At 42.5% G+C, this 127,500-nt stretch overlaps 3 protein-coding genes across 4 annotated transcripts; 2 read left to right on the top strand and 1 right to left on the bottom strand.

Annotated features, from left to right (window-relative positions):
- Window positions 1-44,972: 44,972 nt before the first annotated feature.
- On the top strand, window positions 44,973-52,502 carry fam83fb (family with sequence similarity 83 member Fb). The gene is made up of 5 exons (XM_015968691.3): window positions 44,973-45,556; window positions 47,093-47,260; window positions 49,741-49,862; window positions 51,037-51,758; window positions 51,851-52,502. Exons 1-5 carry the CDS (start codon window positions 45,062-45,064, stop codon window positions 51,895-51,897), a joined length of 1,554 nt encoding a protein of 517 aa, XP_015824177.1. The 5' UTR covers window positions 44,973-45,061; the 3' UTR covers window positions 51,898-52,502.
- Window positions 52,503-55,887: 3,385 nt separating this feature from the next.
- Window positions 55,888-83,904, bottom strand: cyth4b (cytohesin 4b). 2 transcript variants are annotated; one of them, XM_015968709.3, is made up of 13 exons: window positions 83,766-83,904; window positions 73,999-74,081; window positions 73,802-73,866; window positions 72,897-72,963; window positions 70,622-70,740; window positions 70,188-70,268; window positions 62,601-62,713; window positions 62,326-62,474; window positions 61,877-61,988; window positions 61,502-61,578; window positions 61,289-61,360; window positions 61,048-61,202; window positions 55,888-57,546 (listed from the first exon to the last, which is right to left on the bottom strand). In XM_015968709.3, the coding sequence occupies exons 1-13, from the start codon at window positions 83,782-83,784 to the stop codon at window positions 57,465-57,467; spliced, it is 1,194 nt and encodes a 397-aa protein (XP_015824195.1). In that variant the 5' UTR covers window positions 83,785-83,904; the 3' UTR covers window positions 55,888-57,464. The 2 variants fall into 2 exon arrangements, with proteins under 2 accessions (XP_015824195.1, XP_015824188.1); XM_015968702.3 differs by lacking the exon at window positions 83,766-83,904 and having other exon boundaries at window positions 73,999-78,817.
- Window positions 83,905-84,813: 909 nt separating this feature from the next.
- On the top strand, window positions 84,814-101,406 carry rac2 (Rac family small GTPase 2). The gene is made up of 7 exons (XM_015968719.3): window positions 84,814-84,956; window positions 95,420-95,491; window positions 97,891-98,008; window positions 98,338-98,400; window positions 99,832-99,991; window positions 100,227-100,359; window positions 100,941-101,406. Exons 1-6 carry the CDS (start codon window positions 84,922-84,924, stop codon window positions 100,355-100,357), a joined length of 579 nt encoding a protein of 192 aa, XP_015824205.1. The 5' UTR covers window positions 84,814-84,921; the 3' UTR covers window positions 100,358-100,359; window positions 100,941-101,406.
- The last annotated feature ends 26,094 nt before the right edge of the window (window positions 101,407-127,500 follow it).

Here is a 127,500-nt window from a genome sequence, read left to right as displayed (position 1 = left end):
GACAGCATGAAGAAATGCAATAAAACATGTATGACTATCCAAAGTCAATATGCACTTTTAGCTAATGCTATGGTGAAATTTTCATGTGTAGTTTATTTTAACTCCAGGCTAAACTTTCATTGCGTTGCAGCCAGTGCAATCCCAATAAATTCTCATTTTGGATCTTTAGTTTTCATTTGATGGTGTAAAATAATTAGTAATTAAACATTTATGACGACTTACTGATGTTAAAACAGCATGTTTGGTGAAAAATCAATGTAATGTCTTGGTCATTTTACTTCTTACATTAGATACTTCTAAGCAAAGAAGGTAACATAAAAAGGTATTTTTGAAAAAACAAAACCTATTGATTTTAAAATGTCCCTGTTTACGACTTCATCATTGAGGATCGTGAAACTTACTGGTCTACAACCTCCACCGTCCCACAGACGGAGGCCATCTTTACCAGTGATGTATTGAATTATGTGTCTGTGTGAAGAAGTGTTTATTTTCTTCTCCATTGCTCTCTCAAATGTCCATTCTGCTTCAGGAAAGCAATATTAAACCTGCCTCTCCTCTGGGTTTTGCACCACATGGGTTTTACTCTTTTACCAGCAGAATGTAGAAAGTCTAGCTGTTCCTGCAGGCCATTGAAAACATCAAAATGAAACGTGCTTTCTGCTCTCCACAGAAATAATCCCAACTGGTTTTATTACACTTTGTTCTACCCCTCTGAAATGAGTGCTATTATGATCAAATATAGGTTGTTTAACACACTACAGCTAAACGCAAGTGAGCGCTGAAGCCACACCGTTGCTGCTGTTGCTAGGTAAAAGCACAACACTTAAAAAAAATCTTTTAAAAAATGGAGGATAATAAAATCCAGTCAAAAAACTCTTAGCAAATGTCTCCTTGCAACAAATTGTTTATGATAACCTATAAATACATTCAAGAATGTTGTTGGAAGTATTAATCATTAGTAAAGTTTTCTGTTTTACAACAATATGAAATTCACATTCTCATTTCAGCCAACGTATAGAAAATAAAAAATCACCACAAGGAACCTAATTTGCATGTTGAGTTAAGATGACGACAATATTTCAAATACAAAATGATATGATGACATAATTTCATCGTTCTTCTCAGTTAACCATCCAGTCGTCATTACTTTTCACTAAAATAGCTTCATTTGTGAGAAAACTGTGATTAATTAGACAGCTTTTATTTGATCAATTGCATGAATTATAACTGTCCAGGTGATGTGAAGGCTTTGCTCCAGAAATTCCAGAAAACATCAAGATAATTTCCTAAAGTTGACGTAGCTTCAGGATCATGGCGTCACCAGATCAGAACTTGTTCAGGAGTAGCAGCAGGTAAATGTGTGTGCATCTGTGTGCACGGAGAGAAAAAGCCTTTTAGAGGGTGTCCCGGTTTCAAGAACGACAGCAACAAAACCACCGCTGTCCAAGAAAAGCCTCAGGAAAAGCCTGATGTTCTATTTGATTGCTGAGAACAAGACTAAAGTTGGTTTCTTTGATAAATAACTCACTGGTATGTTTGAAGGATATAAAAAAAATGACCAAGCAACCAAGCTAAAGGATATATTCACAGTTCAGCCTAAGAATGCAACCATAAAGAAAAAAAAGGCACAGAAGCATCCTCCAAGAGGAACTCCTCTCAACATTAGTGATGTGCATTGTGTTTTTCTGCAAGGTGGAGCACCGTGGAACAGGCTGAAAAGAACTTTGTGCATTTTTTTACATGTTCAGTAAAAGTCCTAGACCTTAAGCTCATTTATACCTTGTCATTACACAAATACCCACGGATTCTAAAACGACCCTAGCGTGGATTATTTAGAATGGGCTGCCATCAGTGATGATTTGACCCAGAAGTTTATTGACAGTGTGCAAGGATACATTGTAAAGGTTATGAACAAGAAAGGCCAGCACAAATGCTGAGTCTTAGCTTGAAACTAATGTTTAAGATGTATGTAAATATTCTGAAGTTAACCATAATAACTTCTAGCAAAAAGATTCGGAAACACTACACGAGCAACCATATTTACATTCGGATTGAAGTTTATTTTTTTTCCTTTTTCTTTACGCAAAATATACCTTTTCTTCCCAATCATTGTCTTTTGTGTCTAGTATTTGTCTTTGGGGTAATCAGCCTTTTAGGATTTCACCAATTTTCATTAAAAAAATCAACGGCTTTATTTTCCACAAAACACCTCTATCACTGACATTTTCACCTTGAGCTGAATGGTAGGGTGCTTATTTGCTGTAAATGAGGGCATAGTTCAACAGCTGTGAATCACACACTGCTTTATCGTATTAATTATAATTCATTCTGCAGTCATCACAGCACTTTTATCATGAAAAAAGTTACTAAAATACAAAATAAATGACTAATAAACACTCTAAATGTGCATAAACCTCTGTTATTGATATATAAACGTTCATTTTAGCGTTATGAAGATGCTAAGCTTATTTGTTTGCTCCCAAAGAGCTAATTGGCACAACAAAGCAAACACAAATGGGAACTTGAAGAAAAAACAATCAACTTGGGGAAAAAGCCTATCTCCTAATGAATGATCAGCGTCTGAATGTGTATAAGTCCAAACGAGAAAGTGGATAGTAATTAAATATATCAAGCATTTCTAAATTATGTTGTTTTCTTTAAGAAAATTGAAAAAAGAAGTACTTGACAGAAAGTTTAATCAATGCCACTGGATTCAATTACTGCATCAAACAGTAGATTTGATACAAAAGGCTCTGCTGACCAGCTGAGTGTCATTTAATGATATGACTGATTTATTGATTGATTCTTCTGAGTCTTTCAATTCTTAATGCAAAAAGCCCATACAATGAGAAACTAATAAAACAAAATCACACATTTTTATGTTTTTAATGAATAATTTTGGTTATTGCAATAATTATAATTGCGAACGTCTTTTCCTAACCAAACTTACTGGTTCCATTTTAAATGTGGAGTCGTTTACGAAATCCCATGCAAACTCTGCAATAAAACATACATGGGAGAAACCGGACGCCAACTCAACACACGGACAATAGAACATAGAAAGGAGTGTGAGAGAGAAACAAGTCGGAGACACACCAGAGCAGTAAAACAAGAAGCAGAAAGCACAATAAAGTAGTCAGCCGTAACAGATCACTGCACAAGAGAAAACCATGTAATGGACTGGGACAACACACGGATCATAAACACCGAACAACAGAAATACAAAAGATGGATAACAGAAGCTATAGAGATAAGGAGACGTGGATGTGGGACCATGAAGAGAAACGATGGAGTTTACTCATTGGACCGCGCATGGGACTGCATCATCGGAGAGTAGTGATGCGCGGATTGACTTCTAACCCGTGGTACCCGTGGGTTACTTGTGGGTTGGGTTGGGTCGGGTCAATAAATTTTTTCTTCAGTGCAGTGCGGTTTGGGGTGGGTTCATGAAATATATATATATATATATATATATATATATATATATATATATATATATATATATGCACACTGAGGATAAAGACATTAATCAATGCTTATTTTTTAAAACACAATATTTAAAACAGTTCTTTAAACACGGTCACATTTTAAAACATAACTCCGCGCAGATAACCTTCGACCCCATGACGTAGGCACATGCAGATAGCGCCAGTGAAGTGTGCCTAAGCTCAGAGCGGGTGGCAGGCAGCCACGTCAACAAAACGATGGAGGACAACATTTTGGATTACATTCGGGAGTTTACATTCTTAAAAGAAAGGAGGGACAAACTGCTAAATCGCGTGTTTGGGAAAGATTCAGCGAGGTAATCAGCGCAGACAACAACAGCAGCATTTGCTGGTCAAAAACAAGGACATAACAGGTAATGTGTTTGTTGCCTTTCAAAATGTTTGATAAAAGTTGTAAAATATTTTACTATTTTGTTTGCCCAAGCAGGGACTCTAGGTACTGTTTCTGTATTGATTTATTGCACTATTAGTAAGGTAACAAACAAAAGTAACCCTTATTTAATAAAATTTAAAACTTTTTTTATTTGCCTATTTTATTAATTTATTTTTTTATTGTTTTAGCCTTTAAAATGTAAGTGTTACTACCATTTTCCAGTGCCAATTTGGGGGACTGTTTAACACACCTTGGTCTGAATAAAAGCGCATTCAATCAATAACGTGTTTTTAATGAGGCGGGTCAGGGCGGCGTGGGTTGTAAAAATAGACCTAGTGATGCGGGGCGGTCAGACGTACCCGCGGATAGAAAAAAAACCAACCCGCGCATCATTATCGGAGAGGGGCGAGCGGGCAGCAGAGGGCGACAACGTCCTCTGCTGCCCGCTGGATAAACGGAGTAGGAAGTAACGGCACCATCAGCGTCAGCTCTGAGGATGTTTGCAGACGCAAAGGAAACTGTCAGCAAGGTCAAGAGAAACCTTTCCTGTGTTTTAAAAAAGAACCAAAAATGGAAAACAATGGTGTTTGCAGAATTTGCAGTTGTGTTTGCACAAAACCATGTCCCATTAGTATTTATTTCTCATTTCATTATGTTAATGTCAAACCTGAAGAATTCTACGTAAAAGTTGAAACTAATATGAGACAGACTCATGACATTCAAAGCCAGATATTTCATCAAGCCTTTATTAGTTATAATTGTGATGATTATATCTTACAATATATGAAAACCCCAAATTCAACATCCCAGACAGATAGAATATTGTGAGAAGGTTGGATGTAGATTCAAAGTGTCAGACTCTGATCAGCTCATTCATCCGAAACACTTGCAAAGCCTTTAGATGGTCTCTCAGTCTATGTTAGAAATCCTGAAATAAATGAACTTTTGAAAGATATTCAGATTTGTCATGTATGAGTTTTTGTTGATCTTTCATTTATTATTTTGGTATTCTAGACTGAAATATGTTTTAGAATGACTAGAGAGATATTGTTCGCTTGATCTTTTTTTATATACTTTACAAAAATAATACCTGTAGGGTAATGTCTGGGGAAATATTTCTTTCTTACTTTTGGTCTAAATCTCCAGAGTAACACAGTCACCAAACCCAATGTAATTAGAGCCAGATATAGAAAGCGATCCAACCTTCAAAAGCCTAGACCTGATTTTAAATGGCAGCATTCCTGATATCAACCGAAACAGCGCCACCTATTGTCTGCGTCTTAATTATTTTTTCTCATAAGTTCACTCAGATGCAGGTGCAGATGTATTGCTCCTAAAGTCTAACTATCTAGTGCATCCATCCATATTCATATTTTGTTTGTCAGCACGTATTTGCCACACATTTTTCAGATGGCAAAGATGTCAGACAGACGTGTCCTCGAACCTGTTGACCCAAAGCCATGTGCAGTAAATAGAAATCCGCTCCCGCGCGTCTGCCCCGAGCTTCCTGTGTAATTATAACCATCTTTGACTCAGGGAGAGCAGTTTCCTGTATGTTTATTTGGCTATCCAGCATTAACGGATCTCCGTCTCCATGGAATAAACAATTTAATGAATTCTTATAATGACTAGGCTACTTTATAGCATAAAAAACTGCTTGTTTTTATTTTTGGGTTTTTACGCACAATACGTTGTAAATAACTTTGTTTCGTTTTATCGTTTTTGCTCATTTAAAACTAAACCTGTAAAGCTGAGGCGAAAACGGATAATTTGCATGCATATTTTTCTTTACAAAGCATTTTTCATGCATCTAAAAGATGCGTGCATACACATTCTGGTTTTATTCGTATCGGCAACGCAGCTGATGAAATCTCACCAATGATTTTTCTTTTCCCCACATCATCGCCCAACTCCTGCTCTGAGACGCACGTACAGCAACAGGAATGGGCTGCTGCGCTCTCTTACCTTTTCAGACATCAAAGAACGAACACGTCCACTCTTGTTTGGGGAGAATTGTTTTTCTTTCTTTCAGAAAAAGCCAAGTATTCCTTAAAACATGAGCTCCACTTTTTCAAAAATAAAAAAAATCGTCTCCCCTTGTTTCTCCAGAGCCAGTGTTGCGTCTCCGCTGGATAGGGTTGATTTCCCTCAACTACGTCCTCTCAAATCCAGAGCAAATATTTGAGGAACATCCCAACGCTCACAGGAATTCCATTTATCCTCTTCTCCATCATTTTACCCGATTCTGGATTATGGAGAGATGGAGTCTTTGGCTGTTTAGGAGCAGGAAAAATTAAACAGGACGCACATCTGAATCTGTAAAACTGTCCGCCACGTGCCTCCTCTGATTTCTGTCCTCCTCCTCCTATCCAGTCTTGTCCAAAAACTTAAGAATTACAAACCCAGAAAGTGAATCCAAGTTAAACTGAGGGAGTGATGTTTCCGTCAGCGCAAAGCTGACGCGCTGCGGCCGATGAATGGACGGGTTCTCCTCAACATCGGCGTCCTTGCACCCCAAAAATGTCAATGTTCAGTTAAAGGAAAGAAAATGATTCATGATCGCATGAAGAGCGCCTCTTGTGTTTTGCTCCTGGGCGATGTCCTTGCTCCCAGTGCGCGATCCAACTCGCTCCCCATGTCCTCTGATTCTGATGCTGCGTGCTACCTGCCGAGTTGATCTAAAGCTTCCTCTAAAGTCGGGGAATTCCTCAGTGGAGACGCGGATATTAAAAGCTATCGAAAACTGGTTGCTTATGTCCGTTTGCTGCAGGCACCGAAGACCTCACCTGCCTGTTGCGGTTATTTTGAGGAATCCCGGTGCCCATTTCAAAGCGGAGGACTTTATCAGCAATCGTTACAGCGCACAGAGGCAAAGACGGGCACCGTGGGGGATTTCATCTCCGCCAACAGCGCCTGATTCTCTGTAAGCCCCCTTCACACGAACAAAACTCCAGTGGAACCGTTTAATTATAGATAATTAGATTAATCATGTATCAACACCTGCATTTTACCACCAGTTCTGTTTTCTGTCTGTCTCTCTGGTGGTGGAGACAGGTGAAGTGGGAGGGGGAAAGGGCCTTTGAGGTGCTGCAAATGAATATTTTAACGGCAGGCATGCGCGCAGTGGAAGAGAGTCGCGGGAATCCCGCTCTTGTGTGTGTGTGCCCGGCCTGTGAGACTACCAACGCGCACGAGTGCACAAGAAAAGAAAACAGAAGCAAAGTGATTCCCATATCAGCACCAAGGACAGTGACCTTTCAGAGCGGCTGTGCTTTTCATAAGCTATTTTTGTGTTTCCAGTCTCCTGTGAAGTGTTTTGAAGTAGGAGAAGGCGGCAAACTGGGCTTTCACAATAGTGATTTGTTAAAAAAGGCACTACTGTCTCTCTTTTTTGCATTTCACGTTGAGGGGGAACAGACGCCATAAAGTGTATTAAAGTTGCAAGGAACCGTTGCGCAGGGCTGCACAGTAGTTAGAGCTGTTGCCTTGCAGCGACATGGTCCTGGGTTCGCTTCCCAGCCTGGGATCTTTCTGCATGGAGTTAGCATGTTCTCCCTGTGCATGCGTGGGTTCTCTCCGGGTTCTCCGGCTTCCTCCCACAGTCCAAAACAGTATTGTCTAAATTGTCCTTAGGTGTGTGTGTGTGTGTGTGTGTGTGTGTGTGTGTGTGTGTGTGTGTGTGTGTGTGTGTGTCTCTGCGTTGCCCTGCGATGGACTGGCTCTCTGTCCAGGGTGTACCCCGCCTGATTGCCCATTGACCGATGGAAATAGGCACCAGCCAACACTCCCCACCCACCCTCCGAGACCTTACGTGGACAAAGCGGGTTCATCCAATAGATGGATGGATGGATGGAACAGCTGCAATGTGCCTTGGTATTTATTACACGTGTCTTTGGAACGCCGCTGAACTAATGGACCATCATTCATCCAGATATTCCCTCGTTTGGAAGTGTGATGGGGTGGTGAGTGCCGTTAAACCCATTGACGTGAGTCAGTAGAGATGCTGAAGGTCATGAGTCACATGGTTTTTCAAACCCAAGATAACGTCCATTGAAATAGAGATGAAAATGTTGAAATGCTAAAGAGAGCCAGTCACATGTAGAAATGTCACCACTGACAATACGAGATCCCTAAAAAAGCAGCTTTCAGTTATGTGGTCAACTTTCATTTAAATATGCCAATCCTTAGCTCTTCATTATGGAACCCACCAATGAGTTGAAGGGTCAAATGTTCATACTTGTAATCACCCCCTATACATGACAAGAAAGAGTGCTGCAATCAATGGATCTTCTATAATGTGAGTCACAGCAGACCAGTGATATCTATTCGTTTTCTTTTTTATACTAATCAGCCACATCATTGGATAAATCCATTCAAAGTTTAGCACAAATGGTTAAGTGTCCAAGCACATGGCAGCCAATCAACACTGCTAGTCATCTACGTGTGGTGAAGAAGATTTTATGACGTAAAAACTGAGCATCAGAATGAGAAAGGAGGGGGGTTAAAAGGGGTACAACACTGTTTCTCACAGATGGAGATTGTTCTTTAAGCCTCTAGCATCTGAAACTTTGATGGGGCTCACAATGAACCAGGAGCCCGGCCCAGCCTACACACATGGGTGAGCCCCATATGGAATATACAGTGCTCAGCATAAGTAAGAACACCCCACTATATTTGTCAGAAAACCTTTAGTTTCCTTTCAGAATCAACATTCTATGAGATACCATACTACAAAATAATCGCACAAATGTGGGCCATTGATTGCAAACAAGATTTGTTCATTTTCACACACACAAAAAAGTTATTTTCCCTACAAAATTCGAATTAGGAGGCATTCAACCACAGGTGACTAAGTTACAATAAAAGGACATTACTTAACAAAGAAAAGCCCTTCCCATTTTATGCTGTCAGCAATGGCTCCACATGGAAGAGAAATGTCACTAAATCTGAGAAAATAAATATTTCTTTACACAAAAAAGGTGAGAGTTACAAGAAGATCAGCAAAGTTTTACATATCAGTCAAAATACTGTAGCAAAAGTGATCCAACTGTTTAAGAAAGATGTCTATGCCGTCCATGGAAGTTAACATCTCGCCAGGAGAATCTTCTGATGAGAAGGGTTGAAGAAAATTGCCATGAAAGTTCACTGCAGTTAGTTAAATCAGTAGAAAGTCTAACTGGAGTGATCGTTTCTCGTGACACCATACAGCACACACTGCAGAGGAATGGCATGCAAGGGTATCATCCACGAAGGAAGCCTCTCCTAAAGCCCATGCACAAAAAAAGCACGCCTGGGATTTGCTAGGGCTCATCCTGAAAGAGATGAAGACTATTGGGACTCTATACTCTGGAGAGATGAGACAAAGATCATAATGGTTTCAAAATGGTATGACTTCATAAAGTTGAGGATTTCAATGAGAAATGCATGGTGCCTACAGTGAAACATGGTGGTGGCAGTGTCCTTATGTGGGGCTGCATAAGTGCTGCTTGTGTTGGGGAGCTGCATTTCATTGATGGTATCATGAACTCAGCAATATACTGTTCTATACTGAAGGAGAAGATTCTGCCATCACTCCGTACACTTCGTCTCTATGCAATTGTCCAACACAACAATGGTCAAGTGCAAAACACATTTAAAGCTACTGTTGCATTTCTGAAGAAGAACAGGGTGAAAGTAATTGAAAGGACAAGTATGTCCCCTGATCTGAACCCAATCGAACACCCAGGGTGTCTCCCAGAGAACTTGATAAGCCTTATGAACCGGACCATGAGAGCGGATGAGGGGGATTATTCCGCTGCCGTTTCTCGTCTGTGACAGCATTGGAGGGGCACTGAAGCAGCAAGTTGAGCATCACTCTCCATCCAGCTTCCAGGCTCTAAAAGAGGTTATTCTCGAATAATTGAAAAAGATAGAAGCTGCAACACATCGCCAACATTCCTTGGTGCTGTCCTTGAAAATCACGACGGTCATGCAAAGTACTAGATGTAGTAGTTTTTGTTGAGGGGTGAATTCTTTTTTACTTCAACCAATTTTAGTAAAACTGAAGATTTTGTGATCTTGGTTATGTTATTAACCGTAATTTCATGTTATAGAGTTAAACAAGTGTTCAATAAAACCCTACCTTGTGAAAATTCTGGAAAGTTTTCTTTTGTTCAGTGAGCTGCTGTTTAAATTCCTACTTTTAAAAGAGGGTGTATTAATTTATGCTGAGCACTGCATACGAGCAAGCAGTAAGGGGTCCCGCCAGGATTTCGCAGTTTCGCAGTTTCCTGGTGGCCCCACATGGGTTTGCCCAAAAAGATTTGTTCCCGCATATATCTTAACATGTCCTTTAGGTTTTCATAGAGTTTGACTCAAACACCGGCCCATTAAAATCTTTGTGGGCAAACCCCTGTGGGGCCACTATGGAGACCGTGGACAAACCCAGGTGGGACCCATATAGTGTGCCTACATATATTCCATTTGGGGTCCACCTATGTCTGCCGGCTGAGTGGTAAGCAGTAAAACACAACCCCATAAAGAAGGCCGGCCAGGACATGAATATTAAATGAGCTGCATGATAATTGGTTTCAGTGCAGAGTGGGGGTTGGGATTTGAGCTCACAAGGCTGGGGTGGTGGGGTGTCATGGTCACAGTGCTGTGTTTGGTCTACTCAATTGAACCCGTATGTGTGTGGCACAGACAAGGAACTGTGCAGCCGTACTTTTTTGGACTAGACCACAACCTGTCAGTTTATCTGGCATTCAACAAGGCTGTTAGAATTAGCTCGAACTACTGTTAGCAATAGCTACATGTGGTGTTAGCGGTAGCTCAGGGGCTAGCACTGTTCTGCAGTTAGCATTACTGCAACCAACGTTCATACAGTGCTGACACTGAAGTTGGTTTGGACAAGCAAATGTAAGGAGATGTGTCTAAACTTAAGTTGAACCAGTTTTTCTCAAAACAAACAGTTTTTCCATCACCTTCACAATATAATTAATTCACTTAGGAAAGCAGGTGAGAGGCGGCACATGACTTTTTGATATGCTACATTAGACACCCCAAGCTAAAACAAAGTAACTAAGGTTTTACATTTGTCTGCCCCTGTAAGTGACTTTGAAAATGGCATGGTAGTTGGTGCCAGACTGATTGGTCCAAGTATTTCAGAAACTGATGATTTGCTAGGATTTTCACACACGATCATAGATATTAAAGAAAGTGGTTCAAAAATGGAATAAAAGGCAGTGAGCCTTGTGAATGAAAATACTTTGTTGATGTCATGGGTCAGAAGAAAATTGTAAGACTGGATCAAGATGATAGAAAGGCAACAGAACTCAAATAAGTGCTCATTCTGACAAAAGTCTGAAGAGTATCATCTCTGAACAAACACAACGTTGAACCCTGAATCAGTTGGACTACAGCAACAGAAAACTACACTGGATCGTCCACTTGTCAGGTAAAAACAGGAAACTGAGGCTACAAGTTAGACAGGCTCACCAAGACTGGATTATAGGAGAATGGACAAATGTGGCCTGGTCTGCTGTGGTGGAAAAGATTATTCACATCTTCATGTTCAGCCAATAAATCTGCAGCAACTGTAAAGCTGTCATGTCAATACGGACCAAAATCTCTGAGAAATGTTTCCAACATCTTGCCAAAGCAATTAAATAAAGAATTAAGTCAGATCTGAAGGTAAATGGGGTCCAGTGGGGTACCACAAATGTGTATCTGTAGATAAGGGCATTTGCTCTTTTACTGACTGTTGAATTTAGATTATAACGTGTTTCTTTACTTCTAGTTGTGCTCCTACAGTTATCCCTTTTACATTTGTGTTTGTTCAAGTGTGTGTTGGATTGTCTTGCCCATTTCTCTGTGTCTGCTGGATTGACATTCAGGTGGGAAACAGCTGGGCTGTTGTGCAGTCGAGGTGGCTCATGGTGAATGTGTGAATATTATGGTGTAGCTATAAATCTGCTGACGTACCATGGGGGAGGGCAATCCTCAAATACAATAGTATATAAAATTTAGTTTTGATGAGATGATGATTTCAATAATGACAGTTAAAGAATAAAAAAAAATTCAAACCAACCTGGACCTGTTTGATAGGTAATTTACTCAAAAGGCATCCAGGTCCTGAAGCAGCCAAGCATCCCCAGGCCATCACACTGCCACCACCACGTTTGGCCATTGGTGTGATTATCTTTTTCTGAAAAGCAATAGCCATTGTCAATGGTGCCTGCAGAAATTTTTTATGGGGCAGATGGCACCAGAGAAAATGTTGGACGGCACACCAAGTCAGTCTTTGTGGTAACTCTGGGAGAGTTTAGCCTGTTGCTGTGCAAAGCATTGCTCCTTCGTTCATTTTCAGTTTTATTTTTAAAAATAATATGCATTCAAAAATGTTACCTAAAATTTGATAGAAAAAACAGTTTTTGATATGTTTTTTAAACTGTTATTTTGTTTCAACATTGTTTTCAGAGTTTTAGGAGAGTTTAGTGCATGTTGCTGTCTTCACAAGACCATCTATGGAAATGTATGCGTTTGTTTAGCAAAATGTGAGCAGCAGATATACGCATTTTTTTGTACTCATTATTTATATCATTTTAATTTTTATTTTATTTTTCAATTTTGGTTTGATTCAGAGGATGAATTAATGGTTTGTGTGAACATGAAAACAATTAATTCATTAGAGAGGGTCATACCTGGGAAGCCAGTGGGGTGGCTGGAAAATTCCAAGGGGTTTGCCATGGCTCCCACTGCCCATCCCTTGGGGCGCCACTGTTTATCTTACTCCAGATGTATCAAGAAGCACACCTTCTAGAAATGTCCACTTTTGTCTCATTAACACCAGAACTTCTGGAATTCTAACTTCACTAGAATCCCCAGTATAGCACTATAGCAATGGTGACTGTGTTCGTCATCCACACAAAAACTACCACGTAAACAGTAGAGCCGTCAGACTCACAGCTTGTGGGAGACAAAGACAAAATACAATTATATTTATTTTTTGATATATTATTTTATGGAAATTATGTGAACGTGAGCTCCATCTAACTAAAGTTATTACAAGTCAAAATATGAAAAAAGTCTAAATGGCTGTCTTGGGAGTTCTAGTGTTAATCCATTGAATGTATTTTCAATAGTCTAGTGCCTCATGTAACAGGGTAGCATAGATGAACACCTCAAGACTTTGAGCACAAAAACAAACGCAAGACAACAAAATCACCAAACTTTATTTTCCCTGAGAGCACCTGAAGTGAACTCTTTCCCATGTGACAACGCTTCAGACCTCTCTTAAGGTGACAGTATGGTTCATCAGAATCATATTGGATTTCACCACGTCCTCCCCTGCCACAGCAAGCAGAGCAAGGATGGTCGAGTGGCCTCTAAGACACAGTGGAACAATCTCACACATCAGGTAAAAGCCAAGTTGTGTACCTTGGTCACGTTCCTGCTGTCTGCTGTTTGTCTCTTTTCACATCAGGACCTCATACTGGTGCTGGACCGCATGGATTAGAACTTGGTGGGTCAGTGATATATGAGCAGCAGCATGAAACAAACACCATGATTGATTTACATTCAAAGCATCCTGTGCAGATACTTGTTTAGGCCAAACGTGCAAGGAGAGCAGGAGCAGAAAAGGTTAAAAGCAGCCTGGAATAATGATAGATAAATTCAATATCTATTAAAAAGAAAAGCTTGTTTTTATTTATAAAAATGCTGGTGTGACCAAAGCCATAAGAAATGTTGGTTTGTTGATTTACCAAATAAGAGCCAAACAATAATTCTGGATTACAAGCTTTGAATAATTTGCCTTAAAGAAATGTTATGAGATATAGGGAGCCTAAGTCCCGCCCATTTACTTCCGGACCATGGGTCCCCAGAAGAATGTAAAAATGAATGCAAGTCAATGGGGCTAAAAACGTTATTTTCTAATCCCGTTTGTTACATGCCAGGGATTTCACGTATGATGTCTGTGAATTTTAAAGACACATTTTCAGAACAAGAAGGCATTTATTTTTGAATGGGGTCAAAAGTTATATTAGGTTCTATGTGAAAATACGTCCGGGGCTACAAATGCGCATCACCAAATTGATGTCATTGAACCAGACATGGAGAAAAGCAGAGGGAAAATGGTTGTAAGTAGGAAAGAACCACCATAAATCTTTCCATCTGGCAAGTAGCAGCTACGCTAGGGCAGAGGAGATTAGACATCATACATGTGACGTGCCGACGTCTGATTTGCCATCCATCCATTTTTTTTCTGCCTATCTGGAGTCAGGTTGCGGGGCAGTAGCCTAAGAGGCCCAGACTTCCCTCTCCCCAGCTGCTTGGGCCAGCTCCTGCGTGGGAGCATGATTTGGAATCGTAGGACGTCCAAGGAAGACCCCCGCATTTCTCGCCTCTGATTGGCTTCTCTAACGATTAGCCATTTCATGTAACCGGCCCGGAGGGTTACCGGGGTCCCACCCTGGAGCCAGGCCTGGGGTTGGGGCCCGTGAGCGAGCGCCTGGTGGCCGGGCTTTCGCCCATGGGGCCCGGCCAGGCCCAGCCCGAACCGGATACATGGGCTCGTCCAACTGTGGACCCACCACCCGCAGGAGGAACATGAAGGGTCCGGTGCAATGCGAATCGGGTGGCAGACCAAGGCGGGAGCCTTGGCGGTCCGATCCCCGGACAAGGAAACTGGTTTTTGGGACATGGAACGTCCCCTCGCTGGCAGGGAAGGAGCAGGAGCTTATGGCAGAGGTTGAGCGGTACCGGCTAGATATAGTCGGACTCACCTCGACACATAGCATTGGCTCTGGAACCCGAGACCTGGAGAGGGGTTGGACACTCTACTTTGCTGGAGTTGCTCCGGGTGAGAGGCGGAGGGCTGGGGTTGGCTTTTTGTTAGCCCCGAGACTCTCTGCCTGTGTGTTGGGGTTTACCCCGGGGGACAAGAGGGTAGCTTCCTTGCGCCTTCGGGTCGGGGAACGGGTCCTGACTGTTGTTTGTGCTTATGGGCCAAATATCAGTTCAGAGTACCCACCCTTTTTGGAGTCCCTGGGACGAGTGCTAGATAGTGCTCCATCAGGGGACTCCATTGTCCTGCTGGGGGACTTCAATGCTCACGTGGGCAATGACAGCTTGACCTGGAGGGGTGTGATTGGGAGGAACGGCCCACCTAATCTGAACTCGAGCGGTGTTTTGTTATTGGACTTCTGTGCAAGCCGCAGTTTGGCCATAACGAACACCATGTTCGAACATAAGGATGCCCACCGGTACACTTGGTACCAGGGCAGCCTAGGTCACAGGTCGATGATAGATTTTGTAGTCGTATCATCTGACCTGCGGCCGTATGTTTTGGACACCCGAGTGAAGAGAGGGGCAGAGCTGTCAACTGATCACCACCTGGTGGTGAGTTGGATCAGATGGCAAGGGAACATGCCGCGTAGACCTGGCAGACCCAAACGCATAGTGAGGGTCTGCTGGGAACGCCTGGCAGAAGAACCTGTCAAGACGGTCTTCAACTCCCACCTCCGGCAGAGCTTTGACCACGTCCCGAGAGCAGTGGGGGACATTGAGTCCGAGTGGGCCTTGTTCCACTCTGCGATTGTCGAGGCGGCTGTTGCTAGCTGTGGTCGTAAGGTGGCCGGTGCCAGTCGTGGTGGCAACCCCCGTACCCGCTGGTGGACACCAGAGGTTCGGGGAGCCGTCAGGCTGAAGAAGGAGGCCTACAGGGCGTGGCTGGTCTGTGGGTCTCCGGAGGCAGCAGACAGGTACCGGATAGCCAAGCGGGGTGCAGCAGTGGGAGTTGCCGAGGCAAAATCTCGGGCGTGGGAGGAGTTTGGTGAGGCCATGGAGAAAGACTATCGATCGGCTCCAAAGAGGTTCTGGCAAACTGTCCGGCGCCTCAGGAGAGGAAGGCAGCAACTCGCTCACACGGTTTACAGTGGGGATGGGGAGCTGCTGACGTCAACTGAGGCTATAGTCGGACGGTGGAAGGAATACTTTGAGGAGCTCCTCAATCCCACCAATGCGCATTCCGAGGAGGAACCAGAGCTGGGAGGCCTGGGGATGGACTGTCCGATCTCGGGGGCAGAAGTTGCTGAGGTAGTCAAACAACTACACAGCGGCGGAGCCCCGGGGGCGGATGAGGTTCGTCCTGGGTATCTCAAGGCTATGGATGTTGTAGGGCTGTCATGGTTGACACGTCTTTACAATATTGCGTGGTCATCGGGGGCAGTTCCTAGGGAGTGGCAGACCGGGGTGGTGGTCCCCATCTTTAAGAAGGGTGACCTGAGGGTGTGTTCCAACTATAGGGGGATCACACTCCTCAGCCTCCCTGGAAAGGTCTACGCCAAGGTACTGGAGAGGAGGGTCCGATCGATAGTTGAATCTCAGATAGAGGAGGAGCAAGGTGGTTTTCGTCCTGGCCGTGGAACTGTGGACCAGCTCTATACCCTTGCAAGGGTGATGGAGGGGGCATGGGAGTTTGCCCAACCAATCCACATGTGCTTTGTGGATTTGGAGAAGGCTTATGACCGTGTCCCCAGGGGCACCCTGTGGGGGACGCTCCAGGAGTATGGGGTGGGTGGCTTTCTGTTAAGGGCCATTCAGTCCCTTTACCAGAGGAGCGTGAGTTTGGTCCGCATAGCCGGTAGTAAGTCGGACCTGTTCCCAGTGAGGGTTGGACTCCGCCAGGGCTGCCCTTTGTCACCGGTTCTGTTCATCACTTTTATGGACAGAATTTCTAGACGCAGCCGTGGTGTGGAGTGTGTCGAGTTTGGTGGCAGGAGAATCTCGTCTCTGCTTTTTGCGGATGATGTGGTCCTCCTAGCTTCATCCAGCTCTGACCTTCAGCTCTTGCTGGGTAGGTTCGCGGCCGAATGTGAAGCGGCTGGGATGAGGATCAGCACCTCCAAATCTGAGACCATGGTTCTCGACCGGAAAAGGGTGGCTTGCCACCTCCGGGTCGGGGGAGAGGTCCTACCTCAAGTGGAGGAGTTTAAGTATCTCGGGGTCTTGTTCACGAGTGAGGGTAGGAGGGATCGGGAGATCGACAGGCGGATTGGTTCGGCGTCTGCAGTGATGCGGACGCTGAGCCGATCTGTCATGGGGAAGAGGGAGCTGAGCCAGAAAGCCAGGCTCTCAATTTACCGGTCGATCTACGTCCCAATCCTCACCTATGGTCGTGAGCTTTGGGTAATGACCGAAAGAACGAGATCGCGGATACAAGCGGCCGAAATGAGTTTCCTCCGTAGGGTGGCCGGGCTCAGCCTTAGAGATAGGGTGAGGAGCTCGGACATTCGGGAGGGACTCGGAGTAGAACCGCTGCTCCTCCGGATCGAAAGGAGCCAGTTGAGGTGGTTTGGGCATCTGGTCAGGATGCCTCCTGGACGCCTCCCCGGGGAGGTGTTTCGGGCATGTCCTGCCGGCAGAAGGCCCCCGGGTCGACCCAGGACACGTTGGAGAGGTTACATCTCCAATCTGGTCCGGGAACGCCTTGGGGTCCTGCCGGAGGAGCTGGTGGACAAGGCCGGGGAGAGGACGGCCTGGAGCTCCCTAATTGGGATGCTGCCCCCGCGACCCGGACCCGGATAAGCGGAGGAAGACGAAGACGAAGACGAAGACGGCTTCCCTTGCTGCTGTTTTTTTTATGTCTGCAGCCAGATCTTGATAGCCTGGCCTGCCAGATTCATCCTCTGTTTCATTCTACACAGAGAATGAATGCTTCCAATAAGGAAGCATATGGGGCCGGCTGGCCAGGCTGGGGCAGAATAGGGCAGTTGTAATATATTGCATACCCAGGAAAGGCACACATATGTTTATCCTATGTACTCTGCTTTAGTAAGATGACCTCAATACTTGACAGCCAACAGATATAAAGTAAGTCCAACAGTGTGAAATGTGCATATGGTTGAAAGCCGGTGCTTTTTTTTTAAATAAAAGAAACAAATAAATAAATAAAAAACAACTATTTAGCTAAAAATTTAACATGATGGTTATTTTCTTAACAGAACTTTAAGCTCCACAAAACAGCAGTTCTGTTGGTGACAGGACAGACTTCACTTAAGGATAGAGGACAGGTTGTTGCTAGATTAATCAGCCAATCGTTAGTGAGCACTGCTAACCAATCACAGGCGAGAAAGGCGGGATTTTCCTTGGACATCATACGATTCCAAATCACACGCGAGGGGATCCCAAGGCGTTCCCTGGCCAGCCTAGAGACATAGTCCCTCCATCGTCTGATATGTGGTCATGTTAATTACAAATATTTACAAGCTGATAATGTAACAGGCATGGTCAAAACACACATCATTACTTTTCATTTCAATTGAAATACAACATGTGTGTGATTCAGGGCATAGGACAAAGCAGATTAGAAAATTACTCTTTTAGCCCTGTTGACTTGCATTCTTTTTTTATTTAATCATTTATTTTTTGTTGTTCTTTCGGGGTCTCATGAGCCGACCTGAAAGGAAGGAAACTTAGGCTCCCTATAATTAATTTCAAAAAAGTAATTTTTTTTCATTTAAATACTCAAGTAAAATGCATGGTTCCTTTATGTATCTCTTTTGTATGCTAGCAAAATAAACATATCATTTGGATTGTTATGAAATGTTTGATTAAAGTAACCTTAGCCCTCCTCTCTCAGATAGTATTCCAGTCAGGAGCTGTGATGGTCACACATGAAGAAAAGGTCTCTGGAGTAGTGATGTGACGTTCACGAACGAATCAAATTTTTTGAATGGGTTTTCAAAGTGAACGATGAGAGCCGAGTCCCTGTAGAGAGCCGTTCATCGTAACAAACCTCCCCGGAAGTCAGTCAAACGCACCCGCTCAAACGCCACCCTCTGCTGTGACGGACGTAGGAGGAACCATAGATATGTATGTAAACACGTGTTTACATACATATCTTAATACACCCCCCACCCCCACCCCCCACCTTGTTTGAAGTCTTTTGAATGGCTCTTCGAGGTAAATGACCGACTAATGAATGGCTCCCATGAAAGAGCCATAAATCCCATCACGACTCTGGAGGACAGGTTCTCATGAAAAAAAAAGACTAGCTTCTGTTTGTGCTCCACTCAGTAACCTTCTCACCCTCTCGCTATGTGATTGCTACACTCTTGTCTGTCTGAGATGTCAACTTGACAAGATTTCCTTCCCTGAGGAATCTTCAAAATCATGAATATCAGATATATTTTTCTCACACTTCAAATATTGAAGATTTGCTTTTCTCATTCGTTTATATTCTATTTCCATTTAAAAGGATGGTGAAGGTCACTAAATAACCTCAATACTATCAGCTAAACTGACCATTAGAAAGCCTTAGAGTGGTGGTTTTTGCTGATGAGATTAATTTTGTTCAGTTTCAACTCATTTGAGGTTCTGGTCCATTTCATTCACATTGAAGGTTGAGCACTTCTGTATAAAATGTGTTTCTTAATGTCATGTCAGTTTTAAATGAAAAGGCTTCACTGCAAAAATAAATAAATAAACAATTTATAAGAAACGTTAAAAAAGCCTACTTTGTAGAAGTTTTATTTTATTTTCATCTAAAAAAATAATGAATAATTCTTCAAAAAAGAAAGAAATTCTAAAATATGATCAGCATTTTCTTATTTGGAGTAAAAAAATCTGCCAATAGGGTAAAAAAAATGTATGTGGCTAGAATTCTTGAAACTAGCAAATAAATCAAAATTAAGATTTTTTTGCTAGTTTTAGAAAATCTAGCCAAGAACCTTTTGCTTTGGCTCTGCAGGCCAGTTTATCTATACTCCATTGTAGCTGCAGGTCTACCATTGACTCAACTAAGTAGAGGACTTGCTAATCACAGTGCTCCATAAGCATTTATATATTTTATGATGACGGTGCATGGAGCTACAACAGAGCAAAACAATGATGACTCAGGGTGGGCCAGGAAGGGCTCGTTTGAAACAGTGTTGGAATCAACTTAGGAAAATGTAGACTTGGGCTTTTATTGAATGATCATGTAGAAGTACACTATGTCTTCTTCTTCTATGTCACAATCTTCTTCATTGTCTTCGTCTTCGTCATCTTCTTTATCGTCTTCTTTTTCGTCTTCTTTTTCTTCGTCGTTGTCTTCGTCTTCTTTGTCATCTTCTTTGTTTGTCGGCTCCTGCCTCTCCTACAGCCTCCATCCACTCTGTTGCAGACTGTGAGAACTTTCTGTCTTTCTTTGTGGACAAAGTCAATAAGGTTAGATCTAGCATCTCTCCTTCAGCCTTATCGCCGCCTCTCCCGACTCCAACCAGGCCCATCATCCTAGATAGCTTTGCTCCTGTTTCTTTGCCTGAGTTAACCAAACTAGTTAACTCTATGAAGACCTCTGCATGCCCCCTCCACATCTTACCCTCATCTTTGTTTAAAAGTGCTTTTCAGTCCATCGGTCCCAGCGTGCTCTCTATAATTAATGCTTCTCTGGTCTCTGGTCAGGTCCCTGCTTACTTTAAGAACGCTGTAATCCACCTGCTTCTTAAAAAACCGAGTCTCGACCCCTCTCTCCATAGCAGCTTCAGACCCATCTCTAAACTTCCGTTCATCTCCAAGATCTTGGAAAAGGTTGTGGCTAAACAACTCACAGCTGCTCTTGATGAACATAACATCTATGATAGCTTCCAGTCAGGTTTTCGTAGAGCTCATTCTACTGAAACAGCTCTTCTTAGGGTCTCTAATGACCTTCTGACTCACAGTGATGCAGGGGACTGTTCTGTTCTGGTCCTGCTGGACCTGACTGCAGCCTTTGACACTGTTGACCATCACCTGCTACTGGAGAGGCTGAGAGACTGGGTAGGCCTATCAGGATCTGCTCTGGAGTGGTTCTCCTCTTATCTCTCTGAGCGCTCCTTTTCTGTGGCCGTCTCCAAGTTTAGGTCCTCCACCACCTCTCTTACCCATGGTGTCCCACAAGGTTCTGTGCTGGGGCCTCTGCTCTTCCTCCTCTATCTGCTTCCTCTCCAGCACATCCTGAGCTCCTTCAAAGGAATCTCCTACCATCTTTATGCAGATGACATCCAGCTGTACATCTCCTTTAAGCCCCATGAGATGTCTAAGCTGCAGCTGTTACACACCTGCTTAGACTCTATCAAAACCTGGATGGTGGGAGCTTTCTTCAGCTGAATGAAGGTAAGACTGAGGTCCTCATCTGTGCCCCAGACAAGCTGGTTCCCAAAGTCAGAGACTCTCTTGGTCAGCTTGCTTCCCACACCAAACCTTCTGTCAGGAATCTTGGTGTGACCTTTGACCCAGCTCTCACCCTGGATTCTCATGTCAGTTCTCTTGTTTGCTCTTCCTTCTTCCATCTCAGGAACGTTGCTAAGCTGAGTCCCATTCTGTCCCGCTCTGAACTTGAGACGGTTCTCCACACCTTCATCTCCTCACGCTTAGACTACTGTAACTCTCTTTTCACGTGTCTGAGCAGAACCTCCCTGAACCGTCTACAGGTGGTTCAGAACGCCTGTGCTCAGCTTCTGACCAAGTCCTCCAAACACACCCACATCACCCCACTTCTCCTCCAGCTTCATTGGCTGCCAGTCAACTTCAGGGTTCATTTCAAGATCCTGGTTCTGGTCTATAGGGCCTTAAGCTTGGTTTATGCTTGACGCGTCCGCGAGGTCCGCATGGCTCCGCGCGGAAAAGTTGCGTCATTTTGCGTCATTTTGCGTCATTTTAACAACCACGCCCCTCCACCGCGTCTCCGCACGGCCCAAAATTTTCGCAAAGCGCACCTAGGAAATTTTCTAACCACGTGGACGGTCGGACCCGGAAAAACATGGCGGACCGGCAAGAACTAGTGTGGCAGAGATTCGTAAATACAGACATTTGTATGATTCAGCTCTCAAAGATCACCGTGATCAACATGTTAATAATTCTTGGAGAGAAATAGCTCGCACTGTCGGAAAAGATGAGGACACTGTTAAAAATGCTGGAATGCCATGTTGTAAACAGTAATTTCTACTTCTACTATGGTGTAGTGTTGGATGCTTGCTGTAGAGCTCCATGCTGCCCCATTCAATTTGGGAGAACATTGGCTCACCGCAGAGACAAGCCGCATGAACCATAAACGCTGCAAGTTTTGAAGCACGTTCCATCCGCGAGCCGCATCACCAAGCGGAAAGTGAATGCGTCAAGCATAAACCAAGCTTAACATGGACAAGCACCATCTTACATTGGGGATCATCTCTGTCCCTACACCCCCAGCAGGTCCCTGAGGTCCAGTGATCAAAGCCTACTGGTTGTGCAGCACCAGGCTAAAGGTCAAAGGTGACAGATCATCTGCTGCTGTGGCCCCCAGACTCTGGACCTCTCTCCCCCTGAGCCTAAGATCAGTGGACTCAGTGGTCTCCTTTAAAAAGCAGCTGAAGACTCACTTGTTCAAGCTGGCTTTTGTATGACCTTCTTCACCTCTCTCTCTTTATTCTGCTCTCCCCACCTATTCCACCTTCCTCAGGATCCACTGGTTTCCCTCTTTCCTGTTCACTCTCTCTCTTTCTTAACATTGTTTTAATCCCAATTGTGCATTTTGCTCATTTTGAATATATTTTTAACCATTTTCTAAATTATTTTTTATATTTTTACATTATTTGTTTTTGTGAAGTGCCTCGTGATTTTTATCTTGAGAAAGGATATTTTCTTCTTCTTCTTCTTCTTCTTCTTCTTCTTCTTCTTCTTCTTCTTCTTCTTCTTCTTCTTCTTCTTCTTCGCTGTCTTATTTTTGTTCTTTGTCATCTTCTTTGTGGTCTACTTCTTCATCTTCCTTTTGTTTGCTGTTATTTTTGTTTTTGCCATCTTCTTCTTCGTTGTCTTCTTTGTCATCTTCATTTTCTTCATCTTGTCCTTTGTTGTCTTATTTTTCTTTTGTCATCTTCATCTTTGTTTTCTTTGTTTTCTTCATCATTGTCTTCTTCTTTGTCCTCTTCCCTTTCTTCTCAGTCAGCTTCTTCTTCTTTGTCATCTTCTTTGTCGTTGATTCTTCTTTGTCTTCTTCCTTTCTTTATCTTCTTTCTTGTCTTCTTCTCTTCATCGTCTTCTTTTTCTTTGTCTTCTTTGTTTTGTTTTTCTTTTTTGTTGTCTACTTATTTGTCTTCTTTTTCTTTCGTCGTCTTCTTCTCTTTATCTTCTTTGTTGTTGTCTTCTTCATCATCATCTTCTTTGTCGTTATCATCTTCTTCTTCTTCCATAGCGATTACATCACGTTGTCCATTGTTCTGATTTTTCCTAGCGCTGTCCACTTTCATGCAGAGACAGTTTGAAAGACAACCATAGTTTCCACCCCTAGGAATGAGCGCTATCTATAGCTGGTGGCCAGACTAAAAGTATTTGCATGTAGGGTATGTCTTACAAGGCTGGAAAACAGTATTTAGACTTGATTGACACAAACTCTGTGATAAAACTTCAAGGGGGGGGAAAGCAACTATTGCACACAATGCAATTAAAATAAAGGTGTTCACATTATTCATCCATATTTTTTGTGAAGGGTGATCAACTTATTGTTTGTCTTAAATCAACATTAACAGAGCCTAATTTTTAATCTGGAATGAACACTAGTTGTTTTTTTCATCCCACATGTTTTAAACAATTGTTTAGCAGCATTTAAAAGTCCAACCATCCACAAACTCATCAACATCTGCCTGTAATCCTTCACACTCAGTGTGCATCGGCAGGCACACGATCAGACTCATTCCTTACCCTGTGGTTAAACGGTGCTTTGCAGGAAGGGTGGCAGGCCAAGTGGCGAGGTCGTTCTTCGCTCATTTTTCAACTGCTGCCAGCTAGAAGCTCAACACTTCTGTCCTTGCATGTAAGCCTATGTGGGTGCTCGCGTTTGTTATGCAACATCTGTCAGCGTACACATTATACAGGTGCTGGCCAGTAAATTAGAATATCATCAAAAGGTTGAAAATATTTCAGTAATTCCATTCAAAACGTGAAACTTGTACATTATATTCATGCAATGCACACAGACCAATGTATTTCCAATGTTCATTACATTTAAATTTGATATTCATAAGTGACAACTAATGAAAACTCCAAATTTGGTATCTCAAAAAATTAGAATATTCTGAAAAGGCTGAATATAGAAGACACCTGCTGCCACTCTAATCAGCTGATTTACTCAAAACACCTGCAAAGGCCTTTAAAAGGTCCCTCAGTCTTGTTTTGAAGGCACCACAATCATGGGGAAGACTTCTGACTTAACAGCTGTCCAAAAGACAATCATTGACACCTTGCACAAGGAGGGCAAGACACAAAAGGTGATTGCTAAAGAAGCTGGCTGTTCGCAGAGCTCTGTGTCCAAGCACATTAACAGACAGGCGAAGGGACGGAAAAAATGTGGTAGAAAAAAGTGTACAAGCTCTAGGGATAACCGCACCCTGCAGAGAATTGTGACGACAAACCCATTCAAAAATGTGGGGGAGATCCACAAAGAGTGGACTGCAGCTGGAGTCAGCGCTTCAAGAACCACCACGAGGAGACTCATGAAAGACATGGGATTCAGGTGTCGCATTCCGTGTGTCAAGCCACTCTTGAACAAGAAACAGCGCAAGAAGCGTCTCGCCTGGGCCAAGGACAAAAAGGACTGGACTGATGCTGAGTGGTCCAAAGTTATGTTTTCTGATGAAAGCAAGTTCTGCATTTCCTTTGGAAATCAAGGACCCAGAGTCTGGAGGAAGAGCGGAGAAGCACAGAATCCACGTTGCATGAGGTCCAGTGTAAAGTTTCCACCGTCAGTGATGGTGTGGGGTGCCATGTCATCTGCCGGTGTTGGCCCACTCTGTTTCCTGAGGTCCAGGGTCAATGCAGCCGTCTACCAGGAAGTTTTAGAGCACTTCATGCTTCCTGCTGCTGACCAACTTTATGGGAATGCAGACTTCACCTTTCAACAGGACTTGGCACCTGCACACAGTGCCAAAACCACCAGCACCTGGTTCAAGGACCATGGTATCCCTGTCCTTGATTGGCCAGCAAACTCGCCTGACCTTAACCCCATAGAAAATCTATGGGGTATTGTGAAGCGGAGGATGCAATACGCTAGACCCAACAATGCAGAGGAGCTGAAGACGACTATCAGAGCAACCTGGGCTCTCATAACACCTGAGCAGTGCCACAGACTGATCGAGTCCATGCCACGCCGCATTACTGCAGTTATTGAGGCAAAAGGAGCCCCGACTAAGTATTGAGTGCTATACATGCACATTCTTTTCATGTTCATTCTTTTCAGTTGGCCAACATTAGAGAAACAAACATTTTTTCATTGGCCTTTAGAATATTCTAATTTTCTGAGATACCAGATTTGATGTTTTCATTGGTTGTCACCTATAAATATCAAAATTAAACGTAATAAACATCGGAAATACATTGGTCTGTGTGCATTGCATGAATATAATGTACAAGTTTCACGTTTTGAATGGAATTACTGAAATATTTTCAACCTTTTGATGATATTCTAATTTACTGGCCAGCACCTGTACACATGACAGCCTAACACCTGTTTGTTGACATATGTATTATTTATCCAACCAGTATATTATGAAAAAGATTTAATAAGCAAGGTTTTCGAATGCAAGCAGCTGCATTATTATGCACACAACATGCTTCTCTTTGTCTTTTTTGAGAAGCTGGATCTAATCCAGTGGCTGCTTCTTGCTGGCTGTATAGCTCAGATTAGTAGCCTCAGACTAGGCTGCAGAGGCAGCAAGAGCTGCCTCATCATCTGGCAGCTCCAGGGCAGCTGCAGGCCTCAAAGCTCTCCTGGAAAATGCACATTGTGTGGCAAAATGTCTATCTCTCAATCCAGCAAGCACTTTTGCTCTTTTGGTGCATGTGATGATACTTTAATGTCCAGTTATAATGAGTGCACAGGGCTTTGGCCTGATACACTGAGACATTTTGACAGCTGTAGTACGCATAAAGTGAGATTTTAGTCCATTGTAAATCATGGTGGTCTATTTAGGCAATTACTTTCACTTCACTTCTTGTTATGTAAGGGCATGAAACGTCTCGTTGTTGCACAAAATTCTTCTCACGTAAAGCGATATAAGCGGTTTCATTCATGATATATTTAGTACTGTCCAGAATAACTTGCTTCATTTTAGGAAAACAAGCTGGATCTGGCCACGCCCACCCCTCCCCTGATCAGCTGCTATAGGGAGCCTAAGCCACGCCCATCTACTTCCAGACCACGGGTCCTTGGAAGAATGAAAAAATTAATGCAATTCAATGGGGCTAAAAATGCTATTTTCTAATTCCGCTTGTTATGTGGCATGATTTCAGAGAGGGTGCTCGCTGCAGAACCACAAAGGCGGAGCTGCACCATAAGGTGGAGCTGCACCAGAGTCAGCCCCGCCCATTCACGCAAACTCAGCCTAGCCCACTGACTTCCGTTTTTGTTTTCAACTTTATCGCAAACTGACCTGACCCACATGAATTACGGCTGTTACTAGTTTACAGTCGTTAATGCTATGTTCTATGCTCCAATTAAACAAGATAAATATAACTTGCTACATGACAAAGTCTGAATATATCCCGAAATAAAAAGGTTTCTCTTAACGAATATCTGCCCACAGCCGCTCTAACAAAACTCCTGTACAACAGTATGTACAATTACCATGTGGCTTCGTAGTCCAGTGGTAAGATCGTCTGACTTAAGTTTTGCTTTCCCCTCAGCTGATGCTGGTTCGATTCTCGGTGGGGTTGGCAACAATCTATTTAGCCAGCTGAAACATTTAATTTGTTCATATTTTAGTTGTAATGTTCATTTTCAGCAAAATATTTATGTCTCTACAAGTTCTTTGAATTTGGTCGATCCTAAACAGAATTTTAGTTGAAACTCTGCTCACAGATGGACTCACACTGGCTAAATAAACGAATGAATAAATAAAAAAACACATTAGTCATTATATGTTAAACGGCATACCAATAAATTGTTGTAAACATAGTACTGGCAAGTGCAGCTAGAAATGAGGAAAAGAGATTATAGAATATTTCCACTGCTGGGAGGCGAACCTGCGCAAAACTGCATGTCAGCCTGACACCATCACCACTACACCACCACATCCAATTAAATTTAGTTGGTGTTACATTTCCTTATGCTATTCAGTGTGTCTTTGTAGATGAGATGTATGATTTTTCTGGCGTTGTCTCAGTAGAAGTCATTTCAGAAATAATTTGTCAGAAAATTCACAGAATATCCAGATTTGAGAACCAAGACCAGACCCGCTTCGGGGGAGGAGACCAAATTGAAGCTGAGATGGGAAGAAAATGCATGAATGAGGCCAAAAATGGCTTTGGCGTGTTTCTTATGAGGAAATGACAATATAACATGATTAAAAGTTCCAAAAGTTAGATTTTTAATTATATGGAACCTTTACAAAAACTGTTCAATTCGCTTCTCAACTCCGTCCTCAATCTTGCATTTTTTAGCTATAACACCCTCTTTGGTTCCAGAATGCTATAAAGTCTGACAACTGGAAGGAATTGGACTGACTCTGATAGAATGGGCGGGGCTGATTCTGGAATGGGCGGGGCTGACTCTGGTGCAGCTCCACCTTCTGGTGCAGCTCCGCCTTTGTGGTTCTGCAGCGAGCACCACTTGTGATTTCACATACTCTGTCCATAAATTTTAAAGACACCTTTTGCTAGAAAGACAGTGCTTATTTTTGAATGGGGGGAAATGCTGTTTTAGGTTTTGTGTGAAAATATGTCTAGGACTACAAATGCGCATCACCAGACACAGAGAAAAACTGAAGGCTATTCTGTGGTGACGTCATATAAGCTATGTCCCGTGGTCCGATTTGTAATGATGCTAAATACGAACCTTTACAAGCTGATCAAGCTCAAAGTACAAAACGCAGCATTACTTTTCCTTTAAATAGAAGTATAACAGCAATCCAGGGTGTAAGGCAAAGTGAATTAGAAAATAGCTCTTTTAGCCTCGCTGACTTGCATTCATTTTTTCTTTCTTCCATGGACCCATGAGCTGACCGGAAAGGAAGGAGACTTGGGCTTCCTATAATCTGAAAAGCCCAGATATCTGGGAGGGGCTCTAAGCGGAGCCACTGTAGACTGGAAAGATGAGGGGTGGTTCTATGCTAATTTCCCTGACACAAAATAGGACTTTTTGATGTTGACTTGTTTTAGTAAGTACATTTTATTTATACAGCACTTATCACAGAAAGAGAACTACAAAGTGCTTCACATAGATCTTAAACAAAACAAATCGGAAAGTCATAAAATCATAATCTTCCTTTAAAACAGAAACAAATTTAAATCAGGAAACAAAGTTATGAAATATTTAAATGATCATAAATATTTAAAACAAATTCAAGATGATTATGAATGGGAGTTACAAAATAAGAAAACAAAAGATTTAGGTAAAAGCACCTTTGAATAAAAGTGTCATCAGCTGTTTTACGGTGTCCAGACTGTCAATACAACATAAGGATAAAGAAAGAACTTTTCCAAAGTCGTCCTGGAAGGAGAGATCACCTCAACTTTTATGTCTGGTCTTCGGAATTTCTAGAAGGTTCTGGTTTGTGGACCTGATGGCTCGGGCTGAAGCATACGGCCATATAGGGAGGAGTTTGACCATGTAGAGCATTGAAGGTTATAGACAGGATTCTAAAATGATTTCTAAAGTTAACGGGTAACCAGTGCAGAGACATTAGAATAGGAGTGATGTGAGCTACTCTTCTGTTTGCTGCAGTATGGAGCCTCACTGCAGAGTTCTGGACCACCTGAATGAAAGGTGGTTAAGGGCTTTTTTGTTAAAACATGTGAAAAGTGTGTTACAGTAATCTAAACAGATATGGATAACCATTTTCAGGCACATACTGTAATTTCGAAAACCAAGCAATGTCTGGAAATGGATGGATTTCCTTTTCACATTTGGAGTGTTTATAGAGGCAGTTGAGACAAACATGGCAGCACAAAATTATGGAAAAGCTGAGTTTTGCATAATATGTTCCCTTTATAAAGCAGGAGGTCCTGCTGTTGTGTCCTTGGGCAGGACACTTAACCCCCCCCCCCCCCCCCCCCCCCAATACTTGGTATATATGTTGTGTGTGTGGATGTGTGTTTGTGTGTGGGTGGGCTGGTGTTGGTGTATGCTTGTGTGTGTGTGTTCTGCCTTCTCCATCCCCAGTGAGTCGTGGTGGATGGCTGCTTATACTGAGCCAGGATCCTCTGGAGGTTTCTTCCTGTAAAAAGGGAGTTTTCCTCTCCACTGTCGCTAAATGCTTGCTTAGTATGAGGGCTGCTGTAATGTCACTGACACTAGTCAGTGCCTTGATGCAATTAGCTGGGTTCCTTATATAGAAACTTTTTACTGATTGGCTTAATGAACTGACCTGAATTGGAATGTTTATTATGTGAAGTGCCTTGAGACGACTCTTGTCGTGATTTGGCGCTTTATAAATAAACTTGAATTGAATCAAAAGGTGATCCATCAAATGCAGTCCATTAACTATTTACCATTTAAGATGGGCTTCTAAAGACAAGTTGATGTAAAAGAACTAAACACACATTTGGTGCTGAGCATTTTAATGAAGAAAAATCCACTCTGTCATCTTTACTCACACAAATAAAGAAACGTCACCATCTCTAACCTGTTGTAAAAGAGCCTCAACTACTGAACTAAATCCCACAAAAAATAACAATAAACTTGATACAGGTGAAGTGCTACTGTTGGTGGGTTCTATTTTCACACACACACACACACACACACACACACACACACACACACACACACACACACACACACACACACACACACACACACATTGAACTTGTTCTTCCACTCTTCCCTCTCACCCCTGCTGTCTCTCTTGACATTTAGCCGTCTGTACTTGCTTGCTCTATAATTTCTTGTCATCACCGGCAATCTAGTTATCTAAAGAGAGGTTAAGGATGAGTTGAAACAGACAGGACGGGGTCGAGACGAGCGATGGTGACATTTGCTGGCATGTTCACAGCTGCTGTAACCCTTGTAAATGGAGCTGATTATTTGACGGAGGAGGGTGATCATATAACGAAGCCGTATTTGGAGACAACGGAAGCAAATCACCTTTGTGCGATGCTGGCGGAGCGAGCCCATTAGCAATAAGTGGTCTTATTTTAAGAAAAGTTAGGAGCTGAACTAAAGTTGTAGACTATTCTTCTGACAGTAATCATTCTGGTATCTTTTCTTTTTTAATTATCACGACAAAGCCAAACTTAAAAATCCTAGGAATTTGCAGATTGACACTTTACCCGGTGTGAACCTAAAAGAACACCTTTTGCTATTTGAACATAAAATGTATGAAGTCTTTAAATAAAAGGAAACGAGGTCAGCTATTAATATTTCAGTGAAAGTCAGACTGGGTTCTCAGAAAAAGAGTTTAACGGTTTGTTTATTTCAAACTTTATTTTATCAAACTGAAGTCCTGAAAAACAGACTATTAAAAAAAGCTATCAACATGTAAAGCTCGATCAAAGACATGATTATTCCCCCAGCAAATCACAATACACACATGATAGATGTTAGTATAGCTGAGCTTAATCATTATATCCTCAACATTAGGGGAAATTTCAACCAATGTTACGTAAACTAAAGTGTGCAGGGACTCGTTCATTTTGTATACAAAACAGAAATTTTATTTGCTGATTTTTTAGTTTTCATTCAAATGCATCTTGGCTTTAAATCCTAACTCCAAATTCTTCATTCTCTCTACTCACGGTGTTATCGCTACTCAGCTCTCTCTGACTCTTTACAGGGTTAACGAAAGGCCACCCAGTCTCTATCGCCTAACCCAACTTCAGACTGGTGAGCCGCTCTGGAGCTCACATTCCTGGCGCTACAGTCTGGTTCCTGCACAGTTTCCTGCATGCTTTAGATTATGCAAACAGCTGATTTGTTTAATTTAGAGATGAACCACTCCTGTAGACACTACGGAAAGCTGGGGAGACATTTCAGCAGTTAGTTTAAGGTGTTAAAAAGACAAATGCACAGCGGGGTTAAGTTCCCCTTTAAAAGGACATTTTCCTTTCCGCTGTTATCATCGTAATGTGCTTGCTCAGAATGGGGAATCGCTTTGACAACATTCAATCCAGGCTGCTGGTCTCTTTATTAAGGCCAGATCTGATCAACATTTCATAAATGAGTGAATCTAATTTGATCACAACTGAATTGAACTTACTGTACAACAACGACTTAAATCCAAACCTGATATCATTTAGATTTGTTGGTTAGGGGTTAGTAATGTCACCTCACAGCAAAAGGTTCTTGGCTTGGATATTGGTTTAGTCCGTATGTACAGTCTATGGTTTAGTCACATTTACATGCATGGTTTTTTTTCCAAGTATTCCAGTTTGATTTAATCCAAAAATATGTTTGTTAATGGCGAGGTTCTCTGAGCGCCATCTAATACTTGTTCTTTTTAAAATACGATCAGTCACACTGAGTTTCACATGCTGGCTAAATGTGAAGATATGCTTTCAACCCCTGTCGCCTGCATTAGTCACAGAAAGAAAATAGGCAGGAAAACAGTAACATCTGAAAAAGCCACACAGATCTGTGTCACATAAGACTCACTCATCTTGGCTTGCAACCATAGAAGGCTGTGTTGATTTTGCAGCCAGGAAAAGAGAAGAGCGCTTCTCTGCTAGTAGACGCTACCTACTTCACACTGGAAGCATCAGCGGCATGTAACGCCAGCGGAACATCACTGCTTCAAACAGAATCCATTGTAGTCTATGGGGTGATTCAAACCAGCTGCAAACATGGAAACGTTCAGGCTTGTCCCAGAAGCGGCTTCTCTGCGCCGCCCTGCTAAAGACTGGATCCGGTTCTATTTTTTCCGCGAGCGGCTTCTGGGACATGTCCGATTCTATTGTTAACATAGGGCTAGACAGGAACTCACGCACAGTTTCAGTTTAAAACATCCGGTAATTTTCAAAATAAAAGACTATTGCAGCGATGCAATTTCATATCTTCGTAGATAATGTCAATACAGGTGACCTAACGGCTTATTTACTCCCAGCATTGTTCAAGAAGTGCAACGGTGTGTTTTTCACAGTTTTAATTCCAGTGGAGAGGAACAACATCATACATGACATCAAGTAGCGATATCAAATGTGATTTCCTTTTTTTTGGTTTAATGGCGAATGGCATAAACAAACCAGGACCTTTGAAGTCTAAAGGGATTTTGTGATTTTGTGAGTCAAGTGAGGAGAACGACAGAGAAACTGCTTCACGGCTAAGATTCTCCTTGTGTGTGCTGGTGCACAGCAGAGCTCGCGAGTGAACCATTCTGCTGATGAACCACTGATATCTCAGGAGTGAAGTAGGAGTAGGCGTTAGCAGCTCCACAACACGACACAACACATTCAGACTTGTGTTGTTTTTGAAGATAAAGAAATTAACGTTAAATGTTTTACCTATAAAATAAAGCAAACGGAGGCACAGGTAGAGTTACGTTGCTGTTAGCCAATCAGAGGCAGATCTTTGCACAATTTGAATATTATAATTAAGACACCAAATATTCACAAGGCATTCATCCATACTTAGTCACACTTAATCCACAGCTGATTCATTGAAATAAAAAGCATATGACTCACTTTAAACTGATTTCTTGTGTGTGTGTGTGTGTGTGTGTGTGTGTGTGTGTGTGTGTGTGTGTGTGTGTGTGTGTGTGTGTGTGTGTGTGTGTGTGTGTGTGTGTGTGTGTTTTCTTGGTTGCTTTAGTTGTGACTCTATTTTAGCCCTCTGCCACTCTGTTCAGGGTCCACCTCGCGTCCCACCTGCTGACTACTTTTGATCTTGAACAGAACAAAGCCTTTCCAAGAGAGAGACATTCCTGTGATGTTTGTTTCAACAAGCCATTTTAAAATGCTTTTGTATTCCTAATTATTTTAATGTAGAACATGCTTGTCTCAAGAACAGTAGACCCATAGTGGGCATTGTGCTCTATGTCAGGTTGGAAATCCTGCAGGCAGGCCATCTCCTGTCGATGCACCATCTGCTGACTCTGGCAAGTTGGGTGAATGAGACGACCTGGACCTATGTGCTAAACATGCTGTTTAACACAGAGAGATTGATAATTATCAGAGAAGACAAGAAGAATTGTTTAGATCAATATGACTAAAACCAACGTTATTGCATAATAATATTGAAAACCATGTCTTAACACTTTCTTCTTTTTTTTCCATACTTGCATTTAGTCTCGAGTTACTGGGAGGAGGTTGGAGCTCATCTCAATTGACATTAGGCTCAGGGGAAAGGAAAACCCAAGCAGTCTGCCAAGCCCATGACACTGCCAACAGACACACACACACACACACACACACACACACACACACACACACACACCTAAGGTCAATTTGGAATCACCAATTAACCCAGCATTCACATATGTGGACTATGGGAAAACACGGTACTATCTGGGCACATCAAGAAAACAAACCTCACAACAAAGCAGGGCTGCTTGATTATGGCAAAAATGATAATCACAGTTATTTCAACTGAAAATGACGTCTCGATTATTTAACATAATTTCAAATAATGTTGAGAACACAAATTCTCCAAGTACTGACTACAAAAAAGAAATACAGCACAAACATTTGTAATATAAAAATAAAGATAAAAATGTAAACATCTGTTTAAGTCAACTTCCACAACCTGCTGCACCGTTTCTGTCCAGCGGTGCTGTAGGGGAGAGTGTACTGTAGTGCGATGCAGCGTCGCTCAGAGAGATCAGCGATTCTCATTTTCCAGCCTGAGAAATTAGGGGTGTGGTGTGAGAAGAGTTCAGATGTGGCTCGCTGTGAATTTATTTTGCTTGCAGAACAGCTGGATTTGAGAGCAAGTGAGCTCCATTGAGAAAGTTTTATGATTGGTCAGTCGATGGGAACATGCTGTAAACATGCACATCATTGAGAACCGAGCACATCACTCCTGTTCTTATATCTCTATACTGGCTACCAGTAAAGTACAGAATCTATTTCAAAGTGCTACTGCAAGTTTATAACCACTCAAAGCCATGGGACCAAAATACTAGTCGGATCTCCCTGCAATATTTACAGTGGCGCTGCAGGTTTTTCATGGGGCTCCAAGCAAAAGGATTTGCAGTCCAGCAAAGACTAGTAAGTGTGCTGCTGCTGTCCGAGCAGGGATGGGTGAAGGGTGGTGTCTCTGGCTGAGCAGCCGGGAAGTGCAAGATGGCAAACGATGCTGTCATTTGACAGCTTTTCACTGTCTCGCTATTGATGTCCCAAACAGTTGCCTGCCCTGCCTGTCGGCATGCAGCACCTCTGAGTATATTCACCCAGCAGGCCTCTGAGATCCTTAGGACGCAGTCAGCTGGTGGAACTCTGGATCAGAACCAATCAAGATGAAACTGCTTTCAGCTACTATGCTGCTGCATGAACCAGCTTCTCTATTCACTCAACGTTCATGTATTAATTTGCCTCTTGATGATTGTTTCTTAAACTGAACCCTCTGCACTGTAACTGCTCAGTCTTTAACTTTGCCTTTCATAATTTTATGTTCTAATTTTATTTGTGATTTTCAGATTCACTGTTTCATTTTGTCTCATTAATTTTAATATCTATTGTTTAATTTTTTCAGTTTTTTCTTTCATCTGGAAAAAAAACATCGACCAATATACCTTGCTTTGCCTATTCTTGGAACAGATGGGCGAATGTTTTCCCCCTCTCATCAGAGAGTGTTGTATGAACCTCTGTACATCTCTGTACACCCTCTACAAGCGCCTGCGGTTCCGCTCACCGCAGCCCTCCGCTGACCCCTGTTGACCAGCTCTAGCAGTGACTGCAAGTCTCTTCACACATTTTCTACATCCTGGATCATACATTGGGGAATCCAAAGCCAACTTACGACCAAGTTTAACCCGAGACTTAATGAAGCTGATCACAGTGTAGCGGTCACACTTTATAGCGTGACGACTGCAAATTAATTATGACCAATAAGATGTGATGATTTCATATAAATATGAAATATCAATCTGATTGGTCTTTGCATGTTTAATCAGAAGATTATAGTTACTTTTACTTGTTCAGAGACCATAAACACACTTCGTATTAATTCAGACAGAGTCAAGCATATAGTTTAAAAGGAATTTTATTCTTTTCTAAACTAAAGATTATGCATGACAAGATATGAATAATGAGATGTGATAGACTAGATATGCGGTGATGGAATGTGATGTGTAGGTGGTGTGATGTAATCTAGATGTTTATCAGAATCTTTGTGTCTGGAAGAAATTGTGAAATCAAGGTGTGAAAGAATGTGTTGTGTGATATAAAATAGAGAGTTGATTATTAATAAAACAACATCAGACGCAATCTTTGTGTCTACAAACCCTGGCGGAGACCCCCTACAGATCCGGACTGTCAGAAGTTGGGTGGACTTCACGGCAACAGGATTTCGTAGATTAAACTCCCATATGACCCGTCCAGTCTTGAGATGTCTCCAGGTTGCAACAGTAGCTGGAATACTTGTTTGCGTCCAAAGCGGATGTGGCTCTTAGGGAGCCGTGTGGCTGTCAGCTTGCAGCGTGCAAACTGGTTTTGACTGTATGTCAAAAGAGATGTCTCAAGGATGCTGGGTCCGAATTGGCCGTTTCGGAACTCCACTAGAAACTGAATTACTCGGGAAGTAAATCTAGTTTTATCAAACTATGTTGTTATGATTTCTGGCGTATACTGCAAATCAGAATGTGCCATGTCTGGAAGGCTTTACCAAAACATCCTCAGAAAGCCACGCCTTCCTTCAGATACCGGTACATGATACTTAACACTATGAATAAGAATCTTTCGACTTTATGTGAGGTGAACCTTAACCTTAATTTGTATCTTATGAAGGTGTGCATGAGTGTAGATAATGAATAACTTGTTAAATCAAACACATACTGATCATAAGATCTGCAATGGATCATTGTAAGAGCAACATTCATTTCAACTTCATTGATTTAAGCACAGATTATTCAAACATTTCATTGAAACATCTTGTTGTTTTATGCAGAGAGATAAGGCTTTTGCGGGAGACCTTGGCAGTTTATTTATGTCTGCGTTGAAGAACAATAAGTGAGCAAAAGGTTGATTTGTGCATCTGAATCCTCCAGCTGGTGTAACCTTGACTTTGCAGCTGTGGCATGTATGAAAGGTTACTGTGTCGATTCGATGGTGAAAATTGACCCTTTTGATTCATTACAACAGCAACTGCACACTTAAAGAGCAAGTCACCCCCAAATAAACTTTTTTTTGGCTGATAAACTAAATAAACGAGTGTCTAATCATGCTGCAGACACCTTCAGTGCATCTTAGTTAAAATTTAAATATTCTGCCTAAAACTGGCAGTGTTCTGCCGTTGTCAGCTAAAAACTCTGCACTGTATTTGAATTTAAATCCGCCACCGCTATTGGTTAATAGGTATGCTATGATGTAAACTGGTACATTATGATGTCACAGTGCTGTCGTGAGCCTGTGTGTGTGTGTATTTGTTAGCAGCTCCGCCCTCTCGGTCTGCCAGGCAACAGCATTTATTGGATTTTTCAAACAGGAAGTGAGAGTGGAGTGAGACTCTGGTAGGGGTTGACTTGTTCTTTAAAGAGCAAGTCACCCCCAAATCAACTATTTTTTTCTGATAAACTATATAAATGAGTGTCTAATCGTGCTGCAGACACATGTAGTCAATAGATTTGCACTTTAGTGCATTTTAGTTAAACTTTTAATTTTCTGCCTGAAACTGTCAGTGTTGTGCTGTTGTCAGGTAAAAACTCTTCACTGCATTTGAATTTAAATCTGCCACCACTATTGGCTAAGAGGTATGCTATGATGTAAACTGGTACATTATGATGTCACAATGACGTGAGTGTGTGTATTTGTTAGTGGCTCCACCCTCTCGGTCTGCTAGGCAACAGCATTTGTTGCATTTTTCAAACATGAAGTGGGAGTGAAGTACGCTTCTTGTAAGGGGTAACTTGCTCTTTAAGAAAACTGCTGTGTACTTTTTTTACCCAATAGTAAAAAAGGACTTGTTTTATTTTTTTAAGCTTCAATCACTTCTGAATTTGAGCGACTGATCTGAAAGCAGCTGAATCGATAAAACCTGGAGACAAAATCCTGACAATGAATTTAATCTCATCACGCTGTGAGGAGTAAAGCCCACACAGTGAAAGCGGCAATAGAATATTTGAGTGTGAGATTGACAGAGCACACACCACTAAGTGATGCCCTCTGTAACACCTCTGTTCTGCTGAATTATTTACGTCCGAGGCTCAGAAAAGCTGCCTGTGTCTGTCTGTGGACATGTGTTCCTATGGAAGTGTTTTTCCATGCAGCACCTATACTGCTTCATCCCCCATCTTCTCCCTTCATCTCCACCCACTCTGATCCATCCTCTGTCTGAGAGTCACCCAGATTAGATGAATATTCATGGTATTAAAATGAGGGTCATTGCTGCACTGTTACCAGCAGGACTGACACAGGAACTGTTGCCATGGCAATGAGTGTTTGATTTAGGTTAACTGAGATGTACGTAGTTTCTATTCCTAAAAGCAGCAAACCTTAATAAGCTAATGATGATGGCAACACGAGGTACATTTTTGTCTTTGGTCTTACGCTACTCTGCCTGGGCTGCTATTCATCTGGGTTTGACGCTAGAAGCTCAGTCAGCATTACACGACGCCTGGGTTTGAGATGTATGCCTCCAGCGAATGGAGGTGAAGTACAGGCCAGTTTCAAAATGACAGAAGAGCGAGCTCTTCTCTGTCATTAGATTGAGAACAAGGCCACGGCACTGGTTGTTAATGGAGGCTATCTAATAAAGAGTGTACTATTGATTTTTTTGACAAATGATCTTTTCACATAGTTTCTTTTCACAGGCAGCAGTAATTCACCAAAGCGTACTCAACCAGGTTCACTGGTTTGAGCGGAGTTCTCCTGTGCTCTTCAAGGATGAATACTGGAGATGAAAACCTTCTGGTGCAGCTTTCAGTAGAAGTTCTCTAGAAGGTCAAACATGTAGCATCTGGCTTGAAGCACCATGCTTACATTTTCCTGTTAAATTTACAGTCAGAGTGATTCATGCTTTAGTCTTGGCAATGCAGCTGCTTTCACATCCATTATCCCTTAGTTAAAGGTGGAGTATTCAGTGTTTTTCTGGAGCTTTTTATGCCCATATTACTTGAAGTGCTCTTCAATCAACAAGTGTTTTGTCAAAACATTTATAATATTAATCCCCTCCTGGAAAACCCTCATCCTGTCATTAGAAAAGTCCCATTCTTAGTGATTGGATTGTGATCCGCCTATCAAGCTGTCTCTCCACCTTGCAGCACTGGGAGTTTTGAGGTGAACAGTATGCTTTACAGTTGATGTTACCATGCAAGTGCTGCTAAGTGCTACTGCGAGACAAACCGCATTTTCCAAATGAAAACACGCACACAGCGCTTTTACGTCGATTAAAGGGATACTCAGCAGTTTTGCTTGCTTTTAGAACCCCTTGTGTCTGTTATTAATTATCTGTAGTCAAAGCAAAAGTGAAACGTATCTCCTTGCTTTGTATTTGTCTTTTTAACACTTTTATCGAACAGCGGAAATGTCTCCCCAGCCTTCATTAGTGTCTACAGAAACGGATTATCACTGAGTCAAACCAATCACCTGTTTTCATGATCTAAAACATGCAGGAAACGTGCTGGAAACAGACTGCAGTTTGAGGTATTTCAGGTGGCAGCCCGGCATTCGGAAGTTGCAAATGCAGTAATCAGGCCACAGAGGGCAGTGGGGTCCAAGTGACACTTCATTAACCCTGTTGTGGGTAATTTTAGCACAAACTGGCTCAAGAAAATTATTTAAAAATATGAAAAGTTGCATAAGTTTCTTTTATTGTTGATTTATTCAGTATAATTACTTACAACTGTACCATGTTCAGCGCTTTGGGCTTCCTGACAGGGTTGCGGAAGGCGCTTTATAAATAAAGCTTTGATTGATTGATTGATAAACAAATCAGTGTTGGACTCCCACATGACCAAATAGCTGCAACTTTTATTGTTAACAAACAGGAACATTGTTTTTTAAAAACAGCCAACAGAGAGATTGAAACTCTAGAATGGAAGCTGCAACATTGAAACAAGTAAGACTTTCTACATGTTAAAACTTTATCTGATGGGATTTTCGAGTTTTTCAGGCCCTGTCCACTCGTAGCCGGGGATCTGCCAAAACGTAGATATTTTTCTACGTGTTGGCCTGTCATCCACTCGAAAACGGAGTTTTTTCACACGAAAACAGATCTTTTTAAAAACTCCGGCCAAAGTGAAGATCTGCGTTTTCTCCGTTTTGGGTGTCTGCGTGTGGACGGACAAAACCGGAGTTTTAAGGTCCGCAACGTCACTTTCCACGAAAAAAAAATGCTGACATCACGTGTGCGACCTGTGTTTACACTAGCCGACAGCATGGATGCCCTCAGAGCTGCGCTCGCTTTATCAATAGTCCAAGCGCTTTCTGCTTGTTTGTTTTTGCAAGAGGAATTACTGCTGCTTGTGGAAGACCACAGACGAAGGACGAGGTTAAGAACGGGGGAAGTACTGCCGCCTACAGGTCTGGCATGTCCTTAACAACGTATTTATCCGGGTACGTGTGGACAGAGTTTGTTTAAAACGACGTGGTGTGGATGCAAGTTTTTGGAGGGGCGGATATTCGTTTTTAAAAAGCCCGGCTACGTGTGGACTAGGGGTTGTATGAACTAGTCGACTAGTCGACTAGTCGACTTCACGGCTCTGTAGTGACTTTTTATGCCTGTCATCAACTAGTCGCTGTCACGTGATAATGACTGACAAGATGCAGTCCTCGGAAGACAGCAGGTGATGAGCCCCTGCGCGTCTGGATCGAGGCGGAGGCGACGCGCTGTGCGGTACTGACACCGGCGGTAAAACGGACATTTAACCAAACTGTGACCTTTTCCCTCTTGCAATTTAACCTTCCCCTCACCCCCATCCTAATCTTAACCAGTTTGTGCATGCAAAGCTCTGATCGTTGACGTGCGCTCCAGACATTGCGTCCTGAGCACCGCCAAATCAGGTGTCACCACCTCAAAAACAAATTAAACACGCGATCGTTCATGTCGGCTCATTTCCTTTCATGTTTTCTGTCTGTTATTTGTGCCTGATGCATTTCGCTGCTGCGGAGCGAGGCGCATCACCTGTTGTCCTCCGGTGACACACCCCCAAGATTCCACTATCTCCGCTCCGCTCCGGCATGAACTCCGCAGCAAAAACGGTCCCGTTGTAGTTGGCCGGCGAGCAGCGGCACTCCGCTGTTTTTGCGGTCGGTAGATCTTTTAGAACTGCAGTTCAAAGGTAACTCATGAGGTGAATATATATGAACCCAGGTAGCAGTTTCTCTTTAGGATTGAGAGGAGATGCAGGAAGATAATAAACAGACAGGACAGGAAAATAGTCAAATAAAAACAAGTTAGTTTTTGTACCTGCTGGTTGCAACAAACAGACACCACTGAAGGTAATCAGAAGTGAGGAACAGAAAATGAAATAATTATTTTAATGTTTAGAGCAGCAGGAACTCCGAGAGGCTGCAGGTGCATCAGTGAGTTTGCGGCCGCTGCGCAGGGGGAGGGGGGAGAGGGCTGAAGCAGGGGGAGGGGGGAGAGGACTGAAGCAGGGGGAGGGGGGAGAGGGCTGAAGCAGGGGGAGGGGGGAGAGGGCTGAAGCAGGAAGCAGAAACTACCGTTGTTAAAAGAGATGTGTTAACTTAGAAAATGTGGGCGCAATTTTAATTGTCAAAAACTCCAGCGAACCTACAACCCCCCCCCCCCCCCCGCCGCTTCCGGCGTATGACGTCGTCAACGACTAGTCGAAGTCGACTCGACTTTCGTTACTTGACTGTCGACTTTAAAAAAAATAAAGTCGTGCAGGCCCTAGTGTGGACTAGGCCTCAGACAGTTTAACACATGCAATAAGGTTGCATCTCTATTCAAACACCCATGAAAATGCGATGTGTAAATAATTACACCTGTTTGTTTGTTTGTTGTTGTTTTCTGATCAGGCAGATGCACAAGATCACCCACATGTGCAGCTGAAGGTCACCTTGACACCAGCACCAGGAGGGGGATTGATTCAGCTGGTGTTGTAAAAAAACAAACAATCCATGTGAGTGCATGAGTACATCTTTCAGAACCATCTTTGTAAGTTTTTTTTTATCATTGTTTGAGCCAAATGATTAATTTATTCATTCATTCTATCTTAGCCTAAGATTACAATCCCCACTGAACACCACATCTGAATACTCACAGAAGACAAACCACTGAGGCTGACTGAGAATATGAGAGGTAGATTTAAAAAAAGGAGTGCTGAGGCTCTAAATCTTTGCTTGCTTTGCTTCTGCACGTCGAAATCCTCCAGTTTCCAGCAACATTAATCTCCTCCTTGTCTGCCTTTCTGTGTAGGCTTTTTGTTCATGTTTTGTTTCTCTGACTGCTGATCTCTGCTCTAAATACCACTCAGGCTGTGGGAAACACAACTGCTTGTCTGTTCAATACCATTCCATTCACCAAAACGAAAGGCACCAAACTAAAAGGAAGGAGATGTTGGCACAGGCGCAGATTCTCTAACTAAAATTAAAAGTCATCTTAATATAAGTCTGGATATAAAGAATCTTTGTGAAGTTGAAATACAAACCATTTACCCAGCAATACATTAGTTTGAATAGGTTTATGCTTCCCTGTAATTTCAAATCATTGAAACATCTAAATGTTTAAAATGATGTGTGCCCCTAAAGCAACATTAAATTGGGATTTTTATGTTAGGGGGCCACCTTTTGGCAAAGAGTGATCACTGCAAGTCTTCAATTCTAACAATCTATCAAACTCACAAGTTACAATTTTCCTGAAACAGACCTTTTCTCTGCATCTGAAAGAAAATACCAGCTGTTTTTAAAAAACTGTTTTAGCACATCATGACAAGCTGACCTTCAACTCTAATGAACACATGGTTTATACTTAAACGTTTTTCTTTATTATTTTTACATAAAAGGTGTTTTTTTTTCTTGGTGAAGAGAGAAGATCAAAGAGAGTTATACAGTTTATTGGCATGTGCAGTTGTTTCTTTGGTACGTTCTTGCTGTGTTTGACTTCTAATTCCATTTTTGGTTATTTTTTAAAACACAGATAAGGTTTCTCTTTACCTTGCTGACAGTTTTGTTTGCGGCTGCAAACATCCTCAGAGCTGCCGCTGATCGTCGCGTCACTTCCTACTCCGTTTATCCGGGACGCTGTCACCCTCTGCTGCCCGCTCTCACCTCTCCGATGATGCAGTCCCATGCGTGATCCAATGAGTAAACTCCATCGTTTCTGTTCATGGTCCCACATCCACGTCTCCTTATCTCGATAGCTTCTTTTATCCATCGTTTGTATTTCTGTTGTTCGGTGTTTATGATCCGTGTGTTGTCCCAGTCCATTACATGGTTTTCTCTTGTGCAGTGATCTGTTACGGCTGACTTCTTTATTGTGCTTTCTGCTTCTTGTTTTGCTGCTCTTGTGTGTCTTCGACTTGTTTCTTTCTCTCACTCCTTTCTATGTTCTATTGTTCGTGTGTTGAGTTGGCGTCCGGTTTCTCCTACGTATGTTTTATTGCAGAGTTTGCATGGGATTTCGTAAACGACTCCACTTTTAAGTCCAGCTGGTATCTTGTCTTTTGGGTGCACTAGTCTGTTTCTAGATGTTGTGTATGGTTTTGTTGGTGTGTTTATGTTGTGTTTTTTCATTGTTGCTCTTAATTTTTCTGTTATGCCTTTGATGTATGGTAGGGTTATCACTGGTTTTAGTTCTTGTCTTTCTGGGTTTCTGGTTTTTAGAACAATAGAAAGGAGTGAGAGAAAGAAACAAGTCGAAGACACACAAGAGCAGCAAAACAAGAAGCAGAAAGCACAATAAAGAAGTCAGCCATAACAGATCACTGCACAAGAGAAAACCATGTAATGGACTGGGACAACACAAGGATCATAAACACCGAACAACAGAAATACAAAAGATGGATAAAGGAAGCTATCGAGATAAGGAGACCTGGATGTGGGACCATGAACAGAGACGATGGAGTTTACTCATTGGATCACGCATGGGACTGCATCATCGGAGAGGTGAGAGCGGGCAGTAGAGGGCGACAACGTCCTCTGCTGCCCGCAGATAAACGGAGTAGGAAGTGACGCCACCATCAGCGTCAGCTCGGAGGATGTTTGCGGACGCAAACGAAACTGTAAGCAAGGTAAAGAGAAACCTTTCCTGTGTTTTAAAAAAGAACCAAAAATGGAATGTGCAGTTTTTTTTTCCTGATTTTGGTCTAATCACGTTTATTTAACACTAGAAATTAGAACAAAAGCAATCCCAAACCCTCTACAGGTTCCCTTTATTAAATTGATGGGACAAATAATTTTCTTTGTTGTCATTTATTTTTATTCTGGCTCATCTTTGTGATATAGTGAATAATATTAACTTCCAAACACTGAATACAGAACAACAATATTATTTTATGATGAGAACAATTTAGATCTAGATGATGGTTCTAATTGTTTAATACAGGGTTAATTATTAAAATGTGTACATTTCAAACCAGTGCCCACTAATAAATCCTAATATAACTGCATGAATATGTCTTTTCATGCTTTGGAGAATATAGGAGGTCTTTCCAAATGTATTTATGTTTGGCATCTTTTACACCCCAAACACATTTGCATTTCTACAATTTTCAAGATTAGAATTCACCATAAAACAAATAAGGCACAGTCACACAAGTCAAAACATGACGCAGCACCATTTTATGTCTGCTACTTCAAATAGTTTCTTTGCTCACTAAACACAGTCTTCATTATTTTTAAAGTTCTTACTTTTTTCCTAGATTTCTCAATAATACATGGTTAATGTCTATTTATTCATCTTTTTGAACATTTATTTAATATAAATGAGAAACCCAATCACTCTTGATCAAAACATTTTTAAGGTCACTGGCGGTCGTAAAATAATTGAACTGCATATGTATGTGACAAATACAATTTGAATTTGAATTTGAAATGCTGAGCCCCTAAAGAAACATTGGTAAATTAAATTAATAAATAAAAAGTCTGGTAGTGCACTTTATGGAAGCCCATTACTGCCACTCATAAAAAATAAAGCATTCTCTCATAATTATGACTTCACTATTTCATAATAACGAGATAGCAAAATCATAATTATGAGATAAATTATTGTGAATGGAATGCCATACAATTACCTTCACAAGCTAAATCTGCTAAGTGCTTTGTTCTCTTTTCAGAATAAAAAGGTGACCAAATGAGGGCAGAAGGACTAAACGTGTGTGTGGAAGTGTGATGTGTGTGTGGGTGGGTAGGTTGGTGGGTGGATGTTGGTGTGTGTGTGTCTGCTCTGTCTTCTCCATCACCAGCAAGTCAATGCAGATGGCTGCTTATACTGAGCCAGGATCTCCTGGATGTTTCTTCCTGTTAAAAGGGAGTTTTCCTCTTCACTGTCGCTACATGCTTGCTAAGTAAGAGGATTGCTGTAAAGACCCTGACACTAGTCAGTGAGTGACTTGATGCAATTTGCTGGGTTCCTTATGGAAACCTTTTACTGACTGGCTTAATGAACTGAACTGGACTGGAAAGTTTACTTTGTGAAGTGCCTTGAGATGACTCTTGCCGTGATTTGGCGCTTTATAAATTTACTGAATTGAATTGAATTGAATCACAAAGTTTTCAGACCCCATTTTGTGCGTCAGCAAACTTTAAAAAATGAGGCCCCTGAACTCGTAAATATTAGAATCAAGTAAAATGTTATGAAATATTAGAATTAAAGCCAAACTGTGAATATTAGCATATTTATTTATTTATTTTTACAGAATGTGTTAAAGATTTTAAAATGTTGAAAGCTGAATCATAACTGCCCCAAATGACAGGGAAATGCGGAGGGTAAGGGTAAATGTTTAGGAAATTCAGAAAAACTGTAGCTAAATTGGTGAAAGTGGCCTTTGTTCCGTTTGCACACGAACGCACCACGGGTCCTCGCGAGCTCCACCTCTGTCTCGCCCGGTCAGGTGAGAAAACTTTCCCAGGTTTATGTCACCTGTGCTGTCACGTGTTACATTACTAAGGGCTGACTGTGGAGGCGGTGAAGCTAGGCGGATAACGTCCACCGTCCACAACCATGGCTGAATCCCAGCTTATGTGCATGGAGGACGGGCACATCGGGGCCAGAATCCCGGAGTCCAACCCGGAGTTCTACTACAGTGAAGAGCAGCGCGCGGCCGTCGAGGAGCTCCTGAAGAACGGCGATGGCGCCTACAAAACACGGCTGAAAGATGACAACATTACAGACTTTTTATCCGCGAGGGAGGTCAAACTCTTGGTTAACACTTTTAAACATTACGACATGTGTCATGAGAGCAGCGGCGGCGGTCAGACGTCCGCCTGCAGGTCGGAAGGGCAGCAGGAAGCCTCCAGACCCGAAGGTGACTCAGGGGTTCATTCCACCTACTGGCCCCAGATGTCGGACACTGAGGTTCCGCAGCTGGAAATAGGTTGGCCCGGCGGGGGGCTGTTCAAAGGAGTGACCCGGGTGACCGTGCACACACACCCGCCTAAAGACAACGGACCTCACATCAAGGAGGTGGTTCGGAGGCTCATCCAGGGGGCCAGCAAGGCGAGTAGCCCAAACCGAGCTAGGTGCTTATTGTTATGGTTGTTAGATGTTTTTACTAGTGCACATTAAAATGTAATCAAATGTAAGAAAAGAGTGACACGCCCAGCATTGACTACAGTAATAGTAATAGATACTGTAAACATGGGACCACTGGTGTGTGTGTGTGTGTGTGTGTGTGTGTGTGTGTGTGTGTGTGTGTGTGTGTGTGTGTGTGTGTGTGTGTGTGTGTGTGTGTGTGTGTGTGTGTGTCAGCCACTTGAGGGAATTGAAAATCTTACAACTGATTGAATCCTGACTTTCCTTTCCTGGATAAGGTGTTCTGAAGGAGCTTTGTGTTTGTTGGACTTCCAGTAATCCGACACCAAACTGGGCAGTAAACAAAAGCAGGTTTTAGTTACAAGTATCAGAATTAACTTTGCTGTCTGATTGTCATCATGACACATCTGGATAAGGAGTTTTTGTCAATTAATTACCAAGAACATTTCAACCGTGACAACAAAATGTAGCTTTGTTCCTTGTTTTGGTTGTTTAATACTTAAGCTAGCTGAAATGAGTTTGTGAATTATAAAGACCCAGTTGTGATATTTAACCCCAGCCAGCTGTAGCCACGCTTAGTCATCTTTTCCTCTAGCTAACAGTGCTGTAGCAACACGTTCCCTTTGGCCCGGCTTGTCTCCGTTCTGTTTGCCTCTAAAAGTCTGTCAGGAACACTTGGATGTTATATTTCATTTATTACAGTTATATACAACTGTTTCCTTATTACGTACGTTCTTATCAGCTGGCTGTTTACTCGGTGTTTATACTTTCCCTTTTGCTTCATCGCTCTTTTCTTGCTTGCACACATTCTCGCACTTTCGTATTCACTTCATCCTGCTTAGAATGTTAAAACAAGTTTTACGGCTTTTTACAGCTGATGTACTTCCCCATGGCTGCCTTTCATGTCTCACCCTGATTGTTATTGAGGGTTTTCTTTACTTATAAGTAAGGAATTGCCAGATAATCTTAAATTAAACCTTTTTAAAATAAAAACATCTAAAATGCTTCTTGTTTTTGGATAAGCGACAGGGACAAACGTGAACCCAGTGAACTGCAGTCAGCTTTTCTTAAACTAGCAAAGCAGATGAGATAAACATGCCTAATAATTGTTAACATATTAAATGGATTCTTACTGACCTTTAACTTATTTGGGCTTTTGTTCTTAGTTTTGATTTTACCATCAGAAACAATCCTGCTCTCAGCCCAACATGAACAGGTCCTAACTTGTTCCCCGTTAAAGCCTACTCAGCACATTCAACAAGACGTTCCTGGCACCGTCTTTTCTGTGTCTTTGCCATTGAAGGAATGTTGGAAAAGTCACACAAATCTTGTTTTCTGAAAACTCACCTGACCTGTGTGTTTCCATGTGTGGGGAAAGATGTGTTTTCTGCAAACCACCTTTTAAGTACCTCGTATTTTGTGATTGGTAGACTTTACTAATCTAATCATCTGAATGTTCCCGTAAAAGACCAAAGTCCTACTTAAGTGTTTATCTTTCAGGTGATCGCTATACTGATGGACATGCTCACGGACGTCCACATCTTGCAGGACTTGATGGACGCAGCTTCCCGTCGCTCTGTGCCTGTTTACATCTTATTAGATAGTCAGGGTGTGCCTCACTTCCTGGACATGTGTTCCAGACTTCAGATTGGCGCACAGCACCTACGGGTAAGGCTTTTATAAATGAAGCCAAATACACTAACGGTGTTTATCACACCGTCTAAACATCAATAAGTGTTTGGGCTTAATTCACTGCATTACAGGGCCTAGTCCTGAAACAGTGATTTATTTTTCTAGAGTAATGCCTCAGTCACACAGAGTGACAATAATTCAATAACAATAAAGTTCGATTAATAGACGTTGTGCAATAGAAAAAAATATCAATAAAAACTTTTTATGAAAAGTTTCCATTTTCCATTGTAGTCTTATTGAGTAGCTTCAAACTAGAGTTATTACTTACACCTAACCAATCAAAAACAAAGACCCACGCACGCTCCGTCACCAAGCCCTCCTCTCTCAAACCGAAACAGAAGCAATGTGACCTAAACAAGATGTTGCAGCAAGGAGAGGTGTCAGAAAGTGTCCCCAAAATAGGCTACAGTAGTCCACCAGTGGCAACATTTTCATTCTTACAAGTCTGAGAATAAACGACAGTTTCTAAAGTTAGCAGAGATTCATAAAAACCTAGTCTGGTAACGCAACCAACATGCAGGGTTTCCCCCAGAAAATGAAATAAGCCTGGTGAATTCGGAGGGGGGGCTCTGTCCCGCAGCGCTTCTCCGTGAGAGCTGGGATGGGGGTGGGGGGGTTGCACACGTTCCGCTGCTGTTTCTCACCAGTATCAGCTGATGGAGGGCTCTAGTTTCGTTGTGCCATTCGTGTCAGCGGGGACGGTAGGGTCGAGGAGGGGGGCGGGGCATGACGCTTAGCCTGGCGGGTGTCCAAGCAAAGCCTGGTGGGCAACCCAAAGCGCTGGGGGACACCCTGAACATGTTTGATCCTAAAGTAATGGCATAAAATGACCAGAGCTGCACTAAAATATATTTTCTATATTTTGATATAGTTTTCAATAATTATTGATATTCATCAATATGGCTTTTTCTTTATCGATGGACTTTTTTCTTATATCGCCCAGCCCTAAGAGAGAGTGCAGAACTGATTCATGTTGGTTTCTGGATGGATTACCAGTCGCACTGACTGAGTTTCATGTGCTGAACGTCACCGGACGTGTGCTCATGCGAGACCTTCAGATGATTTGACGTAACACGTTTAAATAAATACTCCTTAAAACAATGTGAACTCTCACACTGTGAACTGGGGTTGAGGATCATTTGAATCAGAACAATTTGGTTCTGATTCCAATTCCTTGTTTCGATTCCAGTTCCTATTGATTCTAGATTCTGATTCTTTTAAGAGGCAGGATCCAAAAACATCACATGTTTTAAATGAGCCAGCTAACCATAGGTCTTACTTGTTGAAATAGTTAGAATTTTAACTCTATGAACAGTAACATCACCGTAATTCAGACAAAAACAGATTTTTACTTTTTCAAGAAAGAAAAAAAAAGTTTCTGAGCCAATATTTTTCACTGCGGGATGCAAAGTTTGCATCACTCATGGAGTAAAGGTTCGGCAGAAGCATTTGCTTACACCCAGCGCAGTGTGAAGAAAGGGGCGTGATGCAACTCAGGGTCTCTGCAGGTTGCTAAGTAGGAGCAACAGGTGATCGGCTGGTATGATCAGCTCTGAAAGGTGTTGATCAGAATTTTCAGATCACATTTTTCTACGGAAATTGGCCGATTTGGATCGCTGGCTGAAGTCACACTTTAGAACGCCTTCGCAGTCCGCACATTTGCCAATGATTGCTCAGTGATGCAACACTTCTGGTGGATTCTTCTTCCAGTCGGCCAACGGAATCAAAACTAGCAATCCCAATTGAGCGATTTTGGGAAAAACTGACAATTAGTCCCGGTTCCAGCCGATGCTTGATGCCCGACCCTACTGTGTCATTAGTAATTAAACAAAAGCTGGGGAAAACAATACAGCACGGGTTTTACTTTGAAATATTGTGGATGCACTTCACAGAAACACATCATACTTTCTGTCTGGTTTATGTAATTTTTTTAATTTCATGAAAATCTGGATGCAGCGTTTGCCAAAAAAAACAAAAATTACTCCACAAGGAAACATTCCGGGGTTCCGGATCCACATGATATCGCACCCGGTGACGATGCTCTAAATGGACTAAATGTTTTTTGTCTTTGCCGAAGCTATACGGAGTCCTGACTTCATCTGTTCCTTACTCAAAGCAAATTAGGTATAATAAACTTCATATAAATAGGCTGAAATAAAAGTGAAAATGCTGCTTTGTTATTATGACAACGAAGCATGCTTTTAGCAGCAGGCCTTACAAGGAAACAGAATGATTTCTGTTTGTTAAAGTGTGTCTGATGAGACAAAACAATTATAAAATCTTCACCATGTGGTTAGTAATGATGCTGACTTATAGAACTCCTTCTCCACAGAGATGTGGGTAAACTGTTGCTGCACTATTTTAAACTTTACTTCTCTATTCAGTTTTGTGACTGACTAATAAAAGTGCTGGCTGCTTTTCTCGTTTTGCACTGACTGTGACCTCTGTTGTTGCAGAACATCAGAGCTCGAACTCTGCAAGGAATCGGCCTCGGTTTGTCCTTTGGGAAACTTCCTGGTTCCCTCTGTAATAAATACATGCTGGTAGATGGAGACAAAGTTGTGTTTGGCTCTTACAGGTACGTGTGTGTGTGTGTGTGTGTGTGTGTGTGTGTGTGTGTGTGTGTGTGTGTGTGTGTGTGTGTGTGTGTGTGTGTGTGTGTTTAGAAGTGCTTTACAAATCCAATTCAATTGGGACAATATGAAAATAATTAGAAAATGAAATAGACCTTATTACATCTACATCCACAAACAAGTGGATCTTTTTTTCCCTGTCATCATTTTAATTTTTAAGTTACTTCCAGTCTCTGTTTTGCTACATTTTTCTTAAATAATTCAGGACAAGGATTTTAATGATCTATTAATTAATTTATTTATTTATTTATTATATCTATTACATATTTTTAAAGGAACTGTATCATGCTATTTTAAACCTTTTGGAGAATAGGCACATATATGATTCAAATGTTATTTTTGGTGCTTTGGAGATATAATTTGTCCCGTAAACAGAGAAAAAGACCAAAACCACACCAGATGTAAATGTCGGTGTTTACAGTCCAGGGAAGGAGGGATCTGGATTAAAACTACCTGAATGGGGAAGAGCGATGATGAGACTAGCATGCCCCATCCAGGCGTTTGCAGTAACTTAGCAGGCCAGCCGAGGATTGCCGGCTGACACAGGAAAATGCATATATGACGCCAAAACCTGCTTTGGGGAGTTTTCTGTGCGGAAATAAGATAACGTTGCAAAAGTTCTAAAAGTACATTTGCATGATGACCTTTTATTGTAGCCTCTTCTCATGAAGTCATCTTGTTGTAACCTGTTCCAAGTAATGAACCTTTTTATTAATATTTTATCCAAAGTTTATTATGAAGCGTGCACTACATTGTTCTTTATTTTACAGTTAAAGGAAACAAATGTCTTAGAGTATGACATCGGTGGTATGCTCGAACAAAAGAACCAGAGTCAGCAGTTAAGATCTCCACTCTACTATGTACACTAAGGTCAAATCATGTAAGAAGTGAGGTCTGTGACTTTTCTGATTCACAGCAACCTGACTTTTAAAATAAGATCTTCACTAGCCCTGGAGACGAGAGTGGTCATCCTTAAATCAGAACATGGATGGTCCAATCCTCCACATATCAATGTGTCTTGTCCATAAAATAAATGTTTTCCACTATTGTTTCTGACATTACATTTTAAGTGTGATGGCCAAAGTTGTAGTGACCTTTTTAATCTTCTCTTTGTTCCAGTTTCACCTGGTCCACAGCTCGGATGGACAGAAACATGATCACTGTGACCACCGGACAGGTGGTTGACTTCTATGACAGAGACTTCCGTGAGCTTTATGCCATCTCTGAGAAACTTGACCTCTACAGGGAGTTTCACCTCAGCTCACCCACCACTAACTCCACAGCCACACTGCGTTCTAAAGCGGCGCCAAAGCGCCCCCCGTTACCAGCCACCACGTCCCGTTTCCAGGTCAGCTTAGGAGATTCACGGAATCCTGAAATCCAGGTGCCTGCACACAAATTCTACAATCCCAAATACGAGCTGGCGTTTGGAAACGTTCCACGTCCTACAGGATCTCTGCATGAGCTCGGAGCTAAGCAGGATACAATTCTGGCTGAGGTTTCTAAAGAGGGCAACAATGGGAGGCCACGAGTGGCCAGCAGCGAGAAGATGGACTGGATGAGTCCACTTCCCTCAGAAGCTCCAAGTGAAATCTTCAAAAGACACAATGGGACGGCGCCAAAGAAAAAGAGTCTGGAGAGTCATTTTCCATGGAAGAAAAAATCGTCTGCAGGGAAATCCTCCTGGTCACATTCTAGTAAAAGCAAATCACAAACTAGTTCTCCCACAGAAACTCATCCTGCAGAAGAGACTGAGGATGCAACCAAAGGGAGTAAAAAATCATCTAAAGTGGATAAAAGAACCAAGTCTCAAACTGCCAACTCTGCACACGAACACCAGAGTAAGTCCACACAATACAAAGCTTTCGATGTCTGATCCAGAACAATCTGTTTCTGAATCTAAGTTTAGGAATCATCTGTTTGTTCTTCACAGGTGAGAGTCCGCAGCGGGACAAAAAACGAGGATGTAACGTGTCCTGAGCCCGGCCTGTTTCTTTACTACAGCATGCAGTTGGACATTATTAAAACGGAACATCAAACTACCACGATACATCCATGAATGAACACCCTTCCAGGTTATGGTAAACTTGTGCAGTGTTAATGTAAAAGGAAAGGATGGTGAAATGCAATATTTGTGACATTTTATTTCCTTTGAATCTTGTTGGAGCTTCAGATTCGTTCTCAAGGAACTCTGATTTATGTAGAGTTGACTTTATAAAGTGGATCAGAGATGAGCTGTTTCTGTAAAACACCCATTTATGAGTGATTTGGTGAAATTAGTGATCGAGCTGAACCTACTTTCATAGCACTGGCTGGATCACCATGGCGACGCCTAGCGTGCGAAACACATTTTCATCTAGCTCAGCAGAAGACAGTGTTCAGTTTTTAATGGGTTTTTCTTTTAAATGACCTGTTTACTGATGTTTTCGTAAAACTAACTGTATTTGCTGTGTTTGTTCAGGAGTTCTTGGGACGATGCAAACATTTAGTTTTGTTTCATTTTGTTTAGCAGTTAAGTGCTGAGTTTGTAAATGGAGCACAAATCCAGAATTGTAAAAGTAAACCATTAAACAAGGGAGCTTTCATTGCAGGTCCATAAATGATTGTGGTGATTAAAACATTACTTCCAGTTGTTCTGCAATAAAAATCTACCGTTTTTACAAAGTGGATTATTTCAGTCCATAATATATTTTACAGCAAAACACCAAGTTATTTTATTTTTAATATTGGAATTCAATTGAATTTCAGATCTTGGTGAACACTTAAAATTATGCAAAAATATTTATAGGAACTCAGATATTTAGTTAATGTTTATTTTCACATGCAGGCTGCAGGAGGCAGCACTCGCTTGGCTAATGATGAATCTGGTGCCTTTGTAAAATCCTTAGACCTTTTTTTTTTGCTGCATCTATGTGCCATCTTTTAGATGTGACTTTTTTTTTAATTTAAGTCGGCATCAGTTCTATACAGAGCCCAACGGGTGTCAGGCCAGGCCATTATTTTTAAATAAGAATCCATTTCCTCAGTTTAGTAAACGCTGCACTGCACATGGATTTGTAATCGGTTGCCTGCCGAGGACAAATGTTGCCCTCTTGTGGCAATTTTGTGAATATTACACAAAGCATTTGAAATTCACATTTGATTTTTTCTGAAATTTAGTTTCAATGTTTTACTTAGGAAAACTATCTTGAAGTTTAGGTTTAAACAAGTAAAGATTGATTTTCAAAAGATAATTCTGGTGCATTAGTGCTTCCTCGTGAATGAAAAAGTTAAAAAAAAATTCATATAAGCCCCTAAATCACCTTTATTTGCCCAAATAATGAATTACTATCCAAGTCTTAATCTATACTGAGAAAATACCAAATGTTTAGTTTTCAGGTCTGATTTATGGCCTGAGATCTCTGTTCAGTTTTGTCTGCAGAAACCTTATCCTCGATGTGTTGGGAGTTTTCAAGATGGTCCTTTACTTTTTCAACACTTTGTGGGAATATAAATACCTTCAAATTAAAACTGAGAGTCTGCAGTTCTAAAACATCATGTTTGTTTCATTTCAAATCATTGTGGCAGTGTATAGAGCCAAAAATGTAAGAGGTGTGTCAATGTCCCAATATTTATGGACCTGACTGCTGAATGCTGTGATTGGCAAGACACTAAAGTGATCAGACCAATGACGGATCTGCTGAGGCTACAATAGGGTATGGCTAGACCGACCTGCAGAGCAAAATCTTTTGCTATGCTAGGTTTAGATTTCAAGACTACTAATGTAATAGATTCAGTCAACAAAACAGTTGGGAGCCGAAACTAACAAGTTTACCACTGTGGTCTAAACAGTGTACTCCACAAGTTGACCACCACTTGTCTCTAAGCATTTGCTAACAGTAGATGTGAGAGGGGAAGCACAGCTGTGATGGGAACTAAGCTGAAAGAGGGTGGGGGAGAGTTGTGAAATACTGAAACAGGAAGCCAGAACTGCAGTAGGAAGAGGCGTTCACGCAGTCATTTAATTTTACTGAAAGGCTGCAGGCCTAAGAAGGTGCCATTTCCTGTAATACTTGCACATAAATGTTTTGTCTCACAGCACTGCACATATTGGTCCAGATAAAATTGAGATAATTTAAGGGAGAATATAGGATTATTGAGAAGGAATGTTTTTTTTTCAAGGCTCAAGGCTTTTTTGTGGTTGATTGCTACAGAGCCATAACTGACATATAGTGCACTGTGTCTGACGTCAAAGCTTTATTAATACATCTAAAACCCTGTCCGTCTTACAGGTTGTTCAAGTTCTGCATCGAAAGATCAGAGAGCACTAGAAGCTTGCTTAAAAATCTAAATTGTATGAATATTTTAAAAAAATACTTTTCTGAATAGAAAACCAAAACACACCTTTGCACTTGAACACTGATTTAAAATGACATGTTATTTGTAACTATCTGCACTGAATTAAATATTCAGTAGATACTGAAATGCCGTTATAAAATCTAAGTATTATTTTTTTTAATGAATTTCAGTTTGCAAATGATCTCAGAAGTTTTTTGTAAGCGTTACTTGAAAAAATTGCTTTTGATGGTCCTACACCAAACCACCAATTTACCCAAGAAGCACAAAAGATGTAAATAAACATCAGGAAGCTTAATGTGGTCACGAGAGCATTCAGCTGAAAACACAGGTGTCAGTGTGCTTCACTCCAGTATGAACACAGTTGTAGCGTCCAGCAATGGTCAGTTTAGGTACAGCCTGACCGTTCACCATCTATTCAACATCTGGTCAGAAAGGAGACACAACATTGCATGTGTTCCCTTTAAATGAGCCTTCACACCAGCTGGGATTCAGACTCTGCAAATCTGAAAGATAAACAATAACTTTCTTCCCAAGGTCCCATCTGTCTGCCTCCAGAAGAAGAACTCTGGCTCGAATTAATTGCTAAATTCAAGAATGATTATAAACTACTTCTATGACTTATAATCTAGCTAATCATTAAATAAACATTTGTTTATTACTACTTATAATAATTATGGTATAATGAAATGCTTCATTAATCTGCACACTGAATGGATCTATATTATGTGTCTAATAAAATCTGCAATGTGTTCACCATGTTTTGACTACAAGGTTCCACACCTGCATCCACACATAACAAGAACAGCTAAGTTAAAACCCGACACATGATATTAACCCAGTCAAAACATCCTGTATCAAAAAAGGCGAGTTTCTGAGATTCTTGGTAAAAGATCTCCAAACTTGTCAGCCTCTGATTGGATGTCCAAATCATAACATCAAATCCTTAAAACTGAATTGCTTTGAGTGATTTAGCAGTTCTAGAGAAAGCTTTAGACCGGCCATCTTTAGCCATATCTCTTTAGCCATCAAAGATTTTGATGTCGTCAAAACCTTTTTGCACCTACAAAGCTGAGACAGCAAACAGTTCCTGCAGAACAAAGCTGATATTGTTCAACTCCTTAAGAGTTTTTCCTGAGACGCAAGCCGATTCCAACCTGTGCTGCCTGGTGACAACTCGAGCCTGGAAAAGTCGGAGCTTGCAGTCAGTCTACTGGACCTGGGTGCCCCGAGGTCATCCGACCTCTCTGACCTCCGTATCTGTGACGAGGGTCATCAAAGGGTGAGGTAGAACACAGAGTCATTGCGTCTGAATGTGCTTCTGATGATAACAACTTCATAGTTTAACGCAGACCAAATTCTTTTACATCCAGAAAACAGCTTATTTTGATAAGGACGCTCTGACTGATATAGCATCCACACATAGGTTCCAGACATTACCTCCATCCATTCACAGTAAATAATAGTTAACCAATTTGTCGTGTTTTAAATTGTTTGTAAAATAAATTCTTACTTTTATAAACTTGACTCTTTCTTGAAGTAACACGAGGTGTGGTTGATCACTGAAAAAGCAAAGAACCTAGATCTTATGAATTAAATCCTAGAATCTTCTGATTAATTACAAGAAAGACCTCGCAGCTTAATATTTTATATTTATATAGAATATTACATCTTCGTGGTCATAACAGATACAATCATCAATCTTCCTCGGCTACACAGTTAACTTAAATATTTGTTGTCACATTAACAAGAAACATCAGTTTTAACATTGTGACAAATGACACACAACACAAATGATTTATAAGGTATACAGCTTGTTACATAAACATGTGTCTGAAACTTATTGCACTATTGGAGATTTGGAAAATCACAGAATTTTTTTAATGATACATTATTTACCACTATAAAGTAAACACAGAGACCAAAGTACTTTCAAACTTTAGCACATGTGTATTCCAGAATTATTGTACACATAAAGACATTTTCTTTATTACAATTCTTTCTTTTGGTATATCCCTAAAGGCCTACATCAGAATAAGGAATGCTCTTCTTTTGTAGGACATTTATATAAATTATATTACACACGTAGATATTATAGCGGTGTTGAAAATAACACGAGTGTTGTGTTTTTCAAAGATTTCTCATTTTTGAATTCCCAAAGCTTGGGGTGTTTTTTTTTTCACCTCTTGAGGGTTTCCTGTTCATAAACTCCAAACTTTAATGTTGTGTTACCTGAGGATCTTTGTTTGGGGTTAGGGTTAGGGCTAGGGTTGGGTTGGGTTGGGTTGGGCATTGTGACCCAAGTACATTCATCCCAACTCTGTTTCTGGCTGGTTAGAAAAAGTTCCTCCTGGAGGATGATTAGGAACCATGCGTTATCGATGCTTTATTATTCAAAGACTAAATTGTGAGGGAGCCTTTTCCTTTGGCTGAGAAGCCCCCTCACTGAGTTAAGTTTTACTGTTGACATGACATCAGATGGGTGGATGCACTCGTCTTGTCTTTTATTAACTACTTATTTTGATGCACCAAACACCAAACCAAAGGAAATGAGAGAAAAAGACTGTCCCCCACTTCAACCCCTTGATCTTCTGCAGAATGTTGGTCTGTCCTTTGTGGTTTTTCCTGGCAAGAACCGGCTTCTTTGCTGCCCTTTTTGGAAGCAAATGATCTCATTTAATAATCTCTTCCGGCTATGTGATGTTGCAATCAACTGCAGTCTATCAGCTCACTCTTTGTAACAGTCTGAAGTAATGTACAAATGCCATCATAGACACAGATTCAACAAACTTCATGAAAAGTATTATTATTTGCGTCATTTCCTAAACTTTTACCTCTTAATTTTATCCACAAGCAAAAGAGGTGATTTCAAATGAACTCTTTTTAAAAATCTATTTTACACAATAAAGGAAAAAACAGAGTCAATGCTCAGCCATTCTAATAAAATGTTGTTAACTGAATTTTCAATGCCCCCAAATCTTTTGCCAAAGTTTGAAGTAGCATTAGACATCATCTGTGTCTTTGTCACACTACCCGTGAGTCATTTCAGAATCATTTCTCAGTACTGACACATTTTTTTCTCAGTCCATAAAAAGAGAAGTTACTGGTGTCAGTGCACTTATCCTGTTTGTGAGGTGTTTTCAGACTTAAAGCAGAATCACACTGTGCTACAGTAATAAAGACATCCGTGGGAGCAGCATACCAGCTGCAGCTCAATCCTGAGGGGTTTGGTTTATCACCTTCTTCTTCCGAACTGAGACCAAGTCATAGAATGGATCCTTAGTGATACTCGCTCTGTTTGAGGAAAGGATGAATGTCAATAAACATGTTTCGTAGATAGAATAGAGAATAAAATAGAATAGACTTTATTAATCCCACTTGAAGAAAAATAATAAGACTACAGACAAACACATACAAGCAGTAAGCTATTATTCTAACCTTGATGAATAAGACACTAATTTATTTTCTCAGTTAGTTGAAATCACCTAGGGAGGTGGAGTACATGCTTCTCAACACAAATGTGCACACGTTAATCATGCTTACACACACACTCACACTCCATCCATCCATCCATCCATCCATCCATTCATTCTCTTTCGCTTATCCGGAGTCGGGTTGCGGGGGCAACAGCCTAAGTCGAGAGGCCCAGCCTTCTCTCTCCCCTGCCAATTGGGCTAGCTCTTCCGGGGGAACCCCAAGGCGTTCCCTGGAAAGGCGAGAGACATAGTTCCTCCAATTTGTCCTGGGTCTCCCTTTGGGTCTCCTCCCAGTTGGATGTGCCTGGAAAATCTCACCAGGGAGACGACCAGGAGGCATCCTAATCAGATGCTTGAGCCGCCTCAACTGGCTCCTCTCAATGTGGAAGAGAAGTGGATCTTCCCCCGAGCCCCTCTCAGATGGCCGGGCTTCTCACCCTATCTCTAAGAGAGAGCCAAGACACCCTTCGGAGAAAACTAATTTTGGCCGCTTGTTTCTGCAACCTCGTTCTTTCAGTCACTTGCCAAAGCTCGTGATCGTAGGTGAGGGTCAACACATTCTCACACCCGAAGCGTCGAAAACTGACGATGAGTTACCAAGCGTTTGTTTCCAATGCGTTGGAAGCCCCAACACCCCCTTAAACTTCTTAAAGCTGTTGCGCACAACGCCCCTCTCAAACATGGTTAATGGGAAGTTTAGGATGAGGAACAGGGTTAAGGATTGGAAGGGGTGAGGGGAAGGTTTAATAGCAAGAGGTTAGAGGTTAAATGTCAGTGAAATGTGCGCTGTACCATGGGCGTCGGAAACCAACACTCTGGCACAATTTAAAGTTGGAGTCCCAATGCATCAGAAACAAATGCTTGGCCACCGCTTGGTCGACACTTCGGCTGTGATAATGTGTTGTGAGGGTTGGAACGTAGATCGACCGGTAAATCGAGAGTTTTGCCTTCTGGCTAAGCTCTCTTTTCACCATGACAGACCGGTACAATGCCCACATCGCTGCAGACACAGCACCAATCTGCCTATTTATCTCGCACTCCAGCTTTCTCTCACTTGTGGACAAAACCCCAAGATACTTAAACTTCTCCACTTGGGACAGGACCTCATCTCTCATCTGGAGAAGGCATCCTACCCTTTTCTGACTTAAGACCAGAGTCTCGGATTTAGAGGAGCAGATTCTCATCCCAGCCGCTTCACACTTGGCTGCGAATTGCTCCAGCGGAAGCCGGAGATCACGTTCTGGTGAAGCCAACAGGACCACATCATCTGCAAAAAGCAGAGACCCGATTCTCAGGCCACCAAAATGGATCTCCTCAACACCTTGGCTACACATACAAATCTTGTCCATAAAAGAATAGTTGACAAAGTGCAGCCTTGGTGGAGTCCAATGCTCACTGGGAAAAACCCGACTTACTGCCGGCAATGCAGACCAAATTGCAGACTCTGACAGCGGTCATACAGGGACCTAACAGCCCGTATCAGAAGGCCTAGTACCCCATACTCCCAGAGGGGCGCGGTCAAACACCTTCTCCAAATCCACAAAACACACGTAGATTGGTTAGGCAAACTCCCACGCACCCTCCAATACCCCCCCCCCCCCCCCCCCAATGCTGTTTTCACACTGAAAGCATCACAGGTGTAAAACGGCAGCAGAACGGTTTACTGGCGATCTTTAAACAGTCTTTCACACCGGCAGAGTCTCTGCAGCAGAACAGCTTCCTTGCTGTGCTCTTTGCTGGATTTATTAGATTACACGATCCCTCGAGACCTCAGGTCACGGTTTGTTTATGCTATCCGCCATTAGCCCAAAAAGAAGAAAATTACATTTGACATTGTTGTTTGATGTCATAGATGATATTGCTCTTCTCCACTGCCAGGAATAAAGCCATGCAAAAAAAAAAAAAAAAAAAAAAAAACCACAGCTGTGCTTCTGGAACAATGCTGTGAGTAAATAAGCCATTGGGTCACATGTAAGCTTCATATATATGAAATTGCATCGCTGTAGTACGTTTATTTTGAAATTTACCAGTGATTTTACATTGAAATCATGTGTGATTTCCTGTCTAGCCCTATGTTAACTACGGAAATTGGCGCATCCCAGAAGCAGCAAGTGGCAAAATTAGAACCTGATCCTAACTTTAGTGGTGCAGCGTGCCGCTTCTGGGATGCACCTGGAAATTGCTGCATCGCTGCTGGTTTGAGTCTTGAGTCCAGATAGAAACGACATTGACACTCTAAAATAATTTTTTTCTAAAACTGGTTCTTTAGGGGAACACACTTGTAATGCCACATTTGCATTTTCTTGTGTTGACAGCCAAAACAACCTTCTGAAACTCATGATGTGGTAGCACAATCTCTAAGCTAAATCACTAACCATCTTCTACTTCTTCCTGCTTTCACATTGGGAATGCGTTATTATGCTTATGCTACACACCTAGTTGCTACTGTTTGGCTGTATTTATGATACAGGTGTGGTGTAGTTACTACAGCATTGAATGTGATTTGAGGATTTTTAGCCTTATTGCATTTCTAGAAACAATCCTGTGTTTCTATGGATGTTTTTGAAAGAGAAAATGAAAATAAGGTTTCTTTGTGGGCATGGCAACATGTATTAAACCTTAAACAGGTGTAAATAAACACAAGCTATTTACTGATCTGTGTGTGGGAAAAGAACCAAAAAACAATGTAAACCGGTCTTTTTTATCATTGTGATGTATCTAATTTAGTCGTCGTCGTTGTCTTCCTCCGCTTGTCCGGGTCGCGGGGGCAGCATCCCAACTAGGGAGCTCCAGACCGTCCTCTCCCCAGCCACCTCCACCAGCTCCTCCGGCAGGACCCCAAGGCGTTCCCGGACCAGATTGGAGATGTAACCTCTCCAACGTGTCCTGGGTCGACCCGGGGGCCTCCTGCCAGCAGGACATGCCAAAACACCTCCCCAGGGAGGCGTCCAGAAGGCATCCTGACCAGATGCCCAAACCACCTCAACTGACTCCTTTCAATCCGGAGGAGCAGCGGTTCTACTTCGAGTCCCTCCCGAATGTCCGAGCTCCTCACCCTATCTCTAAGGCTGAGCCCGGCCACCCTACGGAGGAAACTCATTTTGGCTGCTTGAATCCGTGATCTCGTTCTTTAGGTCATTACCCAAAGCTCATGACCATAGGTGAGGATTGGGACGTAGATCGACCGGTAAATCGAGAGCCTGGCTTTCTGGCTCAGCTCCCTCTTCACCTAATTTAGTGTTGCACATAATTTTTTATGTTTATTTGCCCCTCTGATTTGTTTGTTTATATTTGTGTAATTAAGTGTTAGATTTCTGACCTGATGGCTTCAATCCAGGAATCTCTTTCTTCAGCACTGGAGGCACAAATGGTGTAGGACTGGTGCTTCCCCTCCACCACCCTGCCATCTGTCTCTGTTTTACACGCTTTGATCTTCTGACCTCTACTGTTTGGGTTGTACAGCTCCAGACAGTACTAAACGACACCAGACAGCTAACATCAGAGTCATTCTGAAGCATCCCTTGAATGTTCAGTTTAACTGGGTTAGATCACAGACGTACTTGTTTTCGAGTGGATGCCACTTCTCTCACACAGAGATTTTCTAGAGGGATGATACCTCTGGGCTCTTTATCCTGAAAATAGTTTGGAAAACAAATGGTCCTCATTAAAATATAACGAGCCCTAATAAGCAACACTTAAAGAGCCTGTTATAAATTATAAAATTTTCCTACAAATATATATTTATGAATTTTCTTCTGATATGTAAACCTTACAGTGGTAAATTCAAAATAATAAAGGCAGCTGTCAGTCAGGATGAACCATCGTCTCTTCCACGTCTTAACGCGGCCTCCTGATATACAAACACATCAAAAACATGTTTCTTGTTACTGGAGGATTACAAATCTTCAAAATTCCCCATCAACAAAAATACAACAGAAACTTCTAGAAGGTATCTGAGTACGTCGAAAACTTGCGAAACCAAACCACTACGGATGTTTTGGTCACATGTAAACTCAAAAAAGTCCACTCTCGTGCAGAGTTATGCTCTTAGCACTTCCTCTCTTGTTTTTTTATGGGTCAGTTTTAATATGATACACAAATAAAAGAATCTTGTGTTAATAAAGTGATTAAACAAATGAATAAATTACCAAGTTTGAGCAGCCAGCCTTCTCTCTCGGGGTTGAAAAACGTGTGAGTTAGATCATTTCCGTCATCCTCGGGTATTTTGAAAGGCTCGTTGCGTATGCTCTCGTAGAGTTTCTGAAAGTAAAGGAGTTTTTCAGACTTAGTAAGAAGTTATAAAATAAAAGTTGGGAATATCAAGGATTATGTGATTTGCTGCTTCTCCGGCTTGGACAGATTAGACGGGGGTTCTATTTCTGACATCACAAAAGGGAACATTTTCAAATGGGTTGTTTTAGGCATGTATTTCCTACAACAAGCAGACAGGAAATGGCTGGGTGGGTTTTTGTTTTCTCCTTTGGGTGTTTATAGAGTCAGCAAAGGCCCACACGATAGCACGCAAGGTGGTTTTGGCATAGTGTGTCCCCTTTAAATAACCTCTTTTTCTTTTCTGTGCCCAGCAGGATGTTCTCACCGAGAGCAGATCGTTAGGCAGGTCTTCTCCATTGTTAATGCCTCTGTTCATGGAAATAAAGCGATCCAGATTGGTTTTGTCCTTCACGTTGGGGTTGTGAAGGCTGGTGTTCAGCATGATGATGGCAAACGACAGGATGTAGCATGTGTCTGAGAAAGAGGCAACAAAGTAGTAAAATGTCAATCAGTCTCTGAAAATACAACAAATACCAGATAATGTTATGCCCAGAAAGTCTTCAGGCAAAGAAGTGAGGCCACACAATCAATTGGACCAACCTGCAGACTGGAAGACGTGAGTGTTGCATTCACAGTAGCGTGTGGCGAAGGCCTCCATCATTCGGTCAATTTTCTGAGCTTCACCAGGCAGACGGAAACTCCACAGGAACTGTCTGTCACGCAAACAACCACAGTGGATAAACGTGACACATGTTGACCACAAAACCTACATAAACATGTAAGTTTGTGGTCAAACGTGTAAGCACCTGTTACAACACACCTACAACTGAAACTTGACCTTTAGGTCCCACTTTCTTTCCAGACTAGTTTGGATAAAATGGTTATAGAGCATGTTTTCCCATTGTGCATGTCAGATAGTCAAATGCTGTTTTGCAAACATTACTTTACAGAATTTGAACAGCATAATTGTAAAACATGAAGAAAATATTGTGTAAGAATGATAATACTGCTCATTTTGGAAAACATGGTCAAATGTTACAAAATGTTTCAGTTGTTCAGTGGTGAGGTGAGGATTGGGACGTAGATCGACCGGTAAATTGAGAGCCTGGCTTTCTGGCTCAGCTCCCTCTTCACCACGACAGATCGGCTCAGCGTCCGCATCACTGCAGACGCCGAACTAATCCGCCTGTCAATCTCCCGATCCCTCCTGCCCTCACTTGTGAACAAGACCCCAAGATACTTAAACTCCTCCACTTGAGGTAGGACCTCTCTCCCGACCTGGAGTTGGCAAGCCACCCTTTTCCGGTCGAGAACCATGGTCTCAGATTTGGAGGTGCTGATCCTCATCCCAGCCACTTCACACTCGGCCGCGAACTTACCCAGCAAGAGCTGAAGGTCAGAGCTGGAGGAAGTTAGAAGGACCACATCATCCGCAAAAAGCAGAGACGAGATTCTCCTGCCACCAAACTCGACACACTCCACACCACGGCTGCGTCTAGAAATTCTGTCCATAAAAGTAATGAACAGAACTGGTGACAAAGGGCAGCCCTGGCGGAGTCCAACCCTCACTGGGAACAGGTCCGACTTACTACCGGCTATGCGGACCAAACTCGCGCTCCTCTGGTAAAGGGACTGAATGGCCCTTAACAGAAAGCCACCCACCCCATACTCCTGGAGCGTCCCCCACAGGGTGCCCCTGGGGACATGGTCATAAGCCTTCTCCAAATCCACAAAACACATGTGGATTTGTTGGGCAAACTCCCATGCCCCCTCCATCACCCTTGCAAGGGTATAGAGCTGGTCCACAGTTTCATGGCCCGGACGAAAACCATATTGCTCCTCCTCAATCTGAGATTCAACTATCGATCGGACCCTCCTCTCCAGTACCTTGGAGTAGACCTTTCCAGGGAGGCTGAGGAGTGTGATCCCCCTATAGTTGGAACACACCCTCAGGTCACCATTCTTAAAGATGGGGACCACCACCCTGGTCTGCCACTCCACAGGAACTTCTCCTGATGACCACGCAATGTTGCAGAGACGTGTCAACCATGACAACCCTACAACTTCCATAGCCTTGAGATACCCAGGACGAATCTCATCCGCCCCCGGTGCTTCGCCGCTGTGTAGTTGTTAGACTACCTCAGCAACTTCTGCCCCCGAGATTGGACAGTCCATTCCCAGGTCTCCCGGCACTGGTTCCTCCTCTGTGTTGAGGGTCTGACCTCATGAGGAAATTACTATGCAGTGATTTTCTCCAAAATGACTGTGCTTAAATTGCTCTGAAAAGCAAATAATCACATCAGCGCCAAGAAACTTCATTTCCCATGATGCTTTGCACACGGAAGCATTGTGATGATGTCACCGCCTAATACCAGAAACACGTTCTGCGCATGTGCAGGAGGCGGGAGCTCATGGACGCTTTCCCGCGACTTCAAAGACTATAAATCATTAACGGAACAAAGAAAACTCCGTTCTTTTGCCCAGGATACCTGGCGGTAAGGACACGCTTGTCGAACGCTCCGACTCCCTTGAGCACGCGGAAGCTCTAAGTGCCCAAGTTGAGCCACGGAACCGCTGGAAAGCCACTCCAACTCCATCAGGACCTGGCTGGGAACGAGCGGAGCTCCATCCAGCTCTCAGAGACGCTGTAAGTTGTCAAACTCAGCACAAAAGAAACTTCGTTCTCTTTGTGTCCAGCCCGTGGAGAAACACTCACGGAGAACGCCAAACAACGGAGAAAGCATCAAACCGACGGACAACGCCGAAAGCTGCGGAGAAACACGGAGAACTGTCAAATCAAAGAGGAAGGGACTTCTGGTGATCAGAAACTCATCTCTTTCTCTCTCTCCTTCTTCTATTTCCTCTATAGTCCAGAATAAGCAATAAAACCGCGCTATTGCTTAAAAAGTAGCTTCGTGTTTTCCTCTTTCGTCCCAAACACGTCCGTCGGATCATTTTGAAAGAATAAACTGCTTATTTATCATTGTTTGAATATCTTTAAATGTTTCCTACTATGGCCAAGTGGTGAAACTAAAAGATATTAACTTGTGATTAATCTTTTGTGTTGTTTCATGATCCTTTGAAATGTTTTGAGTGATTTAAGGTTAAGTTACTACTGATTCTAAGTGCTTTGGAAGTTAAAGTGCAAGTTGCCACCCCCACTTTAGCCAGACAAAGGGGTCAGTCATCTTGTATTCAAGACTCCATTTTGAATCCATACACACACACACATACACACACACACTCTACTCCTTTGTGAGAACAAAGGACCCCATTCATACATCCTCCATCACACGCAAACACATCCATCTTCAATCATATCACGTGGTTATTATTCATTTGTTCCATTGTTTATTCATTTAACAAATTGTTTAATTAAATGTTATAAAATTCAGATTTTTGTGTCCAGTAGCTTTGTTGTGTCCAAGAGAAGTCTCTGCTCCGAGGATTCTACGAACTTCAAGAAAGACTGATAAGAGTTTTGGATTCAATTTTTCCCCGGTAGAACGGGGTGGTGCCCCGGATGTCTAAGAATATCTTAATTAATTAATAAATCAGTAAATATTCTCATATTTACAGAATTTATTGAAGAATCCAAAAGTAAGTTGAAGCTTACTAATTGTTCGCTCCTAATAACCCCAACATCGGAATGCGTAGGTGGGATTGAGGAGCTCCTCAAAGTATTCCTTCCACCGTCCAACTATAGCCCCAGTTGACGTCAGCAGCTCCCCATCCCCACTGTACACAGTGCGAGCGAGTTGCTGCCTCCCTCTCCTGAGGCGCAGGACAGTTTGCCAGAACCTCTTTGGAGCAGATCGATAGTCTTTCTCCATGGCCTCACCAAACTCCTCCCACGGCCGAGATTTTGCCTCGGCAACTGCCACTGCTGCACCCCGCTTGGCTATCCGGTACCTGTCTGCTGCCTCCGGAGACCCAGAGACCAGCCACACCCTGTAGGCCTCCTTCTTCAGCATGACGGCTCCCTGAACCTCTGGTGTCCACCAGCGGGTACGGGGGTTGCCACAACGACTGGCACCGGCCACCTTGCAACCACAGCTAGCAACAGCCGCCTCAACAATCGCACAGTGGAACAAGGCCCACTCAGAGTCAATGTCCCCCACTGCTCTCAGGACGCGGTCAAAGGTCTGCCGGAGGTGGGAGTTGAAGACCGTCTTGACAGGTTCTTCTGCCAGGCGTTCCCAGCAGACCCTCACTATGCATTTGGGTCTGTCAGGTCTACGCGGCATCTTCCCCTGCCATCTGATCCAACTCACCGCCAGGTGGTGATCAGTTGACAGCTCCGCTCCTCTCTTCACTCGGGTGTCCAAAACATACGGCCGCAGGTCAGTTGATACGACTACAAAGTCTATCATCGACCTGCGGCTGCCCTGGTACCAAGTGTACCGATTGTCATCCTTATGTTCGAACATGGTGTTCGTTATGGCCAAACTGTGGCTTTCACAGAAGTCCAATAACGAAACACCTCTCGAGTTCAGATCAGGCGGGCCATTCCTCCCAATCACACCCCTCCAGGTCAAGCTGTCATTGCCCACGTGAGCATTGAAGTCCCCCAGCAGGACAATGGAGTCCCCTGATGGAGCACTATCTAGCACTCGTCCCAGGGACTCCGAAAAGGGTGGGTACTCTGAACTGATATTTGGCCCATAAGCACAAACAACAGTCAGGACCCGTTGCCCGACCCGAAGGCACAGGGAAGCAGGGCCGGCTTTGTCGACAGGCGACACAGGCGGCCGCCTGGGGCGCCATCTGATGGATAGGGCGCAAAATAAAAAAAAATAAAAAAAGTTCATTAAATTCATGTTTGTAATATGAAATGCACTCTCTAAACACTCAAAATTCCCCTTTGACATGATATGAAATTAAAACATCAATATTTAAATTCTAACGATCTGGCTGCATTTCGAGCTCCCGCTTGAGCCACCGCTCCGATGCATTTGACTGTTAAGGTTGCCATACAGATTACGTGTGTGGGTGGCACTGTAGAAGGACTTCCTGTTGTCGCGTTTAAACGTTTGATATTTTACGAGGAAAAGAACGCCTAAGCCATCGGGATCAGCATTCCGAAAGCGAAGGAAGGAAGAAGAAAATAAACGGGCCCAAAGCAGAGGTATGTAGACTTTATAAGTTTGGCAAAGGAACTTTTTGCGTTAGCATTGTAGCTAACTGCCTCTCCTGCCACGCACGGTCCACGGACGGACCCTCGCTAGCTGTTTACACACACAATACAGTATCTGTAACTTTAACCAATTCATTTTACTTTTGAATCGTCGTGCCCAGATGCAGTGAGACAATGTTGAGTCTCACTGTGATGATGAAGAATGTAAGATTTTTTACTGGTTTTTGGAGCTTGATTGCAGCCTTTTATGAACGTTGTTTTGAATTTAATATTTGTATATCAGAAGAACGTTAGGTGTGGGTGTAGCAAATTTTCAACTTTGTCCGACACATCGGGCGGGCGGCACCGCCGCCGCCGTTGCGGTGACTCCCCCGCTGCCGCCGGGCCCGGCGGGGAGTGAGAACTGCCTAAACTCAGCATGACATCTTATTTCGTCTCTTTCTTGTTTACGCTGCAGCGTCTTCATCCAGGCATCACGCAGCACTGGGCTACAGTCTCAGCATCTAGAACCAGGTGAGTAAGTTACTTGTTAGGCTATTTGTAATCAGCAGTAGAAACGGGCTTTTTCACGTTAAACGGCTTATCACATATATCGATATGCAAAATTAATTCATTTAAATCCACACCAGACACGTGTTTTTGGCACAATCAGTGCAGCATTGATTTAGCATTGAGAATATTAAATAATCTCAACCTACACATCTGAAATCGTCTTCTTAAGATGTTATTGTCAGTTAGGCTGTAAATTTGTAAAAAAGGATGGACGTTAGTTTTTGTGACATAGTGAGTCATCTTCAAGGTAGAAAGGTTTATGCCCTGAAGAAGGTCGTACCGAAACGCGTCGGTGTTTCCTTGTTTAATAAATGAAATCCTCAGAGTGCCTCAGATCACCGGATCTTCTTCCTCATGTTCTACTATTTATTTGATGCTGAAGAGCACCTGAGAGTGAGACATACGTTTTTTCAAATATTCCCCATGGATGCACTCACTTCCACCTGTTTTTGATCATTTTATTCATGTTTTCATAGAACAGATTTAAAAAGATCAATAAAATAAAAAGTCCAGTAATATTAAAAATAATGAAAAGCATCAATGCACATGACTGAGGAATACTGAACGTGAAAGTGGCGCTGTTCTTAATTCATGCATCAGAGGGTTAAGTGTGTGTGTGTGTGTGTGTGTGTGTGTGTGTGTGTGTGTGTGTGTGTGTGTGTGTGTGTGTGTTTTTTCACAGAAGAAGAACCCAACACCAGCAGACTCAGTGCTCCAAGCCAACAGCCTGAAGAGACGCCATCATCAGCTTCAACAGATGTGTGTGAACATGTAGGAGCTGCTGGCCCCGTGGATCCTGCTGACTGGCCACAGCAGTAGAACAAAATGGAAAGTAGAACTTTCTTTATGATGACACTTTGATGTTTGAGTTTTGCTTTTGATTGCACAGTTGTTGATTTTGCATTCCCCCCCCCCCCCCCCCCCCCAATGACATTTGCACAACATTTTGAGTTGTTGGTTATTGTAATATTCTCAGGTTACTCATCTTTCTAGCTTACATTTATTCTTCAGGCTGTTGACTTTAAAGAGTTGCTGTGTGAACATTTAAAATAAAAAATTAGTAACTAAGGAATAACTGTGGAGTTGCGTTTTCCAATGTGTGGACTTGGGTTTGGGTTAGAGGCGGGGGGCGGGGGGGGGGGGGGGGGGGGCGAATGGGCACTCTCGCCTTGGGCACCAAATTACCCAGAGCCGACCCTGCAGGGAAGCTACCCTCTCATCCCCCGGGGTAAACCCCAACACACAGCCAGAGAGTCTTGGGGCTAACAAAAAGCCAACCCCAGGCCTCCGCCTCTCACACGGAGCAACTCCAGCAAAGGAGAGAGTCCAACCCCTCTCAAGGACTTGGGTTCCAGAGACAATGCTATGTGTCGAGGTGAGTCCGACTATATCTAGCCGGTACCGCTCAACCTCTGCCACAAACTCCTGCTCCTTCCCGGCCAGCGAGGTGACGTTCCATGCCCCAAAAACCAGTTTCCTTGTCCGGGGATCGGACCGCCAAGGCTCCCACCTCGGTCTGCCACCTGATCCACACTGCACTGGACCCTTCATGTTCCTCCTGCGGGTGCTGGGTCCACAGCTGTGATTACATCACCATGGTAACTTTCAATTTAACTATTAGGAGAAATTTAGTTGGTCATTCTACTACAAGAAGCTACATTAATGGACTGATTTTTGTTTTGTTTTGTTTAACTAGGAACATTTATTTTCTGTAGTTATTCTTTTTTTGATATTTCCTTTAGATGAGTGGTTGACTAGGGCAGTGCTGAGGGGGGAGCGGCACACCAAAGACCACCGCCCCGAGCTCACCACTCAGAGACAAAACAGAAGCCAGGGACAACACACACACACACACACACACACACACACACACACACACACACACACACACACACACACACACACACACACACACACACACACACACACACACACACCCCTGCTCTTGGATGACAACATCATCACCACCACCCTCCTCTCCTGGTTAGAGATTCTCTGACGGAGAATTGTTTTAGATTGTCTGTTTTATGGAAAGAAAGTTTTTGAGCAAATAATTGAATTTACCCCAAGAAAAGTAACAGAATCTGGTCAAGCAGACATAATGAGACACAGCGGCACCACGCACCGAAATCCAGGGCAGACAATGGCTTGGGACCCCCGGTCCACAAGTGGCCCCGTAAGGGTCCACAAACTGAACTAACCCAGAACTGCAACAGTAGTGAGACAGTGCAAAGCTGTCATTGGACACCACTGGTGCCATCCCACAGTTGTTGGGGCCTTCCACCTCCCACCTGACTTCTTAAACAGAGACCAACCACACACTTCCTTGTCTGACACCCCAGTCTTGTCTATGTCATGCCGCCTCCTCCCTACTCGAACTGACTTGTCCGTGCAGCAGCAGCAGCCACCTATGCTCCCAACAGGTCTTCTTGCTTGGGGCCCCATGACAACATTGCAGAGCCACTGTTGAGACAGATGTGCGGGTAAAGGGGACTAACCTGAGAGCCTGGACCAGGTTTAAGTCAGCAAACTCATGCAGCTCCACAAAGACCTTTAGCGTATCAAGATGGAGTGTTTCCCTGTGTGAGAAAAGAAGAAAGGAGACTAAAAGTTTTTTTTTTAGAAGAAACCAGAAAGCACAGATGAAACTACATTTACTCATCCTGAACTTGTTATTCCCGTCTTGTTAACCCTCTCAGGCTCAAAATAAGTTTTGATAAAAGGACGAACAACTAAGTCCTTACTAAATGCTCATGAAATACATATGTGGAGTAACCAGGTAGGTAGGTTTTAATGTTGCAAATCTGCAACGCCTGCCTCCAGAGAGTTAAAGCTGTTTTGCTTTTAAAACAACTCTAAATCTGTCATTTTTTTCTCTCATGTTCTATGTCATACTTTACATGCTATCTTTGCGATCTCTCCTCTGTTTCACCTTTCTCCAAGGAATTCGCCGATGGCCGTCTTGTTGAGTCCATCCTCCTTGTATAGAAACTCTGCGATGGACCGAGCGCCTCCATCCAGCAGCTTGTTCTCCACCAGGTAGTCGACACCCTGCATAAAAGTGAATTCCATTTTTATTCTAGTTGATGAATTCACATCTTGTCTGCATGGACCAGCAGAGGTGGTAACGATTGCTAGTTTACCCATTTTAATTAACTAGCTCTTTTAAAGATTTCACTTGGGAGAGACCAAGACGAACTATGATTGGATCTGCGAGCTGATGGCTAGTCACAGCAAAACCAACAACTCCAGACTCAAAATGATCGTGGTTTCTGCAGCTGTTATTTTTTACTTTTTCACACCTATTATCAAGGCCACTTCATACTGGTATATTGAACTCAATGGTTGTTTGCACAAATAAGCAAGTGCAGTCAGCTGTGGATCTGCTGGCATAAACACTAACTGAAGAAATTGAAATTTTAATAAAATAGCTTTTGCATGCATTACAATGATTTGAGTTTATATATATTTTTTAAATTTGTTATTATGACTTTTTTGGGGCCCTTCCAGGATTAGTCATTTAAGGGCTCTGTCACTTTAAGAAAACAAGCTGAACTGGCCCCACCCACCCATCCCCCACTCAGGTTGCTATAAGCTGAGAAGCTCTAATATTCAGAAGAGGCTCCGAATAGAGCTACTGCCACTCCAATATTAACTTGTCTGTGTTGAGTGAGGTTTCTACAACAGTTTCCCTTTTTGTGACGTCATAAACAGGAAATAAAAAAAACTTACATCTGAAACCAAACACTGACAGAAAGCCAATGAATTTGATTTTTTTTTTCTTTCTTAATGTTTGGAGCATTGGCTAGGGAACGCCTTGGAATTTCCCTGGAGGAGCTGGCCCAAGTGGCTGGGGAGAGGGAAGTCTGGGCCTCTCGACTGGCTACTGCCCCCGTGACCCGACTCCGGATGAGAGGATAAAAATGGATGGATGGATGTTTGGATTATTTTAGAGGCCGTGGAGACCCACTTGGCAGCAAAAAGGCTGCAAAAGGTGAGTTTTGCATTATTTGTCCCACTTAAAACAACATTTGTGTCATTTATACTTAGACTAGTTGTTAGCTTATCAGTCAGAGTCTAATTAGAACTAATCTTTGCAGCAACTCAGAGATCTATTGACCAAAAATATTTTGCTTTCAACTTTTTCACACAGCCCCAGCCCCACTTCAAATTATTGTTTTCTTCATCATCAAGTAAACTTGGATTATTTCTGATTCTGAATATCTAATCTTTTAGTGGCGCAGTGGTTAGACCTGTTGCCTTGCAGCGAGAAGGTCCTAGGTTTGATTCCCGGCCTGGGATCTTTCTGCATGGAGTTTGCATGTTCTCCCTGTGCATGCGTGGGTTCTCTCCGGGTACTCCGGCTTCCTCCCACGGTCCCAAAACATGACTGCTAGGTTGTTTGGTCTGTCTAAATTGTCCTTAGGTGTGAGTGTGTGCATGGTTGTTTGTCCTGTGTGTCTCTGTGTTGCCCTGCGATGGACTGGCTCTCTGTCCAGGGTGTGCCCCGCCTACCTGCCCGTTGACTGCTGGAGATAGCCCCCCCCCCCCGTGACCCTGCGTGGACAAAGCGGGTTCAGAAGATGAATGGATGGATAGTCTTTTGTGATCAGTGATGAATCCATAACAAAGCAAATTTTAGCCATTAGTCAGAATTCTTAAAGATTATTCATCACTCTCTAATGCTGTTGTGGTTTAAAGTCAAGAGGAACCATTGGTACCTGGAAAAGTTCATATTAAAGTTGAAAAAAAGAGCTAGAGCTACACAGTTTCCCATTCTCTGCACTGCATGTTAGTTTCACAATGATCTCATCTGAAGTTGCTAAAACAAAGTGCAGAGCTTCCGTAATCTCAATTCCTTAAAACTAATTTCTGTTCCTCTTTCCTAATCATCACAGGCTCCCTATTTTTTATCTTTTGTGATCTAATGTAAAGCATTTCCTTTATCAAGGCAATGACCAACATGGTGTTTTAAAGAGAATTATGAAGTAAAACAGTCTAACCAATCACAAACACAAACTGCACAAAATAAAGTTACAGTGAGATGACTGACTCTGCAGAAAAACCATAGAACTGCTGGGAGCCACAGTTTAGCCGCAGCAGTCAAACACAACACTCAGAGTGATCGATCAAAAACGCTGTTACAGCACACACACACACACACACACACACACACACACACACATAGAAAATAGCTCCTGGCTCACCTTTTTGGGGTCCATGTTGAACTTCTTCTTTCCTCTTGAAAACTGTTTGTTTTTCTCAAGTGTTTTGCTGCAGAACATCATTAAAAATAATTTTAAGTTATGTTTTGTGTGTTAAATTGAGATTTCATACGTGTGTGTGTGTGTGTGTGTGTGTGTGTGTGTGTGTGTGTGTGTGTGTGTGTGTGTGTGTGTGTGTGTGTGTGTGCGTGCTTAATGAACTGAACTGTATTGGAATGTTTACTTTATGCCTTGAGACAACCCTTGTGATTTGGGGCTATAAATAAACTGTATTTGTATAGCGCCTTCTTAGGGTTCTACAACCCCCCAAATCACTTCACAACACAATCAGTCATTCACCCATTCACACTTTCACACGCTGGTGGGGATGAGCTACAATGTAGCCACAGCTCCATCTCTCCCTCACTCATGAAGAAGACCCACGAGATACTTCAACTCCTCGACTTGAGGCAGGACCTCATTCCTGACCTGGAGAAGGCATTCTACCCTTTTCTGATTCAAGATCATGGTCTCAGATTTAGAGACTTTTATTTGTATAAAAAACAAAAATATGCACCAAGACTTTCCAAAAATGTTTATTTGACTTTAAATTGTAACAAAACATTCAAACATGCAATTGTTTGTGTGTGTGTGTGTGTGTGTGTGTGTGTGTGTGTGTGTAAAAATTTATTTTAGAATAAAATGTTTAATAATTACTGTTAATTAAAAAGAATAATACTGAATAATTAAACACTTCTTTCTGCAAAGTCCGTGTGTGATAGGATTGTTAGAAAACAACTACAAAACTGAAACGTCTTTTTCATTTCTAATTTTAAACATGATAACCAAGGAAAATAACGTGTGGGTTGTTAAGTAGGTGCAGGGTTTCCCCCCAGACTAAAACTCACCTTTCTTCTGCAGACTCAAAGCTGAGGATTTCTGCCATGACGTTGTCGATCTCAATCTTTAACTTCTGTTCATCAAAAAACAATTAAAAAGTTAATTATTAGATTCTTTGATAGTAAAAGCCAAACAAAATTCAAATCCTAAACCTTGAGTAGATTATTGTGTAGCTACTGAGACAGAATCTACGTTTAAAAATGACCTGGATGTCATCCAGAAGCTCTTTCTTGTACATCTTGATGCTCTCAATCTCCATCCTCTCGTCTGCAGTGAAATCTGAGGAAACTACACAGACAGGAACAAAAATATCCATCAGATTGTGCAGCACCAGGCTAAAGGTCAAAGGTGACAGATCATCTGCTGCTGTGGCCCCCAGACTCTGGACCTCTCTCCCCCTGAGCCTGAGATCAGTGGACTCAGTGGTCTCCTTTAAAAAGCAGCTGAAGACTCACTTGTTCAAGCTGGCTTTTGTATGACCTTCTTCACCTCTCTCTCTTTGTTCTGCTCTCCCCACCTATTCCACCTTCCTCAGGATCCACTGGTTTCCCTCTTTCCTGTTCATTCTCTCTCTTAACATTTTTTGATCACAATTGCGTATTTTTGTGCATTTTAAATATAATTTTAAACATTTTCTAAATGCTTTTTTATATTTTTACAGTTTTTGCTTTTGTGAAGCGCCTCGTGATTTTTATCTTGAGAGGCGCTACAGAAATGATATTTTCTTTTTCGTCAGTTAAATTATTAAATAGTCCCAACCCATGAAACACTCTGTGATTTCTCTGGAAGAGTCTAAAGAAGCCGAACAGCTGCTGTGGTTTTCTGTTGAATTACAGTTTCATCCATGTTATAGGTATAAATCTTAAAACATACACACACATACACACACACACACACACACACACACACCTAAAACATACAGAAAAATTCAGAATGCTCATTTTAAAAGCGGATATCCAAACTCTGCATATTTCATTTCTATCAAACCTTCACACCTCCTTGGAAATGTTTTAAAGTAACGTCAATTAAGTTACTAATTTTCTAATTTTATAGAAAAATATATTTTAAGCAACAATCTGATCTGAAGTATCTTCATCAAGTCTATGATGCTCTCGGCACCCCACCTCAGTTGATGTTAAAGTGACAATGTGTATTTTCCTTGTCGAAATGGAGCAATGCATACACAAATCATTGTAAGCAAGCAGTATTTTTGTGTTTGAGTAAGAAGACCTCACCAACGGATACCCATTAGGGTCAAAAACCTCCAGCAAAATGAGAAGCACATCTAATACCCTTTCATCACTGCAACAAGTGAAGAGGTAAAACAACTACGTTTATGGGTGAAAGTTTTGTAACCATTTGTTATAAATCAATAAATGTGTTTTGTCCTCACGGGCTCCAGTAGAAGGAAGCACGGCATCCATTATGGTATCGCGACTTAGACCCACTCCCATGTATTTTAGACTCCATTTTTATGGTCATATGTTCCAAAGCCGCCAATGTCCTTCAACAACTGGGGATCATTTAATTCATTTTCAACAATATTTGGATGGATGTTTCCAGAGATTAATGGTAAAAACTACACATTGTCGCTTTAAGAAAAGTTTCATTTTCTCTATATGTTGTAAAAATCCATCTATTTGACATTTCCACACTCCTACTTTTCTCATGTCTTTTATTTGCTTTTTCAACCTCTCCACCACCCCAACACCTACCTCCAGTCTCATGATTAAGCTCTCATCATTTGTTCCCCCCTCTGGCCACCCACGCACACCCCACTGGTTGTCTTTCACCTTTAGCTTCCTAATTCTAGCTTTGGCTGTTTTTCAATAATCACTCCCCACCACTGCCACATTTACTTCTCCAGTACTCAATGCTTTGTTGTAATTCTGTTTGTTTTCTGTTTGTTTTGTCTGTAAAGCACTTTGTGACTTCTGTCTGTAACGTGCTATATAAGTAAACGTAATCACTCTCGCTCCTTTTTTTAGTCTGTGAAACGCAGTAAGCAAGAGAAAATGTAATCAGAAACCAGCAGCACAAGTTCTTGATAGCTTCACAGCTCCTGACTCAGTTAGCTTGGGTGTGCTGAATGTTCCAGTGACCAGCACCACCATGTTTGTTGACCTTAACCAACTCCTGATTGAGGGAGGGGATGCCGTTACACAGCAGAATGTGACCAGAAGACCTGACGAGAGCCATTCTGCAGCACCCGAAGCACCCAGCTGACAGAATTTACAATCAGCATCTGAAGGAGGACGGAAAGTTAAAAAGACTCCTGGATCTCGTCCTCGGAGCAGCAGACCGGAGGCGTCTGTTGTCTCCTTGGCGGATATTGTAGCATACAAGCAGCAGATGCGTGTTTTGTGTCTTAGTGTTTCCATTACATGTGCTTTTTCTGAAGAGGGATAGTCCCCTATTAGAAACACAGGAGAGGTCGTGTTTAAAACCGCTTGTGTTGGCAGGGGAGTCCCTGATTGGATTTAGTTGAAGTTTAGTGTTCAGTGGTAAAATTAGAGGGTGTATCTCAATGCCAAGGAACCTTGCCTTGATGTCTTTGTCCCGCCCCTGTTGCCTAGGAGATATGTAATCAGGAACCTCCAAGGCATGATCCAATGTTCATGTTCTACCAAGGCATCTGTTCTCCATTTGTTAGCCGTTTAGCTAGCTGAGCAAGGATACATGGGAGGTGTCTTGTAGCCTAGCCTTGGTCAAAGATTTCCCAGAATACAACGAGGTATTTTCAAAAGGATGGCGGATCAGAAGCCAGCAGCCACTTCAGGGGCAAATTTAAAGTTTAAATGTAAGTACATTGGGTACTTATTGTACCCATAAGGTTGATATCTAAAATGTATTTTTTATATCCAAAGCAGTTATCTATGGTTGGTTAGTTAGCTTAATACTTGCAGCTTTTTTGGCTAGCAGGTAGTCACTTGCTTACATATTTACTTTAACCAATATATACACAATTAAAATGGCTCGTTATATATTTATATTGAAACTTACACATATAAAATATGACATTACCTCCCGTGTCATGTGACGTGACCACCGCGGAAGCCACAGTCACGCGATGCAATTCTGTTCCATTTAATTGTCTTCATTGATCAAGGAAGGACACTGTCCTTCTAAGCAAGGCGCCTGGCCTCGCAAGACATCGCCTTGCGAGGCCAGGCGCCTTGACAGTAAGAAACACTTCAGTCTCGGTTTAGACGTGGTGGTTTCACTAACAAAACACCTTTACAGCCGATTCAGCTCTATCAGAGAGCTTTGTGTAGATCAGGGGTGGGCAATTATTTTTTCCATGGGGCCACATGAGAAATAGAAAATATTGTGGAGGGCCGCAGGCCAAAAGGCTGAAGTCAATTATGCATAATATTAATGGTATTTCTTTATAAAAAGCAGTAAATACCATTGTTTCTTCAAGCTGGTAAGAGTAGACTATATGTTATAAATGAGCAAAAAGGAAAAAGTGAGGTTGGCTTACAAAAATGTGATTTATTCAAATTTCCCAAGGCAATGGTAAACAAAGTGCACATTTGGTTTTTGTTAAACATTTGTGACTTATATTAGTTAACAGTTTCAGTCACATTCACTCCAAAACACATTCTGAGTTTCAAATATTGTTGGAAAGAGGTTCTTAGCATTCTACAGACACACAGTATTGTCTGTAAAATAAAATCACTGAACTGTGATCTTGAGAAAGAGGTTTAAAAAAAGTGTCCCAGTTCACTGCTAGTTGCCTACATTTGTGGTCCAAACACCTTATTTTGTGTTTTTAAGCAATTTTTTTCTTATTCAGTGAGAGAAATCTAGTCTCTGCTGGGCTTTAACGAGTGCATCAAAGTCAGGTTGAATGTCTGAGGTGGAGAAGCGAAGCACAGCTGACAAATGATCATCAGTGAGAGAGGATCTATACCTGGATTTTGTAAACTTCATCATTGAAAAATGTTTGTTCACAAATGTAGGTAGAGCTGAAGAGAACCAACATCTTCTGAGCATGTCTCTTCAGGTTTGGGAAATCCTCCTTAAGAGAAGAGTAGAAATCCAGCAGAGATCCTGAATCTCTGCTTTCGAGTCCCAAACCCTCTTCAGCACTTTCCCCAGGCTGAGCCATCTGACAGCTGTGTGGAGTCCTCCACAAGAGCCACAAACTGTCTGTGATCCATCGCCCGCGCCCTGATGAAGTTTATTATTTTAGTAACAACATCAGTAACATGGTTGATTTTTAGCACTGACTTGCACAACACATGTTGGTGTATAATACAATGCAAAAACACCTATTTTTGATCTGCATCGATTTCTGTCACTTTATCTTGCATGCGTTTCAAAAGTCCGACATTTTTCCCTGTAAAGCCGGACGTACACTGCGACTTTTTCACTCGCAGCACTCAGCTTCAGCTCAAACTGTACGACTTCCCCGCAGAGCAGATCTCACGAGTCATGCGCTCACACTGTACGACCCAGTTCTCGCATGCGACCTGACTGCTCACACTGTACGTCTGGTAGCAACATGTCGGCCCTAAAAATGTGCTAAAAATAGCAGTTTTTACTCAACACGTTAGACTTTTTTGTCTTGTCTTGCCTGTTGTCCTTCGGGAGTGCTGCTGGAGGACACACAGGGATTTATGGGGGTTGGATGAGGAAAACGAAATAAAGAAAGTAAATCTGTGTTTTGTGATCAGTTTAATTTGACATGAACACGACAAACACGCTTTCTTGACAATCTTTGTGAGTAAAAAAACGTGTAGAAACAAAAACGAACAGCGTGTGTTATTAGGGAAATAGCGAGCGACAAGCGTTGATGCAGGATTGCGCGCGCATGCGCCGTGAGTGGTTCTGATACTTTTTGGGTCGCAGCTGCTCGCAGCGCCGCTTCAACAGTGCGATACCCTCACGAGGGACGAGCGAAATATTAAACACACCAGAGTGCGACCTCACGACTGCTGATCGGCGGCTGGTCACGTGGGCTGTGTCTCAATTCAGGGTCTGCATCCTACCTCGGCCGGATTCGTCGGCTGGTTACGTCACAGCGCCGCGACTCGGCCTGTCCCAATTCGAAGACTCCTTCAAATGCGGTCGACGAATGCGGCCTTCTTTTCGCCTGAATGAAGGATGGGTCGGGTGTATCCTTCAATAGGTAGCATTTCCCAAGATGCCTTGCGGGCCGGCCGGCAGAAAAACTTAAAAACAATGGCGGACAGTGAAGCGGGAGCTGTCGGAGAGGATTGCGCATATAAATGTCAGTATAAACTTGAAAACTGTCAGTTTAAGGACTTTTTGTGATACATGAACGTTATTTTAGTTAGAAATGTTACAGTAAAAGTGCTTGTATTGCGGTCTCGGCTCGTATGTTCGGCCGCGCTCGGTGTCGTACTTCTCCCGCTACGTTTCCCCCTGATTTTAATAGAAGTTTGTATTTTAGGAACAAAAGAGAAAACCAGGGAATTTATTAAGCTTAGGACGGAGATGGACCACATGATCACCGGAGCAAAGTATTCGGCGGCTGTGGCATGGAGGTACAATAACATCTCATATTTTAAAAAAACTCGTTTGAGTTTATTTTTTTCTGCGAAAACATGAAAGGAATAACCCGTTGTCCTCTTTTCTCTATCTGTTTCTTTTCTTACATGTTTGTTAAGACTATTCTGGAGAAAATGGGCATCCAGGGGAAGGTTCCAGCGATGACCAGCTTCTGGAGCTGATCAGGGAGGACATGAGGCTGCAGAGGGAGGCAGAGCTGCAGAGAGCCCAGGAGAGAAGGGAGAACTTTGACAGCTTTTTACTTTGCTAGAAAAAAATGGTTAATAAAGATTAAACATGTACATGTAAAAGAAATATCTAAATAAAATCAGTTCTGCATTAAACTCTTGAATTTTATTTTTGTTTACAAATGAGAATTGTTTACTAGAAGGTATCCGCTGGGTCTTGAAAAGTCTTAAAAGGTGATAAATCGGTTTTGGTCAAATTAAGACCCTTAGAAAGTATTAAAAACTATTATCACATCTTTGCTCAGGCTCAGCTAGTCGAAAGTATTTTCTCTGAATTAGCTCTCCAACAGTCAAGGAAATGATTAACCCCCAGAGACCCACGGTTGTAATATTACAACATCAGATTTAAGTCTACAAGAATAAACCTTCCCCATTTTTTTTCTTTTTAAAACCACATTTACATTGCTAATAGGTCCTATTGTTCAGTTCTGCAACACTATTGGCTGTTAAAATGTGTAAATAGGCCCGTTTATCTGGCCTCCTAGAACATGTGAAAGGTTAAAAAAATATTTTGCAGTTGTTTTCTAAATTTGGGTTTCTGGGGGTTAAAAAGCTAAATAAAACGTCGAGCTCCATCGTTTAAAGTTCCTTCTCCCTTCTGCCCAGCGGTTCCACGGTTGCTAGGCGACGGAACGTTCGCCGAGGGAGTTCATGAAGGCTAGGCCTGTCCAAATTCACAGCCGTTAACATCCGGTCTACCCGGCCGACGGAGGACGCAGCCCACGTCGGCCGGGTGGGCTGGGTCCTTCGAAGGATGCAGACCCTGAATTGAGACACAGCCGTGGTGTTAATCGCCTCTCGTAACCCCCTGTACACTACACGACCGCTTGGCGCAAAACTCGCCCCGATGTCGTGGCTTCTCGCACGACTGGAAAATCGGCTCAAAAATGTGAAAAAGTCGCACAGTGTACGCCCGGCTGTGACAGTCTCTCCCATTTCAATCCCAGAGTGTCCATGCACGCATTTACCTCTGTAAAAAGATCACTCCCTGTCGTTGTCCCTCTCATCGACCGCATTGCTGCCCGCTCCTCTGTGAGCTTGAAGTCCGTTATCCCCCGGACAAATACGAGCAGCTGGGCTGTGTCCCGGACATCACAGCTCCCGTCTAATGAGAAAAAGTCAAAACTTGCCACTTCACGTTGCAGCTGAAGCTCCAGGTTCCCCGCAATGTCCTCGATCCTCCTGGTCACGGTTCGCTGTTTTTAGCTATTTTGTGGGATATCACAAAGCTGGTCCTGGTTGCTGCATCCCTGGATGTGTGAAGCTTAGTAAAAAAGCCTTGCTGCTTTTGCAACTTTGCTAGCAAAGCTTCGGATGTCCGTGCCCTCTCAGCATCAGACAAGTTCTTGTATTTTTCCGAGTGTTTCTTGTCGTAATGCCGACTCAAATTGTAGTCCTTAAACACGGCAATCTCCTCCCCGCAAACCAAACACACGGTTTTACCTCCGACTTCAGTAAAAAAAAATACTTAGCAGTCCAATTTTTGTTGAAAATCCTGCATTCGGCATCTTTCTTTTTTGCATGAGCGGACATTTCTCAGGCTACAATCACCATGTCAACCGCGGGTACTTGTTGCTATACGTATTGCGTCATTGTGCACGTAAAATACAACTTCAAAATAAAAGCAATGCAGCCTTAGCCCATGCATGAGGTAAAATGAGAAAATACATTTATTTTGTAATTTCCAATTAACCTTACGCGGGCCGGTCAAAGTCAACCAAAGGGCCGGATGTGGCCCGCGGGCCGTAAAATGCCCAGGTCTGGTGTAGATCATGTTGTGTAAGTAAATATTTGTCTGTGTCAAACTCGAGCGCTCGATTACACTTTTGTCGTGTGTCCTCCATGTTACCCCATGTCCTCTAGACGCCTGGGTTGTAACCGAGGGACCAGAGGCGTCGACTGAGTGACAGCGTCGCTTCTGTCAAGTCATCAGCCATCAACGTCAATGTGGCTGTGAAGCACTTTGGAGCTCTCTGACTTATAAAAGTGCTATACAAGTCTAGACCATAGGGAGTCTAAGTTTCCGCCCTTTCCAGTCGGCTCATACTCAGAAAAGAGAAAAAAATGAAAGGGGGCCATAAAGGCTATTTTGTGATCCTGTTTCACATGCACCATGCGAAAGTTACTTTAGGTTTTGTGTGAGAAGATGGATAGGACAACAAATGCTCGTCTCATCAAATTGATGTTGTTGATCCAGACACGGAGAAGAGGAAAGATTAGTTTAGCAAGCTTAGAATCATTCTTGGATGAAAGAACGAGCATTAAGCATGGAGAAAATCCTAATAAATTCTGGTCATGTGGGTCTCCAGTGATGTCATATGTGCAACAACTGATTTGTAGACATTTAATTCCAAATTTAGCTTTTGCAGCCTCGTTCGCCTAACCCTAACCAGCTCTTTTTCGTTATTTCATACTTATTTTCAGGGACCTGTGAGCCAGAAGTAGATGGGCGTGGCTTTGTATGGATTCTAGCGCATAGCCCGGTAAAAAACGGGGCACAATGCAATTTGTAGCACTACCGATGCCACTGGCAGGCACATGTCAAAGGAAACTAAATATCTTTATTTTGGAAATCAAAATCTGGTTTAAACCAAAAGGCATGAGTAAAAAAAAAAGAAGAACATAGCCAGAGGCTCCGGCACATTTTTGGGGGTGTTACATGCATGTTTAGCTGTGTTGTCCAAAAAAAATCCTTGCATGGCAAACCTCCACGTAAGCATGACTAATCAGGATTTATAAAAATATGAGATATATGGTCAAGAATCATTAGGTTTTGTGCCGATTTGTTTGTTTGTAATATCTCTACATCAAACCTTTTCACACTTTTGGGAATCTGACTGAGCCTTTTCTCTGTTAAATATGTTTGTTTTACTTATTCCAGTGTTTAGGGTTTTACACTGTTTTCACCATGCTTACAGTTTTTCATTAGTTTGACCTCTTTTCATTTCTTTTTTAGTTTAGTTCCCCAATTCCTTTCCTAGTCATTTTTTTATTTATTTCCAGCTTCCTTTGCACATCTGATCCTAACTGACTTCTTTCAGTAATCATGCATCCATATGTAAATCACTCAGGTTGTTTCTGGGAGTGATGCTACATCAAAAATACTTTTGTAAATATTCATTGCATTTCACTGACATTGTGCAAACACACCAACTTTCATTTTGTCTTTAAAGTGGACCCAAAAAATAAAAAACTGTGGCTTTTGAGGTGGCTACTGTGTTCTCTACAAGAACCTTGTCGTCCCCAAACTTTCCTTCTGCAATCATCTTACTAGGTCAGTCTTCTCGAACTATTAGCTGAAGGTAGAGAGCTGACTTCAGTGAAAACAGATTTTACGATAAGAAGACAGAAAACAAAGTCATGGGATTACATTTATCAGAACAGATAAAGCAACGATGAACTGAGTTGTGTTAATAAAGTTAAAGAGATGGTAACATGGGTGCACTTCCTGTGAGACGAGTAAGTTGTTTGTCCTCACGGACCTAACCACAAGACTTCCACTTGGCCACCCTTCCTTTGCAAAACCTGATTACAGCGATGCATGTTTATGCTGGAATCTTCTGAATCTCTGAGTTGTGCCTTTAAAAAATGAATTATACAGATATCTAATTGAAGACAACTTCTATTTTTGTATTACTGTCAGTGACGCACGGTCTTGTGAGTCTCTCTTCTGCATTTTGGCTCACAACAGTGTTTTACAAAAACAGTTTGCATGTCTTTTTTCTTCGCTTCTCTACCGCAAGCTGTCAGTAACAAGCGGAAAACCTTTGCAGCCTTAGCTCTTTTTAAACACAATCGGTTATTAAAAGGCCCCCGTGGCTCAAATTTGAGACACTGGAATGTATACAGTATAAATGCATTTTGATGTCTAATTATTAGGGAAAGCAAAATGACAATGAATGCTGATAGACTAAACAGCTGGAATTCAAATAAAAAGTTTTACTGATATTTTGGGGTGTCATTAATGCCATGAAGTTCATTATTTTGTTTTTACAACGTGATTATTTTTTTTACTGTTTTGCTGAAACATTTTCTGACATAGTATCCCTAATATGTCAGAAAATCTGATTTAAGTTTCAAGCCACAATAATAAATAATCCCACTTTAGGAAATCAGGGAGTTGAAACATTTTTTTCATCGCAACGTTTCAGCAAATATCTTAAATAATCATTGTAAAGCAAGAAAAGATTAAATCAGGTCTTACCCATTTTAGAATCTGTCATTTATATCCCAAAACAAATGAAAAAACAAATAAATGACAGAAAACTCCCTTGGCAACACAGTTGAGCATTAGGCTGCTTCAGCCTCCAGCGCAACAACTGAATGAAATATTTAATTACTTGAAGCCCCACCTCTTCCTCTTCCACGACAGGTTCACATGAGCACAAAGACAGACAATATGACCATCCTTCAGTACAAAAACATCTGGTTTAAGTACGCCGTGCAGCCCTGCACGTGGTCCTGAATAAATGATTCACTCAGAGCTCTAATACTGGGACTTTGATGTAAAGGTAATAAAGTGGGTTTTAATCTGGCATCATTTAGTTATTATAGTAAGAAATTTCTATTGTGTAAAAAATTAATCAGATTTTTCTTTGTTTTGAATATTTTTATATTTTTGTTTATCTAGAAATAAAACATTATTAGGAAACATTAGAAGGAAACCAGTAGATTACATTATGACCCAAAAACTGAAAATGAATGCCACCTGTGTTTTACAGGCCATTTTACCTTTCCCAGTCTAGGCTTTATCGTGGTGCCAAGGCGCCACCTGATGGCCACACCATGGTGTTACCTTCACCTCTGGTTTGTGACTACAGATGGTGGCTTTGAGTCTTTGTTTTGCTAACACCAAGTGTCACTCTAAAAATAACAAACCTTTGCGTAAATATAAAAATAAAGTGTAAATGCAATCATGTTTTGCCTGTGTGTGTGTGTGTGTGTGTGTGTGTGTGTGTGTGTGTTTTATGGTAAGCGACTCCGGTGATATTTTTTTAGTTTATTGTCGGCATCCATAGAAGCGCAAACGAAGTAGTAAGTTTCAGATAAAGCTGTTTTTATCACTTCAACTCCTTCCTCATTTTGCTCCGTGCAAAATTAAATCCATTTCAGCTTAAAGTATTGTTTAATTAATTCCCATAACTGAAATAGTGAATGGTCTATTTTAGGAGGAAAACTACACAAACAAAGGAGTAGAGGAAGGCAGGGTGAGTTATAAAACAACAGGTGGGGAGGCTGTCAAAAAAGAGGTAGCTCAGAGAGCGGAGAGGGAGGGAGGTGTGCAACAGTTTCCTGTAGTTGCATGCTCAGCTCTGAAACTTCCTCTGTCAGAGAGAAGAGGCGACGCTGAGCAGAACAGGATGCAGGCTATCAAGTGTGTGGTCGTAGGAGATGGGTACGGCTACATTTTACTTCACTTTATTTGTCCTAACTTAAACCGTGTTTACAGGTACGGAATTGGTCCCGATCATTCATGATGGACATGTTTGGACCTGAGTTCAGAATGTAGGAACTGGAGGACAAAATTGTCAAATCAAATAAGAGTTGCATCTACTTCCGCAGTGTCTGGATTCGTTGGGGGTAATTTTCTTGTAGAACATGTTGGTCCCAAGGTGTTTGTTTGACAGCACCGATCAGAGAAGTGGATGAGCTGTGCAGGTCACAACATGTAGAAAATGCTTCTGAGCAGCAAACCTTTAGCACAGGCCCCCTTTCTTCTGAGGAGGAGCTGAGAAATGTCAAGAAACAGCTGATTAAGGGGAACACCAGACAGAAATAATCAAAAATACTGAAATGTGAACTTATTTGGCTGAAACGGTGTAGGAAAGTTTGAATTGTGTCAGTATCCACTTTATTAACATGTCTCCATATTTAAAGCACAAATAAGTAACAGTAAAGAGACCATTTGTCATAAAAAGCCACATTAGTTTTGTGTCTAAGAGATCAATAACAGTTAGAGCGATGGAAGAGCCTCTCAGGTGCTGAAGCTGCTCTTCCTTGTGTGCTGAGCTTCCTGTTGTGTCTGATTTAGAAATGTAAAGCGAAGAAGAAAAGGAAGTTAGTGTGAACACGTGAACTTGTGTGCGTGACAGAAGCTTGGTGTATCTTTAGGTATTTTTTAATAAATGTGTACACATGGTCTCGTTCCCTCAAGGCAACAGGAATCAGAACCGCAGGGTTAGGTGGGGGGTCGCAGAAAATGATAATGAAGAGGAATTTGTGTGGGATGATTATTGGGTTTTTGATCAAAACAAACACATTTTGAAAACATTTTTTTCCGACAAAGGTCATGAAGTAACTTGTTAGAATTAATTCTCGTAATTAATTAAGACAATCTGTCAGTGGAAACTGGTGATATGAGTCATTTCTGCAGCACGCTGACTAAAATCCAAGCATCTCCTGTAGCAGAGTTTTGTTTTCTTTTCTTTTGTCTGAGTTTGTAACTCCACCATTTCAGTTTGAGCCTTTGTGGTGGAAACCCTTTAAAATAATCCTAACAGCTGGGATGATGGAGGAACACGTGTTTGCTGGTCTGACAAGAGGAAGCTTGTGTTAGGTTGGAGGGAAGTGTGTGAGTCTGTAGGTAGCCTTTGTGTGTAACTTTTTAAAATGTATTTACAGTTATATGTTCACTTGCAAAACTTTGAATTTTAACTATAAAATCAGAAGTTCATAAGTTGGCAGCTTGATTAAAAAAATAATAGATCACATGTTCTGGTTAAAAACATTGTAAAAACTTTAATCCAGAGATTTATAGTCACACCTAACATTCATGACTCACCCAGCTTAACTCGCAACGGGGAAGGCTGTTGTTGGTTTGGCGTGCAGGAAACAGCAGTAAACGTCTCAGCTAGGAGAAGCTATCTGTTAGCATTCGCAAGTCCACCACATGGCAGAACTCCTTCAGGTGTTATTTGTGAATAAAACATCAACGTTGCACAACAGAAGCAGTGGTAGGGTTGCGTTGCTGTTATCCAATCAGAGGTGAGATGTCCAAATATCAGGATATAAGACTCCAAATCCTGCTGAAGCTCAGCTGTGATGTGGCAATCTTGTAGTTCCTGCACGAAACAGGCGCGCCAGAGCTTTGTTTCCCCAGAGTACGATTCACAAGGCATTCATTACTACTAGAGGCCACTGCAAATGTATTAAAACTGAGCGAAGGACCTCGTTAAGTCAGAAACAGTGATAACACCACTGGAACTTAACTGCAACAGAGGTATTATTTTAAATTTCTTAGACTAAATGGGTTTTTCCATTAGTTTAAGAACCAATGTCCACCTAATCACCACAGATACTTAAAGTAAACATGAGGCAATGTAAATGACGAATTGTAAAAAGAAAGATACAACTTTACAAAGGGTTTCCCTTATGAGTGGCTAATAAATAGTTTATAAATATGTTATTAAGGACGAGAAAGAGAACACTATTTTGGCTCACCATTTTGACAGAAGCTGGTCACTTTTTTCTCTTTTCCCCCTTTTAAAGTATAATAAACACTGACCATAATTTATTGTGTTACAGATTTATTAATAATTTAAAATTTTTATTTATTAGCCATTTATAATTAGAGCCACAATGTAAAGCAGTAAAAAAATAATTAGTTTGATAAGAACGGAATTTTGTTCTGAGTGAGAAATTATGACACACCAAGTCTTACTGGTGGTATTGTGTTCAGATGTCGTCATGTATTCCTGTGATGTAATCAGTTGTGCAAAATTAGATACCGGTAATACACGTGACCTGGAAGACCATTTCAACTAAACTATTAAAGCTCAATTTTAACTATTAAATCTGATTTTTTTAATAATCTCAGTAACTGTGAGAAACAAATGAATAAACTCCACACAAATATAAAAAACATTACTTTGATTATTTCTTTGTAGACCATGTTACAAGTGCTGCCAAATCTCAAACTGTGAACATATTTATTTTAAAAATATGCTGCAAAAAATTAACCTAGCAGTGTTAATGGTCACTGCTCAGGCTACAGCTAAACATGTGCATAACAAACATCTTAAAGGGAACATATTATGCAAAAATCATCTTTTCCATCCTTTAATGCTGTGACATGTGTCCCTATTGCTTGTATAAATGCTCCAAACATTAAAAAACATCCATCCATCTCTCAGTTTGGTTTAGAAATTATGCCCCTTAAAACATGCTGTTCCAAAAAGTCCATGAATCTTACGTTTTTTTGTTTGTTTGTTTGTTTTTACATGGAAACACTCCTCACCTCTTCAAGTTAGATGATTAGCATCTTTCCTGCCCTTGTCAGATATCGGAGCTTCTCAGCTTATAGCAACCAGAGTGGGAGATGGGTAGGCATGGGTGGGCGTGGCCAGCTCTAGCTTGTTTTCTTAAAGAGACAGTGTGTAGTTGTTACCATTACAGTTTTTATCAATTGCTAAAACTCTAAAATCCATTGACTGAAGAAAGTTCTCAGTTGCTTGAACTCATTAAGCTAACCGTTGAGCCTGTTGTCAAAACCTTAAACAATTTCACACGGTTTAGCAAAACTCTAAACACATTCTCATTCTTAAAACCCATTCTGCACTCTAATGTACACGTCGTCCATAATGGTAAACACAAGTGGCACACACTTACCCATAACAAGAGCACAAATGTCATTGATTGAACACAATCAGTCAAATTAGATTTCACTTGTTTCAAATGACGTGACGACCAATATAAGCAAGTTCAGAGAGCAAACAGGTTGTTGAAGGTGGGAATGAGAAAGTGTGACAATGGATAGAAGAATTCATGTGAGAGGACAAGGACGAGTGTGTATGCGAGGTGGGGGATGAGGAGGAGGGCAAGAAAGAGAAAGAGGAGGATGAAGAGGAAGAGCGAGACAAAGAGTGGAAATGTCCAATGAAATTTGAGCAACAATCATAGACCGTGTTGTTGTCCATGGGCTGACAATGAGGGAAGCAGGACTTGGAGTGCAACCCAATTTGAGCCTCAGGAGGGAAAATATTGCATGTGATGTCGATGAAGAGCTGTGGCCTGACCCAGCCCACAGACAAGAAGAGGCCCATTGATAACATGTTTAGTCCTTTGATGTTTTTCATTTTATGTATTTTTTTTCACTGTCATTGAACACTGTAGCACAATAGGCTCTATATGGTACAATAAACAAATCTTATGGCCCTGAACATTGTGCTTTCTATTTTTTGGTGTATTGTTTACTGACTGCTTGATGGTGTATGTCATTTTGAGTAATTTGTTTATGATTTGAGAGTAGTGTTTGATTTTGAGCACAGCTAAAACTGTTTTGAGGCAAAAGTTTGATTTTGCAAGAGGAATGAGAGGTTTTGTAAATCGTGCTTGAAGCTGAGGTTTTGTGTTTAATGTTTTGAGAAAAGAGAGCAAGGTTTCAGGAATTGTGCTTTAGCAATTGAGAAAAACTGTAATCTCTGGAAATATCCATCAAAATGTTGTTGAAAAATGTTGGTGGCTTTGTAATATATAACCATAAAAATCGGGTCTAAAGTAGATTGGAGCGGGTCAAAGTCTCTGAGCGATGCTTGAATAGTTGCTATGTTTCCTTATACATGAGCCCATGATGACTAAATGCATTTACTGATTTGTAACAAGCAGTTTCTAAACGTTGTTTCACACATTTACCTCTTCGCTTGTTGCCAGTGATGAAAGACAGTCTGATGTGCTTGTTATTTGGCTGGAGGTTAAACAATCTGATGAAGTATTCAATTCGAAAATTGCACTGCCAAGGATTTTTGACCCAAATGGGCTTCCGTTGGTAAGGTCTTTCTCGAATACAAAAATGATTTAGGCATGTACTGCCCCCATCGCCAGATAAAATACACACTGGGTGTGAAATGTGCAAGCAGAGAGGGCAACAAAGTAATGAGTTTGAGAAAAGATCTAAAAGTCAACGTTGAGAGCTCGGTTTGGCTGGTTCCTGTTTTTAACTTTAGCCGATATTTCTGAAATGGTTCAGTTCCTTTCTGACTCATGCACAACCACACACACACATACACACATACACACACACACACACACACACACACACACACACACACACACACACACACACACTCACACACACACACACACACACACACACACACACACACACACACACACACACACACACACACACACACACACACACAGCTCTGTGAACACTCAGTCATAATCCACACCATAAAGCCCCGCCATTACACAGTGAATGCAAACCTCTTTAGAATGACACATTATTTAATTTAAACCTGTTTCTTTCTGAGCTAAAATGTTCAAATGTATATAAAGATCCTGTGTTTGTGGCATTTTGATAATGTTTCACATTTACACTGTTTTGATTTTTTTTTTTTAATTTACAGTTTTTTGCAGACGTTAGGACCCATTTCTCAATAATTGGGTCGCATTTGCAAAACTCTGCATACAGTGTGCACAACAGAAGTCTATGAGGGCCAAACTGAGGATCAATTATCATTGCTTTGGCACAAAATGCATTGAGTGACTACATCTCTCGAATGTCATGAAGTCCCTTCTCACTCAGACACAACAACTGCCAAAAATCATTGTACTAACAGGACATGTTGCACTTGCTTACATACTGTTCACAAAACTATAAAACTTATATTCAAAACAATAACATACTGCAAAATTGAATATGACAGCAAAATCCAACAGCAATATGTTATTGAAACATAAATGCAGTTTAACCAGCCACAGCTGACTCTAATTGTAGATGAACAGCTGCACAGGTGTTACACTTTCAATGTCATTATAAAAGTGGTCAACGCCAACATATATAATTGTATGGGACAATGTGGCATTTCACCACTCCCATGCAGTCACAGAGTGGTTTGTGGCCCATCCCAGAATGGAGTCACTTTTCCTCCCACCTTACTCTCCATTCCTCAACCCCATAGGAAGTCTTTGCCTCATGGCGGTGGAAGGTGAACGACCATCATCCACATGATCAAATGTCCCTTCTGGATGCAATGCATGCTGGATGCCTGGACATATCAGCAGTAGATTGCCAGGGATGGATCAGGCATGCCAGAAGATTCTTTCCCGGGTGTATTGCCCTAGATGACATAAGATGTGATGTGGATGAGAACCTGTGGCCAAATGGAGAAGACCGAGTAGATTAGCATATTGAATCTGTATCAGTGGATGTTGTGTTGACAAAGTCTTGTGTTTTGGAAGTACTTAGTGCAAAAACAAATACCATTAAAGTAAATGAACAACATGAAATATTGACTAATTCTGCATCATGTCTGATTCATTCCAGTAACATCTGTTGGAAGTATGAACAGAGATGTGTCCTTGTTTTACACAAGAACATGTAACGCTACATGTTGTTAGTGTTTTTTAGGTCTTTGTTTGGTGGGTGACAAAGTGTGTTTGTGGGCTGTCAACCTTTGCTAGTGTTCTGGAGGAATGTGTTTATGTGAGACCTGAATGAAGTGTTTTGGTGGTTGTAGTGCATTTTGAATGTGAAATGAACAGTTTTGCCAAGCTGAAACTCAGTTTGGAGAACTGTGTGAAGTGTCTGGCAAAAGTGACATTAGTATTGAGAAATGGGTCCTAACGTCTGTAAAAACCTGTAACTTGCAATAACCCCAAACTCAGAGAAAACATTCGTTTGTGTCATCATGGGGAAATATGAAGGAGTAAAAATAATTTACTTGAAATCTGTTGTTCGCGGTGAAAATTCCAACTTTACTTAATTAGATCATTTCCAGAGTTTCACAGATGGACTGTGTGAGCCAGCAGAAAGTGTTGACCAGCTTTTACAGGTGTTGTCAGTCAATCAGCTGCCTTTGCAGAGTTCTGTTTGTATTCACACGGGTGGCAGTTTACAGTTTTTCTCAATTGCTAAAGCACAATTCCTGAAACCTTGCTCTCTTTTCTTAAAACATTAAACACAAAACCTCAGCTTCAAGCACGATTTACAAAACCTCTCATTCCTCTTGCAAAATCAAACTTTTGCCTCAAAACAGTTTTAGCTGTGCTCAAAATCAAACACTACTCTCAAATCATAAACAAATTACTCAAAATAACATACACCATCAAGCAGTCAGTAAACAATACACCAAAAAATAGAAAGCACAATGTTCAGGGCCATACGATTTGTTTATTGTACCATATAGAGCCTATTGTGCTACAGTGTTCAATGACAGTGAAAAAAATACATAAAATGAAAAACATCAAAGGACTAAACATGTTATCAATGGGCCTCTTCTTGTCTGTGGGCTGGGTCAGGCCACAGCTCTTCATCGACATCACATGCAATATTTTCCCTCCTGAGGCTCAAATTGGGTTGCACTCCAAGTCCTGCTTCCCTCATTGTCAGCGCATGGACAACAACACGGTCTATGATTGTTGCTCAAATTTCATTGGACATTTCCACTCTTTGTCTCGCTCTTCCTCTTCATCCTCCTCTTTCTCTTTCTTGCCCTCCTCCTCATCCCCCACCTCGCATACACACCCGTCCTTGTCCTCTCACATGAATTCTTCTATCCATTGTCACACTTTCTCATTCCCACCTTCAACAACCTGTTTGCTCTCTGAACTTGCTTATATTGGTCGTCACGTCATTTCAAACAAGTGAAATCTATTTTGGCTGATTGTGTTCAATCAATGACATTTGTGCTCTTGTTATGGGTAAGTGTGTGCCACTTGTGTTTACTCTTATGGACGACGTGTACATTAGAGTGCAGAATGTGTTTTAAGAATGAGAATGTGTTTAGAGTTTTGCTAAACCGTGTGAAATGTTTAAGGTTTTGACAACAGGCTCAACAGTTAGCTTAATGAGTTCAAGCAACTGAGAACTTTCTTCAATGGATTTTAGTGTTTTAGCAATAGAGAAAAACTGTAAGCGCTATTTTTGCAAAACTCTACACACAAATAAAAACCTTTCACCCAATTATCAAAACATTGTAGTTCTCTTGCAAAAACAAACACAGCTTGATTAGCTCTTCACACATTCGTAAAAATGGTGTTTTCATATCAAACAGTACACACAGGCCATCATCTACTAAGCACACAACGCGTCAACTGTACACTGGTGACATAAATACAAAACACATCTGGCTTTTGCTTTCTCTGTAAACAGATGTCAATTTGAGGTCATACTTTTGTCGTAGTGTCATGCAAACATACACGGATCCAAACTTCAAGTATTGGTGTTTATTCACACTCGTCAAAACCAAGACAAAGTCAGAACACAAAATAGTCATTTCACAAAAAACAAAACAAAAAAAGGAAAACAATAAATGACAATCAGCCTACATCATGTTGTTTTCTGGGTCCAGCCACAAAATTTCATCCACATTGCACGCAATATCCTCCAGTCCAATGCACCGGGGAAAATATCTCCTTGAATGCCGTATCCAAGCCTGGCATGATGCCTGGTCAAGATCTCCACATGCCTCCTCCATTGCCTGTAAAAGGGCTACCTGTTGATGAGGATGACGGTCGTACACTTTCCAGCGCCAGGCAGAGAAGAACTCCTCGATGGGAATGGAGAGTATGGAGGGAGGTTGAGTGCCGTGCTGGATGGGTGGTCTGTAAACCAGTTGCGGACTAAAGCAGCTCTATGGAAACCAACATTGTCCCATATGTTGACATACCAGGTATGCTCTGGTCTCTGAACAGTGAGCATTGATCATGCCATGTAAGGTGTCCAGGAATGCAATAATGTGTGCAGTGTTGTATGGGCCTATGGTTGCATGATGGTAAACAACACCATTTTGGCTTATAGCTGCACACATGGTTATGTTACCACCACGTTGTCCTGGGACATGGACGATGACACAGTGTCCAATAATGTTCCTGCCACGTCTCCTGGCTTTACTGAGGTTAAAACCAGCCTCATGTACAAAAAATAGCTCATGTACCATGGCACCTGCTGCCATCACTCTCTGGACAAGACAACACAAATGCAGCACATCAGGCCCATGCACAGCACAACAGTATGCAATTCCAAATTCAGAACCAATGACACCATAGCTTACCTGCACATAGTCATATCGCAGTTGCTTTGCACGTTCTGTGTTTCTGTCGAAAGGAACTCTGTAAATTGGCCTCATTCTTATTCCGTGGCGCACAAGTACACGACTTAGTGCAGAAATGCTTGCACTGTGTATATTTTGAAAGATGGTGTCATCATCAATTATGCGCTGCTGTATTTTGCACAGTCTTATTGCATTATTGGCAATCACCATGTTCACTACATGGGCCTCTTGCTCTGGAGTGAACATGCTTCCTCTGCACCCAACATCTGGATGTCTAGCAATTCTGTAAAGTAACTATTTCAGTATGTTTGCATGTATGGTACTGTTGTGTTTCTCATTAGAGCATGGCAGTGCTACAAATACTTACCGATTCTCATTTTGAGATGTCCTAATGATGCTTGCCACAGTGTAGCAGGCTGAACCCGTTGACCAGCTTCCCTCAGGGTCATCCCATGGTTGACGACATGGTCCACTATTGTGGCTCTGATGTCACCAGCTATTCTATTCCTTACTCTTCTTACCATTCCTCTCTTCCCTCCTCATCCTCTTCTTGCTCCTCCTTGTCCTCTTCCTCCAGCTTCTTCACCTCCACGTCCTCTCCCTTGGCCTCCTCCGATTCTGACTCGCCACACTCTTACTGCTCCTTCCATTGTACTCCACATTGACAGCTTACCTGTGGCTTATTTATTGTGCTTAGGCTGACTGCAAAGTGAACAAATGATCTAAAACAGTGTTCACATGTGAAAGTGTGCCAGACAGTAGGCAAAATAGTGTTAATGATAACCATACATGTGTATAATTTTGCTAGGAGTGTGTTGGAAATTTGGTAATTGAGTGTAAGCAGTGAGTTGCGTTTAAAGTTCTGCAAAAAGAGTATCGTGCAGTGAATTGTGCCTACTGTTTTGCAAAGTGTGTGTTACAAAATTGCAAACGGAGTGCAAAGCAGTGTTTGTGCTTTCAGTTTTGCAAACGCAGTGAGTGGTTTTGCTATAAGTATTATTAGTTTTAGAAATTGTGCCATAAGAATCACAGTTAGGGTTTTAGCCATCAGAAAAAAAACTGTAAGGTAGGGTTAGGGTTAGAAAGTAATAAAAGAGTAATCAAGAGAGTAGTAAATAAAGTAATACCATTCAAATACATTTAATGTTGAAGCATTTGTAAGATAATCTCTCTGAGATACAGTACATCCCTTTTTCTTTGAAATTGCATGAAATGGTAGTTGTTGTGTGTGTGTGTGTGTGTGTGTGTGTGTGTGTGTGTGTGTGTGTGTGTGTGTGTGTGTGTGTGTGTGTGTGTGTGTGTGTGTGTGTGTGTGTGTGTGTTCAGAAGCTCTGAAAACTGGGAGGGGCTTGGAGTAGAGTGTCTGCTCCACTAGCTTGGAGAGGTGGGAGGCAAATTAATTTGCGATTTCCCAAATGGCGGATTTCAGGCACACGATTCCTAAAACCTAACAAAGACAGAAAACCTATTGACAGATTTTATTCACATTTGGAGTGTTTATAGAAGCAGATCCCTGTCAAATTCTTGTCCCGAGTCAGTCTGCAAACCTCTGGTGATATGTTGTTGTTAGACACTTAAAAGGAAATTCCTGAAACAAAATAAGAAACTGGGGCCAGTCTGGACCTGTTGGATCGTCTGGCACATGCAGCCTCGGAGCTTCTTCGCTGATGATGTTGAAACAGGAGGATTGCTGAGGTCCCGTAATGAGTCAATTCAGAAAACACGGCCTCCGGGGACACTTTTGCTGTTAGAAAAAAATGAACCAATTTTAATTCGTATAGAATCAATGCATGACTTGAATGAAATGTCCCGTTATTCTAAAACTGTCTTAAGGTCTGATTTCATGTTTTTATGTGTGTCACAGTGCTGTGGGTAAAACATGTCTCCTCATCAGCTACACAACCAATGCATTCCCCGGGGAATACATTCCTACTGTGTGAGTATAACACACACACACACACACACAGGCTTTTGATATCTTTTCATAAACCAAGCACACACGAGCTGCAGTAAAAGCCTTCCTGCTTAGAAACGGACTCGTCAGGACTGGTAACAACAGGGCGGAGGAGAAAACACACACTTCATTTTGAAGTCACACTTCTTCACAGTTTCAGCTCTTTAGAACAGGAGTGTTCAGTCACACACATTTCATCCTACCTGTTACTGTCACACCCCGGGCCTCTAAAACAGGACAGAAGGACACGTTGTTCTCTGCTGTTTGTTTACTCAGCAAATTGTTTGGTGAAACATAGATTTTCCCTGAATGAATGTTTTGTCAGTATTTACGTAAAAGTTAGGAAGTCAGACTTTAATTGTGGATCTCAGATTATTTTACATGTTCCTGAGTCAGAAATATCTCTAAAGAATCACTAGAGTAAGAGTAGATGTTATCTGTCTTTAACTCTAAAGCCAACTGGAAAAAAGGGATGATGACGTTCGGAAGCAACAAAAGTTCAACATGTAAACATTTTATGATATTTTAGGTGTTTTCTTGATTGGTTATGTCCATTTTTGCAACAGTTTGGTTTATTTCTATAGCTGCACACCTGGTTATGTTACCACCACCATCAGAAAGAAAGAAAGAAAGAAAGAAAGAAAGAGAAAGAAAGAAAGAAAGAAAGAAACCAGCTTTAGGCTAATTTCCATTTATGTGGCAAGTAAATGCATATTTATTTATTTATTTATTTAAGCATTTACATTCTAATAGTCATGCAGATTTCACAACAAACCTCAAAGGGAGCAGGCTGAAGCAGGGAAGGTTATGTTCACCTACCCCTCATATGAAGACATGACACACAAACGCGGTCATAATTACTAAGTTCAATCCAAACATGCATTTAAAACACATATATTGATTCAAACCAGTCAAGTTAGCTATTTTATAAATAAAGTAAGTACCTTAGTTTATTACAAACTATTTTAAGGCTAGACAGAAATCTGGGTGCAAAAATTAACTATTGACCAGGAAAACAAATTCAACACAATAAAGAAAACAAACTGCTGCATTGCAGTGTCTCTGTGTGACCACAGGGTGGCAGTGTTGCTCAGAGATTCTAACAGCAGGAACCCAGGTGGTATCTTTAGTGTCAGACATCACAATCCTAAAAACCTTCTCTGTCAGTCCAGTCATCTTAGAAACTCAGTCTTAGGGCTGGTAACCTCAGGGTACCTCACGACACGATAACATTCACGCCACATGACTCACGATATGATATTATCAGGATACGGCGATATGGCAAAAGTTAGCCTACAACATGTTTAACCTTTTAAATTTATTATGCCCTGAAATTATTAAAATACAGTTGGTAAACGTCAACTGCTTTTAAATGTTTAACAGTCAGTCAATGTAAAAACAAATGTAAATGTCTTACAGTTACTCGTATAGGAAAGTCCATGCATACAAACATTTAAGTGCCTTACACCGACACAAGTGTGTAAAATAATAAGCTGCAGGAAGACGTTTCTGCAGTAAAGAAACCATAAAAAAACAAATGTTTCTTTCCGCAGACAGCCATGAGTCCTCTGCTCTAGCCCTGGCCTGTTTGTGCGTGGCAGGAATCGTTTTGTCAGTGAAATGTCTGGCTTGCTATGATACACCTGGGTTCACCGATGCGCATCATAAAGCAAAATCTGTCCTTCTCAACAGTGCTGTGCGCACAAAGAGACTGATTTACGCATCTGCGTCAGCTTCACAAGCGAGAGACTCACACGCATTCACAGAGACTTCTTCAAGCTGTTCTGTGTCTGCCGCTATATCTTCAGCTTCCTTTATGTTTCTGAGAGCACCACGGCAATGCTGTGGATGAAAGCAGCGCCCTGACCAATCACAAGCTTGGCCAGGGCGCATCGTTTTCATCCAGCTTTGTTTCATCCACACAACTAATCCAAAGTGAGCCCTAACTTTAGGACAAGCTGGTGAATCTTTTAATACTTTTCTTTCCCCACTGTTCAACTCCGCCATATTGTCCCTGATGTTCTTCTTCTTCACCAGGTGTTTTTAGTTCATTCTCATGAGGAGAGCTCCCTAATGGACCTCTGCGGTAGTGGTTAAAAAGCCGATCAATGGAAAGAGCATACTGGTACTCGTTCGTGAGTTGAAATATCGCAGTATTTCACCGGATCGGTATTTTGTCCCACCCCATTCATAGTTTATGTTTAATACATTTAAATCTATTTTGAAATAATTTCTTTTCATGATATATTTTTTCTCTCAAATTCAGGTTGAAACCTGTTAAATAATCAAACTTCCTGCGTGTGTCACTCATAAATCACATGATTGGTTGTTTGAATTTAACACCCGGTTGACTAATGACTGACCTTTTATTTTCTCGACAGCTTTGACAACTACTCAGCTAATGTGATGGTGGACAGCAAGCCAGTGAACCTGGGACTCTGGGATACAGCAGGACAGGAAGATTACGACAGGCTCCGCCCACTCTCCTACCCACAGACGGTATAAAATAATTATATGTGCATGTGTTTGATCAGAAAGCAGAACCCATTTAATCTCCAACTGTGAAACTGAAAGTTTAATTTGCAGCTGTCCAGCCCACAGCCGTCCGACTGAAGCGTGTCCTCATTAATTCTAATGACAGGAACGGAAATAAGAGGAGAATGTTCCTCAGGAGAGGGCAGATAAGAAAAGGAAATTAAATGTAAAGTGAATAAGTGGCTGGCTTTTGGGGTTAAAAAAATACTGACATATTAAAGATAAACAAATCCTGAGGGAACATTTAGTTCCTGTTTATGTTTAAAACTGCCTTTCTGCTCACCCCATTCCAGGATGTTTTCCTGATCTGTTTCTCCCTGGTGAGCCCGGCCTCCTACGAGAACGTCAGAGCTAAGGTGGGTTTTACGTCTGTTGTAGAAAACATCTAACAAAGTCAGTCTTATCACTAAAAATGAGACTGTTTCCATCCGTAAAATGACCCATCATGCATCAATGCATCACAGAATAATGTATTCAGTTCTGATGAACTGGTTTTGCATGATTAAATCTGTAATATTTCATTTTGTCTCTCAGTTTGTTTCAAAGACATTCAGTAGAGTAAAGTACATAATCTCTCATTGTGATGACATAACCATTAGAAAATGGCAAAAGCCGAAAATACAATCCGCCATGCTGAGCTGAGTCCTTGTTGATGGAGGTTTAAAATAAAAACTCACTGTAAGAAAAATCCACAGAAAGCTGAGGTGGTATGAGTATCTATTAAAAAATAATAAAAAAGAGGTTATAGATGAGTGATAAAATGATTAAAGAAAAACAAAGGAAACACGTTTAAAGAAATGGTTATAAATTAAAAGTCTTTTTAAAAATGCATTAAGTGACAAGTAAAAAAAAACTCATGTTTTGCATCCTTTTGTGCTGCCTTGAGGGTCCCTACTGCCTCTAGAAACCCTCCAAATGTGGAAAAAGTTCATCCATCCCTTTTCTGTCAGATTTTGGTCTCAGGAACGATGTGTCTAAATAAATAATTTTTCACAAAACTCTTGTTTGTGATGTCACAAACAGGCTTTTTGAAAAGGCTTGTTTTTGGCATACAACCACTTCTCAAACGGAAGAGGGAGCTGCTGCTGGATGAGCAGCAATTCTACTTTGAGTCTGAGCTGGGGAGGTGTGGGTGGGGCCAGCTAAAGCTTGTTTTGTTAAAGTGACAGAGCCCTGAAACGGCTCATTCTGGAAGGTACAGAAAAATGTCACAAATAAAACTGCTGAAATCCCTTTATGTGAGATTTAGTGCAAAAAACATCATATATAGAACACAGAACTATTAAAATATTAAAAACAGCCTTAAAGGGTTCCGTTACAACTTTTTGTATTTTAAAATAATTTTATTGAGCCAGTATGTGCTAAAAGGACCCTTTACAGGGTTAATGAAATGCCATCCAGTCCCTATTGCCCCTGTGGACAGAATATTCCACATGCAACTTCAGACTGGTGGGCTGCTCTGTTGGGAAAATTGAGCTGACATACCTGGTGCTGCAGTCTGGTTTCATTACGCTTCCTGCATGTTTTAGATCATGAACACCGCTGATTGATTTAATTTAGTGATAAATCACTCCTCTAGATACCAATGAAGGCTGGGGAGACATTTCAGCTGTTAGATTAAGGTGTTAAAAGACAAACGCACAGTGACAAGATAGGTTTTGCTTTTGGTTCAACAAACGGACACCAGGGGGTGCTAAAAACAGGCAAAAAGTTCTCCTTTAAATGTCTTTTATTCACTTATGTCATGTTTCAGGAACATGTCCTTCCTCTCTCGCTTTCCTCCTTAGTGGTACCCCGAGGTCCGCCACCACTGCCCCTCCACGCCCATCATCCTGGTAGGCACCAAGCTGGATCTGAGAGACGAGAAGGAGACCATCGAGAAGCTGAAAGAGAAAAAGCTGGCGCCCATCACCTACCCACAAGGCCTTGCCCTGGCTAAAGAGATAGGTCAGTCAGGTTTCTTTGTGTGATGAGGACTTGGTGAATAGACACGTACAGATAAGCGCACATTTATGAACTCATAACAGACCCCAGATCAGAAGAAAAAGTATGTCAATCAGAAATGTGTTATGTGACTGTGTTTTTGGTATTCGAAAAATTGCACCAAAACATTTTTCTGCTTTTGAGAGACTTCAACTTTTTTAGTATTTTGTGGTCTTTATGCATGTGTTTGTGTGTGTAGATGCAGTAAAGTACCTGGAATGCTCCGCTTTGACTCAGCGAGGTCTGAAAACTGTGTTTGATGAGGCCATCCGTGCTGTGCTCTGCCCACAGCCTGCCAAGGTCAAGAAGAAGCCCTGCTCACTGCTTTAAAGGTAAAACAAACACATGCGGCTTGTAAAGTTTGCATCTGTTGTTTTAAAGTTTTGTTGTAATGTTAAATTTAATACAGTTATTTTAAAATATTGAAAATGTTGAAAATGCTGCAGGAAAGATACCAGATAGAATCATTTAGACAAACACTGAGAATTTAAGCTGTTTCAGGCTAAACGATTCTGCTGATGATGTCACTTGTGATATAAAATCTTCAGTCAGATCACAGCAGCTGTAATTAATTTTAATGTTTCAGGGCAGTTTTCCAATTTGCAGAGATTTAAGGTAAAAAGTCTTACAATGAAGCAAAAGCCTGACTGACAACCCTCTGAACTGCACTGCCGGAGTGATAATAGAGGTAGAGAGCAGTAACAAAAGACTTTTTCTGGGTTTTTACGATTACCATAATAATTGGATTTAACTTTTGCTATAGTAACATGCCAGGGCGCTGAATATTTTTAAAGTAACAACAAAAACACACTTAAAAAAACTGAGTAAGAAATGAGTCGTTTTCATAAGAACACTATTTCATTTTTTCTCAGACGTGCAGCTTAATATGAAACTGATGTTTTTATTTAAACAGTTTCAGGACCAGAGGAGATAAGGAAGACATTCAGCCTGATCACCTTGTACCCCAAGAAGATTTCTACATTTGTTTGCCGCTAACTTAAACACGTTCTTTGTACTGATAGATAAAATAATGATAAGCGGGTTTTGTGCTCACACGTCGAAGCCTGTTCAGACTGAGAATGAATAATTTCATTACATGCAAAGCATAGGCAACCCACCCCAGTTTGCACACTGTTAGTTCTCCCTGTTAGCTCAGATGTTACCTATTAGCTTCATTTCTTACATATTTCAAGTGATGATAATGTTTTTTGTTGCTAAGAGAAAACCGCGTTTGCATAAAATGTGCATCAAGTGAGATTAAAAGCTATAATTATGATCATAAAGGAAAATTTTATATGAACAAAAGTTTAAAAATGTATTAGAATAAAGTTTGAGAACAAGTGTATCATTTGCTATATCGAAATAAAGCTGCAATTTTACTGTGAAGTGAATTTTTGGAAAATCTATGTGCAACCATCACGTCTTTCACAGTTTTAGAGCTGGGAAGACTAAGTTGGGTCTGTCTGAGATAATGTTGATGTATCTGATGGTGTTTCTGCCATCTGTTCTCAACATCATCTGTTTCACTTTGCTTTGCTGAAGGGCAACACGTCGGAGCAACAATATCAATCCAACTAATTCCTGTTGATTACCAGGAGGCAGCCTGATTAATGGTGCAAATGCAGTCATAACTGTCTGCTCACCAGGTGGAACACAAGATCACTATCTGAGTGTACAGTGTACAAGTGCGTCAAAGAATAAATGACTCTCTAAAAGTACAACGCTGAGGTTAGGGACATCACCAAATGTAAAATATCTCATCAATACCCTATTTCAACACGTATCTTGTTCATCCATAACAATTCACACATCATTTTATGTCTCACACACACACACACACACACACACACACACACACACACACACACACACACACACACACACACACAGGTTTACATCCATGTAGATAACACACTTGTCTGTATCTGTGCATGTTTATAGTTTATTGTATTCATAAAGAAATTTAGTACAGATGGGACTGTAACAATATTTCTGTTACACATCTGAAATAAATGATGTGAATATAAGTAAATTATTAAACTTTGATCATGTTTCAGCTTTTCCAGTCAGTAATAAAATAATCCTGACAGAAAAATATGACATCTATAAAAGGAGGGTCACTGAGTTGAAGGGAAATAATCTGATCGTGATCTCTGATCATGTAAAGAAATTCCCAGTAAATGAATACATTTATTTAATGATTAATTGGGAATTATGAGAAATTTAGAAAGAAATGTTGGTTTTCCACCAAACTAATTTCTTACAAATTTGTTTTGCATATTTTCTGTTGAAACCTAATGACTTCACTCTCTGAAAATAAATTCTGACTGCAACAAGACTCCCTCCCACATTTAATCTGCTTTAGTCACGAGTTTAGTTTGTGTATTCTCGGTCTTAGCTTTCAGAGCTCTAGTCAGAGATAAAAAGCCTGCAGGCATCTTTTTCTCTCTAAACATAAAAACAGTTTTCACAGGCCTAACACTTGTCTGATGACCAGTAATTAGGCCTACTGTGTCACCCTACTCCTACACTATCAGCAAGGTGATGTCAGTAATCAGTGCGCATTTAAAACATCTGGTATGAGGGAGCAGTGGTAAAACTTCATCCATTCTTTATATATTATAGACCACATTAATGCATTTTTGTTGTTTTCCTACTCCAAAACACTTGATTTACCTGTTCAGCACCTCATTAGGCTCTAAAAAAGCTTGTTAAAGAAGGAAAGGAGGTGTCTATCCCTGCTTTAAATGGTCTCTCAGTCCAAGTTGAATTACTGAAATCAATGAATGTGTAACCATTTTCTAATTTTTGAAGTTTTCCCTGTACAAGTAAAATCGTGCGAAAGGTATTCATTTTATCACAAGTTAACACCTCACAGTGAAATATAATAGTAAGCTTTGCAATCTGCAATCCCCAAACCTGATCTTAAAAACTTTTTTTAAAACATCATTCCCAGATTCAGTGGTCTTAGATTTATATAAAGCAAACATTTTGAGATTGTTATACCCCAAAATGAAAAAAAATATATAAAAATAATAATTATAAAAAAGATGAAAGATTTTTGAAGGTTGTGATATATTTGATATGGTATCAATATGTGTTGTGGTGTATTACCACTCCCTGCCACCAGGAGTCAGGAGTGACTTCTGTTGTAGCCAGCCCAGGAGCTGGAGAAGTTAGAGAAATTCCATGTTCCTAATAAACCAGCAAAATACCACACGCTTTGAGTGGATTATTTTGTAATAGTGAAGATATCACAGAGGTGCAATACCTTTCATAAAAATGAACAGCAGTAGCTCAGGAGGTAGGGCAGGTTGTCCTGTAATTGGAAGGTTGCAGGTTTGATCCTGGCTCCTACCAGAGAATGCTGCTGTTGTGTCCTTGAGCAAGACACCTAAACTGCCTTGCCTGCTGGTGGTGGTCAGAGGGGCCGGTGGCGCCAGTGTCAGTATTGCTTCCACCAGTGCGCCCCAGGGCAGCTATGGCTACATTGTAGCTCATCATCACCAGTGTGTGAAATTGTGTGTGTGTGAATGGGTGAATGAATAATTGTGTTGTGAAGCGCCTTGGGGGGTTGGAGAACTCTTAAGAAAGTGCCATACAAATACAGGACATTTACCATGTTTACTATATAAAACTGTTCAAAATGATTAAACATTTTTTGTTGGTATAAAGTCAAATTAAATAAAAGTAAATTAAAAAAATATTTACAAAAAAAAATCTAAAAATAGATCTAATTTTATTTTTAATGAACCCTCTCAGGTTCAAAATAAGTTTTGATAAAAGGATGAACAACTAAGTCCTTCAGGGGTATTTCTGAGTTAAATAATGCTCAATATACACGTATGTGGAGTAACAAGGGGTCTCATTTATCAAACATTGCGTAGAATCCTTACTAAAACCATATTTAAGCTCAGCAAAAAAATGTACTTACACCAAGTAGGTTTGTGATCTATCAGATATGGAGTATGCACAGCTGCACGCAAGCTCCGCTTCATGAATCGGAGACTAACGAGAATGTTTCTCAGCTGCATTTTAGTCACATCCCGCCCTCACCACGCCCACTTACTGCCATAAATAGTCAATGCAAAGTGCCTTGTGGATCTCATGCACGTACATAAGCCGGCTGTTGCAGCTCTCCGCCAATGACATGGTGACCGTAGATCAAGGCAGATCAAGGAAACACAATTTCACAGAAGCAGAAGTTGAGGTACCTGTGGGTGAGGTGGAGAAATGAAAGGAAGTGCTTTTGCAAAACAAATAAGAGAAAATCCACTGAGTGGCACAGCGTTGCTGAAGCCGTCAATGTTGTGAATTCTTCATAGAGATCTGTGGCGGATATAAAAAAAAGGTCCAATCAGGATCCCCAGACTCCCAGGTGAAAGTCATGCGCACTAACCAGTCAGCCAAACAGAGGTCTCCCTTGTCCAACTAGCCAGGGCGCATGATCAGTCGGGTCACAGTGATAGGACACACACACTGTCCCCCTGCTGATATTCTGTATTCCGTATTCTGTGCTTCAGGCTGTGTGTGTGTGTGCACGAGTGTGTGCGTGTGGGGGGTCTTGTTCTGTGTGAAAACAAAGCAGTACAAGTGATAATGCTGCAGGATTTCATAATTTTGTCTTTCTCAGCAGCAGCACTGCAGGTGCTCTCCATGTCCAGCATGTGTGTAAGCCAGGTCCTTAGTCAACTTAAAGTTGCGCACAATTTTCCGCTAAGTTTTCTGTGATAAATCCCAAAGTTTGCGTGGAAAGTTGCTTACGCAATTTTTTGACCCCGTTTTGTGCGTAAGCAAGCTTGATAAATGAAGCCCCAGGTACGTAGGTAGGTTTTAACTGTTACAAATCTGCAACGATTGCCTCCAGAGGGCTAAAAAATATGGTTGGTTTAGTATCAATAATCAAACAAAAGATAAGTAGTAATTGATTCTCCGTTAATCACCTTGCTGCAGTATATTGTAATAAAGCTCAGAGATTTGGCTTTAAAGGCACACTTTGCAGTTTTGCTTGCTTTTAGCTCCCCCTATAATCCGTTAATAATTCTGTGTGGTCAAATCGAAAACAAAACCTATCTCTTTCCCCCAGCCTTCCTTAGTGTCTACATGAGTGATTCATCACTAACTTAAATTATCTAAAACATGCATGAAACATGCTGGAACCAGACAGCAGTGCCAGGTATGTCATCTCAATTTTTTTTAGGTCCCAACAGAGCTGCTCACCAGTCTGAAGTTGCAAATGCGGCACTCTGGCCACAGGGAGTGGTGGACATCTGAGTGACATTTCATTAACCCTGTAAAGGGTCATTTTAGCACATACTGGCTGAAGAAAAGGATTTAAAAACATGAAAAAGTTGTAAAGCATGGCTTTAATCATTTTAAGATATATCACCTAGTCAAGACACATTTACAGTCAAGACACATTTACAGCTCTACAACAAGCATCTAATTTTTTTAGTTTGTGCTTGAGTTTTTTTCCTTTATAGCAACAAAAGCCATTTATTTCTTATAACGAACAAACCCCACATCAGAACACGCTTTAGCTAGAGCTGCACAGACTGAAGCATCAAAACAAGCTCTAGTAAGACATAAAAAGTGAGCACGAGCTTAAAAAACATTCTTTACATTTTATTTAGTTTAAATCTTCTTAGTCTTAGAATGGAGTCCAAACAGACAGTCAGACATTACAGAAAGTGATTTACCACGGTGCTGCAGTTCCTGTTCTGTTCAGTTATATGCAGATGACATGGTCTTATACTGTTCTAAGTCGTGTAAATCTGAAATACAAGAAGCTCTTCAGCCTAATTTTGACGAGGTGCAGCTCTGGCTAGCTCAGAACAAACTTCTTTTAAATAAATCTAAGACTTACTCCATGCTGTTTCATAGATGTAGTACTTTATCTGATATTGACAGGACTCTTAATCTTTATTTTTTAGATTCCTCGCCAGTACATTCTTCTGTTAAAATGAAATATTTAGGAGTCTGGCTGGAGCCAGAGCTGTCTTTTAAATTTCACATTCACACGACATGTCTTATGGTCACACGGTGTTTACGAATCCTTTACAACTCAATAAATTGCTTTGAACCTATTGTACGCAAGCGCCTTGTCACTCAGCTTCTGTTGCCGATTACTGATTATTCTGATATTTTGTACCAAAACTCAACAGTTTCTAGCCTGTGGTCTCTTGATGTCTACAACAGTTTGTGTCGTTTTATTTTGTGGTGTTCTTTCAACACTCATCATTGTTATATGTATGAACTTCTTGGTTGGCTGCCTTTAAAAGCTAGACGACAATTTCATTGGCTGACATTTATGTTTAAGTGCATTTATTTTGATTTTCCACTTTATCTGAAAACTCTTTTGGTTCCCATTGATTCCATGTATTCTACCCGTTTAACTACTTTTCCATCATTTGTTGTTCCTCGTTTTAAAAAGGAGGTGGGTAGACTCGCCTTTTGTGTTAAAGCTCCTCAGGACTGGAATAAATTACCCACTGAATTAAGATCTATCTCTTCAATTCGCCAATTTTCCCGCACTGTTTATGCTTATGTAAAGCCAAGCTGTAGTTGCTTTGTTTAATCTTTGTTATAATGATTTTGCGCATTCACTGGCTAAAATGCTGTTTTTGTTGCCAATAGTTGTATTCAACTAGGATATTACTCCACTTTAGGTTTAAATACAATGTAATATTTTGCCCTTATTTCTTTTTGAGTGCCCCACAGCAATTTTATTTAATTAAATTGTGTATATAGGTATTTACATACGTATGTACATGTGTGGGTATCTATGTATCCATGCATATGTGTATTTATTTGTGCGTGTGTACGCATATATTTACGTGTGTGTATATATATATATATATATATATATATTTATACATATCGTTATTTTTACTGTTATTATTTATTTACTTTCCTGCTTTTTTTCTTTTTTAATCTGCTATAACTTTCTAACTCTGCCACCTTATTTGTTATTGGTTGTGTTGTAGGAGGACCTGCTCAAAAACGAGATGTTACATCTCAAACAGTTAATTCTCCTGAAAAACAAAAGTTAAATAAATAAATAATAAAGTGCCCTATTTACTTCATTTTTAACTACTTGTACAATCTGTTACACACAGTCAATAAAGATATGCATTTACCTTTTCACTTTACCTTTACATTTTCATTTTCACTGAGGTCATAACACCAGTTGGGCTCAGTAAATAAATGGAACATTTTTTATTATTTTAGGCAACGCTGCATTACAGCATTTTATGAGGAGTCATTTAATGCTACCTTAATTATTGTGCAGATAGAAGACATACACGACAGGTCAAATTCTATCTTTAGCTGAACATTGATTAAGCATCTACAGTATATATCTCACTGATAATGGTCAGTGTGTGTGCTGTAGCATGTGGGAGTAGCTTCTGTGCAGCTCTGAACAGTAATGATAACTATAATAAGATATTTGAGTCTCCCCAAAGCCTTTTTGTACCCAGCCAGCCTTGACCTCCTCCTAACAATATTGTGGCATAATCAGGCACAACTGAAGGCCAAACTCACAAAGCTGCAATACAAACAAATGAGATTTAGTAATTGACCTTGTTATTTATTGACTAACTCATTAGGTTTGATGTAATGCAAACATGCAAACCAGAACACTGTTTTTATAATGTAGCTGACTTTCTGACCAACAATCAAAACCTGCATCTGTCAATGTATTTGTACATATTTTCAATTCATACTGGAAAAGGCAACTGGCAGGTTCTGCTGATTCCAAACTGAGCCTAAAGCATTCCTTGTGACTTCTATATTCACAATTTTATCATGTCAATCATTGCCTGGAAGGCTGTTTAGTCGTCTACCATGCAGGCACAGTCCATAAAGGGTCAAATAGTTTGTCCTCGTGTTACAGCCAAAGGGAGCCCGCCCTGTAGTACTACAAAATGCGTGGGACGTACTGTAAACCATGAAATTCAGCTGGAAGAACTTGTCCAAACTGGCTGGATATCGGCAGGAACCGAGCTATCTTGGTTACAGAGTGACATGGAAAATAAAGGTTAGTGGGTTTCTGCAGGTTTTAGCTTCGGTCTCCAAAAAGACCGTTTGATAGACTGAAAAAAATAATGGCAGATTATAATTGGCTTTGAAGTAACCCACGTTACCTGGTTGATTAAAATACACAAGTTCATTGTTTATTAAAGAAAAAGAAAAACATATACAGATCAACAAGAATGGCGAAAACAGAAATGTGGATTTTTTTCTCAGAGCACACCAGGTAGAGGTAGAAAAATGTATGGCACCTATCCCTGCTTCCGTGACTATGGCTGTAAGCAACATTTCTCTTGTTCAATCAATCAATCCATCAATCAAAGCTTTATTTATAAAGCGCCTTCCGCAACCCTGTCAGGAAGCCCAAAGCGCTGAACATGGTTCAGTTGAAGGTAAATATATTGAATAAATCAAAAATAAAAGCAATTCAAATTACAAAATACAAATTACAAGGATCTTTCATGGCGGTTAAAATGAAGAGTCGGAGTACCCGGCCCGGAGGGTTACCGGGGTCCCACCCTGGAGCCAGGCCTGGGGTTGGGGCCCGTGAGCGAGCGCCTGGTGGCCGGGCTTTCGCCCATGGGGCCCGGCCGGGCCCAGCCCGAACCGGATACATGGGCTCGTCCAACTGTGGACCCACCACCCGCAGGAGGAACATGAAGGGTCCGGTGCAATGCGAATCGGGTGGCAGACCAAGGCGGGAGCCTTGGCGGTCCAATCCCCGGACAAGAAAACTAGTTTTTGGGACATGGAACGTCACCTCGCTGGCGGGGAAGGAGCCGGAGCTTGTGGCAGAGGTTGAGCGGTACCGGCTAGATATAGTCGGACTCACCTCGACACATTGCATTGGCTCTGGAACCCGAGACCTGGAGAGGGGTTGGACACTCTACTTTGCTGGAGTTGCTCCGGGTGAGAGGCGGAGGGCTGGGGTTGGCTTTTTGTTAGCTCCGAGACTCTCTGCCTGTGTGTTGGGGTTTACCCCGGGGGACAAGAGGGTAGCTTCCTTGCGCCTTCGGGTCGGGGAACGGGTCCTGACTGTTGTTTGTGCTTATGGGCCAAATATCAGTTCAGAGTACCCACCCTTTTTGGAGTCCCTGGGACGAGTGCTAGATAGTGCTCCATCAGGGGACTCCATTGTCCTGCTGGGGGACTTCAATGCTCACGTGGGCAATGACAGCTTGACCTGGAGGGGTGTGATTGGGAGGAACGGCCCACCTAATCTGAACTCGAGCGGTGTTTTGTTATTGGACTTCTGTGCAAGCCGCAGTTTGGCCATAACGAACACCATGTTCGAACATAAGGATGCCCACCGGTACACTTGGTACCAGGGCAGCCTAGGTCACAGGTCGATGATAGATTTTGTAGTCGTATCATCTGACCTGCGGCCGTATGTTTTGGACACCCGAGTGAAGAGAGGGGCGGAGCTGTCAACTGATCACCACCTGGTGGTGAGTTGGATCAGATGGCAAGGGAACATGCCGCGTAGACCTGGCAGACCCAAACGCATAGTGAGGGTCTGCTGGGAACGCCTGGCAGAAGAACCTGTCAAGACGGTCTTCAACTCCCACCTCCGGCAGAGCTTTGACCACGTCCCGAGAGCAGTGGGGGACATTGAGTCCGAGTGGGCCTTGTTCCACTCTGCGATTGTCGAGGCGGCTGTTGCTAGCTGTGGCCGTAAGGTGGCCGGTGCCAGTCGTGGTGGCAACCCCCGTACCCGCTGGTGGACACCAGAGGTTCGGGGAGCCGTCAGGCTGAAGAAGGAGGCCTACAGGGCGTGGCTGGTCTGTGGGTCTCCGGAGGCAGCAGACAGGTACCGTATAGCCAAGCGGGGTGCAGCAGTGGCAGTTGCCGAGGCAAAATCTCGGGCGTGGGAGGAGTTTGGTGAGGCCATGGAGAAAGACTATCGATCGGCTCCAAAGAGGTTCTGGCAAACTGTCCGGCGCCTCAGGAGAGGAAGGCAGCAACTCGCTCACACTGTTTACAGTGGGGATGGGGAGCTGCTGACGTCAACTGAGGCTATAGTCGGACGGTGGAAGGAATACTTTGAGGAGCTCCTCAATCCCACCAATGCGCATTCCGAGGAGGAACCAGAGCTGGGAGGCCTGGGGATGGACTGTCCGATCTCGGGGGCAGAAGTTGCTGAGGTAGTCAAACAACTACACAGCGGCGGAGCCCCGGGGGCGGATGAGGTTCGTCCTGGGTATCTCAAGGCTATGGATGTTGTAGGGCTGTCATGGTTGACACGTCTCTACAACATTGCGTGGTCATCGGGGGCAGTTCCTAGGGAGTGGCAGACCGGGGTGGTGGTCCCCATCTTTAAGAAGGGTGACCTGAGGGTGTGTTCCAACTATAGGGGGATCACACTCCTCAGCCTCCCTGGAAAGGTCTACGCCAAGGTACTGGAGAGGAGGGTCCGATCGATAGTTGAATCTCAGATAGAGGAGGAGCAATGTGGTTTTCGTCCTGGCCGTGGAACTGTGGACCAGCTCTATACCCTTGCAAGGGTGATGGAGGGGGCATGGGAGTTTGCCCAACCAATCCACATGTGTTTTGTGGATTTGGAGAAGGCTTATGACCGTGTCCCCAGGGGCACCCTGTGGGGGACACTCCAGGAGTATGGGGTGGGTGGCTTTCTGTTAAGGGCCATTCAGTCCCTTTACCAGAGGAGCGTGAGTTTGGTCCGCATAGCCGGTAGTAAGTCGGACCTGTTCCCAGTGAGGGTTGGACTCCGCCAGGGCTGCCCTTTGTCACCGGTTCTGTTCATCACTTTTATGGACAGAATTTCTAGACGCAGCCGTGGTGTGGAGTGTGTCGAGTTTGGTGGCAGGAGAATCTCGTCTCTGCTTTTTGCGGATGATGTGGTCCTCCTAGCTTCATCCAGCTCTGACCTTCAGCTCTTGCTGGGTAGGTTCGCGGCCGAATGTGAAGCGGCTGGGATGAGGATCAGCACCTCCAAATCTGAGACCATGGTTCTCGACCGGAAAAGGGTGGCTTGCCACCTCCGGGTCGGGGGAGAGGTCCTACCTCAAGTGGAGGAGTTTAAGTATCTCGGGGTCTTGTTCACGAGTGAGGGTAGGAGGGATCGGGAGATCGACAGGCGGATTGGTTCGGCGTCTGCAGTGATGCGGACGCTGAGCCGATCTGTCGTGGGGAAGAGGGAGCTGAGCCAGAAAGCCAGGCTCTCGATTTACCGGTCGATCTACGTCCCAATCCTCACCTATGGTCATGAGCTTTGGGTAATGACCGAAAGAACGAGATCGCGGATACAAGCGGCCGAAATGAGTTTCCTCCGTAGGGTGGCCGGGCTCAGCCTTAGAGATAGGGTGAGGAGCTCGGACATTCGGGAGGGACTCGGAGTAGAACCGCTGCTCCTCCGGATCGAAAGGAGCCAGTTGAGGTGGTTTGGGCATCTGGTCAGGATGCCTCCTGGACGCCTCCCCGGGGAGGTGTTTCGGGCATGTCCTGCCGGCAGAAGGCCCCCGGGTCGACCCAGGACACGTTGGAGAGGTTACATCTCCAATCTGGTCCGGGAACGCCTTGGGGTCCTGCCGGAGGAGCTGGTGGACAAGGCCGGGGAGAGGACGGCCTGGAGCTCCCTAGTTGGGATGCTGCCCCCGCGACCCGGACCCGGATAAGCGGAGGAAGACGAGACGAGACGAGACGAGAGAAATTACAAAATAGGTGAAACATTCTGGTACAGGACAAATGTGTAAAACAATGGATAGAGTGGACCAATGAAAACTGTGAAATAAATTCAACATAAAAGAGGGCCAAATCAAACATGTTCTGGAAACGCCAAGTGGAGGAGGTGTGTTTTTAGGCGACTCTTAAAGACTGGCAGAGATGGGGACAGCCTAACTGAGGGTGGCAACTGGTTCCAGAGTGACGGTGCTAGGACTGAGAAAGCCCGGTCCCCACGGGTACAACACCTAGAACGAGGGACAGCGAGCAGGCCTTGGTCAGAGGAGCGCAGAGCACGTGATGGGGAATGTCTGTTCAGGAGAGTGGCCAGATAGGGGGGAGCGCCACCCTGGAAGAAATGATAAACAAAGACGAGGATTTTGAATTGTGAGCGACAGCAAACCAGAAGCCAGTGCAGGGAGGCCATAACCGGACTGATGTGGTCCCGTTTCCTGGTCCCAGTCAGGAACCTGGCTGTGCTGTTCTGCACAATCTGTAGGCGATGCAGTGATGACTGACACAACCCTGCATAGAGAGAGTTGCAGTAATCAAGCCTAGAAATAACAAAGGCATGCAGTACCCGCTCCAGGTGGGCTCTCGACAGCATAGGCTTGATTTTAGCAAGGCTTCTCAGGTGAAAGAAACTGGACCGGATCACAGAATTGATGTGAGCATCAAATTTAAGTCCAGCATCAAGTTTCACCCCCAAACTGGTAACAACTGGTTTTGAGTAGGGAGAAAGAGGGCCAAGATCAAAATAACGATCCACATTCCTGCTGTTGGGGTGAAAAACAATGAGCTCTGTCTTTCCCTCATTCAGATGTAGAACGTTGGCCATTAGCCAAGACTTCACCTCGTTAAGACAGGACACAAAGGACTGGATAGAGTGACCTTTCTCCTGACAGAGTGGAGAGTAAATCTGGCAATCGTCAGCATAGAGATGGAATGATAGGCCGCAGATAAATGGCAAACAAAAGAGGACCAAGGATCGATCCCTGCGGGACCCCCCAGCGGAGCCCCTCCCAAGAAGAAAAAACATCACCCAGTTTAACACAGAATGTCCTGTTGTGGAGATACGATCTAAACCAGTCCAGAGCACACCCTTTGATCCCAACCCATCGTTCCAAACGATCGAGTAGAATCGCGTGGTCAACTGTGTCGAAGGCTGCCGTCAGGTCTAACAACAGAAGCAGCACAGATGTACCCTGATCTAGTGATAGATAGATGTCATTTAGGACCCTCAGTAGAGCTGACTCTGTGCTATGGCCAGACCTGAACCCTGATTGAAAAACCTCAAATAGATCAGAGTCAGCTAAATGTGAGACCAGCTGCTGATAAACGACTTTCTCAAGCAGTTTTTATGTAAAAAGCAGGGTAGAGATAGGCCTGTAATTTGCAATCACAGAGACATCAGCACCAGGTTTCTTCAGGGTCGGCCGAATAACTGCTGCTTTCAAAGCAGCTGGGACAACACCTGTGCTGAGGCTCCCATTGATAATCTGACCAAGTGAAGGGCCAAGACACGGAAAGTCATCCTTCCAGAGACGAGGCGGCAGAACATCAAGTGGAGAGCCAGATGGCTTCTGCCTCGCAACAAGCTTACTCAGCTCAGAGTATGAAACAGTATTGAGGGAGCTCAGGGTGGGTGGTGATGGAGGAACTGGAACAGGGTCAACAGAGTTACCAGAAATAGCTGCTTTAATGCCTGATACTTTATGAACAAAGAATCTGTGAAAAGCTTCAGAGTTTCCAGGCAGCTGTAGGAGACATGGAGCTAGGCTCTTGATACACCAGAACAGAATTAAGTGTTTTGTAGAGAATCCTGGCATTCTTGGAGTTTGTTTTCGATGATGTCTGCAAAATATGCAGTTCTAACAGCCCTCACAGCATCCTGATAAGCAACCAGTGATGCTCTGAACAACTCACGTGAGACCTGTAGGCCATCCTTTTTCCACTTTCTCTCAGAGGCTCTACACGCCCGCCTACAGGCCCGTGTGACATCAGAGAGCCAAGGCTCCCTCCTAGGCCTAGACTTGCAAAGCTTGAGAGGGGCAACCACGTCCAGGACCTGATTACAAAGTACATCAAAGTGTTGTGAATAGTGATCAATGTTAGATGGATCTGGGTTAAAGGTCTCTAACCTTACAGACATACAGTCCACAAACTTTGAAATAGTTTCTGCATCCAGGGCTCTGAACCTAGTAGCTGGAGCTTCACACACAGGTACAGGACATGGCAACGTAACATCACAGAGTATAGGAGAGTGGTCAGAGAACACAGGAGGCAAAGTCACAAGGTTCATGACAGTGAGACCAAAAGAGATAACCAGGTCCAGGGTGTGACCCCTGGCATGAGTTGGGGACGATACCCATTGAGTCAAAATGAATGAATCTAGCAAATTCAAAAAGCCTTTAGCAAGCACATTGTCAGGACAGCAGATATGGATGTTAAAATCACCAAAAAATAGGACATAGTCATATTTTAGGATGCAGTCTTCCACAAGATCACAGAAATCATTAAGGAAGTTAAAGTCAGTCTTTGGAGGGCGATAAATCAGCACAACGAGCAGGCGGGGGGAGATGCACAGTTCAAAAAAGCACAGTTCAAAGGAAGAAAATGACATGGTGGGTGTAAGCTGTTTACAAGGAAAGCTGGATTTAAAAACAACAACCAGCCCTCCACCTCTGCCCCGTGATCTGGGGATATTAAAACAGGAGCAGCCAGGTGGTACCAGCTCCAGCAGGGCGCTTGAGCCACCAAACGGGATCCATGACTCACAGATGCAGAGAAAACACAAGTCATGCTGAATAAAAAAGTCACAAAGACTAAAAGTTTTTTTCAGCACAGATCTGGCATTGACTAGACCAAACCGGGTCTATGGCGGGGCTGCGGCACCGAGATCACGCACGGTCCCAGTCCCCTCTAACTCTGTGCCTGTAACCGAGCGCAGATTCCCCCAGCAAACCCCAGTCTGGCGAGGTCTTCGAGCCGATTGGCCGTGGCGCGGTGCCAGTTCACTCTCAGAGCCGGCCAAGTTCCCTAGGCAGGGCGCAGAGTAATCCATGAGACATCTTGGAAACACCGGGTCAGAAGCTGTGCCGAATCGGACCAGCCGCTTCTTCAGGGATCCAGTCCGACGTCTCATGCGCCGGCTACCTCTCTTTCCCCGTCTTCTCCGATGCTTCCTTCTCGAGCTGGGGCGGACAGAGGGCCGACACATCACGGCTTGGGGGAAGAGAGCACACGGGCAGTCCAACCAGCAGCGCCATCCGTGAGGTTCCCAGCTCTCGCAACCCGCTACATCAACGGGAGGACGAAGCCTCAGCAGTGCAGCTCGATCTTATGTCACTAGGGAATCCACACCATACAAAAAAGTCATCAGAGACAACAAAAATGCATAAAAGCCAATAAAACGCCAATAAAATCCAGTAAAAAGCAAGGTACCACTGCATAAAGAGGACGAGCAGCTCGCAGCATGCACCCGCCCAAGCGCCATCTCACTCTTACTCTCAATTCCTCTTGTTCCTGAACGCTTACCCCTTTAACTGTTCAACAGCCCTAAATCATATTGTTTTACAATTATTATTCTCCCATCATGCATAAAAATCAATAAATAAAAATTTTCCCTTCTCAAGCTCAGGTCCTCTTCCAAACGCATATGAACTTGAGGGTTCTGCAGTATCTTAGCTGTTCCTAGATCTGCACTTCTCTGGACTGAGATGTCTGATGGTTTTCCTGGGATCTGCTTTAGCCACAGCACTCCTGTCATGGTCTGCGTCCTGCGTCTCCCTCATGTGTCTCCTTGTGTTCTCCTTCCCTCTCTAGGTTTCCCTTATGTGCCTCCTTGTGTTCCTCAGGTGCCTCCTTGTGTTCCCCAGCCCACTCCAGGTTTTTTTCCCCTTAGGTGTTCCCCCAAGGTTTCAGCGTCCTTGTGTGTCCCCAACCCCCTCCAGGCTCTCTAGGTTTCCCTTACGTTATTCCTTAGACACCTTTTATCATTAGTCTTCTGTTAAGTGTTTTATCTAGTCTGTTTTCTCCCTCTAGTTCATTTTGCTCCCTTCCCCATTATTAGGTCTGGTTTCCTCCCCTGCTCTGTTGTGCTCCTCCTCTGTTTATTGGTCTCACCTGTGCACAATTCCCTAATCACCCAGCCCTTGTGTATACAGGTGCTGGCCAGTAAATTAGAATATCATCAAAAGGTTGAAAATATTTCAGTAATTCCATTCAAAACGTGAAACTTGTACTTTATATTCATGCAATGCACACAGACCAATGTATTTCCGATGTTTATTACGTTTAATTTTGATATTTATAGGTGACAACCAATGAAAACATCAAATCTGGTATCTCAGAAAATTAGAATATTCTAAAGGCCAATGAAAAAATGTTTGTTTCTCTAATGTTGGCCAACTGAAAAGAATGAACATGAAAAGAATGTGCATGTATAGCACTCAATACTTAGTCGGGGCTCCTTTTGCCTCAATAACTGCAGTAATGCGGCGTGGCATGGACTCGATCAGTCTGTGGCACTGCTCAGGTGTTATGAGAGCCCAGGTTGCTCTGATAGTCGTCTTCAGCTCCTCTGCATTGTTGGGTCTAGCGTATTGCATCCTCCGCTTCACAATACTCCATAGATTTTCTATGGGGTTAAGGTCAGGCGAGTTTGCTGGCCAATCAAGGACAGGGATACCATGGTCCTTGAACCAGGTGCTGGTGGTTTTGGCACTGTGTGCAGGTGCCAAGTCCTGTTGAAAGGTGAAGTCTGCATCCCCATAAAGTTGGTCAGCAGCAGGAAGCATGAAGTGCTCTAAAACTTCCTGGTAGACGGCTGCATTGACCCTGGACCTCAGGAAACAGAGTGGGCCAACACCGGCAGATGACATGGCACCCCACACCATCACTGACGGTGGAAACTTTACACTGGACCTCATGCAACGTGGATTCTGTGCTTCTCCGCTCTTCCTCCAGACTCTGGGTCCTTGATTTCCAAAGGAAATGCAGAACTTGCTTTCATCAGAAAACATAACTTTGGACCACTCAGCATCAGTCCAGTCCTTTTTGTCCTTGGCCCAGGCGAGACGCTTCTTGCGCTGTTTCATGTTCAAGAGTGGCTTGACACACGGAATGCGACACCTGAATCCCATGTCTTTCATGAGTCTCCTCGTGGTGGTTCTTGAAGCGCTGACTCCAGCTGCAGTCCACTCTTTGTGGATCTCCCCCACATTTTTGAATGGGTTTGTCGTCACAATTCTCTGCAGGGTGCGGTTATCCCTAGAGCTTGTACACTTTTTTCTACTACATTTTTTCCGTCCCTTCGCCTGTCTGTTAATGTGCTTGGACACAGAGCTCTGCAAACAGCCAGCTTCTTTAGCAATCACCTTTTGTGTCTTGCCCTCCTTGTGCAAGGTGTCAATGATTGTCTTTTGGACAGCTGTTAAGTCAGAAGTCTTCCCAATGATTGTGGTGCCTTCAAAACAAGACTGAGGGACCTTTTAAAGGCCTTTGCAGGTGTTTTGAGTAAATCAGCTGATTAGAGTGGCAGCAGGTGTCTTCTATATTCAGCCTTTTCAGAATATTCTAATTTTTTGAGATACCAAATTTGGAGTTTTCATTAGTTGTCACTTATGAATATCAAATTTAAATGTAATGAACATTGGAAATACATTGGTCTGTGTGCATTGCATGAATATAATGTACAAGTTTCACGTTTTGAATGGAATTACTGAAATATTTTCAACCTTTTGATGATATTCTAATTTACTGGCCAGCACCTGTATAACCCTGTCTGCATCTCAGTGTGGTTGTTGGTCCATTGTTTGTGTCAGCGTTGTCTCGCCCCCTCTCTAGGTATTTGGAATTTCTCTAGGTCTCTTGTGTTTTTGGATATTCCCAGGTTTTGATTCTTGGATTTTTGGTTTTTGGCTTCCAGCCCTTTGGATTTACCCCTAAATAAAGGATTTTTACGTTTTCACTACTCCTGCCATGTGTCATCCTGGGTCTGCATCTTGGGTCCTAACCTCCCCCAACTCACTCCTCCAGTTTGGAGGTTACTGCCCCGAGTGCCTCGAAGACCACGGGTACCACTGATGTCTTCACTCTCCTGGCTTTCTCAAGTTCTTCTTTAAAGCCCTGGTACTTCTCTAGTTTCTCGTGATCCTTTTTTCTGATGTTGCCATCACTTGGTATTGCCACATCAACCACAACGGATGTCCTCTGCTGTTTGTCCACCACCACAAAATCTGGTTGGTTCTCCATCACCATTTTGTCAGTCTGGATCTGGAAGTCCCACAGAAGCTTGGCTCTCTCATTCTCAACCACCTTATGAGGTGTTACTCACTTTGATCTTGGGGCTTTCAGTCCATACTCTGTACAGATGTTTCTGTACACGATGCCGGCCTCTTGGTTGTGGTGTTCCATGTATGCTTTCCCTGCCAGCATCTTACACCCTGCAGTTATGTGGTGGATTGTCTCAGGGGCCTCTTTGCATAGCCTACACCTTGGGTCTTGTCTGGTGTGGTAGATCTTGACCTCCGTTGCCCTGGAGTTTAGTGCCTGCTCCTGTGCAGCCAATGATTGGTGCCTCTGTGCTGTCCATCAGATCAGCTCTTTCTAGCCATTGGTAGGATTTCTTGATATCAGCCACTTTGGTTATCTGTCAGTGGTACATCCCATGTAGGGGTTTATCCTTCCACAATGGTATTTCCAGTGTCTCCTGAGCATGTCAATTGTTGGGGCCTTGTCCTTAATGAACTTATGGATCTTGGATATTTCATCCTGAATAGTGGCTCTCACACTCACTAGTCCTCGGTCTCCTTCCTTACGGCTAGTGTAGTCTTATGGTGCTGGATTTGGGATGGAACCCTCCATACATGGTTAGGAGCTTCCATATCTTAACATCTGTAGCCTGTATTTCATATTTTGACCAGCTAATTATTCCTGCAGGATATCTGATTACTGGCAGGGCCTAGCTGTTTATTTCTCAGATCTCAGTTCTTGCCATTGAGCTGACTTCTTAGTGTAGGGTTAAAGAGTTACAATTTAATTAATGACCATAGACATTAAAGATCCATATCTAGTATGGACCCCATCTAAGGGACACTGGGCTATTTAAATCAGAAGATTGGTTATTTTTATTACAGGGAAATTAAATAAACACTTTGCATGAACTGAGAGACAAGAGAAGAGAGAGTGACTTTGAAACGTTTAAGAAAATTTATTATCTAAATGATTTTAAACAGTTTAACATAACTAACTCTCTAATGATGGATGCTTGTGGAATGGAATGTGAGGTGAAGTGTGTGTTGGTGCGATGTCAGTTCAGAACCTCCATTCTGGAGAAGCGAGTCTGAGTGGGAGATGATGTTTTGCTCCTAAATGATCAACGTTTGAACCGTGGTCATAAAAACACATGAGACGCCATTTATGTCACTCTACATACCCTTCAGTGAGACTCCCGTACAGATCAGGATGCCAGGTCCACGGACCCTCCTCTGGTACTGGAGCCGATCAAACAGCGTTGACAGCACGACAAACCAGTCTTTGCATAGTCTCCAGGTAAAAAGCGACAGTTGTTTCACAGCGTCAAAAGGGGACCCTCCTTGGGTCAGCGGGTTCAGCTTTTATTCTGAAGGAACCGTTGTTTTGTTGATAACAATGACAGTATTTTCCAGCTTGGCAGTTCTAGCTTAAAAAGGGAAGTATAGATGGCCTGTCCATACTTCACTTAGCATGTGATGAACTTCAGGGGATCTTGAGATCTGGCTGAATACTGAACTTAAAATGGCGTTGGGCTGTTTTATTAATCTTGATGTTTATGATTCTGGACGAATCACAGCTGACAGATTAAATAAACACCACAGAGACTCTGCCACACTTCAGACGTGAAGGTTCTGATTGGATCAACAACAGCAATGTGTCATGTGATTATTTACCTTAGTGTATCAGCGTGACTAGTGGCTAGAATAAGTCATTTACTTATTAAAACATATTAATTATAACATTGTGATTTCACAGATCAGTCACATGGTTATTATTGACTAACAGTTGTTTTGATGAGCTTTTATTGAAAATAAAGTTCTTTGTTTTTTTAATAAAAGAAAAGAAAGCAGTCTTCATCTTCTGTCTTCATCGCTGGAATGTAAACAGTTTAGAAGTGAATGCATGACCTTGAGGCTGTTTCATGCACTCTGGCACTGCGTCAAAGGGACTGTGGAAAAGATTTAATAATCTTGGTTGGAACAGCTCCTTCATCACGTTACATTAGGACTTGCCTTACTCGTTGTAGGTGTTTGGCTATAGCTCCTTTCCTTGCGGCCTCATCGAGGTTGCCATTTACTTGTGGGATACTAAGGTACTTGTAGCTGTCCTCAATGTCTGTTATTGTTCCTTCTGGGAGTGAGATCTCTTCTGTGTGCACTACCTTCCCTTTCTTTGTCACCATCCAACCACACTTCTCAAGACAGAATGACATTCCGATATCAGACATCACGTTGAGATGGAAAAATATTGTCCTATTAAAAAGCAAGGGAATTTAAGAAACATTACTAGAGTTAAACAACCATTTTGGAATAATGAATTAAAGGATTTATGGTTAAAGCTACGCTCGGCAGAGAGGAGATTTCTGAAGTGTGGTCCTATGGACCCTATAAGGAAAAAATATTTTTTTACCCAATTTAAGTTGTCTCAAGTTAATTTTGACAGAAAATTAAGGTTTTTTAAGAGAAGGTTCAAAAGAGGGCAAGCGCTCAAAATAGAGAGACTGCACACAGGCAACCCTCAGCAATTTTGAAGAGAAATACATAAATTAGGGCCAAAGAAGAAAACTCATTTCGGCCGCTTGTATCCGCAATCTTGTTCTTTCAGTCACTACCCAAAGCTCATGACCATAGGTGAGGGTAGGAACGAAGATCGACCGGTAAATCGAGAGCTTCGCCTTCTGACTCAGCTCTCTCTTCACCACGACAGACCGGTACAACGCCTGCATCACTGCAGATGCAGCACCAATCCGCCTATCGATCTCACGCTCCAGTTTTCCCTCACTCGTAAACAAGACCCCGAGATACTTCAACTCCTCCACTTGGGGCAGGACCTCATCCCTGACCCAGAGAAGTTATTCTACCCTTTTCCAAATTAAGACCATGGTCTCAGATTTAGAGGAGCTGATTCTATTAAAAAAATAAATCTTGTGCAAAATTCATTCATGTCTGTAGTTCCATTTAAAAGATGAAATTAATATTTGAGATAGACTCATTACATGTAAAGCCTGAAATTTGTTATAGTTAGGATGATTATGGATTACAGCTGATGAAAACTCTACATTCAAAATCTCAGACAATTGGAATATTGTGAAAAGGTTCAATGTTCTAGACTCAACGTGTCACACTCTAATCAGCTAATGAATCCTAAACACCTGCAAAGGATTAGGGTTACACTGCTATTAATTATTCTTACAAACTGAAACCTGGAATTATGGATGTTACACACCCATCGCTGTATGGCACTCACAGAGCACAGACGCTTCCCTTTTTGCTCCCTTATCTTTTTCCCCAAGGCTCTTTTTGTCCCGTCTGCCTACAGAGCGCTTCTCTGCATTTCCTCTAGAAATCACTATTTTTCAGAAATGGATTTAATTAATTGGTCATTCAACGCGATTGATAAGATTTTTTCTACGATGAGAACGGAGGAGGGGGCTCGCGCTTGCCCTTACGGGACACACGCAGCGGGATATATGCTCGATTCCTGGAAGAAGTGGAATGTCATCTGTCTCTCTCAGCTGTCCATTGAGGACGTCGAAGATGTGTGGATATTTGGTCTGATGATCACTGGATTTCTTCTGATTGGAGTGGGAGGATATCTGGTTTTCCGAAAAATTGGGATGACGGGAGCGATTGGAGGGCGACCCGCACCCATGGACGGCACCGTCCGGGCGGAGACCTCACAGACTGGGACGTTACTCGAGGTGAATCGCAAGCTGGACAATGTCTTAGCTGCGTTACCGGTGTTAGTGCACAAAATTGATGTAATCTCGGAGAGGGTCACCGGACGGTGTGGAGATGTTTAATCACCGAATTGGCTTCACTGGAGGCGTTGAATGATCAATACAGACTTTAAGGCAGAGAGGAAAATTATCACTGCCTGACACAAACAAAGTCCTGTTATCCAATCTGACGCCATAAGCAGCCTTGGAGTTGCGTGCAACAACCCCCACGATGGAAGGAATGCAGACAGATGCTGTGAAACCCTACCTACCCCCCCGCCTTCAGATTGTGGTCTCTGCAGCGAGGCCATCAAAATGGAGGCACTCAATGTGCTCTGTGCTTTCCCATGACCTCCCACCCACCTGTGGATTCAGTTGGCCGAGCGCCACACGGGCTGCTCCCGCTGAGGAAACCAGGATCCCAGCACTCCCACCCCCCACCCCCCTCCCTTTTTTTTTTTTTTTTTTTACCGTGTCCTGTCTGTCTGTGAAGCAAGCAGAATTGATGTCTGAATGCTGGTGACAAGCCTTACAGATTTATTCTCAGGTGGAGCATCAAAGCGTTTGCTTTTAATGTCACGCCTGATACTTAAAACTTTATTGTTATTGTTGTTGAATGCTTTGTAATTCCGACCAGACACGGAGACAGAGGTGAAAGAGAGAGGAAAAGAAAAGGTGGGGAGAGAGAGAGAGAGAGAGGGGGGGGGGGTTCCACAAAAATAAACAATAATGAACAAGAGTCTGCTTCCAGACCTGCAGAAAAAAGACAAAAAAAAAAAACAAAGGGACACAAAAAAAGGGACACAACAACAATACAACAAGATCTACCTATCACTGCGTCAACTTGATGAAAAGAAAAAATATATATATATATATCTAATCAACATTGCTTAACTGAAGAATCACGATAGTAAATCACAACGCATTAAGTGCCCACCATAGTCTTAAGACCTGTGTTTAACGTGCCCAAGCCCATACTTTTGAGAGCACCATGTGAACACCTGTGTGTGTACACGCGCTTGTTTATTTAAGGTTCTTCTATAGGAGCGCCCAACAGAGAGTGTGAGGGACCACAGATCTGCCCCCCAAAGATGCGCAGGAGACGGGGGGAGCTCCAAGTCCCAGAGATCCAGGCGCTGCCCCAGAACGCAGGAACCCCAAGGAGACTGCAACCAGGAAGGCCCCCGCCCCCCTCGAGAGGCACAGAGGATCGCCCCGGGGGGCCACAACCAGCAGCCGGCAGAGTCCCCGGGGATATCAGCGGCAAGCCCACAGGCCCGCCCGCAGCCTCCCACCCCCTAGCCGGCCGAGCCCGGGACCTAGCGACCCGGGACCCAGGGGCGACCACCCCCGCCGGGGACCCAGCAGAGCCCAGGGACCCAGATCCCACCAGGCAGCCACCGAGATCTAACAGGCAGATGCCAAAATCTTAAACCCCCAGACCCGGTTGCCCCGAACACTCAGGCAGACCAAGGCACAAGCCCCCACACCAGGTGTGGCAGGGGGAGGGGGGACAGAGATCTATATCATCAAGAGAAGTTCCAGGAGAGGGGAGGACCCAAAGGCCCCACCTGACATATACAGTCATACACAAACACAGTCACACGCTCCCTCCCTCATGCTCACACATGCACATACAACCCAAGACTTACAAAAATGCATGCCGGACACCCACTCATGCTCCCCATACACACCCTATTCACTCTGGTCCCGGTACTGCTGCACATTGGGTACAACCATCACCGGTAACCAGAGTTTGACCCTTTCTGCTGGGGTGCTGATGAGCAGGCTCCCCCGCCCAACGCTGAGCACAGCAACCCACCACCCCAGACCCCAACCAGACGGCCAGATCTCCCTCCTAGCCTCCAGCCCCAGGAAGCCTAGCAACAACAGAGGTGGCTAAGACCCCTAGTCTCCCTCCGCCTGCTCCAATATAGTGTTGTGTGATCATGAGGTGTATTCCATGGCTGTGGTGAGTGGGCAGTGCGGGCATCATCCAGCATATGCCAGCTGATGCCACCGCACCACCCCACTTACCCCCTCAGCCATCAGTGTCTAAGTGCGGTTTAAAATTGGAAATGGGCACCGGCACTCGGGAGGAGGCTGAAATATCCCCCTGCCAAATGCCGTTGAATGTGCTCACTCCCAAGGCCCTAAGTGTGTGTTTGTGTGGAATGTCGTCAGTGGAAGTGTATAAAGTGCAAATTAAATTGGGGGGCAGGTTTCCACAGGAATGCGGAAATGGGGTCCATACCCGCACTCCCTGACTTGCCCACCCCCCAAGGTCCTATGTGTATGTTTGTGTGATGATGTGAGGGAGCAGGAGGAGAGAAATATGTGGGGATGGGGAGGAATGGCTGGTTGGGCTTAGCCCTCCAGGGAGCCAGCTCCCCTACTGGCCCCAATAGGCACCTCTGTTGTCAAACTGCCACCCAGGGCATGGAGACCCCAGCCCATCCTGCCAGGGCCCAAAGCAGCAGCATTACAGAGCCTCACGGAGTCCGAGGGCACCAACCCAGCCCCACCCCAGCAGAATATCTATGCCCACCCCTGCATTTGCACAACTTCCAGAATATATAAGACATGGGACATCCAGGTAAGGTTGGGTCCTCCCCCTCCTGGACCTCCCCCTCCCCTGTGATGGAACGGCAGAGGAGCCAAGGCCTGCCTGAGGCCCCCGAACCCGGGCCAGGCACTGCTGGGTGTCCCTGCCTTCTTCCCGGCAGCATACATGTCAGGACCCGACCCCCAAGGCCCCGCCCAGATCCCCACACGGGGCCGGCCACCCCCAAACCCCGAGCCCCCAGGGCCCAACCCAGACCCGCCCAGGGGCATTGCATCCGCCAGGCAGTGACCCATGGCCGCCGCCAAGATCCCCAAGAGGCCCCACTCACAACCGCCAGCAGTCCACCCCCCGAGGCAACCCAAGCACCTCCAGAGGGGGGCAACGGCCCCCCAGTCCCAGACACCCCCAGTGAACCCACCTCCAGGGAACATCCGGATACTCCAAACTCAGACCCCACACCCCCCCACAGGACAACATCAATGGCCCCCCACCCTCGCTATGTGATGGAACCGATCAAAGGAGCCCAGAGAGATTCATCTGAAGTGGAAGCAGAGGCTATATCAAGTGCAATATGATCTAACAAAAGATTTCTATACTGGTTAATGCAGAGACTTTCTCTATTTTTCCAATTCAAGAGGATAGTTTTCTTAGCGATGCATATGGCAGTCAGAACCACGTGAACCAAAGATGTTGCAATCGGGACATCGTCCAGCTTCCCCAGTAAACAAAGAGAGGAGGAAGTTGGGATATGACATTTCAGACATTTTGACAGATCCTCACATACTCTACCCCAAAATTCCTGGACAGGTGGACAGGACCACAGTGCGTGAATGTAATTGTCAGGAATGTTGTTTGTGCAGTGTGTACAGGTGTCAGACGACACAAACCCCATCTTGAACATCCGATGACCTGTATAGTGTACTCTGTGTAGAATTTTGTACTGAATTAATTGTAAATTGGGGTGTCTGATCATTTTAAAAGTTTTTAAACAAGTTTGGGACCAGAAGTCCTGGTCAAAGCTAACTGATAGATCCACCTCCCATTTTTCAATAGGGATTGCAATTTTATCGTCTATTTTGGACAGTGTCTTATATACTTTAGACAGTAGTTTGGGGGGTTTGAGATTATAAAAGTCTAATACCCTTGGTGGTGTTTGTAATTCTATTTTATTGAGCTTAAATTTTTGTTTGACTACAGATTTAATTTGGTGATATTCTAAAAAGCTATTCTTATCCATTCCAAATTGGGAGACTATTTTATTAAATGGGATGAAGTCCAATCCTTCATATATGTGTTGCAGGTATAGAATTCCTTTATTTTTCCAGTCCGGAAGGTTCATCATTTTGTTGTTTTGCAAAATGTCAGGATTGTTCCAGATAGGTGTGCGTCTGCATGGTACTAGTGAAGACTCTGTCATTTTAAGATACTCCCACCATGCTGTCAGAGAGGTGCTGATACTAATACTTTTGAAGCTTTCGTGTTTTCTTATGCTTGAGCTAATAAATGGTAAGTCTGAAAGCTCTATCGTATTGCAAAGTGTCTGTTCTATATCTAACCAGGACTCGTCTAATGGGTTATCTTGCAACCATCTTGGTATATATTGCAGCCTGTTGGCTAAGAAATAATAATAAAAGTTGGGTAAATCCAGTCCTCCTCTGTCTTTGGTCTTCTGAAGCGTTTTTAAGCTAATTCGTGGAGGTTTATCCTGCCAAAGGAACTCAGTAATTGAGGAGTCCAGAGATTTAAACCAGTCAGCTGGAGGTTTGTTTGGGATCATCAAGAATAAGTAATTTATTCTGGGTAATACCATCATTTTAATTGTAGCCACTCTCCCCATGAGTGACATTGGTAAGGATTTCCATCTTGCAAGATCATCTTCCACTTTCCTTAAAAGTGGGATGTAGTTTAGTTTGGTTAGATCTGTTAACTTGGGAGAGAAATTAATTCCCAGGTATGTGATATTCCCTGACTCCAATTGTGTATTAAGCAAATTGACAAATGAGAAATTAATTTGTAGAACTGTGGATTTTAACCAGTTTATAGAGTAATCTGAAACTCTTGAAAAAGAGTTTATCAGTTCTATTGCTTGGGAGAGAGAGGATTGAGAATTCTGGAGAAAGAGTAAAACATCATCTGCATAAAGACTGATCTTATGTTCTATTTTCTTACACTTTATCCCTTTAATATCTGTTGTTTGCCTAATTGCTGCTGCTAGTGGTTCGATAAAGATAGCAAAAAGTGAGGGGGAGAGTGGGCATCCCTGCCTGGTCCCCCTCTGAAGACAGAAGCTAGCTGATATTTGGTCGTTCGTCCTGACACGTGCTGTTGGTGAACTGTATAATGTTTCTAGCCAGTTTATGAAGAAGTTCCCAAAGCCAAATTTATGTAAAGTTGCAAATAAGAACTTCCAGTTAACTCTATCAAAAGCTTTTTCTGCATCTAGAGATAGTATACTAGTTTCTATGTTTCTACTGTAAGAGAAATCTATCAAATTAAGTAATCTACGTGAGTTTGTGGATGACTGTCTACCTTTAATGAAACCAGTTTGGTCAGGGTGTATTATGAAGGGGGTTACCTTCTCTAATCTTTTTGCCAGGGCTTTACAAATTATTTTGAGATCAACATTAATAAGAGAAATTGGGCGATAGCTGGTAGGAAATGCCGGGTCTTTGCCTGGTTTTAACAAGAGACTATTATTGGCTGAATTCATGTTTGGCTGTAATCTGCCGCTCTCTTCGATTTCCCTCACCATTCTGAAAAATGTTGGAGCCAGAATGATCCAGAATTCTTTGTAGAATTCTACTGGGAACCCGTCTGGACCTGGAGCTTTCCTATTAGTCATGGATTTAAGGGCTTCCTGGAGCTCCGCTGATGTTAGTGGCGAGTCCAGGACTGTAACTTGGCTGTCTGATAATTTAGGAAGTGTTATCCTGTCAAGGAACTCATTGATCTCATTATCTGATGGGTTTATCTGTGGTGAGTACAACGTTTGGTAAAAGTCTCTGAAGGTGTTGTTTATTTTTTCAGGGTCATTAACTATATTCCCGGTTGAGTCTTTAACAGCAGATATGGTAGTTTTCTCTTTATTTATTTTTAATTGGCTAGCTAAGAATTTACCTGATTTATTACTATGTTCGAAGTTTTCTATTCGTAGTCTTTGTGCTAAAAATTGTGTCTTTTTGTCAATAATTCCATGAAGTTCTAATTTAGCTTTAC

The sequence above is a fragment of the Nothobranchius furzeri genome, chromosome 4 (assembly GCF_043380555.1).
Source record: "Nothobranchius furzeri strain GRZ-AD chromosome 4, NfurGRZ-RIMD1, whole genome shotgun sequence".
NCBI classification, from domain to species: domain Eukaryota; kingdom Metazoa; phylum Chordata; class Actinopteri; order Cyprinodontiformes; family Nothobranchiidae; genus Nothobranchius; species Nothobranchius furzeri.
The sequence above is the reverse complement of the archived record's forward strand: the minus strand, read 5'-3'. Positions and strand labels throughout refer to the sequence as shown.

Coding starts and splice junctions, on each gene's coding strand:
- fam83fb (XM_015968691.3), top strand. CDS start 45,062: ATGGCTGAATCCCAGCTTATGTGCATGGAGGACGGGCACATCGGGGCC. Junction 47,261..49,740: donor TTGGCGCACAGCACCTACGG/GTAAGGCTTTTA, acceptor CTGTTGTTGCAG/AACATCAGAGCTCGAACTCT. Junction 49,863..51,036: donor GTTGTGTTTGGCTCTTACAG/GTACGTGTGTGT, acceptor TCTTTGTTCCAG/TTTCACCTGGTCCACAGCTC.
- cyth4b (XM_015968702.3), bottom strand. CDS start 74,109: ATGGATATTTTTGTTCCTGTCTGTGTAGTTTCCTCAGATTTCACTGCA. Junction 62,714..70,187: donor AACCTGGTCCAGGCTCTCAG/GTTAGTCCCCTT, acceptor TTTGCGTGACAG/ACAGTTCCTGTGGAGTTTCC. Junction 61,361..61,501: donor ATTATTTTGAATTTACCACT/GTAAGGTTTACA, acceptor AACTATTTTCAG/GATAAAGAGCCCAGAGGTAT.
- rac2 (XM_015968719.3), top strand. CDS start 84,922: ATGCAGGCTATCAAGTGTGTGGTCGTAGGAGATGG. Junction 98,009..98,337: donor CACTCTCCTACCCACAGACG/GTATAAAATAAT, acceptor ACCCCATTCCAG/GATGTTTTCCTGATCTGTTT. Junction 98,401..99,831: donor ACGAGAACGTCAGAGCTAAG/GTGGGTTTTACG, acceptor TTTCCTCCTTAG/TGGTACCCCGAGGTCCGCCA.